This window comes from Arctopsyche grandis, chromosome 8 (assembly GCF_051622035.1).
Source record: "Arctopsyche grandis isolate Sample6627 chromosome 8, ASM5162203v2, whole genome shotgun sequence".
NCBI classification, from domain to species: domain Eukaryota; kingdom Metazoa; phylum Arthropoda; class Insecta; order Trichoptera; family Hydropsychidae; genus Arctopsyche; species Arctopsyche grandis.
Window position 1 is genome coordinate 5,090,230 of NC_135362.1, and position 123,932 is coordinate 5,214,161.

The 123,932-nt window shown below is 34.2% G+C and overlaps 3 protein-coding genes and 1 pseudogene across 10 annotated transcripts; 2 read left to right on the top strand and 2 right to left on the bottom strand.

Moving 5' to 3' along the window:
- Positions 1–31,628: 31,628 nt before the first annotated feature.
- LOC143915767 (synaptotagmin 1-like) lies at positions 31,629–86,839 on the top strand. 6 transcript variants are annotated; one of them, XM_077436574.1, is made up of 11 exons: positions 31,629–31,761; positions 68,868–69,049; positions 69,309–69,437; positions 69,523–69,665; positions 70,117–70,215; positions 70,386–70,580; positions 71,614–71,790; positions 82,947–83,055; positions 83,720–83,853; positions 86,345–86,550; positions 86,647–86,839. In XM_077436574.1, exons 2-10 carry the CDS (start codon positions 68,872–68,874, stop codon positions 86,534–86,536), a joined length of 1,356 nt encoding a protein of 451 aa, XP_077292700.1. In that variant the 5' UTR covers positions 31,629–31,761; positions 68,868–68,871; the 3' UTR covers positions 86,537–86,550; positions 86,647–86,839. The 6 variants fall into 6 exon arrangements, with proteins under 6 accessions (XP_077292700.1, XP_077292696.1, XP_077292698.1 ...); XM_077436570.1 differs by having other exon boundaries at positions 82,938–83,055; positions 86,647–86,814; XM_077436572.1 differs by having other exon boundaries at positions 70,123–70,215; positions 82,938–83,055; positions 86,647–86,814.
- A 3,568-nt stretch (positions 86,840–90,407) lies between these two features.
- Positions 90,408–91,547, bottom strand: osi (electron transfer flavoprotein regulatory factor orsai). The gene is made up of 2 exons (XM_077435980.1): positions 91,398–91,547; positions 90,408–91,309 (listed from the first exon to the last, which is right to left on the bottom strand). Exons 1-2 carry the CDS (start codon positions 91,434–91,436, stop codon positions 91,109–91,111), a joined length of 240 nt encoding a protein of 79 aa, XP_077292106.1. The 5' UTR covers positions 91,437–91,547; the 3' UTR covers positions 90,408–91,108.
- A 3,173-nt stretch (positions 91,548–94,720) lies between these two features.
- LOC143915375 (uncharacterized) lies at positions 94,721–110,864 on the top strand. Of its 2 annotated transcripts, none has more exons than XM_077435995.1 (21): positions 94,721–94,863; positions 96,590–96,702; positions 98,183–98,557; positions 99,790–100,024; positions 100,101–100,253; positions 100,823–100,950; positions 102,533–102,665; positions 102,750–103,016; positions 103,100–103,291; positions 103,372–103,466; positions 103,548–103,657; positions 104,076–104,147; positions 104,227–104,460; positions 104,534–104,765; positions 104,853–104,977; positions 107,045–107,159; positions 107,234–107,362; positions 107,443–107,605; positions 107,687–107,874; positions 107,954–108,088; positions 109,081–110,864. In XM_077435995.1, exons 1-21 carry the CDS (start codon positions 94,830–94,832, stop codon positions 109,708–109,710), a joined length of 3,858 nt encoding a protein of 1,285 aa, XP_077292121.1. In that variant the 5' UTR covers positions 94,721–94,829; the 3' UTR covers positions 109,711–110,864. The 2 variants fall into 2 exon arrangements, with proteins under 2 accessions (XP_077292121.1, XP_077292122.1); XM_077435996.1 differs by having other exon boundaries at positions 94,748–94,863; positions 102,536–102,665.
- A 6,419-nt stretch (positions 110,865–117,283) lies between these two features.
- On the bottom strand, positions 117,284–120,228 carry LOC143915446 (ELAV-like protein 2 pseudogene; annotated as a pseudogene). Its single transcript, XR_013260910.1, has 2 exons — positions 119,000–120,228; positions 117,284–117,667 (listed from the first exon to the last, which is right to left on the bottom strand). The product of XR_013260910.1 is annotated as an ELAV-like protein 2 pseudogene (transcript).
- Between the last annotated feature and the right edge of the window lie 3,704 nt (positions 120,229–123,932).

Consider the following 123,932-nt stretch of genomic DNA (forward strand, 5'->3'; position numbering starts at 1 on the left):
TTTTATTATTCATACCAGGAAGACTTTACAGGTAACCCCAATGCGCCATTCTGGCCAGAAACATTTGATACAAGTGTTATTGTACAAAGTAAATACATATCAATTGACATCCACAGAGGCATTCATATATGGTAAAATTTGTAAATTAACAGCATTTTTTTAAACAATTCAGTGATATTCAGTAAATACATATCAATTAACACGGTCTCCGTGACGAGCCAGAATGTTGAATTACAGAAAACGCAAATATCGGAAGGCAAAGATCGAAAATCGAAAGATCTTAAGTCGAAAGATCAAAAAAAAGGGTGCATGGTAAACGGTACATACTCACTTAATTTGCGCGAGCAGGATACAACAGGAACAAGAGGAACAGGCTTTTCCTCACGTATTAATGTGCGCGTGCAGAATACGGGAGGAAAAGCCTGTTCCTCTTGTTTCTGTGTGGATCTCTTGAATCATTGAATAAATGCTGTGAAGTGACTTGGCCCTTTCATTTGGATCCTGAACCTATCCGTACGGAACGATTCCAAATCAAATATGCCCTATAAATAAAAAATAATAATTACTGAATACGATGCAAAAGTCTAATTACAGTTTGTTTAGTTAAAAATGTATATATTTAAGTATTTTGTACAACGAAATTGCATAATCTCAATGATCATTACTTCAAAATTCATACCACCTAGTAGCAAGAAAGCTCACTCACTTTATGCTAATATTAAATTACACTCTTGCATTCAAGTGTACTCATTTCAACCATTGAAATTTTTCATTTAAAAATATTCCAGCTCAGTTTCATCGCTTATATAAATAAGTTAAAATTAACGTAACTCTTACAATAATATCATATGCAAATATTTTCAAATGAATATCCACCGAAAGAACGCAATTCATAGTGGTCATCATTTACGTATGTATTACATATAACTGCATTCCAATGCACCTAATTTAATTAATCAACGTGGTAATGCACATTTTCACTCGCCTGCATTTAAAATATGTACATAAAATATTATCATAAATTCTCAGAAACATTTTACGGATCCAACAAGCGGGCAAGTCAAGCCAGTAATCTAGCTTCTCATTTAAAAGTTTCTCATTTGGAAAATGAGTGCAACTGCTGTGCATCCTAAAAACATGCATCGCTTATTTTGTACCCGGAAGTTGCATACGAAATACGACAGTTCATAAAACAACGTGTACAGAAGTATATAGAAATATAATATTGTGAATATTCTACAAAATTTTAAGTGTAAGCTTATTTGGAAACGGTGAGCCAAAAACAACAGTGGAAATGATGAAACACTATGAAATGATGAAATGGGAAAAAACTAACATAATAATAAGCTAAAAAGTAAAAAAAAAGCACTATATAACAAATAGTTTTTTAAAAAATACCTCTTCTATAATTTGTATATAAAATTATTATTTTGAATAAAAATAACAATAATTTTATTTTACTACCGCCATCTATGTTTAAAACTAAAAACTGGATAATCGTCAGGCACTTTTCAGAAATTCACATTTTAAACACGTATAAAACGATATTTTTTCTCGATCGTAATGGCGGAGGATACATTTACTTATATTGATGACCAAAATGAGCAATATGGCAAAGTATGAAAACGATCGGATAAGAGGCAAATTTTTTCCTATATTGTAATTGTAAGTGAAGCTAAAAGGAGGTATGTAATAAAATTACCCTACAAGAAGCTACACGCCAAATTTGAAATTTATACATATATACATATGAGAGTTAAAACTATAAATATTTATATATTAGAGATAACGAGAACCAATAAAGCAAATTTCATAAAATATAGAGTGAATTATAGGCGTTTAAACAATTAAAATCTTATATCGCCATATCAAGGCGAACAGGTTGGAAGATACGGGACGAACGCTTATTAAACGTCAGGAAGATTTACTTTCCGCGTGTTTAAAACGCGTTGTATACGATATTTTATCTCCAACGTAATGGCAGACGATACATTAACGTGTATTGATGACCAAAATGAGCAATATGGCAAAGTATGAAAACGATCGGATAAGAGATAAAAATGACCACTGACACGAAAGCCATGTGAAACGTAAAGGAGGTATGTAAAAAGACTGAATTAAAACAAAATATATAAATAGTGCATTAAAATGGGAAAAATCCATTTTCTTTTCCTCTAACATATGTATTTCTTCCAAAAATTGACATGTTTGGAAGCCCAAACAATGGACTGTCCAAAATATAAGAGGACATGATTTATTGGTAATATATATTATTTTATTTTATTTTATTTCAATCGAGCATATAAACTCGCTTTTACAGATTGCTCCAAAGCGACGAGTGTACTAATACAGATACAATACAATAATACAATTAATAACAGCATTTTATACAACGCAAATCCATACAAATATCATCCACAGTGACATCTATGGAGACATTTTTGCAGAATTTTTATTATAGAAATTGGTGAACCTCGAGACGCCGAATAACTTGAGATTTGCGAGAGAGAGATAGGATAGGATATGCCAATTTACAGGAAACGATTCAATGAAAATCAAAAAAAATGGCAAACTCTGAAGGGAAACGATCGACCTGGAGTCAAAAACCAAGGTCTGACCAACAGCTACTAGTAGGAATCGAACCGTGACCACTCTGCTTGAAATCATAATATGCTAAGCCCTAGTCCACGCTGCTAGTTATATATAATGCTACACAAAATCCAATGCACTCAAAGAAGTATGGAAAGCTGTATGCTTGGCATAAAGAGAAGAGACAGGAAGTGGAACACGTGGGTGAGACACATGACAAGGGTAGTGGACATATTGGATAGAATAAAGAGATTGAAATGGCAATGGACGGGCCACGTGGATAGAAGAATGGACAAAAGAAGTGCTTGAATGGTACCCGAGAGAATGCAAAAGGTTAAAAGGAAGACCGCAGGGAAGATGGGTGGTCTAAATTAGGAAAATGTGCGGTGTGAAGTGAATGAGAATTGCGCAAAACAGAGACGAATGGAAGCGTGTTGGAGAGGCCTTCATCCAACAGTTGATGGTGAAAGGCTGTAAATGATGATGATGATGATGATATACTACTATATGTCTGGTTTGTTTGCGAGTTTGTACGGATCAGACTACAGTCGACTTGTTATATATGTAACTATAAGTTTATTTATTTTATTAATCTTTTATAATCAACATATTTGAGCATAAAACTTTTTCAGTATAAAAATATTTATATTTATGCATTTACGATTCTTAAATTTCACTTTTATGGTGTTTGGTAAATTTTGCACAATTGATTTTTTACTGGGATGTTTATTTTGAATTTTAATGTTGACCTAGGTCTTTTTAAATTTTTGTTCCACCGTGGAAATTGAATTAGAGCCGTGGGTCATTTTAAAAATTTAATATCAACTTGTAAAGGTGTATTTTTACAGTGAACGTGTATGGGTCAAGCAATGTGAGGGTGAGTTTGTAGAGGGGTTTTGTACGACATTTTTACTTTTATTTCTTCATCGTTTTGTCAGAGCTTTCATTTTTCATCAGATGGCATCGCTGTTGGCGACAGAATTTTCCACTGAAAGAAACGTAAAGGTATACACGGAGTTTTACAATTTAAAATTATAATTTTCCCCCTTCCCGCTAAGTTTCTCTTTACGTTTTTCTTTTCTTTTTTCCCTTTTTTTTTTCTTTGTTTTCATTTCCTGTTTCCTTAAGATAGATCTCCGGCGTGTAAAGCGAAAAGGGATATGGCACACTTAAAGCGTCTTGCAAAAATACCGAACGGAATAAAACAAAGCGAAATCATTCCGGAAAGCAACTATTGTATGAATCTTACCTTTATCTTGGATTTTAAATTAAAATACGATTTGTGTTAATTATTTTCACAATTAATTTGGACACAGTTAATTTTCGCAATTAATTTGGACACATTAATTATATATTGAAATATTCTGCCGTATATTGAAATAAACATGTCACCGTTATATGTATAACCAAACAATAGTCAAGGGCAGGTTGCACATTTTCGATGTTTCTTTAGAATTTCAAATAGAAATTCTAAGCCTTGAAGATCAATACACATTTTTTTATTTAAGTGATATTGCAACGCATTGACATATTTTACCTTAGAAATCGCATCTTTATATTTGAAATATACATTGTAAATGAATAGAAATTAAAGATCAATGCACCTTTTCGTGCTGCATAGAAAGCATTTAAATTGATAGCTTTAGAAATTGCATCTTTCCATTTGAAATATACATTGTAAATTAATATAAATCATAATTTTGAAAACCAATGTACCTTTTCGTTCTCTGAAATCCCTAGTTTAGAAATTGCATTTTATATATATGTATGTATACACATTGCAATGCAATTTTATTAAGTATTTCTAAAAAAACGCTAGCGTCCATTTATAGTATAATTTTCGAAAATGTTCTCCAAACGGGAAAATTCTTTTTCGGAAAATGTACGTGGATTTTATTACTTAAAGCTACTTAAGGTACATACATATAAGCCGATATATTTGAATGTGGCGGAAGTCCACTTTTCAGTTCACAAATTATTATCACATTCAATTCTATATTTTCCGAGATTCTAGACGAGAATCTCGGAAAACGTATTACAGGCCACTAGTTTTTTTTTAAATTATTGAACGCAAATCACTATATTTAATGTTTTGCGAGATATTTCTCGAAATGAAGAAAAGTGGGCTTATGCCACCTTCAAATATAAATCACATCATTTTTTTTTTTTTTTTTTTATTTCATACCAGGAAGGCATTACAGGTAAACCCCAATGCGCCTTCCTGGCCAAATTACAAACAATACAGCATTTTTTTATTATATAAGTCGCTAAATTACGAGACACTGACTTAAACTCGACAATTAACGAGACATCTATGAATTGTACATACATTTTTATTGTAATATTTACATTAATCATACTCAAATAGTGGTGACATCATATATTGGTGCAAACTGTTGATGCAAGACATTCCCAATTTTTCTCCTAATATTTAACCAATATTATGTACATGTTTTTTTCATGTAGTATGTATTTTTTCTGTAATCCTTTATTGCCACAATGGTCCAATCTTAAATAAATAAACAATATATAATATGTAGATAAAATCAATTCATAGAGTTGCATGAAATTTATACAAAAAAAATACATTATTGATAATTTCAAATGAATTATGAAATAAAAGAAGCACTTCACTCAATTTTAACATTCTTAAATAACTAATAATATTCCTGTCAATCGGCCCCGGAAACTTTTACTAAATCCATGTCTCGAAACATTATATGCACCACCAGAGAGAGCAATCACTCCCCGAATCTGGGACGAGTGTCTGGAGAGTAAGAGTGATGATTTTCAATAAGGGTAGCAGTTTGTCGTAGTCCAGTGTTTTCGGTGCTTGCGAATTCTGTCCGGCTCTCGCACCCTGATTTATTGGACGTCTTTATTTCGTTAACTGGTGAGCTTTGTATCGTGGCAGCTTTTGTTGCTCGCCCCCGAGTCCCGATTGTTTTACATCCCCTAACCGACCCCGCTCCAGAAAACCACCCCCTACCGAACATCAATTGTCGACCAGAATCTTAACGAGGCTCAACCGTCTATTCCGCCCCATACTAAGACTTAAATCGAATGGTTAAACTGTGCAGTGTTGGATAAGTAGTGCTTCTGAAAGCCCCATACAAAACAAAGTCAAACCGTATACAAATGCATGTAAGACGTATAAACCTCTTAAGATCGGATGCAAGACAAGATCGATTGTAACAATATTGCTTGGCTTTCAAATTACATACAACTGTTTTAGAAATTGCATTTACTATTTGCAAGGAAGGCTACAAGAGAAATGGTTGAGTGAAATTAGATAAACGTCCGGGATGAGATGGATGAGAGTTGTTCAAAGCAGAGAAGCGGGCCGGAAAAGCTGTCATCAAGTAGTGGATGTTAAATGACTTGTAGATGATGACGATGATGATGATGTATATGTATATTATATTATTCTTTGAAACATTATCGAGACAAGATTGAATCTAGCAGAAATTGCATACACTATTGGAGCCTTCATAATATGCTTCATGATATAAAGTCGATTCAATGTAGCATGATTTACGAGAGACAAGCATGATATGTAACATTGAAAGGACGTAAAATCATTTCTTTATTTATTTCCAATTATTTCTAATTTAACTACAAATATAATATTATTACAATATAATACAATGCAAGATCTTTAATACTGTTTCTGTAAGTTTTTTTGTCCATGACGTTGACAATTACTTTTATAGTCTAAATATAAATTTACATTAAAATAAAATATATACGTATTCCATAAATAAATTAATTATATAATACCTTACGTATTTTTCATTAAAACTTTATTAATGTAAATATTTTAAAACACAAACTCAAAATTAACAGAAAATAAAAGTCGGATTCTACTGATCGCTATACGCCCGAACAATGTATTTCTTGATCAAAATGCAATACGAAACTGAAACGAAATGTCATTGGCCATCGGGTTCAAGAGGGGGGTAAATGCAATAACATTTTCATTTTATTAAGTCTCATACTCGATCTGTTCAACTTTAATATGTACATACATATAATAATATAAAAAAATAATTAATCAATTTATGGTGGTTGTACAAATGTATGTTTATACCGAACATACGTACATTGATGAGCGGAAATGAGAAGTCGCAGCAACAAAAAAGTAATTTGACAATACAAATACACAACGACGTAGGGAGGCCGCTTTCATACTGAGAATAGATTCAAATTAGCAGCGTGGTATAAGTGGTGAGTGTTGTATTATTTCGTGCAAGGTGTCACGGGTTCGATTCCCACTAGAGTCTCGTTGTTGGTTTGTCTTGATTTGTCGACGTCAATCGTTTCTTATCAGAATTTTCCAATTTTTCTGATTTTCATTGAAACGATTCCTGCAAAATTGGCTTTTCCTATCTAAATTTTCTATTGCAAACCTTAAGTTATGGTTATATCTCAGATTTCGCCAGATTTCTCTACATAGATGTCTCTGTGGATGATTATTTAATGTAAAAATTAGTATTGTTACATGAAAATTTTATTAATCGTATTGTTTACGATGTTTGTAATGTCTGACCATAGATGTCAGGTGTTGACTCGATTTACATGTGTATGTATGTAATAATTATGTATTTAATATATGTAATATATGTATAATTTCTCGAGTCTTAATCTGCTTATTCTCGAGTCTTAATCTGTGTGCTTGATTAATTTAAATAAAATAAAATAAAGTGAGGCACATACCCGAAGAGAACACGGTAGCAGTTGTTGTATTGTACCTTTATCCTCTTCAGTGTCTCCTATTCGTATTTCATCCAAAATTCTCCAGGATATATAGACTAGTACAAAATAATATAAATAATTGTCTCTTAACTTATATACTGGAGTGGTAAAACCGACTTGCTAGCATATTTAATCGTACACATTTTGTTCTTCTTTACCTTCTTTGCCTTCTCCATCAGCAGGTGTCCAAGGTCCTTGGGATATCTTTTTTGTGTTAAATCACAGGTGGTGGGGAGTGCGACTTAAATGAGTAGATCAATTTACGATACAAGTAACTTGCTCAGATATGACCAGTACGAAGTGAAAAAATTCCGTCTTGCATTTCGTTATGAATGATATTCAGGCGTAGGAAAAAAATGAAAGGGAAAAAGGAGTACCTACTCACTCTGACGTACAAAAGCGAAAAGCAGACGACGACATTCAAAGCCACTCAAAACTTCAAAGATTACAGGCAACCGTAGAAAAGGCAAAATTCTCAAAATAACGTCGACGAGATAAGAGAAAAAAAAATTTGAGTTTATGAAACCGACACTCCACGCCCTCATCCCGTCCGACTTTATTTTTTTATAGTTTGCTCCCGGTTAAAAAAATATATATTTGTGCAATGATTTCACTTTTTTTACACTGGGATTTTTTCCGCACATCCCTTCTATCTGGGCTCGCTCGTTTGCCGTCTGAATAAATACGGGCCAAGTTATTCGTTTGTTAATCGAAATTCCTCTTGCTCTGTCGAAGCGCCGAACAAAGCCGCGGTGCAAAAGGGGTTGTGGGGTCGGATCCGGACCCCAAAAAAGCCCTTCGAAATCGGCCGGTTTGTAAACTCTACTCCCGCCCCCATCCACTCCCCCACCTCCCGTGGAAGAAGAGGAAAATTTAATTACATCTAGCAAGTTTTTATTTCGAGTGGGTGGGATTTATTTTTCGGATACAATTTGTCAACAGCGTAATTAGCGTCCGTCGTCGAGTGAGCGTTTTGCTCCGGTGCACTCTCTCTCTCTCTCTCTCCACTTCCGGTGCAAGTTTGCCACTTTTCCCCCGGACATTGTCTTCGGCTTTCGAGCCAAATGCTATTTTATTACGTCGACGGGGAGAGGGTGTGCTCAATTTGAACGACTGTATAAATGTTCATTATAAATTATAACCGTGTGAGGAAAGGAACTGCAAAGCTAACTGGACGCGAGTGAAAAATTGAATTTTCCGGAAGTGGTTGGAAAATATTCAACGCACTTAACAAATCCATATTTATTTACATATGTATTTTTATTTTTATTTTATTGTTACAAATCAATATACACTTGCCATTACAGATTTGCTCCAATGCGACGGGTGTACGTTAACGAAATACAGAATACATAAACAATCAGAAATCAGAAATACAGTAATACATACATATACAATCAGAATATATAGCATATTACAATTAATCAGAAATAATAATCGTACAGACATCTATGGATTATTTTTAGATTTTTTTTTTTGTATACAATTTTTATACATGTAATAAATACGAAATTATAGAGATATCTATAGAAACATCCATAGATTTCAAATTACTGTGTATAATTATTACAAATTATACACAGGCAGATTTTGTGACAACAGGATTAGATCTGATACCAATTTTCAGGAACCGTTTCAGCAATGATCAGATAAAATTGGCAAACTCTGATAGAAAACCCCCAAATCTAACCAGCAGTGGCGAGGACTCAAACCTTTAACCTCAGTGGTGCTAAATATATAAAGCGATTTGCTTAAATTATATTTTTATTCCATTTTAGAGCTTTTTGGAACATTTTTATATAGTTATTGTACATATATTTATATAATAAACCTAATATAAACATTGTAATAACTAATTATAACTAAAACATAGATTATGTAAAAAAACACAACATTTATGTAAATCTTTGACGTTTGGTTAATGCTTAGAAAATTTAATCAATACTATGAATGACCACAACATTTTCTAGGTTAGACTTCAGACTTCAGTTAGATATATGTATTAGTTTCACTCTGAAGAAACTATACACACCGGTGAGATAAGATGTATCTGAAATAGTTTTAGTCACATTTATCGATATAAAATAAATATAGCAATATAAAATAAATATGATTTATTTGAACTATTTAAATTTGGGCCAAGATGTATTTAAATTTTGACAGCCCTAATTTTAAACTATATGACTAAAATGAAGGGATGTTAATAGGAAGAGCAATATCTATATAATTTTATTTCAGGTATAAACACAGATTACCTACACACAATCTGCTTTAGATCGTTGACTTTAGAGAGTATTTAATTGATATTATACATATATTAGATGTATTATGAGCATTTATAATAATTGTAAATAGGTTTTTGAGCTCTTTTTCATATTATTCTGTAAATTAACATTAGAATAATACAATACTATGATTACTAACAAAATTAAATTAAAATTGTAATATAGAAAATGATCATTAGATCAGTAGCTATTAAAATAGATATAAGATGTATTGTGAACATAATTTAGTAATAATAAAAAGCATTTAAAAATCAAAATAAATATAATTTTATAATGATTTCAATCATATAACTGATTTTAAAAAAATAAGATATTGAACCTTTTGGCATTGCTAATTAGACATAAAAAGGCCAACTTGAAAACTCTGCATACAAAATGTAAACAAAAGGGCTCAACTAAAATAAAATATATATTATATTTATGTAAATGACAAAGGTCGTTAAGCTCAAGCCTACCCTGCATGACTGCATCGCATCACATCACGAATGCTTAATTACGAGTATATTGATATACAAACTTTACGAAAGGTATTAGATATTTTAATATCATCCATCATACATACATACGTGTGATATCTAAACACCCGATAATTATATTAAGTATTATTTGGATTACCATTCCATTGAAGTGAACGGATAAGCTTTAGCGTACAGACAACGGAAGCAACTGAGAGATATACTATACCCTTATGACGAATGGTTACCGTCAGCATTCATATGTACATATGTACTATGTATATGTATGTATATACCTGACAAACAGTCCAATGTGAACATCGAACCACTAATCATCAAATTTGAAACTCCATTCAATTCATTGGAAGTTTGCTCCAGCCCGCTGCAAATGCAGACAATGTGACTGTATGGGAATGAATTTTCGGGTTTCCTCGAATATTCGAGAGCAAATAGCCCCCCACCCCTCCCACCCGTTCAGTAACTTTCGCCATTTTCCGATTACCTTATACTTGGGTGGATACTATAATACCTACAACTTTGAATTGTTCCTTACGGTCTCGTGTGCTCCATAAAATTGTATCTACGCCCCATTTCTGACCCTTTAACGCACACATTTACACGCACTCCAATGTTTACCCACTATTTTTTTCACCACTTAGGTAACCCCTTCGCTAAATAAATTGCGATCGTTCCGACAAAATAGAACGGGAGAGCTATTAAAAATAAAAATACAACTGGGCCAACGTTGAACTCCTTCAGGTGGATAGTTAACAAATGCCTGATATTGAGAAAAATTCCTGGGAAATTTTAAATTATTTTAATTATTTCGAACTACGTTTGAATTTATGAAATTCGAAATCATAATCGTACAATCCAAATCTTACCGCGACACAAACTTCAACCTCGCAATACAATGTTTATTTAGTAAATAAACTAACTGAACCCGTTCTCATTCCCGTTCCCGTTCCCATTCTCGTTGCCGTTCCCATTTGTCGGAAAAACGCATGCAGTTCTAGTTTCAGTTCCCGTTCTCGTTCCCGTTCACATTCTCGTTCCCGTTCCCATTCTCGTTCCCGTTCCCGTTCATGTTCCCGTTCCCGTTCTCGTTCCCGTTCACATTCTCGTTCCCGTTCCCATTCTCGTTCCCGTTCCCGTTCTCGTTCCCGTTCTCGTTCCCGTTCCCGTTCTAATTCCCGTTCCCGTTCCCATTCCCATGCCCGTTCCCGTCCCCGTTCTCGTTCTCATTCCCGTTCCAGTTCCCGTTCTCGTTCCCGTTCCCATTTGTCGGAAAAACGCATGCAGTTGTCGTTTCAGTTCCCGTTCTCGTTCCCGTTCCCGTTCTCATTCCCGTTCCCGTTCCCATTCCCGTGCCCGTTCCCGTCCCCGTTCTCGTTCTCATTCCCGTTCCAGTTCCCGTTCTCGTTCTCGTTCCCATTTGTCGGAAAAACGCATGCAGTTCTCGTTTCAGTTCCCGTTCTCGTTCCCGTTCCCATTCCCGTGCCCGTTCCCGTCCCCGTTCTCGTTCTCATTCCCGTTCAAGTTCCCGTTCTCGTTCTCGTTCCCATTTGTCGGAAAAACGCATGCAGTTCTCGTTTCAGTTCCCGTTCTCGTTCCCGTTCACATTCTCGTTCCCGTTCACATTCTCGTTCCCGTTCCCATTCTCGTTCCCGTTCCCGTTCTCATTTCCGTTCCCGTTCCCATTCCCGTGCCCGTTCCCGTCCCCGTTCTCGTTCTCATTCCCGTTCCAGTTCCCGTTCTCGATCCCGTTCCCATTTGTCGGAAAAACGCATGCAGTTCTCGTTTCAGTTCCCGTTCTCGTTCCCGTTCCCATTCTCATTCCCGTTCCCATTTGTCGAAAAAAAACACATTGATCACGACATGAAAACATTTGAAATTATAGCGTTGCAATGACACTCCCGTTTTTCCCGTTTCCACTCCAGTTTTTTCCCATTTTTTTTTCACTGTAATCTTACCGGACATGCATACAACTAATCCTGAAAGTTACATCGTAATCGCTTCAGTGGTTTAGGAGCCTATTCGAGACACACACACAGACATTCATTTATATATATAGTATATATACTATATTATATGTATATATATATATATATATATATATATATATATATATATATATATATATATATATATATATATATATATATATATATATATATATATATATATATATATATATGCAAATTTTACAAGATATAGTGTAAAAAAGAAAAATAATATGCGTTTAAACAATTAAAATCTGACAAAACCAGAAGGTAGCGGAAAGCCAAACATACATAAGGCTGTATACATAAGACGGCTGACCACTAAACATCAAGATGTTAAATATGTTTGCATTTTTAAACGTGTCTTTAACGATTTTTTTTTCACCATCTACATTAAATATCTGTCATTGGCCAAACCGCGTAAAATGGCAAAGTCTCAAAACGATCAGAAGAATGTAGAATATAACATAATATGTTGTCAGACCAATGAGCGAAGTGAATTTAAGAGCCCTGTAAAAAAATATTGCGAGCTACTGCCCTACATCTTGTCAAAATAAAGTCGAGCATTGTCTTGGGAACAGCAAGAAACCGTTTCAAAATATTTATTTTGACCGGAAGCCCATTCCTCGGGACGGGGAGGGAGGGGGGGTGGGTGACACGGGCATTAGTCCTGAAAGCTCCAGAATTTGAAAAGGAAAGCAGGACGCCTCTCGCCCGGCAGTCGGCAATTTTCATATTTTTATTTGGGGTGCCACCTACCACCCCTCCCTCTGTCTCAACCCCACGGCAGCTGCGACCTGAACAACTACTCCCTTCCCATTTGCCCGCCCTCCCTTCCCCACCTTCCTACCCCGGCTGTTCTTCGGCGTACGCCTGAAACAAACCATTTTTCAGCGGCGCCTGACTGACGTCTCTCTCTCCTTCCGGTCTCACACTCGGCATCGCCCTAATTGAACCAGAAAAAACCGTCATTTTTTAAATTTCGCCACGATAAATTCGCACCGCGGCCAATTTTTCAAAGGCCGCGTGAATGAACGTTGACTCGCTATTTTGGAATAGCGACGCCATCCCCTACTATACAGAGTGATCCACGGCACCTATAGAATTGTGAGCCATTGTAGATTGGCCAATATATCTTCTGATGGGCCCTGTCATTAATATGTCTGTCATGATTACAAATATAAAATTCCGTTGAAATAAATATCATATATGAACATACATACATAGATATACATATAATAGGAAGGCTTGACTGGAAGACCCCAATGCGCCTTCATGGACAATTAATTACAAACAATGCAGCATTTTTATTACATAATAGAGATATACATAGTTTTTATGCTAGAAATATGGACAAATTAGTTTTAAGTAGAGTAAGAAAAAAGAAGACAGCTGGGGGTGTTTTTCACAGGGGTGTGATCATGTACAATGCCCTCCCTGAGTGCATCAGGTCTTCTAAGACCATGGATGCATTCTTGCGAGAGACAGTACATATAAGTTGTATTATTATGATGTATTTTTTAAATTATCTAATAGCTAAAATTATAAATAAATAAATAAATCACTGTATTTTGAAAAGCTGAACAACACGAAATCAACAATTAATTAATTAAAATAAAAATAAAAATATACATATAGAGTAATAGTATAGTTTCGTATTGCTATTTACTGATTCAGCTTGATGTTACGTTTAACCTTCCTGACAGTTTCACGAGTGATCCCAAGTGACACAGTTTGACATTTGCCCATTGAAAAGTTTCAATTTGCAAGTCTCGACCACTTGGAGAAAAATTCGGATGTGACCAACCCATCACTTTATTTATGTATTTGAGGAATATAAAAAGGTCACAAAACAAAATTTTATATTGAACCGTACAGATACATTCACACATTCCGGCAGCAATATGAAATACTAATAGCTATGACAGCATTTTCGATACAAATTGAGCGCAAATGTATGGAAACTTGCACACGACAAAAGTTTGACTTCCGGTTATCGGATTTTATTCAATTTATTTTTATTACTTAAAATCACTATCAGTATTATACACAATAAATATCAAGAAGATTTAAATAATTTAAAGGGTCAAAATAAAATAATGAAATATTTTTTTAATAAAAAATACCACTTTCACTTTACGAATTCCGACCAAAACCTTATCAGCTCTAAGTTAGTACATAAATAATACAAATATAAATTTTCAGCTTGATACGTTTAGGGGTGTGGACATAATAGTGGCCACAACATTTTTGACCTTTCTAAGAGGAAAAAATCCCACTTCCGGTTTATTAAATTTTAAATTTAAGATTATCCTGTGGGAAAGTATACACATACATTGTGTGTGGGTGGTTGGGTAAATGTGGATATGAGGGATTACCGAGCTGGACGTCTTCAGACGTACATACAGAGAAGAGTGGGATGAGGAGGAAGAATGAAAAAAAAGATGAAACCGAAGTCCCTAAAATAGCCTATGAAAAGGGATGAATAGCAAAGAGGCATAAAGAAGATGAAGAAGAAGGGGTTGGAGGGTCATGGCCGATGAACCCGTTTTCCGGGATATGAACTGGCAAGATTCTGTCACGCGGTTTGTAATCACCGTGACCATCAAAGTGTGGACGCGGACCACAGTTGGGTACAAATGAATGCCCTACTCGTGAACGCGTTTCAATTCCGTAAAGAAGTTACTGAAGGAATACAAATGCTTGGGAATAGGGAGCGATGATCGTCCTGGGGAAGGAAAAAAGGATTTTTATTCACTTATACAGGGAATTATAGACTTATAGACTCCTTTCCGAAGTCACCCGTTGAAATCAACGGACACAACACTAGTATTATATATTGATATTTTTTTTGTTGTCAAAAACATTTCTACGATAATTTTATCCAAACGCAAATTATCCCACACTCAAATTCCCCCGACCGGATCTGAACCTTCGAAACAACACACACGCACATGTACACATGCATGTACATATGTCAAATGTGATTTTTACCTAGAAAAAAAAGACTATACTTATGCCAATTTTTCCGTTCAATCAGTGCGTCGCTGGCTTATCCCCGATTTGACGTTTCAGAGGGCCGGCTGGGTCCCTCGTCAAACCGAAATCATCGGAGCGTCAAGTGGGAGGGCCGAACCGTGCCCTCCAAGGGCCTCGCACTGTTGACCTTCTTCAAGAATGTGACAATTTTCATATTACACCCTTGCACACACACACACACACACACCGGTGTAAATTGGCCCCAAGAAAGCGCACATCGGCCTGCGGTAAACACACTGACAAACGAACACTAGCACGTGACTGCTTTTGATTGATATTATCTAAGAACGGGTCGATATTCAATATTAGTGAATATACTTTGGTGTATTGTAAATATAATATACGATATATAGAATGGGGTTGAAACAATTAGACGATTAATAACTTGAAAATTAATACCAGCCAGCAGAGTGGCTCGGGGGATGTGTTGTTACTAAGCACCGAGAGACGCCGGGTTCGATCCCGTGAGCTGACCTCGATTGAAAACAATTTATTCTGAGTATAATCTTAAATGCTGCTGGTCAGACTAGGATATTTGTGACCCCAAGTCGATCGTTTCCTATCATAGTTTTCCAATTTATCTGATTTCATTGTTGAAGCGGTTCCTCCATCAAATTGGCAAAAACCATCCTACCCACTATAAAACCACTATTTGAATATAATTTTAAAAAAAAAGTATTATCTATAACATTGATGTCACTAGTGAGACATCTATGTTATAGATAATAAATTCTTCCATATAGTATTTGTATTATGCTTATATGCCTGGTCACAGTGACGCCTTAAAGTATTCTGTAATGTCATTGTGGCAAAAATATGAAAATCAAATAAATAATTTCGAAAGAGACTTTGTATATGTGTAACCTTCGTTATTTGGTTCGTTGACAACACATTAGATTTTTTTTTCGATTCATAGGCACTGATTCGATTCAAAGGATTAGAAGTCCCCGAGGGCGAAGGCGCCAAGGTCGAAGGCTCCTGGAGCGCAGGCACTGGGAGCGTAGGCACCGGAGGCGCAGGCTCCGGGGGCGTAGGCACCGGGGGCGTAGACCCCGGGGGTGAAGGTGCCGGGGACGAAGGCGCCGGGGGCGAAGGCGCCGAGGGCGAAGGCGCCGAGGGCGAAGGTGTCGAGGGCGAAGGCGCCGGGGACAAAGGCGCCGGGGGCGAAGGCGCTGGGGGCGCAGGCGCCGGATTCTGGTATACATATTATTTCGAAAGAGACTAAGTATATATGTTTGTTTGTTCGTGACAGGCAATTTAATAAAAAAAACAAATGCGTATTCAAATAAATTTAAATAAAATAAAACTATTCATATAAATTTAATAAAATGTTTACTATTAGATAAGTCATGTTTAAGCGGTTTATATTATAAATACCGAGCGAAGCCGGGTAAAATCACAAGTATATAAATAAAAATATAATGATAATAAAATATTTTTCAAGAAAGGAATCTCTCCAGGCGGCCATAAATATAGCATAGCTTCTTGAAATTGGGCAAGATCGGTTCTTTCTTAATGGGAAGAACACTTTCTTTGAATTTAAAGTATCCATTCCCATTTTGTATTAATAGATAAATATATATAGAATTTTACGGAGAATTTAATAAATTTCGGTACCGAAAATAGTCCAAATCAACGTTCCGATACTTTTCATTTTATATTTAGAAAGCTCTGATCTCAATTTTCAACGCACAGACGAGTGGAGATTTATTCTGCAGAATTGCGTAATAAAACTTTAATTTCCGTGTCGATCATTTCGGGGAATCAAATTCGAAAACATTCGATACTTCGCCCGCGTTGATTTTGCTCGGTTAAATTAGATGCGAAAATTGCGAGAGTCTCACGTTCGTAATATTTCATAATAAATCAAATGAAAAATAAAATAAAACGCAAGCAACGTTCGACTTTATAATGTACAATTAATTATTTGAACAATGTGTCGATTTTAATTAAAAATCAATTAGAGAAAATTCGAAGGCAAAATACAACATGAAAGATGAAGCCAATTTATGAAACAAAAAAAATTCATCAAATATAAATTTTACAAAATAATTTTTTCTATATTTAAACACAATATATTCTTGTCTTTGAACGGTAATTAATTCAAAGTTTAAACAATAATTCTTTTAAAAAAAATTAAACAATCAGGAGTGTTGACAAAGAGCTCATTTACCTACAGATTATCTACATAAACACAATCTGCTTTAAATCGTCGACTTTAGAGAGTCTTTAATTAATATTATGTATTAGATGTATTATGAGCATTTATAACAACTGTAAAAAGATTTTTGAGCTCTTTTTCCTATTATGCTGTACATTAACATTAGGATAATATAATACTATGATTACTAACAAAATTAAATTAAAATTGTAAAATAGAAAATGATCAGTAGATCAGTAGCTATTAAAATATATATAAGATGTATTGTGAACATAATTTAGTAATAATAAAAAGCATTTAATAATCAAAATCAAATCATTTGCCTATACATACATAGACCGCAAAATCCGTTTACTCATATCAGACACTGATTATTTTAATCCGCATAATACCGACACTGCAATTCGATGCAATTTGCATTCGCATCGTTCCCTATTGCATATATGCATGCAATTCAATATGATAAAACACAAAGCACACACATACATACATATATACATATAATACATATGTACATATGTAACGAGGGTGCAAATGAATTCTTCGATTTCTTGAATATTCCTCATACGTATGTATGTATCGAATTGAACGTGAATAATTTCGCCCGTCTCTTTGTGTTATTATATTTACATATGCGGGTTTGTGGATTTGCCTATAAAAAGCTCGTCGTTTCGTATCTACATACATGTCGTAACATACGCACATAAAGTATGACATAATGACGCTTTTTTGTCCTGTAGCGACTTAGGCGTAATCTGACATTTCAATCATGCTTCGTGGGCAGAATAGAAAAACATGGCGTCTCTACTGAAGCGTTCTAAATCTTTTCGTATGTTTCTATAACAGTTATATTGTTATTTTTAATATTTTTTCTTGTATTTCAAATGCATAATGGTTTTCTAACAAAATAAATAAATATATCGATAGATTAAATTCAACAAATAAATCTAATTTTGATAGAAAATGTACACGTATGTTTATGTTTTATTTTTTTAATTATTCTAAATTATTGTTTTTTATTTATTTTATTACATTTTATACCAGGAAGGCCTTACAGGTAAACCCCAATGCGCCTTCCTGGCCAATTGCAAACAATACAGCATTTTTATTATACAAGTCGCTGAACTACGAGACACTGAAAACTCGCAAATTAACGAGACATATATGAATTGTACATAGATTTTATTGTACATTAATCATACCCGAATATTGGTGACATAGTTGGTAGCAAGGTTTTTAGCAAGGTTGGTAGCAATTTAATCGGGAACCGTTTCAACAATAAAATCAGAGAAATTGGCAAACTCTGATAGGAAATGATCGACCTGCAATCACAAATATCCAGGTCTGACCACCAGCACTACAGATATAATCAGAAAAATTCTTTTTTATCGAGGTCAGCTCATGGGATCGAACCCGGCGCCTTTCGGTGTTAGGCAGAAGCTTAACGACCGAGCTATGCTGCTGGCTAAATGCTTAATGTGCAGTACTTCAGTAAAAAAATATAAATATACGTACATAAGTACATCATCATCATCATCTACAGCCATTCACCATCCACTGCTGGATGAAAGCCTCTCCAACCCGCTTCCACTCGTATCTGTTTTGCGCAACTCTCATCCATCTCACCCCAAACATTTTCTGAATTTTGGATCCATCTTCCCTGCGGTCTTCCTTTTACCCTTTTGCATTATCTCCGGTACCATTCTAACACTTCTTTTGACCACCTTTCGTCCATTAATCTAAATACATATAAATTGAATGTATTTAGAAAACTGGATGAAAGCCTCTACAACACGCTTCCTTTCATCACAGTTTTATGCAACTTTCATCCAAGTCGCCCTACACATTTTTCTAACTTTGTCTACCCATCTTCCTTACAGTCTTCCTGTCAACCTTTTACATTCTCCCGGGTACCATTCTAGGACTTATTTTGTTCACCTTTCGTCCATTCTTCTAGCTACATGACCCATCCATTTACATTTCAATTTTATCGCTCTTTCCACTATATTCACTACCCTTGACATACATACATACTTCTCACCCACATATTCCGTTTCCTATATATCCTCGTTCCATATTTTGGATAGCGTTAAAGTGCGTATCACAACATAAAGTCCAATGATATAAGACCCAACGACAAAGGTACCATGAAAGAAGATCCACCCGATAGAATGTCCACCTGATAAGTGATCCAGACGATAAAAAACCCAGATCAATTTGACTCGATATTCGATTTAAATATGTAGCGTTTTATCAACCATTATTACTTTTTATTTTATATTTTGTTTTCGGACTTTTTGTAGCTGGAACTTTAACCGATCATCTGGGTTTTTTATCGTTTGGATCACTTATCAGGTGGACATTCTATCGGATGGATCTTAGTAATGAAATTAAAGTAATGTTTTTTTTATATATCTCGATGATGTATTATATTTTATATCGCCATTTTTAAAAGACTTAAATGTATCCATATTTATATTTTTTGGCACATATCGATCACCTACATATACAGTTTCAATTAATGCGGTGCATCCGCTCTAAAATCGCCAGACAAATTGAACGACAGATTAACGGACGGCTGCTTTAAATGCAATTCTCGTCTTCTCGAATGATAGATTGCACATCAGATGACGGGTAACCTTTCGATGTGCACAGATGCAATTATTAAAATGGTAATTATTAAAATTCAGTTGGATCTTTCAGGCGAGTTTAATAAGGAAAGATTCGATAAGTTCCGAATCTTGCCTTATTAAACTCGCCAGAAAAATCCAACTCAATTTTAATAATTGCATCTGTGCACATCGAAAGGTTACTCAAAATCTGATGTGCAATATATCATTCGAGAAAACGAGAATTACGTTTAAAGCTGCCGTTCTGTTAATCTGGCGATTTTAGAGCGGATGCACCAAACCCATATGTTTATCTTTTCAAGATCCAAAAAAGGTTATTTCCATAAGATTTCGCCAATTCTGAAAGCAAAAGAACATGGAAAGATATTCTTTCTATTAAGAAGTTGCATTAACGCTGGTATGTTTATTTCAATTAGAGCCAAATTAAACATCTTTTACAATTAGAAAAAAATTACATCAAGGCACTTATTTAAAAGCTTGAAAATCAAAATGTATTTAACAATAGTAGCAATAAATCAATATGTGTTTTAAAGGCACAATTTAGTTATTAAGACACTGTTTTCATTAAATGTTATAATATATAGTAAAAAAAAAACACAAAAAAAATTTAGTCTGATTCAAAGACAGTTACGTACATATACGAAAGTTCAATTGAATAAACTTCAATATTAAACAATATTAAAAATCTAACGAACGAAACAAATTCAAATCGTTTATTAGGAATATTTAAATAATTTATTTAATTCGTAAAAAGACAAGCTTAAGTTAATTGTTTAAACATTACAATATAATTTAAAACCATGCTTCAGAAACTACGTAAAGCTTTTCCGTCAACGTAGTACATATTTCGTGATATAAAGTAAATACGATTTAATTAACAATCTCACGTGATACATTTTGTATGATGCTTGAGATTCTTCTTATGTACGAATTTCGCAAATGTGCCTTTGAATTATTCGTGCTTTCGCGAAAAAACACTTGTTAACAACCACAGCCTCGCCCAAAGTTCAAAGAGAGGCGCCACTCCAACTCGCACGACTTAAAAACACACGGAATTAATGAACACACAGATGAAGGAATGAATGCGAATACTTCTGACAGGACGAATGAGATGAGGACGAAGAGGAAGAAGGGTGCTGTTTTATTTTTTTCTTTATTTCCACCCCATTTTCATTATTTTCGTTTTCCGCGCACGGGCGAGAAATGGCACCGACCACTCGCGTTTGAAGTGATCACTTCAATGGGAATGCTTAATGAAAACGTCTCCTTTTTCCGCAACCGGATGTAGTTTTCCCCGTCGCTTATCTCGCCCTGCCATCTTCCGGTTTAATTTCGAAACGGGATTGGTCCGTTCATATCTGAACGACATCTGTTTAACGCCGTTGCAATTATGTATTCTGAAGAGTTTTCATTTCGAATCCGTAGATGGCGGGGGTGACTTTTCGCCGAAAAATCTCATACCATCTACACTCGAAACGTGAAAAGGAAAATATGCGGAAAATTCCATGTGCAAACATCTTGGAGTGCAACCAAAAAGTGAGCAGTCACACTTTTGTGAAAACCATTTCACAGCATTAAGTCTCATTTGTTTTTTATAAACTACGCATTTTATGATCGATTACAATATTTCGTACTTTTAATAATAGTATTTATTAAACTTACCAGATTCAATACTTATAATTAATTTATCATTGAATTTTTAATGTTAGCAGATAGGGTTGCAATATTTCTGGCAAATTTACAAATATGAGTTTACTTGATAATTATTTATGGTTAGTAAATATACTTATGGTCAATTATTATAAAAAATTATTTCTAACGATGTATTTATAAGTACAAAGATGGTCAGCAAATAATATAATCGGTTATTAAATATGAAAGTTATCAACTAAACTAATTAATGAATTGATCAAATTCTTGTATATGTATGTATATAGTATTTATTTATTTATTTACCATAACAAAACTGATAGACCCAAAGGTTTTGACTTAAATGAAAAAGGGTTTGATATAAATGAAAAAAAAAATAATAAAATAAATAAAACATTCAATATAACAATAATACAAAGAAACAAAAAATATACATATACCAGTTAAATGCTAACTAAAAAAACGAAAATATAGAAAGAAGTGAAGATAAGGGGGAAGAATAATTATAAAAACCCTTTAAAAGTTTAAGAAAGACATAGTCATCTACATACATCTACAAGAAAGTATATAGTCATATACTGTTTAATACAAAACTTAATGACCAATTGCATTAGTAAGGGAACACAAATTTAATCTACTTTATTCCGTTTTTTTTTCAAACAAGTTGAACAATATTATGTTTTAATTTTAAAATTGATTAAATTCAAATTGAAATAGCTCAGTAATATACTTTCATACATACATAATTATATATATACAAAATACATGAACTTTCACACTGAACATAATTTTTCAAATTAATTTCATTCCAAACTATTTTTAATCGATCAATATATTTAATTATAATAAAGAAATTTTTGACCAACAAATTTATAAACAACGAATGTTGAAAAATGTAAAATATTTTTTTTGTTACACCTTTTATTATGATATATTATTAATTAAAAATCGAAGTCTGCTAATTTTCATCAAAGAACAATTTTATTTCATCCGCAAACATTTACACAACAAAATTTCGAAAAATATGTACGTACATATGTACATATATTGTAAAAAAATATTATTCTGATATTTTTATTAAAAAGAAAATCGCAACATTTGCTTCATCCTATTAAAAAACATGAAAATAATATATATAGAAAGCTTTTTATGCGTAAAAAAATATGAAACTTATCGCCGAAAAAATTCCGGAAATTCGATTAACTCGAAGTAGCACTCTTGTATCTGTTTACTTTGCTTTGTTAAATTATTAAAAATCGTATCCTCCTGAATCTCTCAAATATAATATAAAGAAGATATGTAAAATACACACTTTTTCCAATTAAGTAGAATAAAAAATGTATTTATTTTAACACAGAGCTTTCGCGAAAAGCATATTATATATGTATGTACATATGTTTATTTATGAAAATCAATCGGCAAAACCTCTTGGGATTCCATGTTAATATACCTAATAGATATGTACATACATCCTTGATATATCATCGGCATTTACATTAACGACATTGTCCTGAAAACCCACATAGATAAAATCAATGCATATGCGATGCAATTTATGCAAATGCACGACCCCGTCCTCTAGACGCGCTTTCCGAAAATCGAACTGCCATTTAGATATTTGTCGCAGATAACAACATCAATTAAACTTGAAATCGAAGGAAAATCAAAGCGAGAACATTCCCTGCGTAGTATTGTGCGTCACTTTGACTAAAAGCCTCCATGACAGCTTACAATTAGCTAGTTGGCTTCGGGGAATTCGTTATCCGTTACGATCTATTGAATTTTCCGTATATTGTTACGCGTTTATCTCTCTACTTGATTTTGCTCTGTTTCTTTTATTTAAAACATACTTACACTATACATTTGATATTATCTATATATATAAACTTGAATTTCTGTGTGTGTGTCTCGAATAGACTCCTAAACGACTGAACCGATTACGATGGAACTTTCAGGATTTGTTGTATGCATGTCCGTGAAGATTGCTGTGAAAAAAACCTCTTAATAATAATATTCGTAATTACGATTTTACTGACGCGAACGTAAAGCTATCCTCCCACCTTCAACGCATCACGCTGCGAGTGTGACAATAATCGCGCCACGCCTACCTCGCACTCGAATTTACTGACCATTCAGGGCTGTACCACAAACACACAGCGGGTAGCCCACGTCAACTATATCTATACCAGTGGTTCTCAGGCGAAATTTTACCGTGGCCGCACAGGTGATAATAGTGGTCCCATGGAAATGTCTAGTGGCCGCACCAAATGTAATCAAATAAATTAAAGTTACAAAAAAAGTGGATGAATTTATTCATAAAATAAAAGAAATTTTAACATTTTAGTATCAATTCATTTAATAATAATGCAAATGGAAATTGCTCAATACTCCTTTCTTCCAATGCAAGCCGCATTGCTGCTTCTAAGTTTGCGTCTATCAGGTCGTTTCTAAATTTGTTTTTAATAAAGTGCATTACACTGAATGATCTTTGCAATTGTTGCCAAATCTTTATATTGGTCTGTTTCATTGTCAACGTATATTTCCGACCGGTTGGTTTGGTTATTAAGTATTTGATCATGACCAATTTCTAATAATGAATATTTTACGTTAGCCCAGTTAATTAATCTCAATACTGAAAATGATTTTAATCTATTATAGTACTATGAATTTTTCATTTGTCTTCATAATAAAAGGGAAAGATACAAAAGAAACGGTTTTAAAAATATTTATTTCTTCGAACCTTTCATCTAGTTCCAGATTCAGAGATTTAAGACACTCTATTATTTTAAGTTTTAATTTTAATTTTGAAGTTGTTCTGTCATTTCTGTCATCTTATCTATGAAATCACTAACAGAAGATAAAATAGAAAAATTGTCATTTTCAACTTCTGTCACAAGGCTTTTCGCTATAATTTTAGTTTTTCAATGATGAGCATGGTTTCTATAATATTATTGTTAAGTTACTTTTTTGTGGTTTTCATAATATATTTAATTTTTTTTAAATATTAGTATTGTTTACTATTAAGTCGCTGGTGGCCGCAGTAAAATCCACTAGTGGCCGCACTTGAGAACCACTGATCTATACCTATTCTAAGCCCGCTTTAAAGGTCAAGGAATTTAACCCTTAAAGCCCTCAACATGAGGCCACCCCCCCCCCCCCAACGAATACGTCAACTATATCTATACCTATATTTAAAATTGAATGTCTGTGGAACGGGAACGGGAATCGCACGCGTTAGTGTGGTATTGCAACGCATGCCGGGTTTAAAATTAGTTAGTTACAAAATTATGTACAAAAAACAGTTATAAAATCAAAAATTATACATGTACATTTCAATGGCGTGCCGTCATTGGACTAGTGGGGACTAGGCTAGTCCCCTAAAATTATATACATATGTATGTATGTAAACACGGATGTGATGTGGGTATGTGCCGGACCGTGGACACACAGCCAATCAGAGTCGAGTGGTTGAGGAGACGCGGGGAAACATAGTAACGGGGAAGTGGGGGAATGTGGAGCGTCATATGACGTCAGGCCAAGCGACGGGTGACACATACACACATCCACGAAGACACACACACACATATTTCGAACGGGTTGGATTGGTGAGCGTGTAATGCCCGCACTCAACTTTTTACGATTAACAAAACATATTTTATATAACATATAACTATATTAATATTTATATATTTATATAACCATAGAATTAGAATGCATAGAATCGCTCTCAGCCTCCAAAAATGTTGCTCCAAAAACTCTGCGCGGCAGAGTTTGTTCATTGTTTGCTCATTGTTTGCTCATTGTTTGCTAAACTTCGTCTCTCTCTCTCCCTTGTCTCTCTTCTGACTTTCCGTCTCTTTCTTCGATGGATCGCTTTTAGACGATACTTTTGTTAACAATGACCATTCTATGCATTCTACTACTATGTATATAACATATAACTTTATTTAAATTCGTCTATCAATTAAAATTGAAATCAACGGGCACAACACTAGTAATATATGTATATATAAAATCGAACTATGTATATGGGTATATCGATGACACGCGGGGTAGCGGGGTAGCGGGGAAGTGGGATAGCGGAGAACTGGGGTAGTGGGAAAGTGGGGAAACGGGGTAGCGGGGAAATGGGAAGCGGGGTAGCGGGGAAATGGGAAGCGGGGTAGTGGGGAAGCGAGGTAGCGGGGATGTGGGGTAGCGGGGAAGCGGGGTAATAGGGAAGTGGGGACCTGAGCGTCTCACATGTGCTCCTGATATTGAGCACCTGGAACGAGTGACGTCAGCGTCAGATTCGCCTAAGCATGCGCTGGAACGTACACATATACACAAATCCACGAAGACACACATTCAATCATGATTTCGAACTGGTGAACGGATTGGATCAGCGAGCGTGTAATTCGCGCACTCAACTTTTTACTAACCTCTTCTTAGTTCATAATCGATTTTGTCGTCTAACGAAGTTTGGGTTATTATCAGATCGTTTTCAAACTTTGCCATCTTGCTCGGTTTGGTCATCAATATAGTTACGATTAATACGTGCAGTGTCTATAAATTACCATACATATATCACATATACATAACTTTATTTAAATTCACGTATCAATTCCTTTCCGAAGCCACCCCTTGAAATCAACTGGCTTTAATACTATTCTTTTAATACTAGTCTCTTATAGGTATATTGTTCACTCGGATTAGCAAAGTTCAGAAACCGGAATCGACCCTATCTGAGGTAGTTGATTGTTATGATATGGTCCGCCGCGTAGTTCGCTTGCACGGACTCGCCTTCGTAATACTGGCGATTTGTTACGTACGAGCGTCCAAGACAAAATATTTCTTAATTTATTCGTCTCTTCAAGCATTTATGAATTTTTCACTAAGAATATCCTGATGTGTTTCTATCAAACATCATTCTGATTTTTTTTTTTAAATAACACATTTTGATACAGAACTTCTTGAGTACAAATATGGCAAGGGACTCGGCTCACAAAATGATTCCCTCAGAACAAATCAATGCGGAGCGCGCAGAAACAAATAACGATGCCTTTAAATGTTGCATTGTTGATCAATTGTTGACAAATCATTCAGAATATTAAGTTTTGAATACAAACAATATGTTATTAAGAAATGTAGGCTATCTAGAATATTTCTGTTAGCACAAAAATGATAAATTGTACTCATCACTTCAAGACGGGATTATTATAATTCAAAAAAATGTTTTTAAAATAATATATTTTTTGTCCATACCTTGGTCTCCTTTTTAAACGTACGCAACAGATGCATACATATTTATAAGAATTAAATTTGGAAAAATGCGAAAAAGTATTCAAAATATTACGACGTAGTATTCAAAATATTATATCAATAAAATGAACAGTCAGTTATTAAATTGAACCAATTTAATACATTTAAAATTGAATGTCAGTGTATCAAATAACATAGCGATTGAAGCCATATTTCTTTTTGATTAAATTAATTTGATTTTATTATTGCATCGTATCATATTTGTATTTAATTTTAGAAATTATCATTAAATGTATTTCATATACAAAAAATATATACTGATTTACTCTTATTTACTTTATTACAATATCAGTTTCGTAGAACACGAATGAAAGCAATACATCATCGTTTGATTAATGTCTTCATAATTGCTTTTATTATATATTATAATGATATAATACATATGTATATAAATAGAATCAAGGTTTCCAAAATTTTTATCTTTGTATATATCTATTTACGAAGTATCGATAGATGGAGTTTTGTCAGATATTTCCAAAAGATTCGGCATATAATATGATATATGAAGTGTGAAATGCGATTTCGATGCGTGAATTTCTAAATCGACGTGCTAAATTTACAAGGATTATAAGTTTTTCAGATATTTATATATTCTAATACGAAGGTTTTCGTTGTAAAAGTTCCAAAAGTTTCGTAAATTCGCAATGGCGTGAGTATATTTATGTACTCCTTAAATCCGAAACACTCTTTATAGATTCAGATCGAGTTCGTGTATGTTATCAAGTATCAACCGTCTTATATATCACTAGGCAGTATACATATCATATATCTAAAATTAACTTTATAATATTTAAATTTTATAATTATGACTAGAATGATCTAATGCAGTACGCAAGAAAATATAAAGATGTGTATATACTTCTTAGAAATTGTAAGTTTATTAAATTGGACTGCTAAAGGAGTCGAAAAAAGTTAATTTCGATTTTTAAATGCTTTTTATTATTACGAAATTATGTTCACAATATATCTTATATCTATTTTAATAGGTATTGATCAATTTCTATTTTACAATTTTAATTTAATTTTGTTAGTAATCATAGTATTATATTATTCTAATGTTAATGTACAGCATAATAGGAAAAAGAGCTCAAAAACCTATTTACAATTCTTATAAATGCTCATAATACATCTAATACATAATAGTAATTAAAGACTCTCTAAAGTCAATGACCTAAATCAGATTGTGTTTAGGTAATCTGTGTGTTATACCTGAAGGGTATAGACATTTTGTTGTAATCACCGAGACTCTTCACAAGTGTGTTAGTATGGTTATTAGTGATTCTGTCATAAAATCTACTGGTTAGTTTGTTTTAGTAATGTCTGTAACAAACGGAATATTATGTATAGTATAGACTCTTCACAAGTGTGTTAGTATGGTTATTAGTAGACACCGGATAGTCACGGTGCTTTTTCTAGGAATCGGGGCGATTTAGTTCTATTTACAAAGCTAGAGTCCAAAAAAAAAACGTTCGGCGAACCTTTAACAATGCAATACACAGCACCCTCTGGGTCCGTTTTTTTCAAGACGGCACCTTGGTTATCCGGCCTTTAGTTATTAGTGATTCTGGCATAGATCCAACTGGTTGGTTTGTTAGTAATGTCTGTAATAAACGGAATATTATATATAGGATGCCGTTTTTTCAAGTTAGTATATGGGTGTATTATAAATTATTTTTTGGGATTTATTTTGTATTATTTGGAGCTTGGAAAGGCTATTTTTCAATGCGGTATTCCATACAGGTGAAGCATTGGTAAATAATGTTATTATGAGCGCGTGATATAATTTTATTTTATTTTGATTTGATAAAGAACTATGGCGATTAAATATTGGGTATATTGAAGATATACCCCGCATCGCCTTGCATTTCGCTGTCTCAATGAGAGGTGCCCATCTCATTCTTTTATTGAACGTTACTCCTAAATATTTTATTACTTTCTCCAGAGAGGATTTTCAAATCTGAACTTGGCTTATGCTTTCTAACACTAAAGAATATGGCGTCCGTTTTGGTTTGATCAATTTGAATTTTCCACTTAGTGAAGTGTTCCGTCATTGTTTTAATTGCAAATTCAAGATTTTTCCGAATAGTGTCCGGTTTTTTGCTACTTGTGAAACAAGCGGTATCATCTGCATATAGGGCTATGTGACAGTTTTTTGGAATAGGTATGTCATTTATATATATGGAGAACAAGAGTGGGCCAAGCAAGCTCCCCTGCGGAACGCCAGCTGCGATTATTTTCGGAGACGATAATTCATTATTGTCTAATTGTCTGCTTGCTGCTGCATCTTTTCATTTGCATTCTTCACCGTATATTCGATGGATGGATCCACTTCACTGACCTCCTAAAACAGACATTAAATTGATTAATGAATTAATTATTATTATTTATATATTTGTGAATATATTTTTTTTTACTTTTTTTCAATAATATTGTTTTTATTATCTACTAGTTGTTCTACCCGGCTTCGCTCAGTATTTGTAATATATGTAAATAGCTTCAACATGGCGAATCTAAAAGTAAATATTCATTTGTTTTTTAATTCAATTTATTTGAATCGAAAAAAATATAATATTGAACCAATTGAATTGTCGTCACAGAAACTTTGTTTTGTTTTCGAAGCTCCCAACCAAAGATACTTACATATATACAAAGTCTCTTTCGAAATTATATATTATACTAGCTGAACCCAGCATGCGTTGCAATGCCAGAAGTACGCATGCAATTCTCGTTCCCATTCCCGTTCTCATTCCCGTTCCCGTTCCCGTTCCCATTTATCGGAAAAACGCAGGCAGCGAACACATTTGAAATTATTCAATTATTTGTTTATTTTACCCTAACAACGCATGTCGCGACGCGAAAACATTTGAATTTATGGCGTTGCAATGCCACTCATTCCCGTTTTTACAAACCTATTTTATTTTATTTTATTTTATTTTATTTTATTTTAAAAAATCAATACCACAGAGACTTGACAGGTTGCCCCAAAGCGTCAATGTGATTTTAATACAAATAATAAAAATCATAAAAATTACAAAAAAAACATCATAAAAAAAAATAATAAAAATCATAAATAAAAAAAAAAAAAACATAAGAAAATAATAAAAATCATAAATAAACAAAAACATCATAAAAAAATAATAAAAATCAAGTAAAAAATATGTACACAAAATAAAAACAAATGTTTTATGTTTCAGTTACGATTACAATTCTGATTCCCGTTTCCGTTCCTGTTTTTGGCCGATTTTTTTTCACAGTAAGCTTCTCGGACATGCATACAATAAACCCTGAAAGTTCCATCGTTCCATCGTACAATAACGCATACAATTCCCGTTCTCGTTCCCGATTCTCGATGCGTTTCGATACGTGAATGTTTCAGTTTCAAATTAATACCTAATAATCAAATTAAATTATAGTAAAGTATAGGAACGCATACGTGAAAGACAGACAAACATTGATTTATATACGGTTCAGTGATTACTAGTCAAATTTGAACCGGTCACAGGACAAACGGTCGCTCTAGATCGGTCAAACGTGATCACCCGTCACACTAAAACTGGTCACGAGAAAACTGGCCACACCCTAAAACTGGTCACACCCTAAAATCGGTCAATCACGTGTGACCGATCTAGAGCGACCGGTTGTTCTGTGACTGGTTCACATATGACTAGTATTCCGTTTACCTTTATATACATATGTAGGATTGTTATGAGTGGTACGTTATGTCAAGTTGGTATCAGTGGTACGTAATGTATTTTTACGGTTCAGTGGTTTAGGAGCCTATTCGAGACAGACAGACAGACAAACATTGATTTTTATATTATATATGTATATAATATTTGGGTCTACGTGACGAGACAGAATGTTAAACGACAGAAAGCGCAAATATCGGAAGGCAAAGATCAAAAATCGAAAGATCTTAAGTCGAAAGATCAATATTCCCGTATTCTGCGCGCGCGGGGAGGAAAAGCCTGTTCCTTTTGTTATGTCTTTCTAATACGGGAGGAAAAGCCTGTTCCTCTTGTTCCTGTTGTATCCTGATCGCGCAAATTAAGTGAGTATGTACCGTTTACCATGCACCATTTTTTTTTTTGATCTTTCGACTTAAGATCTTTCGATTTTCGATCTTTGCCTTCCGATATTTGCGTTTTCTGTCGTTTAACATTCTTTCTCGTCACGGAGACCGATAAGATTTATATGGGCGTTGGGGATTGCAATATTCTCCCTATCGTCTGTAATAAAAAGTTATTATTATTATTATTAGTATTAGTATTATTATTATTATTACTAGGGTTGCCTACCCCTACTATAGTATAGCACAAACTCCAACAGCACGCAGCCTGAACTACGTACATTGCAAATCGTACTACATCAGTCACCAAAGAGCTTAAGCCACTACAGCTGACGTCATCGCACCACCGAAAACTCGCATCCCTAGAACCTATAAATAGCAGCTCGTCGAATTTTCCCCAGGTGAAAATTTTGACTCGACCTCGCCCCTGCCCAATTCTAATTACACAGCATCATCGGATACATGTCCACGATGTTATTTACCATAGAACACGTGGGCGTCCTTCTCTTCAGGGGGGCCCAGCCCCATTGACGCAAATCCGAGCTGCTCTCGTCGAATTTTTCCCAATCATTAGTAGAGCGGTTCGGGTCGGCGCCGCGGCGTTGCCATCGCCCCCATGGCGCCTGCGCCCCCCGAAGTCCCCCTCCTATCGCCCCCATCCTCCCTCCTCTCCCCCATATCGCTCGACTTTGATCCATAAAGCGGATCGGTTGCCAGTGGACGTGGTAGCGTCGTTAGACCGCGACGCGCTTTTTCAAACGCCAGCCGAGTACGCCAAATGTGATCCTCCAAAACAAGTCATCTTCCTAAAGCCGCAGCTCGATGTGAGTAGTGAATGATCTTATTATGCTTATGTAAACGTCCTGTATGTGTGTGTTTTCATATGTATGTAGGTTTGTGGCTGTGCGCGCGTCTCAGTCTCCCCATTGAACACGTTGACATTGTACATTCTGTAGTAGAGGTTTTGTTGTGGTGGGGATGTGTCTACATATGTATGTAATGTTTGATCTGTTTCAGAAGATGAATTTTTGTGTATGTGTGTGTAGGAATCTTTTTCTGTTGTCTTTTCATTTGATACGTTGCACATTTTTTAATCTCGCGTGACCGATTAAGAAGATTGTCCGACTCGTCTCTATGATTATTTATTGCATGGAAAAATCTTCCGTGTGAAAATCTTCTACAATATGCGTGTTGTGTCGTATGCGAATTTTCCAGTATGTAAATTGACGTATTGTTTATTTTATACTCAGACGGTTACTAGTCAACATGAGTTCGTTTCTATTATATTTATAAACTATTTAAACCGATTAGCAATTGGAATATTTTAGACTAAAATAGTTAGATGTGTTCGTATCAAATAAAATTACACATTTACTAACGTAAACTGATTAAATTAGCTAGATTAGAAAGCAATATTAAATATTGAATGGAGTGTCACTATTTTTACAGCAAAATAATTCATAGGTAATTTTTATTAGTTATTTTTAGACATTTATTTTTGTGACAGGCATATCGATTCATTTTTATTTGAGTTTCATCGTTTTACATAAAAAAATAATTCACATTAGGTAGTTACACGGAAGTCTTAAAATACTTAAACAGTTATGATACATTATACATATATCTTATAACTTGTATAGATAACGATCCTTTACATTTATTTATGTAAGAGAGCAATCACAATTAAACAGCGCATTGCATTATATAAACACGTTTTTAATACTTACGACTTAAATATTTTTAATTTCATTTATAAAATGCATACTTTGGTATTATAAAAATTTACACCTATTGAAATTTGTTTAAAAAATAAAAATATTTAATATTTATAGATCTTCATAAATATCATATGACAACTGAAATTGTTTCGTTTCATATTTTATGGTTTCATTCTTAACTTTTCCATGAAAATATTAGCCTTAAATGTCACGTTGATATGTATCCAGCTGTCACCTGTCAAGCGGTGGAAAACTTTACATTTCAGTAAAAGCCATCAAAGTTTTTAATATTTTCCATTTCTGCGTAATAAATTCGAATCTCATTCTCAAGTATTCTTCGCATTCAACAGAAAGAAAATCAATAGCGATATGCTATTTATTGTGCTTGTTTGTTTGCATACACTTTCATTCTGACTCTCTCGCCATACGCCGTAAACAAACCCTTCATTAAGACTTAGTTTGAGGGTCAATAACAATAATCGGTCAACTTGGTCACGGACAAGGATCGCTTACTCCATTGTTTTCTTCACAAAGCATCTTATATGTATATATACATATACATGTACACAGAAAATTAATCCCAATTCCAAAACGGTTCGCCTTTCATTATATTCGACGAAATTCAAATTTGCGCCACAATTACTATACGCCAATTAATTTCGAAGATGACTATCGTATTATAACGATGAAAATGCTATTTTATCTGAAAGCTTGATTTTAAGCAATTACGGAACAAAGCAGCGCTCATATCATTATCACTATCATGGTTTCATTTACAAACAATGAGCCCATATCAATGCCATCATTGAACGTTGGTTATAATTTATTTTTATTTTATACAGGTATACATGTATTTTTATTAATACGACCGACACCTATTGTCAATATTTTACATGTGTATTTATTCAAGGCCAATTACAAACATCGATCATCATAGAGACATGTATGGACAAATTTTTGCAGCATTTTTATCCACATAACAAAATATCAAAAGATGTAAGCTTATACTTTGCGAGAAACATGACAGAATTGCGAATTTGTTTCCAATGTTTCAGTTTCCAATGAAATCAGATAAATTGGCAAATTTTGAAAGGAAACGATCAGCCTTGATCAAACGATCAACATATCCAAGGTCTGGCCAGCAACGAATCCAAGGATAGAACAGATGATCACCCAATCGAAAGCATTAAATAAATGCTAACAACTGATCTAATCAGCAGAATAGACTAGAGGTTAGCATATAATGCTTTGAAAGGTCACTGATTCAAATCCCACTGGTTTCTGCTGGCCAGACCTTGGATTTTTGACTCCAGGTTGATTGTTTTCTATCAGAGTTTGCCAAGTTATCTGATTTACATTGAAACGGTTCCCGTTTCCCATTTCTCGCAAGTTTTCAGCAATCTGAATTATATAAAATGCTGCAAATTTATACCAGGAAGGCCTAACAGGTAGCCCCAATGTGCCTTCCTGACCAGAAATATTGTACATTTGATTCAAGTATTATTAGTATTATACAAAGTAAATACAAACCAATTGACATCAACAGAGACATCTATGGTCAAATTTGTAAAATAAAAATAAATTAATAAATATGTTGCTGATTTATTTATAATAATTTGATAACATTTTTTATGAATAGAACAAATCTATATCCTATCACTCAGTTTGTCACAAATTTGCATTATTTACAACTTGAATTTGTGAAATCTTATAAAATGCTACCTACATAATGTATTTCTCACAAATTTGTTGTGTACAATTTTTTTTATTGTGCATAGATGTCTTTATTGTATTCTATGTCCTTTTATGTCTGGAAAGTTGTTATTACTTATGTATAAAAATAGTCCAACCATATGTGTCGTCTTGGGGCAATTCCTATCATGGCATATATGATGAAATTAAAAAGTCAAATCCCATAAAAGATATTAAATAGGCGCTCTATTGCGCTTTAAATTCAAAAATCGGATAATCTCTGGAGATGGCAAAGTCAATTAAGCTCAACAATTATATGATTTAACTCCTTTGGATATTTCCTTTTCATTATATTTAAAGTCGATACAAATCATTCATAAAAATTGCAGCATTTGATAGACGATGTTCGAGCTGCCATATACTACATTATGCCTTTCCAATTGCGAAAATTAGCTTCAGGTTTGTAAATTAAGTCATAATCGTTGTATGAACTATATTGGGTTCCATTGATAAATAAAACTTTCTGATAAAATAAAGATTCCCGATCTTCACTTGTAAAAAATGCGTTTTTAATAAAAAAAAACTTCCGCGCTAGTCGTGAGATCTTCCTGTATTTCATGACGACAAACGATTTTCAATTACTCTTCTTTTGTATTATTACATGTCTTTGCATATATTTGTACATTTAATATTGAATTACTCGACGGAAGAAATATGCATGAATTATTTAAAATTTAATCTCGAAGGGTAAGTTAAGAACGCGCCCACGCCGATATGATACGAGAAATGGAAAAGGTGGTTTTCCAACATGAAAATATTAATATTAAATATTCAATGACGTTTGAAATTTTTTCTCCAGTTCCATTGCTGATATTGCGTCGTGACGCGTATTTTTTATCTAAACGTTACATTATATAAAATGGCTAAAGTCTATATAACAAATTGCGACGATCAATTCGTAACGACTGCGCTCACAAAACGGTTTTCTTTTTCGGTTGTTTATAAATTTTATACGTGTTTCAAGCTGTTACATATCATTTATAAAAACACCTAAAAGTACATCTAATAATATTATTTTTATTTCGTCAAAAATAAAGCGATACATTATCGCACATTTTGGGTGTGGAAAATTAAGATAGTTCCAATCTGCGATTAAATTTAACTGTATTGCGGTTTTTAAACGAGTTTATATTTGTCTACGTATTTTTTTTTTTCATTCTGTTATTTCGGTGGAATTTTGCAGGATAATTTATTCGGTGACAGTCAAATAATTCGACGCCAGAATTTTCGGTGAAATTCGAGCAACTTGCCAAAATTTTCAGCAAAAAAGGTTTTGCTCTCTAGTATTTCGGATCAATACCAAACTCAAGTATATATATACATATATAGTATTACCCGTTGAAAATGTCGTTCTAATGAAATATTTGATCTTGAACGCATCGTTGAGCTTTCGTGCTGAAGTATAGCAACGTCTTGAGTTACATCGATACAAGTGTATTTGGATTTTGTATTATCATTTTTAGACATTTTTAAAATATTCCGTACATACGATGACGTCATCAGTATGGGTGTCATTCGTTAAAATTTAGATTTAATTTCATGAAATAATTCAAGGCTTGTCCTGCTAACCTGAAATGCGCACCTCCTTAACCTACATACGTATGTGCTTGGCATGTATTACACAACTGCGATGAAAATTATGTTTAATTTCAAATAAAATATTTAACATGCATCTACGATCATTTGCGCGTAAATTAATTGTTCTAAAGAAAAATGGGAATTATAATTTTGAACTAGGTCGTGACCCTCACCTTATCGTAGCGTACTCCCACGTATTGATTTAAATTTCCCTCACTTCCGTATGGGGAATGTCATCAAGTTTGCCAAAATTTTGTAGTATAATTCATTTTTATTACTCTTACAATATATTCCTTTATTCTGAGTCTCATTTTGGTATAAAAATTCAATACATTTTCTTTCTATATGTCGTTGGAATTAACAATGTACTGGAAGTCATACAAAATTCTATACATCTTAGCATCTATTGATTTTTAAATTCTTTTTATTATTATGAAATTATGTTCACAATACATCTTATACATATCTTAGCCAGCATTTTGTCTTAGTGGTAGCGTATATATTTAGCACCATTGAGGTCAAAGGTACGAGTCCTCGCCACTGCTGGTTAGATTTGGGGGTTTTGTGACTCCAAATTGATCGTTTCTCTATCAGAGTTTGCCAATTTTATATGATCATTGCTGAAACGGTTCCTGAAAATTGGTATTAGATCTAATCCTGTTGTCACAAAATCTGCCTGTGTATAATTTGTAATAATTATACACAGTAATCTGAAATCTATAGATATCTCTATAATTTCGTATTTATTATATGTATAAAGATTGTATACCAAAAAAATCTAAAAATAATCCAAAGATTATTTCTGATTAATTGTTATATGCTATATATTCTAATTGTATATGTATGTATTACTGTATTTCTGATTTCTGATTGTTTATGTATTCTGTATTTCGTTAACGTACACCCGTCGCATTGGAGCAAATCTGTAATGGCGAGTGTATATTGATTTGTAACAATAAAATATCTATTTTAATAGCTACTGATCTACTGATCATTTTTTATTTTACAATTTTAATTTAATTCTGTTAGTAATCATACTATTATCTTATTCTAATGTTAATGTACAGCATAATATGAAAAAGAGCTCAAAAACCTATATATATATATTTGTAATATAAACCGCTTAAGCATGACTAATCTAATAGTAAACATTTTATTAAATTTATTTGAATAGTTTTATTTAATATAAATTTATTTGAATACTCATTTTTTTTTTATTAAATTGCCTGTCACGAACAAACTTTATCGCAATTTAGCATAACTTTATCGCAACCTTTAGGACTGACTGTACATCACTAGAATATCAAATTATTCTTGCTAATACTAAATACAGATAGACATAGTTCTACGTCAAAATTATTCTAAAATCCGTTTTTAATAAACATTTAGACCGCTTTGAAAGTACATATATGAGTATATGACGTAACTTCAAAGCATTTGATACCTCTCTAGGCTAATTAAGCTGAAGATCGAATTTCTGTGAAGGACCAACCCCATAACCGTCACCATATAATCCTGAATTTATTTCGCAACGGATTCTCAAAGTCCCAAATGTGCTTTTTAAGTGTGTACTTTCCGAGTGAAAATCCTGAAATGTCAACGGTCGACGTGCACGCAACGAATTTCAATATAAAACCAACACTAAAAGACACTTTTTATATTTGATTTATATACAAATATTTCTGAGATTCCCTTCTAGATACATTGTACATATATGACACACTTTAAAGCGAGAGAATTTCCCTGAAAAATGTTACATATAAAGGTCACTCTTGTGAATAGCCCTTTAACGACATTCTTCACCCGTAAATTCCTTTATAATATATATATATATATATATATATATATATATATATATATATATATATATATATATATATATATATATATATATATATATATATATATATATATATATTTATATATGTATATATATATATATATATATATATATATATATATATGTGTGTATATATATATATATATACAAACATAATACATATATACATACAATCTATTTCAAAATTCCAAGTATTAAAAGCTGTTTACCTTATTATTATTCCAAGTATTAAAAGCTGTTACCTTTCGAGTGCTTATTTACAGCACTTTTATATATTTATTACGGTAAAATACTACACCTTTGTATATACTGATTGATATAACTAATCAATCATTTCCGAACATTACTTACGTGCCGTCAGTATTATTATACTTACATCGACTTTATAAATCAAAATACAATAATTATTATTTTCCGGGAAAATAGTAGTATATTACGATAGTCCGTATGTAATATATCTATATCATAAACGTGTGTATTATTTACCGATATGATAAACTGACCGGGACTTTGCGGTTGTTTTTTTTTTAACCAAAGCATTGAAATGTCAAAACAGCCGATTTTTTAAAACATATTTACATATTTGATTATACGTTTGATTCTGTTGATATACATACATAAAATAATAATGGTGTCGTTTTTTTGGTGTGTGTTTAGTTGCGTGATCTTTCCCATTTTTTGGCAAACAATCGAGAACTTTTCATTCAATAATATAATATTCACTTCTGTACTGTATTAAAAATACTATAAATGTACGTAGTTTGTGTAGATTGTATTTAAAATTTTGTCTATTATAAGAACAAACTATTCAAGAGCTTAAATTTTGCTTAATTTCGTTGATTCCGTGACAATCATCAATTGAGAAATCATAGTGACAATAAAAACGCATCAATAGGAAACCTGTTTTAATTATCATAACCTTATCATTTTAATGAAAGATAATGCTTTCATAAATCATATCATATATGTGTTGTGCTTTGAATACAGAAAATTCTAGTTATATTCATTGAAAGTATGAAAACCGATAAACTTCATTAAAAAGATTAGTTAAAATATGATCAATTTGTCGTTTATAAACGATTATTTAAAAAAAAATTATACAAGCCCTTAATTTCATCTATTTAATTTACCGGTATTAAAAAATATGAGTCTTAATTATATGTATGTATATCTTATCTGATACTATGTATGTTTGTAAAAATCAATATTACTTAGGATAATCCCCATTAAACTTTTAGTCGGAAAATCCGAATTCTGTTTTAAGGCTTCTTTATTAATTTCACCAATTTATATACGGTTTGAGTTGAAGTTTTATCGTGTTAATAAAATTAAATTTCAATTAATCTTTTGAATTTCTTAGAAAAAAGTATAGGCTTGTTTAAAACATTTTCTTAAGTCAAATTCGGTTCGCTTAAGCTCCACCATCCTTTTTAGTGAAACTTGTTGGGGAAATTCCAAGAAACACGTGGAAAAAAGCCGAAGTTTAACGATAGCAATTTGTGAATCATAAAAAAATTTCACGCAGCGACGGGCAATTCCTAACATACCTTATAAAAAAAACTTCGATTTTTTTTTATGCCTCACAAAGATAAGTGTGCCGACGGACGAACGAAAAACTTGATTTATGTTGGAAAAATGGAAATTTTCTGGATTGTGCGCGCACTCAGACGATACAGAACATAAATAAAAACACAAAGAAATCCACGAAATAGTCCCCACGGACTCAAATGTCGAAGTCCACCCTTTAGGGGACTTTCTAGATTACCGAGCATTTTCTTTTATTTGCCGCAACAATAATTTCGTCTTACTTTTCCGATACCGTTTTTGTTTGTTTTTTCATCGGAAAATTATATTTGCTCACCTTTGACATTGGCAATGTTCCGGAAAACACACCCCAGCTGCGTGTTTACCCTGTCCGATAAAAAAGTCGAATATTGACGATTCGTTGCACAATCATAATATAACGAAAACCCAACAACCAGATATACTATAAAAGCAAGAGAGATATTCTTGTTTGTCAATTTTATCTTAAAACCAATTTTGATGAAATTTTTCTCCTCATCTCTTCTCTTGGAAAATTTTTGCAAAGCTAAATATAATTAAAATGTAAACAAAAACCACCAACCTGTTATAAATTACATAAATATTGAAATCGAAAGATTTATCATTCGACGTGTTATCGGACACATACGGCTAAGAATTTGATATAAAATTTAAATAAATAAAATAAACTGAATTAAAATCAATTCTAGAGACAATGTAGGGAATAATGTTTTAATATATTTAATAATAGCCAGCAGCATAACTCGGTCGATAAGCTTCTACTTAGCGTCTAGAGGCGCCGGGTTCAATCTCTGGACCCCGGCCTCTAATGAAAATGAATTTTTCATTCGAGGTCATGAGTATGCTGTTGGTCAGACCTGGATTTGTGACTCCAGGTTGATCGTTTCCTATCAGAGTTTGCCAATTTTCTCTGATTTCATTGTTGAAACGGTTCCCGGAAAAAAAATTGGCTTAAAATCCTTCCTATCTACTATGTCACCACTATTTGAAGTATGATTAATGTACAATAAAATTTATTTACAATTCATCGATGTCTCGTTAATTTGCGAGTTTTTCAGTGTCTCGTAATTCAACGACTTGTTATAAAAATGCTGCATTTGTAATTGTAATTGGCCAAGAAGGCGCATTGGGATTTACCTGTAAGGCCTTCCTGGTATATATGTAAAAATAAAATAAAATAAAAAATATAAGAACTGCTAGTGTGCTCTCTTCGGACTACCAAGGGATTAAAGTGCGTTGCAGACTTTTAGGTCATTCTCAGGAGGAGAGCGGCCTCCCCCCGCCGTCGTGTATTTTTATCGTCTGTTGTTGTTGTTTTCTTGTTGCAGTGTTTTCTCGCTTTATGTAGCTCATCACTGTATGTTTGGTGGATACTTCACCGACCGCCATGAATTAACTAACTGTCAGTTGATTAATTAATTATTATTATTATTTATTTATATAATATTATTAATATGTGTACATACATACATTATTTTTATTATATCATTTTATTATATTTATTTATTTTATCATTCATTTGTATTATTTATATAAGTATTCGATTGGAATTTCACTCTTTTCCCTATAATTATTATTATGTACAGCTTATTTCTACAATTTAATTAAAAAAATATTAATTTAAATAGAATACATTTAAATCAGATGAATTACAAGGAATTATGTGCAAGTGAAAGATTTAGAAAATTGTATGGAGCTGGCCATGACCTTGGGCTTCGAAATTTAAATTATTATTCAAAATATACAGAAGTAAAAACTGTAGATTTGCAAAGTATTACACTGAATCAAATCATTCAAATAAAAAAAATCTGTTTTTCTATTATTTATTTTTATATTTTATCGGGGTGCCATAACAGTTGCCCTAAGCGACACCTATAGCATAAAACATGTATAGATATGAATATATAATTGTATAGATTATAAATTTAAAATTATATTCAAATAGTGGTCACAAATAGTGTGTTGGTAAGTTGGTTTGCCAATCTGACGACTCAAAAATATCCGAACCAGACCAGCAGCACTGCAGAAATACTCGGAATAAATTATTTTCAGTCGAGATCAAATCTGCGCTTGAACTCGGGACCTTTCAGTGGTTAGCGTTAACGCAACCACCGAGTTATACTGCTGGTATAATTGTCAAATATCAGTCCTCTCTTCAATTTGACCTAAACATGAGAAACACTGTGTCTCAGATATGAATACATACATTGGGTAATGTTGAGTCACTTTTAATAAATAAATTTTTTTTAATTGTGTATAAAAAAATGATGTCCTGATCATTTCTTTACCGAGCAATGCTCCGCCTTTTAGATACTGGTATACATACATACATACATACATATATACTATTATATTGAAATAAATTAAAATCTGACATTGCGAATCTGCGCACCGGCGAAATTGAATATCGGATGTCTTTGAAACTTAATGGGACATTTTAATTGGGACCTTTTGCCCGTCGCGATGGTTTTTAAAACCTGGAAAAGGGCAAACGTTTAATGGCGTGCCGCTTTTCCAACGTCTGAGTGGTTTTTCCGGAGAGCTTTTCCCCAGTGCCGTGTGTAATTGCCTCACGAGCACCACTTCCTCGCGCATATTTCATACACGTGCACGTTCGCAAAAGTTGAAAGGGCTGAAAAAGAACAATCCCAGCTTGACCTTGGACGTTAATCCACGTGGATGTATCATCAGTGCACGTGTCGGCGAGATCTTGAGTTTATTTCATAGGATCGTTCAATATACGAGACTACGCGTATACGAATAGACCGGGAACTGTTTTTCTTTTACGCACTTCGACAAATTGCTTCCACCCACGCGTTGTCTCTTCTTTTTACACACGAGTGTATAATATAATACACCTTTATAAACACATATAGTTTTATCTGAACTTTTAGGGGTTTGACATGCCTGGCGAATATTTCAGAGTCGTTTACAGTTGAAGTGGGTTTCTTTTTTTTACGATCAAAATCAATTACACATCATATATTTTGTACCATATGTTTGTGTATATCTATAAACCACGCATAATTCTAATATGAGTTTATAGTCTGGTACAATTACGAACTATTCTCGTATGTATAAAGGTTTCAAACAAATAAATTCAATAAAAAAAGTTGATAGTATTAATCATACTGCCATTTTCTGGCCTCAAAATGCATTTATCATATCGACTTTTCTTCAAATTACTTTTAGGAAAACTATGAAATCCTGTTCTCTCTCTTAGGCCAGTCTTTCGCAACCTTTCTCAACCACAGCACACTTAAACTTACATACCTCATAATTCAACAGCACACCATAAGTAAATTAAATTAATAAAAGAAATTTCTTAAATTATAAAGCTCAAATTTCTTAAATTATATCTTAAAATTTCTATATATATTAGAAATTTCTTAAATTCTATCAAAAAAAAAATTAAATGTATCTAATTATTTATATCTAAATTAAAAATCATGCGCAAAAGGCATAAATTTTTATCGAATTAGTTTATATGTACATATATAAATGTATGTAAATTTAAAATGTTGTTTATTTCAATACGTTAAAACAAACAATTTCAAACCCTTAAGAAAGGTTTTACAGATGATGAGATACAGATTACAGATATTTTTAAAAAAGCCCATTTTCTAATACTAGTAAAAATAAACTATCATTTGAAAATTTGCAAAACTTAAATAAAAATAAAATTTACGAAGTCGTAATAAATAAATATGACAGTTGAGATTAAAAATAAAAGAATTAGTACAAAATTTTTAAATTAAAATTGATTAATTATTTAAAACTTAGTATGGCATCAGACTCATTTATTTTTAAACCTTGGTTTCCAGATATTATTTATTTATTTATTGAAAAATCAACAGGCTTTAGATGTAGAAATTCATAAAAACAAAGAATAAATATGTATAACAAAATAACATCTGACTCCAATAGATTTTTACAAAATACATAGTATATCTAGTACATATAGACAAAAAAATGAAAAAGAGAGGAATAAGAACTAAAATACAAGTAAATAGGACAATGCATAATTAAACATAAAGTGATATAATATAATAGGACAATGAATATATAATAGAAATAGAAATGGAACAGTCCTGAATTGATGTAAGGAAATACCGAATATGTCAACCTCAACCTAAATCAGATCCCCGTTAAGCATACGATAAACACGCTGTAGATAGGAATAATTTAAGGAATTTATTTTGAAAGGATTAAGTGAAAAGAGTGCAATGTGTCTAGAAAACCTAACTGAGATCCTGAAACCAACCTTACTCAATAAATCGGAACAATCAAAGAAACCATTTAGGACGTTAAAAAAGAATGTACATAGCATCAGTGAGTCGTCGCCTGACAGAAAGATTGTTAAAGGATAGGATTTTTAAAATATCGGGAACAATAGTATGGGCGTAGGTAGGAAAACGGTAGCGTAAAGATTTAATAAATTTTGGTTGGACTTTTTCAATACAATTAATATGAGATAAATAAAAAGGTGACCAGATAATTGAGGCAAATTCAAGGCGAGATCTTACAAGGGAAAAATAAAGTAATTCAAGTACATAAGGATCATTAAAGGGTTTTGTTGAGCGGAATAGGAATCCAAGAGATTTATATGCTTCATTGGTAATGAAGGTAATATGTTCAAAGAAATCGAGTTTATTATTAAGTATTACACCAAGATCCTTAATAGAAGATGATGTATTTAGAATTGAATGGTTTAATTGATAATGATAGGTGTTAATAGATTTATTTCTGGTTAAATTTCAAATAGAACATTTTTCTGGATTAAGAAATATAAACCACCCGTTAAACTATCGACGAGCACAACACTTAGTTATCTACATATATGTAACACTAGTTATCCATATACTTATTTAGACCTGTATTCATTTGGTCAATAGCTTCGTTTCGATAGACAAGTTCGGTCACTGACTGCTTGACTATTGTCTGTTGGTAAAAAAATACTTAAAAAACAATAAGCCATATAATGACCGTTTATTTTTATCTACATACATATACATATACATAGTACACTATTATCCCAAAATTTTCGTAAAACTTGCTAACCATTTATTGACAAAACAGATCATCTTATTTGTGGCCATTTATTTATACGGACGATACGGATTGCATTATCGTTCGTATCGTCTGGAATACAAATTATTATTATAATAAATTGTATTTAAATTAATTGTTCATATTAACGAGCTAAAATTAAGCCGTCGATATTTTTGGTTTAATGAATTCGTAACACCATAGAAACCCGAGACAATGGAATCTGATGAGCGTTTGCCTTCTATGGGGATAAAAATTCATTCTATGTGACGTCATATCAGAAAAGTCTCTCTTTTTTATAAAAATACAACCAACCAAGAATATTTCCACATAAAGAATGCTAAAAAATACCAGGAAAGTTTTATTTTCCTAGTGAGCAATTTACATTGTGTACACTAGCTTTAATAATGTAATTCATTAACTTGCTTGTACATATATTTGTATATGCAAATTAGAGCAGACGTTTAATTTAACCTTTCGTCTGTAATTTCAGTCGGTTTTCAGCACTCGCCCTTGCCATTATAAATAATGCGAACTCGTGTATAAATTCCAGCATCAAAGCATTCACTTTGGCACAACTTTCGCCGTATTATTATATTAGCAAAATTAAATGTCGATTATTTTGAATGTAATTAAGCGGCATGAAATTGGAAAAGTTTGGACATTTAATCATTTTTCTCGGACGAAATACATTCTGCGATGTCTGAGAAAGTTTGTCTTCAACCGCATTCGATTAATCATATTTACGATCAATTTATTATACTTATGTACATTTCGCAAACATGATTTACCCGCTAATACAATCAACACTTGCGCACTATCGAGTTCGTAAATAAACGAGCAAACATCTTCGCCTCGCGGCCATATAAACTCTCGATCGGGGGAAAATGATGAAAAACTCAATGAAAACAGTTTTTCATTAAACAAAGAAAACAGCAGACGGATCTCTACATGCCTGCTCTACACAACTTTTCTTATCAAGGGGAAGTTTCTGTCGCATTTCTCGGCTTGAAATTGAATTTGTTGATTCCAGATGTTCCTGTTTTTCCTGCGATACGAGCTATCGCATATCGCGATTGTAATTCGACTATTAATTAACCTGGAATTTAATACCAGCGAAGAATAATTCGGAGAATTTTCCCGGATGAAATTTCATTTAATTAGCGTGTTCAGAATTTCAGCGATTCGTCCTTCAAATTATTAATTTGAACCTGTATAAATGGACCTACACAATTGACAGAAAATTATTTTTTTTAAATATAATTATGTTTGTGTATGAATATATACATATGTAAATGAATATACATAGGTTGGATTCATTTCACATAACTTCGTCAGTTTGAGCTTTCAAAATTGATATGTGATATGTTTAAATATTTATATATATTATTTTGATTTTAAAAGCATTCGATTGGTCATTGAGTTCATAATACGTCTTAGATTTATTCTAATATTGTAGTTATTGTTCCAGTCATCAAAATCTGTATTACACATTTTTTGCGTTAAGTTTTTCCTGTGTATCTCTTACTATAGTTTTTCTGTATAAGACATAGTAAAAGTATGAAAAAGAACTTTGAAACTTATCCATTATATAAAAAAAACAACGTTGCTCGAACGAGTGAAAGTTGCAAAAAACTTTTACTCCTTCTAAAACACAACTCTTCAATACTTAACTTGGTTAAATAAATAATTGCCTTCAGTTCCAATGCTACTGAGTTTCAAACCCTTCAAAAAACCTATAATATTAGCGAAAATACCATGACATACAAAATTTGGCAGTTTTATATTTAATTCTGTAGAATTGCTTAGCCGACAAGTACATATTATACATACATATGTATCTACATATTTCCGGAATTCTCCTTCAATCCTTTTAGTAAACCCTTCGATCTTGGGTTCTGAGTTCATCTGAAATCCGTCTGATATTTTTATATAGGCTATTAGACCATGAGACAATTTACCAAATTTAGCTGTCTTGAGTTTAAAACTGGTGATTTCTATGACGGGCAAGCAAACATTTAAATATATATGCACAATCGGAATTCGAGAGATTCAAAATTTTAAACGCGGATTACATCCAACGATCTTAATTTCACGTCTATTCTTCAGGCCTGCCAAAGAGCCTCGTACACAATTGGATGCTCCGGAACACTCCGTCCAAACACACTATGCACGCTCGCTAACCGCATACTCTGCACGTTCAAAAACCATTAATACATGTGTGTGTGTATCTTATATATAAAACCGGAACGGCAACTGTGATTCGTTTCGGTTGCGATTTAACTGTACATTGAGAAAAATACTTTGTATCTTAAAAAAATGTTTGTGCATTAAAAATTTGCATTTTTTCGATGCATTAAGCAATCTCGTATTGTTCATAAAATATGTTGGTATTATAAAGTGACCATTAAAAAATTTGAATCCATTATTCGAAAAAATAGATTTTAGCATTAGAATAGATACAAAAAGTTGCAACGTTTCAGTCTTCCGCTATTTACAACTGTCAACTGTCAAGAGTGTTTACTTTTGTTTACGTATTACGAATGAATATGAATGATGATGGCAGGTCGTAGAGTCGAAACCAAGGTCGTAGGTGTTGGAGGTCGCAAGCCGAATAGTAAAAAAGAAGGAATCCAGTAGAAAGAAGCGTTGGTCGATGTCGGTTCGTATTTTAGTATTCGCGACGTTGCCGAAATAGTTCATCTGTCGTTTTAATACACATTTCATCCGCCTTTTAAGTTGCGAATATTTTTTTCGATAATCAAAGCAAAAAAAGCAATTGGGAACATTTAGAAATGCTCCCAATTGCTTTTTTTAATTTACATTTATTTTATGAAATGGACGTTTAAATTGTTCCCATTCGTTTCTGATTGGCTGTCGTCAAAGTCGTTTCTGATTGGCTGGATTGGTCAAAGACGTTTGTGGTTGGTCGTTAAATAATATTAATTTTTCTAGCTTTATTTTTGATACAAATAAATTAAAAAAAAAAAGGAAATGAAGATTTTTTCATGGTTCGACGGTATTCTCACTACTAGACTGCACTTTCATTTCAAGTTACTTTTATTATATCCCTACTAAAATGGAAGAGATCGTCAAAAGTGGAACAGACTGAAGCCGAGTGCCCCTAGTACAATATAAAAATAAATTATTTAAGATGTATATATGTACATATATTACATATAATGTATTGTACTTCAATCATATCAATATTCACCGATGAAAGCATAATATTATCGCCGCTAATATATTGTACATAACATATATGCATAAAAAGAATATAAATGGAAGCCTGAATATACAATGTATACATATAGCGAAAAGGTGACATTGTGATAAATATCAAAATATACTTTGGAGAAAAGCGAAATACCGACTCCGATTTCCGAAATACGATTTTCGGTAGTTCGTGACGGGCAACTTTAATATGTAAGAATTTTCGCGTGAAAATTCCACCGTCAGACTCCTTTGTATTGCGAAAAATATGCGATGCGAATATTCAAAACGTATTTATTTATTCGCAAGTCGAAGAAAAACCTAGTAATTCAATGTTAACGATGACAACTCACTTCATAACAATTTTCCCACCGTATCGATTGCTTCGACCAGTGTACTGGCGTTCAATTTTACAAGCGTATTATTCGGGCGTATGTTACGCCGAACGTCGTAATTATCTGCAGGCGTACTATATGTATACTGTGTTATTTATATAAAAATATATATATATGTGTATTTGTCTCGTTTTCCTTGAACAACAAATTACTTTATATAAATCGAATGACTCATTGATCTGGTCGATAACGAAACTAATTACGCACAGCACGCCATCTTCGTCAAGGGACATCTTCTCTTACATCTTGTTACAAGAATATCACAAATCATGCTCATACTCAGTATATATAAAGGCAGAATCTAATAGCATGAACACGCAGCCTTTGTCGTATGAAATTATTTGTATTAAAAAGTGTGTATAAAATATCGCATGCAACATATGATGTGCACTTTTGCGACGATACTCTTTCATACAAATAAGTTAACTTTTTTATTTCGAATTTTCTTCACGTCCTCGAAAAATCTACGTGCTCGGCATGAAAGAGTTATTTGTCTTCATTTCTCTTCCGTCTTGTAAATAGTGAAATATTTCGCAACGAGAAAGCATTACTGAGCAATTCACCAATTCGACTCCGAAACGAATTGCTGAACATTCGAAACATCTCTAAGGAAACGAACGATAATTTCCTCAGTGACCATATTAAAGCACTTCCATTATTATTAAGTCCTTTGATGACAATATAAATTCACAAAATGATTTTTGTGCTATCTCGACTCTCAGCTTGATTATTTTATCTAGAAGCGTAACATAATTAACAAGCTTATTTATTGTGGAAATATTCCGCGGGGGTTCCATGTCTCATATAAATGTTAATAGTCTTTTCAAAGTTTACGTTCTCGCGTTTTTGACGGGGGACGATTTATACGACATATTGCACTTTGGAAAGCTCGGGAAATTTACGTGGGAAATGCTTCGAGTTTAATATAAGCAATTTTTCCGAGAAGAGCTGTCTTCGATGCTTACATAATAAAAATCTACTTATATATACATATACATCTGCAGTAACATTTCTCGACTGTTCGTTTGAAATAAATTGGAAATTTAATCTTCGTAGCTATGCGAGGACTTTTTAATAATTAGAATTGATTATTTGATCAATGCCTATCAAATTACCATTACCACTGCTTTGACGCATTCTCAAAGGAATACTTCCTTTTAATTATCTATTGATGTATTTCAGTAAAACATTTATTTTCTATGTGAATTTTTGTGACCTATCACCGTAAAGTCGTTTTTGTTATTATTCAATCACTGTTTTCAATGGGGAAATTAATCTGGTGTATCCTTTCTTATTTCTACAGCCGTTTTAAGTCGCTGGCGTAAAAAAACGGATTATTGCCTCTTATATTTACACTTTTTCAGTTCAATCTCCTTCGTACCAGGACAGGTTTCAAATTTGCTTTTACTTTTCATTAATATTGACACAGTCGACGGAAAAGATCACATTTGAGTGTGAATTGACTACAATAATAGTCCAGAGCTTACTCGCGATTTATTTTTTATTTTTTTAAATGATAATTGAGTGTGCTTTTTCATAATTTGATTGAATTTGATTTTGATATTTATACGTACCTAGAAATCTCACACAAAACAAAACTCAAATCTTATAAAACAATCTTGTTCAAAATATGTGATCATTAAAAATCCAACACATAAAGAAATAATAGTTTTATTACCCAAAACCATAAAATCAGAAGTTTTGCGATTTATTTTAGTAAGCGCGACTATATGTATAAAAATAAATAATATATATTAAAACGGACCGTGATGTATATACATATGTTTGTGGGTATGGTATATATGTACGTATAAAAATAAATAAATTAAATAATATATATAAAAACGGACGTGATGTATATATGTATGTACATGTTTGTGGGTATGTTAGTGAATATGTGTGTGGGTATTTTTGTGGGTCTGTGCGGTGTATCGAAAAGTATGGAGACTTGAAAAAAACAAATTTTAGAATACCAGGAGTATATGTTTTGAGTAGAGATATTTAATAAAATAAATACACGCAAACGAGGCGCACAACCAATCAGCGTATAGTGGTTCACGTGGACTAAAACGTTTGACCAATTAGAGCAACGTCGATAAATTCTGACCAATGGATGTATTTTAAGCATTGGCTATAGCAGTGGTTCTTAACCTTTTCAGTGAGCCGCACCCCTTTGAATCTGAAAATATGTTCCCGCACCCCCCCCCTCCCCCCCCTATACATTTATTGCAAAAAATACATTTATTGCAAGCTTTTTTTTCTTAGCGCACATATACATATATGCCACTTGATAGGACACTTTTAACAAGGGCTTTTGAATTTTTGCGCCACATAATTTTGTGATTAAACCACCTAGCATCAAATCGATCCTTCTTTGGCTTCAAGATGTTCAGATTATGACCTGCACCTTCACCACTATGCACATTGTTGAAATGTTCTAAAAACTTTGATGGTTTAAGATTGGAGTTTGAAAACATATTGTAACATAAGATGCATTGAGGTCGTTGTGTACCATATTTTTCTGTTGTACAAGTGAATCCGTAACCAACATAATCGTCTTTACATTAGCGTTTTTTTTATATGGCTAATAATAATTGATAAATAACAATTAGAAAGAACGTATAAAATAATAATAATAGGTACTTCAAAATTTTGCGAGAAAAATTCTTACGTTTGTGTGATCATTATATCCTATTCGGGTTTTAATCACTGAACAATTAAGTACGCATTTTTTTCTGATTTAAAATGCTAGACAACGTTTGTAATCCAACTAAAGTGTGTGTACACATGCTAATCTCAAAAAGTTTTTTCCTATATATCTATCTATTTATCTATATATCTATCTTTCTATCTATCTGTCTATCTATCTATCTATCTATCTATAGTTTTTTTTTTATATTTCTATAATTTCTATGAATCTATAATTTTTTGCTATCTGCCACTGTCGCAAAAACAATTGTAAACAGTATACCAGTGGAGACGACGGTGTGCAAATTCTGAGAAAACTGTCGTTATTATTTTCGAGAAATGAGGAGAGAGCTTGAAGCAATATCCTGCCATAAATTATATTATTTTAGTTATACATACATAGCTACCCAAGAGCTTTCGACACGAAAAAGATTGGCCGTTGTCATCGAATATTAAAATAGTTTTCAAATAACACAAAACTCAATTTATATTGTTAGAAACGCCTCCCGCACCCCCTGATATGCCTTCTCGCACCCCCGATTAAGAAGTAGGGGGTGGAGCGTCTGACATGTTCTCCTGATATTGAGCGCCAAGTGACGTCAGACCGTGTGACGGATTAAGTCATAATAAATAATAGCAATATAGCTTAATGGTAGCGTGTATGTTTAACACCAAGTGATCAGTGGGTTCGATCCGCTATAGTGCTGGTTAGATTTTGGGGTATTTGTGACTCCAAATCTATCGTTTCTTATCATAGTTTGCCAATTTTATTTGATGATTGTTGAAGTGGTTCCTCAAAATTTTCAAAAATCATCTTTCCTGTTGTCACAAATCTTCTGTATTTATTTTATGTACAATTTGTAAAACATATGTACAAAATCTAAATCCATAGATGTCTCAATGGATTAATTATTTAAATTGATTAATTAATTAATTGTTATTTCGTATTCTTCAGCTTCTGGAAATACAGTGATTTATGTAATAATAAATTGCTGCATGTTTGTAATGAATTGTCCAGAAAGGCGCATTGCGGTCTTCCTGTCAAGCTTTCCTGGTATATATGTATATATTTTATTTTTATTGTTACAGTCAATATACACTCATCATTACAGATCGCTCCAATGCGACGGGCGTACGATAACGAAATACAGAATGCATAAACAATCACAAATACAATCAGAATATATAGCATATAACAATGAATTATATAACAATTAATCAGAAATAATAATCATAGAAATATCTATGGATTATTTTTTGATTTTTGTGTACAATTTTTATACATACATATAATAAATACGAAATTATAGAGATTTCTATAGAGATATATATAGATTTCAGATTACTGTGCATAATTATTACAAATTATACACAGACAGATTTTTGTGACAACAGGAAATGATCTAATACCAATTTTTCAGGAACCGTTTCAGCAATGATCAGATAAAATTGGCAAACTCTGATATAGAAATGATCGATTTGGAGTTACAAAACCCCCAAACCTAACCAGCAGTTTGACGATTCGAACCTTCGGTCTCAGTGGTGCTAATTATATACGCTACCATTAAGCCAAACTGCTGGCTAGTATGTAAAATAAAAATAAAATATGGTAAATTTTTTCAAAAATGAAAAGCGGCAGAAATCCGAGCACGTTTATCATGGTCCGTACGCACCAAACCAACGACGATTTTGGGCCAACTTTTAAAACCAGTAGACAAAATATTGAAATAAAAATTAAATAAAAAAATTGAAATTAAATATCAAAATTAAGCTAACGAGCGAGATAGAGCTAAAATTAGATCATCGTTGATGTTTTGAATTACAACAATGTTTTGAATTACAACAATGTTTTGAATTACGAAGATACGCATTACAACCAGAGAAATATTATAATTACGAGCGAAAAAAACCTTGTTATTGTTTCTTATAAATCGTCACGATACACTACTGTTTCCCCCTTCGGAAATATTTAACCAACGACGATTTTGGGCCAACTTTTAAAACCAGTAGCGTACAAAATATCGAAATAAAAATTAAATAAAAAAATTGAAATTAAATATCAAAATTAAGCTAACGAGCGAGATTGAGCTAAAATTAGATCATCGTTGATGTTTTGAATTACAACAATGTTTTGAATTACGACGATACGCATTACAACCAGAGAAATATTATAATTACGAGCGAAAAAAACCTTGTTATTGTTTCTTATAAGTCGTCACGATACACTACTGTGTTTCGCCGTCGAATGAAATATTTAACAAAAAAAATGTCGGTGATTTGTCAAAGGGTTTTTTTTTCTTTCGTCGAAATAAAATTAATAATCACACATTATCCGATAAATTTTACCTCTGAGATGGATTTAATTATTTGATTTATTTCGATGAGAGAAACAATTGAAGACATTATCCGATAAAATTTACCTCTGAAATGATTTAATTAATTGATTTATTTCGACGAGAGAAACAATTGAAGACTAAAAAAATTTCGTTTGATAAACCGACAACGTCTCGGGTTGGGACCATCGCTCGGTCACCCATACTAACACATGATATATTCTCAGTAACTGCGCATTACGGGGAAGTAAAAATAATAATTCTTTGATTTTTTTTTCGATCTTAGTGCGTATCTTCGTAAGTCAAAACATCTTCGACAAACAAAAGTCGAGGATTACCTGTATGTGATTGTTGATGATCTAATTTTAGGTCAATCTCGAAAATTTATTTAAATTGGACATGTTCTGCTTTAACTTTCAATATTTTATTTTAATTTTAATATATTGATTATAATTTTATTTTGATATTTGAATTTAATTTTAATATAATAATAATATTTTTAGTTTTGATATTCAATTTCAATTTTTAAATTTAATTTTTATTTCGATATTTTGTACGCTACTGGTTTTATCCTGCTGGTTAAAACGTTGGACCAAAATCGTCGTTGGTTTGGTCCGTACGCAGCATCAGACACATATGAAGTTGTAATCACATTTTAATACACATGCCAAAATCTTTTCCTGGAAAATACCAGTTCGCGTACCACGCACTGCGAGATAAGTTGACACTCGTCACTCTGACGATCTAAATATTTATGTGGCCCTCGGATTTTCTTATCAAGCAGAATAATTAATACACGAATGTTGTTATATATGTAGCTGTGATAAGTTTAACCCACGCGGGCGTATCGCGTCGCCCGCCTCGCCTAATTAATCGCCCGCTCTACGTACGAACTCGACGTGAGTTTTTATCGAGGAAGTTTTCCGGCGCGGAAAATCGCAGACGATTTTCCAACGTCTTCGGTGACCTCTGGCGTATGAACGCTTTTACTGCCGTGTATGAAAATTACATGGCGACGCCCGGGCGGTAGCCGGCTGCTCTCGAGACCAATCCACATCGTTACATAAACACAATGCCCGAGACCAAAACGAGCCTTTTGTTACACTGCAAATATTTTATTTAATACGAACCGGATGTGTGAAACAATTCGCATTGTTTCGATGTATTGTGCCTGGAACGCTCGCATATCCAGGGCTTCAATCAAATTCAAGAACTTTAATTTCATCTATAGCCAGCAGTTTGGCTGAGTGGTAGCGTATATATTTAACACCACTGAGGTCAAAGGTTCGAGTCCTTGCCATCTGCTGGTTAGATTTGGGGGTTTTGTGACTCCAAATCGATCGTTTCTCTATCAGAGTTTGCCAATTTTATCTGATCATTGCTGAAACGGTTCCTGAAAATTGGTATTATATCTAATCCTGTCGTCACAAAATCTGCCTGTGTATAATTTGTAATAATTATACACAGTAATCTGAAATCTATAGATATCTCTATAGACATCTCTATAATTTCGTATTTATTATATGTATAAAAATTGTACACAAAAAAAAATCTAAAAATAATCCATAGATGTCTCTATGATTATTATTTCTGATTAATTGTTATATGCTATGTATTCTGATTGTTTATGTATTCTGTATTTCGTTAACGTACACCCGTCGCATTGGAGCAAATCTGTAATGGCGAGTGTATATTGATTTGTAACAATAAAAAATAAAATAAAATAAAATAAGCTTCGCTTATTGTTATTTACTAAAATGATTAAATTAACGGTGCATATTTGGGCAGGAGGTTTAATCGCATCATTAGTCAGCAGCATGGCTCGGTGATTGCGTTGATACTAAGCACCGAGTGGTCTCCACTCGGATTATAATCTTCAATCCGAGTATAATCTTTAATGCAGACTTGGATATTTTTGACTCCAAGTGGAACCGGGTTCAAACCGAGTATAATCTTTAATGCAGACTTGGATATTTTTGACTCCAAGTGGAACCGGGTTCAAACCGAGTATAATCTTTAATGCAGACTTGGATATTTTTGACTCCAAGTGGAACCGGGTTCAAACCGAGTATCATCTTTAATGCTGCTGGTCAGACTTGGATATTTTTTACTCCAAGTCGATTGTTTCCTATCAGAGTTTGCCAAATTATCTGATTTCATTATTAAAGCGGTTCCTCCATCAAATTTGCAAAAAAAAACATCATTCCCACTATGTCATCACTATTTGGATATGATTTCAAAAAAAAATATTATCTATAGCATAGATGTGTCGCTTATTTGAATATGGATTGCAAAAAAATATTATCTGTAACATGAATATCTCGCTAATTTTCTTATATACAGTATTTGTATTATGCTTATTTGTATGGTCAAAGTGACTCGTTAGAGTATTCTGTAAATGTCACTATGGCTAAAGGTCTGTTACCGAGAGTTGGCGCGAACAAATGCGCTTGTGTAGAATAAAAAGACGCTCTGTCTCTTTCGCGCGCTTCTTTGTGAGTACGAGAACGCGCCAACTCTCAGTTATGTTGATAAAAAATTAAAAAATAAAAATAACTATTTGCAGCTTGAGAATAAGCCAATCCCAGAAAAAAATAAAGATTAAAGACAATAAAAATATTAGGGTTCCACGACGAAACGTTCCAGGATAAAACGGTGGACGACACAACGTCCCCGACAAAACACGCATCTCGACCAATAGCATTTTGCACGTACAGTGTTCTATTATCTGTGCGAAATGCTATTGGTCGAGAGGTGGTGTAAGGGACAGCATATATGTTTTTCCTAAGTGTCTTCCTACAGCAGACCAATTATTAATAATTTTATACGTTGGTAAGAAAAGTCAAACTTACTAAAATCGTTCAAGTTGAAGACAGCAATCAATCTGGCATGACTTACTTCAAATATTTCAGTAATTTTATATACGTGAATTAAAATTAAAATACTTAATTTCTGTCATTCCGTCAATAATACCATATATATTGTCTTAAAATTATCACACTACTAAATATTACACAATGTAAGGCTATATGCATACTAGCACGAGAAAGCACGACTTGCTGCGACGCAAATAAACCTACGTACGTGCAAAGTAACATGACAAGTTTATACTTTTATTGTTTCGAATGAAATTTGATAACTAATTGTTTTTTTTCGGTTACTCCATTTAAGCTACATGCATACTGATTCGTTGGTGGTAGTCCAATAATGACAAGCGATGAACTATCATCAACATAGCATAGATTACTGATGACAGTTTCACGCTTGCTATCATGTCACATCGCGTCGTGTCTATATGTAGCGTCACTCTGCACGTAGCTTTATTTGTGACGCGTCACGTCATGCCTTATCGCGTCCGTATGCACGTAACCATATACATATATATGTCTATACAATAGTTAAATAGTTGATATTTAAAATTTATTGAGTCTTTAATTTGCGTTAATGCTAACCACTGAGAAGTCCCCGGGTTGAACTCGATTTAAAAGAATTTATTTTGAGTATTTCTGCAGTGCTGCTGGTCAGATTTGAATATGTATGACTCTAAATCAATCTTTTCCTATCACAGTTTTCCAATTTATCTGATTTCATTGTTGAAACGGTTTCTCACCAAATTGTTAACCAACCTAGCTACTATTTGTCACCACTATTTCAATTTATAATCTTAAAATTTAAATATGTACAAGTTGAAAACCATATATCGCTTTGGAACAACCTGTAATGGCTCCATGGTAAAAATATGATTAGGAAAAACGGTGATGTGGAGTCAAGCTTTTTGACTAGAGTCATTAAAAGGTCAACGAATTTTTTTATTATTTTTAATTGAATTAAAAACTAAAAGTTACTCATCATTACTCAATGTATGGAAATCTGATAAACAGTGTTTCTCATGTTTAGGTCAAATTGAAGAGAGGCCTGATATTTGACAAATATACCAGCAGTATAACTCGGTGGTTGCGTTAACGCTAACCACTGAAAGGTTCCCAGGTTCAAGCACTGGGCTTAATTCGATTTAAAATAATTAATTCTGAGAATTTCTGCACTGCTGCTGGTCTGGCTTGGATATTTAAGTCTCCAAGTTGATAGTTTGATATCAGAGTTTGCCTATTTATCTGATCTCATTATTGAAACTGTTCCTCATTAAATTGGCAAAATCACTCTATCCACTGTGTCACCATTTGAATATGATTTCAAATTTTTAATCGATAAATTTATACATGTATAAGTTTAATACCATACGTATCGTTCAGGGGCAACCCGTAATGGCATCATGGGAAAATATAAATTTAAACAAATGTACATACGTATATATGATACGGTCTGTGCTGTGCTAGTATGAATATACCTTGAAAAATCCGTTTATATTATCCAGCACTGCACTTTAACAGCTCGGCACAACACAGCTGCAAGGAAAAGACTAGCTCTGTTCATACTTTACAGCACCGCTCGTTTGCGGTACGTTCATGCTTTAGACCAGCGGTTTTCAAACTGGGAGGCGCGCCTCCCTGGGGAGGCGCGGACTATTGCCAGGGGAGGCGCCAAAACTTTTTAATAAAAAAATAATTTTCATACCATAATATCTACAAATAAATAAAACTTCATATCGTAGCTTAACAGTAAAAATTCAATGCATGAATGTTTATTTTTATTTTTCTTTCATTTTTATATACACATTTAATTAGCAAACTTTCTCGAAGAAAACCAACACGAAGAGACATGAACTTGCCTATTTGGTTGAAATTTTTCGAAAATTGAGTGGTTTAAATAAAGCAATGCAGGGATCACAAATACATCCACTTGTTCAAAAAGACAAAGTAAAAGCTTTCATTAAAAAGTTGAAGTTATGGAAATCAAATTTACAAAAGAATGAGTTGGATATGTTTTCACTTTCCAAAGATTTCTGGGCCACAGTCAATATTGAAGAAAGTAAAAATCTTTTTATTGACCACTTGGATGGTTTAGTGCTGCATTTTTCCAATTATTTCAAAGACCTTGATTTCTCAAAATTTTTGTGGATACAGAATCCATTTAACTATAATGAATAAGACGAATTCGAGCTGACAACCATAGAAAAAGAAAAATTGATAGAATTATCATGCGATAGCTCACTAAAACAAAAGTTTCAGAATTAAACCATAATTAAATTTTGGATGAATCTTAGTGGATAGTATGAATCTTTCTATTGCAAAGCAATGCAAGTGCTTCTACCGTTTGTAACGTCTTATTTATTCGAAACGGGCTTTTCGGCACTAGCTGCAATGAAAACCAAATATCGAGCCAGGTTAATAGTTGAAAAGGAGTTACGAGTGGCACTCTCCATATTGCCCCCCCAAGATTTGATAAACTTTATGCCAATAAACAACAACATCCTTCGCACTAAATTTTGATGTGTTGGACGTAGTTTAATTATTAATTTAATATAAAAATAAATAAAGGTGATCGTATAAGTTTATGTTATAGCAAAACCTTTTTATTATTCTGTCTATTGTAGTGTTCAGTATTTTTTTTTAAATAAAGGTTTATTATTCAAAACGTGTCTATATTATTATATCTATTAAAAAATAAAAGGTAGGGAGGCGCGGAAAAAAAATTTTTTTTTAGGGAGGCGTAGTAGCATAAAGTTTGGAAACCACTGTTTTAGACAACTACAATATTACAGAGCGTGACGATACGGCGCAATATTGCTTGCTTGATTTTATCCTTTTATCGACCTGTTCAATTTTTAATTAAACCTGTACCTATATTTATGTATATTTTAAAATTCTCCAGTATCTACTAAATTAAGATTTATGTTATGTGTGTAATAGTTAGATATATTAACTTCATACTTCGTTATCATCTTGAAATTGTGGACCAGACTGGAAAATGTCAATTCATTCTATAAATATGTATTTTATGTAAATATATACTGAGGGTGTTTCAAAAACAACTGACACATTTTAAAGCACTATCCAATCCAAAATAAGATTATATGACAACCAACATATTATATATAGAATACAATTCCATTTTATTTTAGTCTCGATCCCGATGAATAGAAAACAAGGTCAGATTCTTCAATAGATGCTGTCCTCAAAGGCATGGTCTTCTGGAATAATCTTTTACTATTTGTACTTTACTCAATCCTGCAAGATTTATAGTGCACGTATTCCTTTTATATACATATATAAGTTCAAAATACGTTATAGCAAACAGAGCATGCATGTTTAGAATAGTCAATGAAAGCCGCCATGTTGTAAACGTATGCATATGGTGTACTTTCTAACCGTTCAATACGACTGAAAAACAAATAAAAATAATTAAAATAGTATCACATACACACACACCACCCTTTATGTACGAAAAAATGCAATAAAAAATAATAATCGCTTCTTCTGTAATATCGCACGTCACGCAAACGCTACGTTAAGTACTAAATCGTGCCAAATCGACTGTAAACAAAGACGTGCAATTCAATGAAATAATTCTTTGTTATTATTTTTGCATGTCCGATAGTATATACTTTCAGTTGAGAAGTCTGCAAATACGAACCTTGAGAGGTTGGGCTTAATTCGAAACTTATCCCTTGATATGTCTATGTATTATACATACATGTCCCAACTTTAAGATAGGGCGTGGTAGGCAAAATGCGTGTAATTATATTCGACAGTTGTTATGTAGTTTTGTTATTGTATTACACATCTATAGTTGCTATCGGCAAATTTAGAGCGTAATTTAAATTCATAATATAGCCTTTATACCTGTCAGCTTGCCTGTTGTATCAAAGTTGATGATGCTATTAAATTTGACGTGAGCTTTAACTTACACACATATTCTTATTGAAGTGGTAAGTTTGCCCTCAAGCAATATCTTTTAAGGAAACATTATCGTTCATCGTATTGAATAATTTAATAACATATACTCTCCGATGAATTCTCCTTGTCTTAGAAAGGCAAAGAGGTGAAGATTTTTGAAGGGAAATGTTTGAAAGTCAGATCGACTCAAAAGTACGTATAGAAGAATCAGTTTTAGAAACTAAAAAAAAAAGATCCAATTGCTTAAAATTTGAATAGTTGGCATTAAAAACATCACAAAAATAATAAAAGATATGCGGTATTTTTAAATATTTAAGTATAAGTTTGGATCATTGTGGCATTACAGGATTCACTGATGCGCCTCAATAGTCGAAAAAATACAGTGAGATAAGAAAAATAAATATACATATATACAGACAAAAATACATTTATACATAATCATAAACAACAATAGCATTATTATCCTTTGTAGGACGGAGCGTCGAGATCGAACGAGTATCCTGAACCGGGGTCGAGTAAGACGCCAGTATTTTTTAATCAAAATACAGCTTTTCTCAATACAAATGGGTTCAATATATATATCTTATTAATTATTTTATACATCAACATAAAAAAGTTTTAGTCCTATAGCATGTTTTTGAATATTTTTGTATTAAAAAATAACGACAAGCATCAACACGCAAGCGCACATAGGTAAGGCCAACAGGCGACTGTATGACTCAATAGCCAAGCGTCAAAAGTGACGAAAACAATAGCTTACGAAAATATAGCTGTCTCTTTCTCTCGCATTGATTCATCGATCAACAAGAATATGCAAGCGAACAGTCAAAAACATGACTTTTGGCTAGCGCCTTTAAATCATACTTTGGAACGTAGAATTGTATAAATGTATTTTTTTACGATGTACCCCTTTTCTAAATCATACAAAATCTATTAAAATAAATTTCTTGTAGTTCATTCTAGGAATACAAGAAATATAGGGTGCATAGCTTTGAAAACCACATAGTTATTACGAAAAACGTATAAATTGGGGCACTTGCATACCCCACTTCGGTGAGGGAGGGTTATAATAGCAGAAAAATAAAAAATATATCAAATAACAAAATACATACTAGGGAATGTCTTGCATCTATAACCAGCACCCATATATAAGAATCAGCCGTAAATGCAAGACAGAAGATCAAAATTCCACTCATACATCACATCCGATTATTACAATAATGATGAGCGCAGGCTACCAGACATATAGGCTAAAAAAAAAAAAAAAAAAAAAAAAAAAAAAAAAAAAAAAAAAAAAATCTATAATAACTTACGCTCACTGAGGTGGAAAATATCGCATTCAGGCACAACAGCAACGATTTCATTGGGAAGTCAGATAGCTATTGGAATATGAGCCATCCGATAAATAACTGTGCGGGCAGGAGGTAAGACCATCAAATTATGATGTCTAACAGGTACATCATTACTAGGAACATAATTTCCCAACTATTCCAGCTAGAATTCTCAACTTTAATACATATACATAACTGATACATATGTATTAAATATTGCCATCATACAACGTACATCCATTAACTGATACTGCATTACGGATGAAATTGGATAATCAATGCTATTTAGTGCAAATTCTATTAATTGATTAGTCATAAAATCCATTTTTCTTAATTTAAATGCTTAAATATAATTTACTAGTTATTTTACCCGGCTTCGCTCAGTACTTGTAATATAAACAGCCTAAACATGGCGAATCTAATAGTAAATATTCGTTTGTGTTTTTATTAAATTTATTTGAATTGAAAATCAACCAATCGAATCGTCATAGAAACTGACTTGTTTTCGATTTCCAACGAACTATAGTTACAAACTTACAAAGTCTCTTTCGAAATTATATATTAGATGTATTATACAATATACCAGAATCCGGTGGCTCCCCCGGGGGTATTAGCCCCCGTCCCAATGTCGTCATAGAAATTTTGACTTGTTTTCAAGTTCCCAACCATTTTCCAACCAATACTTATGTACATACATACATACAAAGTCTCTTTCGAAATTATATATTAGATTCACAACAATCGTTCAAATACTTAAGAGGGCTGTACACCTGAAACCTTAATTTTGTTACCGTTCCTTTCTTCGATATATATATTGAGTGTATGTATATATTGAGTGAATGCGACAATATATATCAATATATATATATATATATATATATATATATATATATATATATATATATATATATATATATATATATATATATATGGGGAAGACGTGCTTCTGCGTTCTTCCCGCTATTACTCGCTTAAACCCGGCTATTGCACGAAATTTAACTTAACCATCTAATCACTTATTTTACTAATTGCATCCTAGTATAATTTAAGTGTAAAAATAAACAGCAAATCGGTCGTAAAAAGCGGTTTTATATCAGTTATTTCGAAAAATTTTGTGCTAATTTTTGTGTCAAATCGGTGTCAAACGAGATACATCTCCCTACCTGAATACAAAAAAAGGGTCCTTCGCCAGTCAAGTCGGTCCCACAGAAGCAATAAATCTTCCACATAATTGCTTCCAGCCAAAAATCTTTAACGAACTTTACTTAATAGAATAATAGCAAACAGAAACGGTGTTTCCCAACTGTCTATCAGTTCTTTTTCATATTTAAATTATATTAAAGTAATTCGTGTAATTTTATATTCTTTACTAAAGTTATTATTAAAATATTAAATTGCAAACCGCACTCACATATATAAATCCGTTGTCTCCAAAGAGGCGTCTCACGATAAAGATCTGTAAAAAAGATCTGTAAAAAAGTAGTATAACAATTGCTAATCTATTATTATCATAACTAACTACTTTCACTTACAAAGTAACCCTGTTAAATGGCATGTAATAACTCATAAGTGATCCAAGTGATACCTAGGATGACTATCTGTCAAAGCTGACCACAGAGAAGAGTCTATGGCGGTAAGAACTCACTCCTTGAATGGAAATCTCTCTCAAGTACCGCCTTTTTCTCAACACATCTTGGATAAATGCGAGAAAAATAATATCCAAACCTCCAACAAGGTAAGAGTGACGATGGATGATAGCTTAGCTAATAGAAACCTGTATTTAGCCACGTACAATGTAAGAACGTTATCGAGTGAAGGAAGTGTGCTTGCATTAGAGAATGAACTAGAAAGTATCAAATGGGATTTAGTAGGACTTAGCGAAGTAAGACGAAAACAGGAAAACCAAATAATCCTAAAAAGTGGTAACTGTCTCTACTGGAGAGGGCTACCAAATGGTAGAATAGGAGGAGTAGGGTTTCTTATCAATAAGAGAATAGAAAGAAATATTATAGAAATAAACGACATATCGGAACGTATATGCTATGTAGTATTAAGAATCTCGAGCAGGTACACTTGTCAAATCTTCCAAGTGTACGCCCCCACATCTAGCCACCCAGACGAGGAAATAGAAGACTTCTACGAAAAACTACAGGGCGCATACGATAATAGCCGCCACCACTTTAAAATAATCATGGGCGACTTTAACGCAAAAATAGGACAAAAGGCAAACACAGAAAGAGCAGTAGGCAATTTTGGTACCGGCCAAAGAAACGACAGAGGCGATCGCCTCATAGAATTCGCAGAACACAACAGGCTCTTCATCACTAATTCATTTTTCAGGAAAAACACCAACAATAAGTGGACTTGGGAGAGTCCTAAAGGAGACAGAAACGAGATCGATTTCATCCTAACAAATGCCCTGCACTCCGTTAAAGACGTTAGTGTTTTAAGTAAAGTAGATATAGGTAGCGATCACAGATTAGTCCGTGCCAAGATGGCCATTAATATAAATTGCGAACGTAGGAAATTAATAAAAGGATGCAGTAACTCTCCAGATTTCGCTCAACTAAGGTCTAGGAAAAAGGAATTCGAACTCGAACTTGGAAATCGATACGGGAAATTAAACCCAGAAGCAGACATCGAGGAATTGAACACTGTAATTAGTTCGGTTCTAACCTCAACAGGTAAGAAATTAGGTGGATTCAGGAAACAGATTAAATTAAGCAAAATTTCAGCGGAAACAAAAAACCTAATTAAGCATAAAAGGAATTTAGATAGGGATAATAATAAGCAAGAATACAATCTAGTAAATAAGGAAATTAAGAAGAGAATAGTCAGGGATGTCAGGGATTTTAATAGCAAGCTAATAGAAAATACCATTAAGAATAACCGTAGCCTGAAAAAGTGCAAACAGGATCTTTTCTTAGGCAAAAACCAAATGATCGCAATCAGATCAGAGAGCGGAGTAATAATTAGGAATAGAGAAGAAATCATAGACAGAGTTTACACGTTCTATGCAAAACTATACGAGAACGACAACGGCCAATTCCCCACTCTGGAATCGACACACGGCCAAAGGGTTCCTGCAGTATTGCCTAGCGAAGTAGAGGCCGCGCTAAAAACTGCAAAGAATGGTAAAACCCCAGGGGAAGATAATATTCCCATTGACTTACTAAAATGTGGCGGCCCCCCCCTAATTAATATCTTAGCTAGGCTTTTCAGCAAATGCATCCAGAACCAAGCTATACCAGAAGGATGGAATAACGCAACTATCATTTTAATACACAAAAAAGGCGACAAAAGCGATATCAAGAACTACCGACCCATTAGTCTACTTTCAGCGGTCTACAAGCTCTTCACGAAGGTTATTACAGAAAGGCTGAAGAATATCCTCGACGAGAACCAACCTATAGAGCAGGCAGGGTTTAGGGCAAATTTCAGCACAATGGACCACCTCCAAGTAGTTGGCGAACTAATCGAGCGCGCCAACGAATATCAACGGCCATTGTGCCTAGGTTTCGTCGATTATGAGAAAGCCTTCGATACAGTTAGTCATAATGCAGTACTTAACGCTCTAAAAACACAGGGAGTGCCGGAACCCTATGTGGGACTGTTAGCTGCAATATATAAGAATGCCACAGCTTCGGTTAAAATTTTTTCAGGTACAGATAGATTTAGCATAGGAAAAGGAGTAAGACAAGGAGATACAATCTCGCCCAAGTTATTCAATGCGGTGCTTGAGGGAGTTTTCAGGAAATTGGATTGGGATACAGCCGGAGTAAACATCAATGGTCGCTTTTTGAGTCACCTTCGGTTCGCAGACGATATAGTTTTAGTAGCTCGTGATTCAGCTGACCTACTTATCAGACTAACACAGCTGGATAGGGAAAGTAGAAAAGTAGGATTAAAAATTAACGTAGATAAGACTAAACTAATGTTCAATAGTTATTGCATGCCTGATAGCATCCCCTTAGATGATAAACCAGTAGAAGTAGTAAATAGTTATTTATATTTAGGTCAAATAATTGACATGTCTGGTAGTAAAAATGAAGAGATAAAGAGACGTATGAAATTAGGGTGGAGTGCATTTGGACGGATGAATGCTGTTTTTAAATCAAAAATGCCACTCTGCCTGAAGAAAAGGATCTTTGATCAATGCGTTTTGCCAGTGATGACGTATGGATGTGAAACTTGGACACTGAACGCCAAGATGCAAAATAAAATCCAATGCACTCAAAGAAGTATGGAACGCTGTATGCTTGGCATAACGAGGAAAGACAGGAAGCGGAACACGTGGGTGAGAAATATGACAAGGGTAGTGGACATAGTGAATAGAGTGAAGAGATTGAAATGGCAATGGGCGGGTCACGTAGCTAGGAGGATGGACGACAGGTGGACAAAAGAAGTGCTTGAATGGTACCCGAGAGAAGGCAAAAGAGTAAAAGGAAGACCGCAAGGAAGATGGGTGAACGAAATTAGGAAAATGTGCGGAATGAGATGGATGAGTGTTGCGCAAAACAGAGACGAGTGGAAGCGTGTTGGAGAGGCCTTCATCCAGCAGTGGATGGCGAATGGCTGTAAATGATGATGATGATGATATATATATATATATATATATATATATTGAGTGAATGCGACAGTTGCGCTTCGACCAGATAAAACGTATTTTAAATTGACAAAATCGAGGTTTCGTATTCTACTATTTTCTCCTCCAAAACTAGACCAATTTTAAAAAAAAATTCATCATCGTTATGAGAAAGATACTTTCTGTGCATCTATCGGCGTATATTTTTTAAAATCGACCTTTAAATAAGCACGCTGGACTCGTTTCGTGGGTGTAAAAAATAGGCGATTTTATAGATGTTTGGCGGCTCCTAGCTCATATAAAAAATAATTAATCAAAAAAATAAAACAATAGATGCACCCCAATGGTGGATATCCATAGCATATTAAAAAATAATTTCTCTAGTGCCATAATTGAGGAAGGGAGAAGTATAGTACGTTTGTATGGACAAGGCGCTGCTGTCCAGCCCTCTTAATAAACGTACATTGTATAATGACGATGTGTTATCTAACAATTATTTTCTCATAAACAAAAAAACAACAACAGTATAACCTTTTCAGAAATTAAATATTTTTTTAAGCAAACAATATGCTAATTATATGCATTCGTAAAACAGCCCAAAACGCGTAAATGTCAAAATATTGAAGCAATCCCTAAAAAAATAATAGCCATAAGCTCCCCAGACTTTTAACCGGCGACCTTTCGACCGAAGCCCTTTTAGCAAACTGACATTATTATGAACAACGGACATATTATGTATGTATGTCCGAACGATCGTATATACAGGGCTGGCAAAAAGCGCGACCATTCGTCGATACATATCTTAGATATGCGTTATATGTACTATGCCGGGCTAGGTATGTACGTAGTACACCCGTCAGCCAGGGCATGCGCATGGCGTTTCCCGGTCTGTATCGATTCGTGTGGGTTTGCGCGCGCATCCCACCACTCCATATTGCCGAGACGCAGCCACTTCCAGAGCGGTGCTGAGGAAGAGGGATCGCTGAACAGGGGCGCCCCAAGACATGGGCCGCGCCCCCCGACTCTGAGACAGAGGCGCCTCCGCCCCCCGCGTACCCGCCCCTAATCGCACCCCCCCGTGACCCTGCAAGCCGGCCCTCGGAAAGCAGGTCAGTGACGATCTACTTACGTCGAAGGTCTACTTGACTAATTTTCTTATCACTTTTAAGAAAATTTTCCGAGAATTTTCCGCGTTATAAGACATGCTCCCCCCCCCCCCTTGTTAATTTTTTTTTTTATTATTGTTTTTTGGTGAATATATTTGAAGCTAATCTGTTAACAGGGTCGTGTATAATGCGAAGGCGATAATCTTGCAAAGTGCTTCTTAAGCTTTCTAAGTGTATTACATAATTGAGTATGTACTATGTATCGCAATGAAAAAATTTACTGTTTTTGGTTGTGTAATAGGACATTGAAAATAATTGAAAAATATATTTTTATTAAAAATATCAGTGAATCTTTTTATGTTTGTATGTATGTATATAATGAAACAAATATGCGGTTGGTTTTTTTGTACATTTAATGAATTGCTGATTTTTTTTAATATAATTTAATATTTGAAAAAATAGTGGCTTGTTGCAAATTCGACAGCAATCCGCTAATTTTAATGTTATCTTTAATATTATTAATTACTTGTACCATATTTTTACTGCCTAGTTCTATAGATGTAATTTATTTTACCCTAATTAACTATTTTCTTTAAATATTATTTTTTTACAATTACTTTTAATCATATTTTCACACGAACATACATTTTAAAATTCAAATATTTATTATTATACTGTTATAAAGTACATATTATAAATTTATTTTTACATTTAAATTGAAAGAAAACATACTACTTAGACCACTAGTGACACGTTTCAAATTAAACATTTGATTTTTACTGCATATATTTGATTTGTTTCGTTTATTATATCAATATAATATGTAAATTTCTCCCATTTCATAATTATTTCCTTTAAATACCAATTTTATATTTGTTTAGTGACCGCTTATGGGAATTATTACATAATGAAAAGCGCTGTTTTATAAGATACTTGAAAATGTATACGTTACAGTCTAAGTGTACATTTCGTTCGTTCATGAACGTACTAGTTTTTTCGTACACGATCCAATCTGGCCAGTTATACTATACACAAAAGAACAAATTGAAGAACTAGATTGTTCATGCATAAATTATTAGTTCAAGTAATCTCAATCGTTTGTCCACTCCATTATATGCGTAGCCAGGGTTATAGTGGAAATGGGAATTATAGCAGGATTTCCCATTTTAAATACTTGGCGTTCTGACAGTCCAAAATTTTTGACAATTTAAAGCTTCATACCTAAAGTGACCATACGTCCCGTTTTGAACGGGACCGTCCCGTTTTAAGGTAGCCTTTCCCGTTGTCCCCAAGCACAGCTTCGGCACATCGAAATGTCCCGTTTTCAAAAAGAGAGTATATTTATTGAATAATAATTCATATTAATTAATATAATAATATATATGTATATCGTATAATTATTGAATACATTTTATGCCTGCCCGGAACTAATGCACCCGTAGAAAGAGTCTTTTCACAGATGAACAAGTTGTGGACGACCGAAAAAACGCAATTGCAAGTCTCAGTTCTTAAAGCGATGTTGTTAATTAAAATCAATTTTAAGAAATCCTGCCAAGAATTTCATTCTTATTTAAAAACAAACCCAGTAATACTTAAAAAAATTTGTTCATCAGAAAAATATAAAATAACATAATTTTTTTATATTTATATTATTCATTCCTGTTCTTTTCTTTTCTTCGTCAACATTCCTGTTATTTTCATTAATAAATAAAAACTATGAAAAAATACGCGTTTTCTTGAATACACATACTATTACGTAAAAATTGGTAGATGTCCCCTTTTGAGGACAAAAATAAATGGTCACATTATCCACACCTGAGAATCTATTTGAAGATAGCTTTTGAATTGTATCACTTAAACTAAAATCTATAGTTTTTTTGTGAACAAACTAGCATGTTCATGAATGACCCAGAATAAACGCTTACACGGTAACATATGTACATACATATACAATTTATATTCAGTAAGAATTTTTATCTTTGCAGAAAAATGGCGCCTTCCTTGTGGTCAATGGTGCGCGTTAGGAGAGAGGTGGAGACAGACACTGATATACCACCATCAGAGGAATCTTTGTCCACCATGAAACCCGTAGTGGAATATCCAAAAGTTCACTTCGGTGTTAAGCATCATCCAAATATGATGACCACCACTTCCTCCCCCAACGAAGGTTCGTCAATTTTATCATTATATATACATACTACTTTATTATTTTTGCAAAAAAGATTTATTTTGTAATCATTTTTTACAATTTGACAATCATCATTGTTCAATATGTAATTCTTTGAATTATACATAAAAATAAACAATTTAATAAATATAAATTTCCATGATCAAAACATTACCTATTTGGGATTGGATCGTTTTTGCAGACGTACGTTAATACCTTTATATAACAAATTTATTGAATTACTTTTGTTTTAATGTAGAAGGAAGTTCCGAAAATGCCGTAGAAGCAGTGGTCAAGCCGGACGCTTCCGAACAAGCTATAGAGATTGCCAATAAAATAGCTTCGGAAATGGGCATACCTACTTGGGGCTTAGTTGCTATAATTATAGGTATATATCTCTATACTATTCTACATTGTATTTTTTAATATATTGAATTTACTTATCTGTTAATGATTATTTTGCATTAAAACAGGTGTCTGCGTTGTGGTGCTCGGAATATGTTTTTGTTGCATCAGAAGATGTTTCCGCAAAAGAAGGTCCAAGGATGGAAAAAAGGGTATGAAAGGTGTGGATTTGAAATCCGTGCAACTTTTAGGCTCAGCCTACAAAGAAAAGGTATGGTTCATGCTTTTTGTTTATTTAAGTGTTTGTACTATTGAGCTAATTTCTATGCAAACGAATGACTCACTTTGCTTATCTAATTTGAGCTGATAACGTTGTGTTGGGTTAGGTTGGGGCAAGCAGATGGAACTTTTAGCTCAATGGTGCAAATATTCCTTACACATTGAACATTCTTATTCAACAGTTTTATTTAAAACCATAACTTCATGTTGATTTAAACTTTTTCTTGTATATTTATTATAGTCTTAGAAATACATATTCTTATTGCTAGAATAAATTTAATTTCTTTCATTAGTATATCATTCTTAACTGAATTTGTTTGTCCATTTTCACATTCTTTTAAATTAAATCACACTTTTGTACTCTATTTAATACTAACTTAAAGCCCAACTGACTACCAATCAGTAAATGTTCATGATTGATCATTGACAAGTCACACACACAGGTACAGCCGGATATGGAGGAGCTAACGGAGAACGCCGAGGAACCTGACGAGGGGGAGAGTAAAGTTAGTGAAGTGAAACTAGGAAAACTTCAATATAAGGTAATATATAACAATCAATTATAACAAAAACAACAAAACACACTAAAAACAACTCTAAAGTAACCAGGTAAGTAGCACAATACACTAAATATCTACATGTTTACATATCTTTAACATTTATGCATGTGTTATAATGCAAATACATGTTGTTATTCACCACTATATTTCAGCTTGAATACGACTTCAATTCGAACAGTCTGTCGGTGACAGTGATTCAAGCCGAAGACCTCCCCGCTTTGGACATGGGAGGCACTTCAGATCCTTACGTGAAAGTCTATCTGCTTCCTGACAAAAAGAAGAAGTTCGAGACGAAAGTTCATCGTAAAACTTTGAGTCCAGTATTCAACGAGACGTTCATATTTAAGGTAATTCATTTTTCTATGATTCTATTATACATATGTATCGCGCATCAAATTTCCAGGGGTTTTTGGAAACCCTTTATTTAATTTTATAATAATAATAATTTGAAATATCCAGAAAACTGTTGCAAAATATATTTTTGAATTATTGATAGTGGAACATTTTTGAGAACTGATAAATATACCGTGGAGAATCTGAATCTTAAACAATTACCTTGAAATAACTTGTAGTATAACCATTTATATGCACCCCTAATTATTATACACAGATAAATTTATAATAAACTACTGATGAGAACCCAACGATTATCATCTATGTATTACAGATCTTTCAGTCCAAATTAACCCTTTGTCATTTCAAATTGAACGTTTTTCATTTCAAAATGAACGTTTTTCATTTCAAGTTGACCCCTTTTCAATGTCCATTTGAAATTTGAAATGAAAAAGGGTCAATTCGGAAGAAAAACATATATAATAGTATCAAAAATCTATGACTTTCAATATTATTTATGTACAGTTATGATGTATTAAGTATTATAATAATTAATTGCATATTAATTCATAGATGTATAATATACCATTAGCTGCATACTTAAAAATAAGGTTTTTATATCACAATATACATATGTATATTCATATACATATATTTTGATTTTTAAATGCTTTTTATTATTACGAAATTATGTTCACAATACATCTTATATATATTTTAATAGCTACTGATCTACTGATCATTGTCTATTTTACAATTTAATTTAATTTGGTTAGTAATCATAGTATTTTATTATTCTAATGTTAATGTACATCATAATAGGAAAAAGAGCTCAAAAACCTATTTACAATTAGATATATGTACATATATAGCAAGAAACTCATGTTGGAATACCCGTTGTTATGACGCTATTGAATGTAGTTAAACTTAAAATTGCAATTTATGCTTTTAACTTGTTACTTCAAGCATCTTAAATCCAAATAATGTGTATCAATATTGCGAAAGAGTATAATTTAAATGTTGATCCTTGTAAATCTCGTGTTACAGAGTGTTCCATACGCCGATGCAATGAACAAAACCTTGGTATTTGCTATATTCGACTTCGACCGATTTTCCAAGCACGACCAAATAGGTGAGGTCAAAGTTCCCCTGTGTCAAGTAGACCTGGCTCAGACTATCGAAGAATGGCGTGAATTACAGAGTGTTGAAGGAGAAGGTGGACAGGTATACCGCACGTTCACATGGAGACGACACACAACACACAAACTCGAATATTCCAAAAACACAAACAGATATATCCAACGTTTACATATTGTTTCTATACTATCCATTTTCAAACCCAAATCGATCAGTGACTATGATTCTGTACATTATACTATAATTTTAGACCATAAATTGATCCGAATAGAAGTCAATTTATTAGTAGTGTATTTTTCTTTCAGTATAATTTTATTACTATTGAAAAGTATCATCGAAATATCTTTTCAACTTATTTATATTATGAAATGGAATATAAATCAAGTATTTGAAGATCATACGGATAACATTTACAAAGTATGTAATATGATATGATGGTTCGGTGATTACTAGTCAAATGTGAACCGGTCACAGGACAACCGGTCGCTCTAGATCGGTCACACGTGATCACCCGTCACGCTAAAACTGGTCACACCCTAAAACTGGTCACGAAAAAATTGGTCATACCCTAAAATCGGTCAACCAGTTTTAGGGTGTGACCAGTTTTCTCGTGACCAGTTTTAGTGTGACGGGTGATCACGTGTGACCGATCTAGAGCGACCGGTTGTCCTGTGACTGGTTTACATATGACTAGTAGTCCGTTTACCGATATGATATATATATTCAATTTATTGAAATTGCAACTTACATACCACTAATCAATGCATTTTATTTTAAAAAAAAATCACTTATTTTAGATTTCAGGATTTTTGCAAACATTTTTAAGTCGCTGAAAATTTATCACTGATTTTTTATATTTATTATTTCCCTACTGACACTTCTTCAAAATGACATTTCGACACTCAAACTATTCTGAAATTAATTATTTGCCACACCCAGTTCGGATCATTCTGTTGTTTGTGCAGAATTTTGTAGATAATTTTCTATTATATATCATTCAAACTCATTTACTAAATATTTTATTTTAAAGCTTGGAATTTTTATAGTTTTTTGTCATATGTAATGGTTTTTTTTTATCCCATTTTACATTTATTACTCATATATAATCATTTGATTTTTCTTCTATTATATACATTTATATATATATATATACTTTTTTTTTTGGTTAGTGATAAATTACGAATTTTTTTAAACTTGCTATTTTGCTGCACAATTCAATTTGGATCAAGAATTATCGACGGAAGCTGCATCTGAGTAATATCCAAATAAGCATACACACTTTTGAATATCACAAGAAGAAAATACTTTCATTTTCATTGAACAGAACAACAAAATGAAGATATTCTTATTTTTGCTAAGCTTTTAATATTTTTATTATAAAACAAAGTCTTTTGTGTCTGAATGATGTGCGCGAATATTTACATAACGTCGTATTCTATGAACGGGTAAGCAACATGTGAAATGTAATAATACATACATATATATATATAATAATAAGTGATCTCCACAAATCAAAATCGATCATATATTACATGTTATGTATACATATTCTTAACTATTATACCTCTTATGGTTGTTTTCATACTTTTACAACTTATAGAATGTGTGTATGTATATCTGTTATACTTTATAAATTATTTGTATTTACGACACTTAAAACATACATTTTCCTTGGGAACAGAATCAAAATATACTTCGCAATCATTATTTTGGCAAATGAGACATTTTGTTATTGCTTATCCAGAGACTATCAAATATAATTTTATACATGAAAGCAGAGCATGCAAAAAAATTGAATGTTTTTTCGAGATAAGCTATGAAAATATCTTTAATTAAATATTTTGTAAATTTTTCACTATGTAACAAAAATCAATACTTATATGATTCAAAAAAAATTCCATCACAAATGAGTATTTTTTCATTCACTTACGACATTAAAGCAAGCATTTTACAATATGTCATATCTTATCTTAAAAATATTATAAAGCCCTTAACAAGCCCTGTGTAAAAATTAAACTTTACTACTTGATTAACATTGATAACCATCTGGATAAGCATTTTTTTTTCTAATTCAATAATAATACCAATTGAATCTGTGACCACTACTCTACACACTTTCATCATGCTCTCAAACGTAAATTCATATTAAATCAATTAATACATTTAATATTTACACAGCATAACCTTCACAATGTTCGTTGTACATTTTAAGAAATCGGCGTGCTATTTCCATAAATACATATATATACATATTAATATTTGTGAAGTATTATACATCGTCGTCATCGTATGGAGTTTAAGCTGTACTTAGATATATTCATTATTTCTGTTGTTTATTTAGTTGTCTTCTTTTTTGGTATATATGCAGTGGCGGCTCGTCTTTAAGAACAACCGCGGCACTTCCCCAAACACATTTCTCCTAACCAAACAAGAAAATAGTTTTTGTATATTGTTAGTGTCTCAAGTGTTTGTTTATCCCGCTCACCACGCGGTTTGTTCAGCTCGGGACATTTTATTTTTATTACAATCAATGAACACTCGTCATTACATATCACTCCAATGCGACGAGTGTACGAGAATAGTCAGACAACGTATACAGTACGTTCAATAAACATCGAATACAATAATTAATCAAATACAGAAATAATAATCATAGAGACGTCTATGGATTATTTTTAGATGTTGTGCACAATTATTATTACAATTTTTATACACATAATAAACACGAAATTATAGAGACATCTATAGATGTCAGATTTCTGTGCATAATTTCTACAAATTATACACAAAGATTTTGTGACAACAGGAAAGGATATATTACCAATTTTCAGGAATCGTTTCAACAACGATCAGATAAAATTGGCAAACTCTGATAGAGAAACGATCGATTTGGAGTCACAAACCCCCAAATCTAACCAGCAGTTTTTTGGTGAATCGAACCAGCGATCGCAGTGGTGCTAAATATATACGCTACCATTAAGCGTATATATTTAGCGTTAACCACTTCATCGCCATAAGCGCACCGGTGCGCGTTCCTTCGTTTTTAAGGCTATGGATCGAAATTAATGTTGGTTTCTTCACAGCGACATCTAAAAATATCCTGTGATACAGAATACGTCAGCCCCGATCGTCTATATTTTCTATACGATTCGAAAATACACGATCTTTGACATTTCAATTATATTTTAGAAGGCATGCTACAATTGTCAATCACAATATGACAATTTTATTTTTATATTGCTTTTGCAGAACACATAATGAACGAAATCGATAATTTGTTAATAAAAGTCGTTTTCTTTTAATAAAATGTCACTAAAAATATATAAATTTCATTTTTTTGTACAAAAAATAAATATGTAGAAGGGGGGGAGTGGAGGGACTTAGCCTTCTCGTGCCCCACCTGTTTTTAGAGTCACGAACCGCCCCTGTATATATGTATGTATACGTTTTGTCATAAATATTTATTATATGATGGTGTGCTTAAATATTATTTTATCTATTTATATATTCATGAATTAGTAAAGCTGTGGATCAATTAATGTATGCAATTGGTATTATTTTGAGAATGTATGATGTGACTTTTATATTCTATCCTCATAATTTATATCATTATTACATTTTATTGACATATTGTATTTACTGGAAATGTTTTTCTCTTTTCCCTCATATTTTCTCTGCTCTGCTTGTGGCTGTGTTTGGTTGTGTCCTCGACAATTTGCATGACGCTTCAAATACAATCGAAACGATCATTCACGTAAGTATTATTTAACGACAAGATGGACATAACTTTACATACCAACAGACATACAAAAAGTACCGATTATTTCAGATTTACAATCTTTTATCATAAATCGTGTGCGTTTCGGTGTCACGTTTACATATTTACAGAAATTAATTTCGCATCCAACAAAAAGACACCCGACACGATTTATAATAAAACAGTCAAACTGAATACATCAAAAATTACATGGTACATAAAATAATATTAAAAAAAAAATGAAGATAAGCATTTTTCGATAAAATTCCTTTCAACATGATAATACAACACAATTTCGGAAATATGATTTAGCAGAACAAATTCAAATCCAAAAAAAAAATAATAATTAAAAAAGAAAGTTGTGTCTTAATCCATGTATTTTCGATAGAAATACACGCCTTAACTACACAGCTATTAGAACTATGCAACATGGTTTCATTGAAATGAAGGCCAGTATTTCTTCTGTATTTTATTTATTTATTTTATTTAATATATCATATATATATATAATACATTTTTGTCAAGTACTCTGAGAGATTTTTTGATAATTATAAAGTTAACAAATAATTTCTTAGATTTTCTTCCTATTAATTTTAATTATTATTCTTATATAACCCACCTTATACAATAATTATCACTATTACTTTCTTACATGTTCTTAACCTTTTCATACTCTGTTTTGTCCCTTTGAATGGGCCCTTTTTATTATCATTAGTTATCATTTTCTGTGGTATTTAGTTGAGCGGCTGCAGCATGATAACCGGTGGATGTTGCACGTTCGTTGTGTAGTTATTCATTGTTCTTTTTTGTTATATATTATATTATATATTGACAATATACACTTGATTTTATAATTTATATCTTATAATTAGTTATTTTTATATATTATTTTTCTTATCATTAATTAATTTCCAAATATTATCATCCGATAAAAAAACATATAAAAATAAAACTACCTTTATTTTTTATCATAGTGAATGTACAATCATTCTGAATACGATTTTATTTTATTTAATATCAATACACGTTTATAGGTCTGTTCATACCTATCCAGCACGATCCGTATCCTGCAGGTGTCCTGCAAGTGCGGATAGTATTCTTTGGTACATTATATGGACGTATTCATACTCTATTCGCGCATGCGCATTTACGCAAAGCACAATATGACGCTATATAGGAATATCTCACTTTATAAGAGGTTCTTTTTTTAAGTAAGAATCGTTTTCTCGTGAACTGATAACAATGCGTTTTAATTTTAAACACATATTAAACTATTTTTAACACGTTCAACCCGGCGTGTACCACCGGTGGCCACGCGTATAGTGCTATAGCAGACTATAATTTTACGGTTCCACTTCATTGAGCACCCCAACACTAAAATTTCTATAAAATTCTAAAGATTTAGGGACAACTCATTATATAAAGTGATTTAATGCCGTGACACTGCCGCCACATGGGCAAACGTATGAAATCATGCGCCGGGCTGAATGTGTTAACATAATATCCATTTACAACGAAGCAGTTTCCGGATTGGGAGCCGTGACGTGACTAGAAAAATTTGACCCCATGCCAAAGTTATCAAAGGGTGCTCATTTTTTTTTTTAATAAAATAAATTAACTTTCATTGTCCTTCCTAGCCAGGGTTGCCAGACGTCCCTATTTGAGCGGGACTGTCCCGAGTTCAACAGACAAATCCCGTATTGCCTCTGAAAATCCCGACTTAACAAAATGTGCATATGTATATACAAAAATTTATGTGTATATATAAATGGTTTGACTTCAACAGCAATAACAAATTTCAATCCATTCAAATCTTGTCCTTAAACCAAACATGAAAACTGAATTTTCATGAATTGAAGAATTAACAAAATTATTTAATATGACTTGCAATGTTGACCTTCAATACGAAGATGTTTCTTTATTAAATACATTTTTACTGAATATAACTGAAGCAAATAAGAAAAAAACAATATATGAGAAACTGATAATATGATAATATCATTCCGCTTACAATAATAGTTGGTATAAAATTGTGGCCCACATACTTTCAATTCCACATTCCAATGCAATTTCCGAAATAATATTTATTCTAATGAGTGCAATTGCAGAAACAGATTATTATTAAAAACCATTGAAACTTAATTAATACAAAAAATTGTAATTGACTTTAGAAAATTTTATCAAGCAAAGATGGCAAACATATTTTGAAACAAGCTAAATGTTTGAATTTAAATCAAAACTTAATTCGTGTAATTGTTTCCAATATATTTTAATAACTGTGGATTATTATGTGACTATTTCTTATATCTTCTCTCCTTTACACATATCTATATATGTATTTATTTACATACATTATAATTTAATTAAAACAATGTATTTTTTCATAATTTATTCATTAATTCTTTAACTTCTTTTTTTTATCGTGCGATATAGTGATTGTCCCGATCTGTAATTTTGAAATCTTGGCAACCCTGTTGCTAGCCGATATGTAAATGTTAAAATTCTGCATATTTTATTATATATAATAGAGGTAGGATAGCCAAGAGGCCGCTCATTGTTCCATTGTTGTAAATCCTTTGTGAAAAAGGTTCGGCAAACCTTTAACAATGCATTTACAACATTTGAACAATACGCGGCACCTTCTGGGCCCGGGCTTTAATAATCACATATTTTATAGACATTTTCTGAATTTCTTCATCTTAATATTATAAGTTCGCAAAGTCTGAATTTTTTTGAATATATATTTGACCGTTTTCAGCAGAGAGATGTAATAAGAATAGAGGGGCCCTTACGAATAAATAATTGTTGTCAATTTTACGCGGTACGTAAATACGCTACATCGCACGGAATACAATCGGATCAATTTACTTATAAAAATGTATCCCATGTTGTTAATTGTGTTTTTGAATGTATTGTGCAATTTTCACCGATGCTTGCCCATCTTGCGAGTAATATAAACAAACAGAGAAGTTTTTATCGGACATACATCGACCACCAAGCGTCAAATACGACTGATGCTAACATTATTTAGATCTGTCCGTGGACAGAATGTCACTTGACAACAAAAGAACACCTAAAGCCACTTATATTAATATTATTACATTTCTCTGCTTGCATCATAGTAGTTACACCACTGATTGGAAGACGAGCTTGCCAATACTCTCTTATAAATGTCAGAACCATTATTATGAAAATAGTCAAACGGTGGAATTTATAATAAACATGGGGAAAATTACTATAAGAAAACAGAATCCGGAACATTCAAGAATTCAGATTTAACTGACAACATTACAAACAAGTATAGACACGTTTCCAACCATCTTGCATTCAGAAGTATCAACTTGCATTGTTTAATATAATATATGCAAACGATTCCTATTTAAAAAAACGACCCTCCTATCTACATTTATGTACATACATATTAAAAGTCGTTACCGGCAGAATAATACAAAATAGATTAAAAATTTTACGACACTATGAATATTTGAACGATTATAATATGTATGTATGCATGTATGTGTGTGTGCGTATACGTGTTTTGTGTTGAATTATTTCACTTATAAAGTCATACTCTGTATGATATAATAATAATTATAGTAACTACTAAATAATCATTTAACCCATTTCATTGAAAGCTCGCAAATGTATTAAAACTTTAGCATACTAAAATATCGAACTTGGTATCTGCTAAATCACGCTGATATTATGTATTTAAGCTCTAATACAAAGTATGCCTATTTACATATATATATTTATATTATGTATGTGTATGTACGTATATACAGTGCCGGCCTTACACCCTGTGGCGCCCTCGGTCAATTTTTTCTAAGCGCCCCTAGAAAATTGTGACATTGTAGACCGGAGATAAGTTTCAATTTAAAATATCAATTTAAGTTTCGCCTTTAGCACTTAAATATAAAATTTTTTATGGTCTTTGGCGCCCTATTTTAAATTTTAAAGCGCCTTCGGTGCATGGAGTGGCGCCCCAACATACTCGGCGCCCTCGGGCGCGGCCCGACCCAGCCCCCCCCCTAAAACCGACACTGCGTATATATGTATATATATATATATATATATATATATATATATATATATACATATATATATGTATATGTGTATATTTTCTTCAATTGCAGGTATGTATGTTAGTTTATTTGCTAAATTTTTTGACGTAGCCGTTTTAGATATTAACAATACGGTAAGTGAATTATGCACTGCTTGTAACTTTTAATGAATATTATTATTATATTATATATGTATATGTATTATTATCAAGTGTATTGAATGTCCACAACTGTTGTGTATATGTGTATACTTTTTTTTAACTATAAATATATACATACGTTGTAAAAGTGTCTGTGTATTGTGTCATGTTTAAATAGTTAGCCGGGGATGTCTGCAGTACTGTGAGTTAAATACCAACAAATATTAAATTCATTTTCATTTAATTTATATATTTATATATAGACATAGTTCATATATATATAAACTGAAATGTTGGTGTAGATCGGTGCGGACTACGATGGAAAATTCCATACTTCAAATTGTGACTCTTTATAATTATTCGTATGGTGATTCTTGTGTACTTTCTTTCCCATTCAAATGACAGAAAAATTATCATAGGTTGCATTTTTGAGTGCTTAATTTTCCACCACGGTCAGTACGAGTGTAGATGAATCTTAATTTTCATAACACAGCCTCATGCATTGAACAATTTATCAATTGAGAAATATCATGTTATCATTACGTTTATTTGTTATTATTATCATATATTATGTAGATATAGCATATTAGTTATTTTATTTTTTGTCACTAGAGAAATCAATATATATATATACAATGAGAGGCTGGTTTGAGCTGGGTGTTCGTATTTTAATATTGTTATTATATTGAATTATTAAAATGACAGTGGTGGTGTCTGTAAGCCACCGGTTGAATGTTTAAACATTAGGAAGTCATTGTTTCATACAAGTTAACAAGTTGACTTCACATGCAAATATTAAAAAGTATGGTATTATTGTTTATATATTATATATATACATATTTTATATATAATTGGATGTTTTATTTTATTGTGATTAAATGTGGTTGTCAAAATGTGCGTTTAGAAGTTGCAATTATATATTCATTATATATTTTGTTGATGACCTCCCTGTGTTTTGTCTCACGGTGGTTGATGGACAGTATTTAGTTTACCGTCAACATTTAAATTCATTACGTTCAATGTTGTGCATAGAGATTGGCTAAAATTGTGTACATATATAGTATGTGTGGTTAAATTTTTAAAAGCCAAATACTGTCTATTCATTATCACCAGTGGGTATTTGCTTCTAGGTAATCACCAGATGCTATTTATTTACATTTCATATTATTCAACAACCAAAAATGTGTTGTAAATTTCCACCCCGACCCCCCCCCCTTGCCCTGCCTTTTCCAAAAATATGTATTTTTTAAATTCAAATCAAAATACGAATTATATGTCGGTGTGTGTACCCTTGCCTTGATTTTCTGTACGCCCTTTAAAAATAATCCCGCTCTACTTCTTCTATTTCGATATACCTTTTATATAATTTTTGTACTGTCCTTCTCTTCCTATTACTTCACTGAACAATTTTTATTTTTGATTTTACTGTCTTCATCTAGTGTTTCTCGATAATAATTCTTTGATTTATTCTCTATCGTCACAATTGAAATTTTTGACATTCAATCATATTTTATAAACGAATCTCTCAGTCTCATCAAACTAAATTAGCATATCGTTTAATTTAATTATTATATAGACAGATACAAATTCCGAATACGATTCCTACATTTATGTATATACTTGCAAAAAAATACTAACGAACGCCTAATACCAACCATTATTCACAATGACTGTTAAATGCTAAAATCGTCTCAATCTAACGGTGAATTTAAAAATAAATCACAAAACCATAGATGTAGAATAACCTAGATATGCCATTACATACAAATTTCGTTGGAGATCTTGTCACCACTAACTGAGGGGTGCGGGGGGTTTAACTAGCGGGGAAGTGGTGAAAAAAAAGGAAGGAACGCAAAAAACGGGAACTTCCAGCAGTGGTCGGCAGTGGTCTGCAACCAGTTTATGTACATGCACTGAAGCTTTATTTTATTTATAACTTTATTATATTGGACACCCCGCGTGCCAGTAAACCAAACTAATAAAGCCATATTAATAAAAAAAATATTTAGCTATACACACTATATTAAACTACAAATGTATGTTACTATAATAAAACCATCATTTACTATTACAATATTTAAACATTAGTAACTTCCACAAGGATCAATTTTAAGGCTGACACTTTAATATTTAGTTCATTGTTTGTAGTTTTAAACTTAATGTCGATTTCTGAATTTCCTTCAGTGCCAACAAGATATACGCGTGCATTTAGAGACACCTGTGGCAGAGGTTGTTGACCGCTGTTCCATCACTGCATAAACATGCGCCGATATTTCATTATATGTTAAAATACTACTATAATTGAAGACATTATATATTAATTCTTAATTATGATATATGATGCATCCACCTTTTTATGTTTTCTTGAGTAATTGTAACACAATTTCACTGAATACGTTGGCATTTTCGAAAAATGTCAATCGACCTTCCGACTTAGAAGCTAACTAGCTACTGAGAGAGAGTGTGCATGCACTGTACTTTTTTTGTGTGTGCATGCACCAACAGGGTGATCGGCTTAGAGTGTCAGGGCGTATCTATGTATTCTATATCTAGACACAAAACGTAAGAATTTAAAGAAATTTTAGGTCAATGAGAATTTTTATTCATTCTTAATTTATTGATAGAAAGAAGCATAATTGTTATACATTTTTATTTCAACCTGAAGGTGGACAGTATTGCAAATAGCTAGCCATTATAAATACTGGCTTTATTAGGCATTTATTATACCTCATTTCATTTACTCGAGATACGTACGCTTTTGCTATTTGTAAATAAATGCGTTCTAAATTTATATATATGTATATATAATAACTTCCATTATCCTGAGATTGGACTATAGCTTTTGGATCGTTATTGAAATATTTACCAATAGTGTAAAGTTTTGTATTTCCTTCTCAAATGAAATTGAGGATTGTTACATTTATTATATATGCTCCAACACAAAATCTTATGCAAGATAATATAGGAACATCATGACGGGATTTCGCTGTGCTTAAATAATTAAAAAATATATAAAACAAATCACTCACATTACACATTACTCAATAATCATATTATAAATAAATAAAATTATTTATATATACATATATTCTACCAATTACACTTCAATAAAAATATATTTGATTGTATACTTTACTTATTTATATTTAATATAGATATATATATATATATTATTCATTTTATGTAAACGTATACGAATTTAATATATTATATACATAAAATATATTTAACCATGTTAATGATCACTCTAAGCAAATAGATGGAATATTACAGGATAATAAGCTCGGGGATATATGCTTCTCTTTGCGCTATGTACCCACTGCAGGAAAACTCACTGTAGTTATACTGGAAGCTAAAAATCTGAAGAAAATGGACGTCGGTGGTCTTTCAGGTAATGTAAATACTTAGTTTACACTTCACAAATAACCAATTCATAACATATATAATTAAATACTCTCCAAGAAAAACAATATTTGTTCAAAACCAATGGTCTAATTGATTTCGCCCCACTCTGTATACTATTATCAAATTTATTTTGGTTGTGGCTATTTGCAGGTACTATATCTGCAACAGGCGCAAAGCCTTCTGCGCATGCGCGTGAACTGTTACTGTCAGCGTGTTTACTGTTAAAATTTTGTTTTAAACCTCTTAAAATTTAGTTCGAACTCGTAAAGTGACGTAGAGTAAAAAATATAATCCAAATTAGTTAATATTATTAATTTTTAGAAAATTATTATCATATACAACGTATAATACCTACATACAAGTACAAGCCGCGAACTAGCTAAATGATATAAATCTATTATAATAACGTGCGAAATTTATTTGCCTCATGTATAATGAACGATTGATTAAACAAGTCTAGCATAAATTAAATGTAAGAAATTATAATCGGATGCGCAGAAGGCTTTGCGCTTGTCTAGTATAGTACCTGCAAATAGCCAATAATTCGAAGATATAGTACCTGCAAATAGCCACAACCATTTATTTTTGTCAAGTTGAATGCCTTGAGTTTGCATAACAAAATTTACAAATTCGTTTGATTTTACTTTCAGATCCGTATGTGAAAATCGCGTTGATGCAAAATGGAAAACGACTGAAGAAAAAGAAGACGAGCATCAAAAAATGCACCCTTAATCCATATTACAACGAGTCTTTCACTTTCGAAGTGCCGTTTGAGCAAATACAGGTACGAGCTGAGAAACATCAGAGCAGAGCCGTCGGGCCGGGTGCCCTTTAAAATAATAAACATATATTATTGTCAAAGTGAGACTCTCATCGCACAATTTCGCACAGTTTTCGAATTCGCCGTACATTTCGAATGGCCGTGTATTGCTTACATCGCTATTTTCAAATGGTACAGCGCCGTAAGCCGTCTGCCGAATGTGTACATGAGATGTCTCAATTTTACAACTTGCTGTACGATGGTTACAGTTTTCATTGAATTTTTGCATCTTCTTAAGTCTTAAAGACAAAACGAGTAAGCGTATTCATGGTGAAGTTTGATTAAAATCAAATTTTACGTGATATTTACCGACAAAGGTATCTGGGTGGTGAAAATATTCATGATCAAGTTATAATCTTAGGCAAACAGTGAAAACAATATTCAAATACATATCACAAAGACACATACACAATATCAAAAAATAGGTACAATTAGTGAACTCTTTTACACATCCCTTTTATATTTGATTTTGATCTCATCTTATTTATGTCTAATCAACTCTGTATATAGAATTTTTCTTCAAATTTTATTTTATAAACAATGTGTATTTTCTTTCTTCACTTCTACGAAAAACTTATCGGATTTATTATAATTCGTTCATTAAATATTTAAATAAATTAGTTTGAATGCAGTATTGCTGCTTTTTTACTAATTTTGTAATAAAATTCGTTTAATTTTGCAATTTAAAAAATTATAAATTACTATTTGAATATGTCAAGTAATGTGTTTACATCTTTTTGATGTCGCAATACTAAATCAAATTTGTAAAGCTGTGATCAAAACATTGAAAAAAAGGGCATTCGGCACGGTTAAGCTCTTTTTCTCTCCTCGTAACTGCAAAGCCGATCGGTCATATGGTCAAATTTATATACTTCTATATTTTCCTCACATTTATTTTCTGTAGACTTAGTTCCTTCTGTAACTGCACACTTATATTACTTATTAGCTATTTTATACGAAAGTATATTTTTCCTTTACTATTTTCTAGTATTATTTTTTTATATCATTCTAAACCTAGTGCATTATTTACTTTTACAAATCAAATTAACTTAATTTTCATCTAGTACACATATCTAGCACATCTACATAAAAAATTATACAATATAAGTATAGCACTCGTACGAAAAAGAACTCGTTTAAACTCGTAGGCATGCTTGAAATTATCGGCATTTTCAATAAATGCTTATAGAATAAAATTTTGCTATTTATCCATTATATAGCATTACTGCATGAAATGAAAATACAACATATTTAAAATATCACATTTTTCATAAACCATTTATTGCAATTCATTGGATGTAAGCAACTTTTATGTCAAAATAGTGATAATATATTTATTATGAATTCTTTAATATTTCACGTGTAGTGTTTCTAAGCTCTACGAATTATCAATATTTTGATATCAAAGACTTATATCTAATATTAATACAAGCTACAAAATTTTCTTAGCAGAATAACAACTTAATCAAAATAATCAATCTTCTTAGGGTAGTAAAATGCAATTGCAAATTATAATAAAACAATTCATTTTGTGCAAATTTAGTGATTTAAATCATTTTTTTATAACTCAATCACATTTTTAAACCTTCGCCACCCTTTGATTGTCAACTAGTTTATGTACATTTAGCGTTTATTTAATAATAATCGAACCTTTCATAAAGTTTTCGTAAAGCAATGTACACGTGTTGACACAGCGGTGACTTGTAGGACTTTTTTAGCACTATAAGGAAAACATTTAGGTTGTGGCTATTTGCAGGTACTATATCTGCGACAGGCGCAAAGCCTTCTGCGCATGCGCGTGAACTGTCACTGTCAGCGTGTTTACTGTTAAAATTTTGTTTTAAACCTCTTAAAATTTAGTTCGAACTCGTAAAGTGACGTAGAGTAAAAAATATAATCCAAATTAGTTAATATTATTAATTGTTAGAAAATTATTATCATATACAACGTATAATACCTACATACAAGTACAAGCCGCGAACTAGCTAAATGATATAAATCTATTATAATAACGTGCGAAATTTATTTGCCTCATGTATTAATGAACGATTGATTAAACAAGTCTAGCATACATTAAATGTAAGAAATTATAATCAGATTTTAAGTTCACGCGCATGCGCAGAAGGTTTTGCGCCTGTCGCAGATATAGTACCTGCAAATAGCCAATTATTCGCAGATATAGTACCTGCAAATAGCCACAACCAAACATTTAATATGACACGTTTGTTTGACTTTTCACAAAATGAATTATTGCTTAGATCTTATACGAAGCCTTTTTTATTTATACTATTATATTTTTAAAAACTTGATAAGCTACAAATATTTAGCATAAAATAGATGAAATTTATATTTTTATACGCTTCAAATATATTGTTACATTGTATCTGCACGATTTATACGCCGGAACGTTTTGGTATGTTTATTAATATTTGTAAATATTTTTATCCATATGTAGAAGGTGAATCTTGTGGTAACCGTTGTGGACTACGATCGCATCGGCACATCGGAGCCAATCGGTAAAGTTGTGTTGGGTTATAGCGCGTCCGGCACCGAGCTTCGCCACTGGTCTGATATGCTAGCTTCTCCACGAAGACCTATTGCACAATGGCACATGTTGAAAGATCCCGAAGACGAAAAGAAAGATTAAACAACAAATGAAAGGTAATAAAAAAGATAGTAAGCCGTCGCCGAGTACGAGTTGAAATTTTTACCATTGAGTTTCAACTGTGAATAATCGTTTTTCAACACCGTTTACAGATAAAGTCATCCAATCTAAACAAGAAATACCAATAACTCTAAATTGTTCCTTCGACTTCAAAATTTATTCACTATATGCAAGATTATTTGTTCAATGGCGATAATGCAGTTATACATACATATATAGCCTTTGTTAAAGAAAAAATCATCAATAAAAATATATATACGAACTTCTGATTTTTATGGCTTCAACAAAAGCTGTTATTCTTTCACTATATATATATATACAGATAAAATTATTATTACGTAATTGTAATATGTAAATTTTGTTTTAAAAATGTTTGTAAAAGCTGTATATTATAAGCAGTGTTAGTAAAATTATATATATATATATATATATATATTATATGCTTTGCTTTGTAAGTATTATATTAAATTATATTTATTGATAATCGAGTAATTAATTTTGCATAAATTGCCATTTAGCTTCTTTGTATACTAGTCATGTATAAAAATACAAAGGAACAAATATTGAAAGAAATGTGTTGAAAAAAAATGATATTGATTCGTGTGTAATTTTCATTAAACATTCCTTTGATGAATATGAAAAATATATACATATATATATAATATAAAAAAATAATAAAAACATGTATTACATTTTGAAAGACAAATAAAAAGTAATAGATATTTTAATAAAATTTACGAAATAATTAATACATTTCCCGAATAGACAATTTTTATCTACATATGAATAAAATAAAAAGGACATATTTGTAAAGTCATCAAAAACTATTATATCTACATATTTAGAATTTTTTATTTCGTGTAATTCGCAAATTTTAAGTTATTAAAAACTTGAGTATTATATTATTAACATAATTATTTATGAAAAATGTATATAAATTAAAATTTTATTTGAAATATACACACAAAAGGTAAAATTAAAAAATCATATTTTAGGCTAAAAATATGAGCAGGTAAATATGTAAATTAATTTTTGTTTGTATATTAAAAATTATAGTTTTGTATCTCGCACTATTAGAATTTACATTTAAAGAAAACTTTAACAAGTTTTTCATTTTTAACAACAACAAAAAAAGTATGATGAAATCAGTGAAACACTTGTGTTTGCTCTATTAAATACATATATATATTATATATATTAAATTAATAATAAATAAATAATAAAAAAAATTCGCACAGTTCACTTACTGGTGAGATGGCCTGAGTAGAAGCAAGACAATATAGATATGTATTATATAAACAACATTTTTACGTGCATATATACATACGTATAATATTGTTGTGTAGTCATACACACGTATATATATATATATATATATATATATATATATATATATATATATATATATATATATATATACATGAATATGTATATGCGCATACTTAAATATAGTCGTTAAAATCTTTTGAAGCCCAAAAAATGAGTTAAGTGTTGACAAAATTGACTTTACTATCACATTAAAAGAATTTAGGAAAGTGTATTCTTTTAGATTGTAATAAGGAAATGCTGGGGCTATTCTAATATTTATAAGAATATTTTGTTTTATTTTGATAATTATTTTTTAAAATATTTATAATATGATATTCAGTGGTATAGTTTATTATTTATGTTAATATAGTTATATATGTATCGTGAATCACCATATATTCTATTATTATATTAACCATTTCGTTTTTACGGTGAAGTTATTGTTAATATTTATCTATATATAAAGATCATCCCATTTTAATGAAATGTATACTCAACATATTATATTATACTGATGTTACGACAAAAATATTACAAAAAAAAATAATAACCTATATGATATACAGTGTATAAACATACAAACATAAAATATGTATTTGTGTATGTTTATATTATGTATATGCATGCATATATTGAATGAATGCATCAATATTTTTGTGTACATTGAATGAATATTGTGTGGAATTGTTAATCAAAAAAAAAAAATGTAAAAGTTTCAATGACCTGTTTGCTTAAAGTTCACCTGCATATATATTTTATTATCGTTTATATATCTATCTATTTATTATAATCAAATTTTCAAAACTTTAAACGATGATATAAAAAGAAACAACCGATGCGAGTGTACTGAAGTGGTTTATCTTTCTTGAAAATGTATAGTTATAAGTAAACGTGTGAAATGTACATTTGTTGAGATTATTACAGTATATATTTAAAGTAGACCCATACCCTGTTATGCAAAATTCAACTATAATATTATATATACCATACGTACGTTCAAACAGTGGCGGCTCGTCTTTAAGAGCAACTGGGGCAGTGCCCCACACACATTTCTCCTAATCAAAAAAATCAATGCGGTGCAAACGATCGACAAGCGCCAGACAGAATGAACCACAGATTAACGACACGTGAACCTTATGCGTGCGCACTGCTCGCACTTACATTAAGCGAAATCTACCCGAAGTCCCGACATACCTACCCTGTATACGTTCTGTGCTCCTGATACTTTAATTCTGAATTTTGCCTTATTAAACTCGCCAAAAAGATCCAACTCAATTTTAATAATTGCATCTGTGCACATCGAAAGGTTACTCGTCATTTGATGTGCAATCTATCATTCGTGAAGTCGAGAATTGCGTTTAAAGCAGCCATCCAGTTAATCTGTGGTTCAGTCTGTCTGGCGCTTGTCGATCGTTTGCACCAAAGCCCAAAAAATATATATATTTTCAGTGATTCAATTCAATTGATTGATAGTCAAGATTCAAGAAATGTTTTATTTATACTGCTCACTATGTATTGTCGCATTCACCATACATAAACAATATAGTGTGAGCAGAACCAGTTCGTAATGAAGCTTGGGGCAGTCGCTCACCTACTACGGTCCCGTGGTCGCCAGCATCAGCTTACCTGCTACTCTAGCAAGTAAACTGACAAGTACTCTAAGTAAAGTTGCAAGTACTCTAGCAAGTTCACTGCTACTATAGCAAGTAAAGTCAGTTTACCTGACACCAGCAAGTGGTTTGTTTGGTCGGTCAGTGAAGGTAAAGAGAAAAGAGCCGTATTGCCGTATTCAGAGGGTCGCTTTTAGTTCACTGTGTAAAGCTCTCTTTGGGGCTGAATACGTGTCCTCCGGTCGTTTATATTCTCGATTCGATTCGAAAAATACATACATGACATTGCAAGGTTTGTTTAATATCCAATCATAATCGAGTCTTCATTTTTATCATTAAATATTTTTAATTAATCATATTTTTGCTGATAATTTGATAATTTGTTAAAAAAAAGTCATCTTCCTTGCATACAATGTTACTAAAAATATATTAAGTTAATTTTTTTGGAAAAAAATAAATATGTATGGGGGGGGCTTCAGTCTCCTAGTGCCCCAACTGTTTTTAAAATCACGAGCCGCCCCTGTTCAAAAATCTTCGTCGTCGAACAGGACTCGGTCTGGAAATTTTATATATATATATAAAATCAAATACGTCATATGCCATATTTAAAAATATAACCTCACTTGTTAACAGTAGATATAAATATATAAATTATTGGATAATGAATCATATCACTCGTCCTTTATTGAAAAGTCTTCATTGTAGCATTATTTGTTTTTACGAATTATTTTATTATTATAATTATATATATACATATATAAACCTATTTATGTATTATTAAATAAAACATGTCATTATTTTGAAAAAAAAACTAACACGTTACTCTTTTATATTATGGGTATGTATAGTGGTTGTTATTGCTTGTGCGTGAATGTTCGTGTGTAAATATGAAAAAAATCATGTTACCCATATCCCACATATTTTTTTTTCTGTTTAGTCTCTGGATGCAATGACATCTATTACTGTTAAAAATAATCCATAATATTACAACTAAAATAAAGAAAAAAAAGATAGACAAAAAGTTTAATATTTCTTTGAAATGTTTCTACACAAGTCCTCATCATTCAATTGTTTAAACTTTAAATTCCACATTTCTAAGCCTTGCAAACTAATTCTGTAAAATAAAGAGTACATCAGACTATACCTAAGTTCACGTCGATCCACTATATTCCCAAACATTTCGACGACATATTCTACCCTATAGTTTCGCTATGAACTGAAATCATAAGTAAGTATTACATTATTCAACGCATTAACAACGACAGAAATATTTCAACGATTTAAACAATTTATTGAATCTCTTTTATTGTACAATGTGATCAATAAACACACAATGAATATCAATCTCAACCAGTCTTTGATTATATAATAAAATAAACCGTTCGGTGATTATTGCGCACAAGGCGATCTCGCACACGTCACTAAAATCTGGATCACGGAACATCTGGCACCCGAAAATTCCATCCATCGAGAGCTATCCACGCGAAATATCGTACCAGATATTACGTATTCGCGATTTTCGTGGCAACGATTGTCGTGTGCGCGATCGCAATGTGCGAAATAGTCCGATTACCAACATAAACATACATATAATATACATATATACAATTTGCTAAGAATTAAATAATCAATATGTCTAGTGATATCTTCTCTTCAGTGTGCGATATTTTTTCAGCATATAAAGTGCTTCTATCTCTTTGATGACGAACTTGCCGTGTTTGATCATATTATCAACTTTGGCGGGATCCGTTTCGTCTTTGTTTTTCAAAAAGGCTCGGTGCAATTTGAAGCGAAAAGTGTCATAGCCTTGATGCCAATCTTTACCAAGATGGAGCATCTGAAAAATGTTGTTAGCGATGATTAATTGAGACTAATATATTTATTTTTATATATATATGCATATAAAAGTGTTGTAATTAGCTCACGGTTTTGTAAAGATCTATAACTTTAGCTCTTTGAGACATGACTTGTTATGTCTCGTAGAAACGTCAAAACCTATGACAGCTGTCAAATAAACGCTTTTACCAACATAATCAATACGTAGTAAATTGTGCAACAATTTATAAAACGCACTCCTAAGAAATATGAGTAAGTGAATAGGGGAAAATTTACAGTCATTGACCATTCGAAAATTATTTGCCTCTTTAATTTTTAAGCTTAATAAATAAGAGATCTACTTTTCCTAAAAATAAATTTGAAACCTGAAACTTCATTCCCTAAAACTCGTAATAAAAAAATAAGAAACAGAAGAGTTTTCTGAATATATATATATTAACCAGGAACGTGGAGTTCTGATTTTATGGCTCGAGTCGAAATCATCGAAATTCGCGTTCAAATTACATTCATTTTTTTTACTCGATTATATACATACATATGAAAAAAAAAGTGTGTTAAGTTATTTAACACTTGTACGATATATATAGGTTCATTGTAAATTATTTTTAAAAAATCTTGTAAAATTATAGTTTTAATTTTTCAAACTTAACGTAAACTTGAAACCAAGGTTGTGGAGTCTAAAAAATTAAAATTTAATAAATTGTTTTCCCATTGGGCCAATTCTTGAGCATCTATGGAGTACTAATATAGATTCTGCACATATGTATACTGAGCTAATGTAAATAATCTATTGATTATAGCTTTTTTATTTCTATATTTTATATTTTTTATGAGGGACGTCAATTAAAGGTTCAGGGGAAGAGGGAATTTGCTAAGGTAGATCGCATACTGAAGTAGATATGTAAAGGTAAACTGCATACTAAAGTAGCACCATACAATATATATATTATTCATCAAAGTAAAAAAATCTTCGGCTGGTGCATTTGTTCCAGATAAATGGAAACAAAATTTGACTAATTTCCCAATATTTTTGTAGGAGACATCATTTTCGCCGAAGAATTTGTATGTTTATCCATCTATTACAGAGCATCGTAACCTGTGCACCGCGCTAATATGTGTTCTCCGAACAGCACTTCGGCCTAATGCGTGCGAGTGAGATCGCGTGTGAGGGAGAAAACCGATGTTAGTTAGTGTTTTGTCCCTACGCATATACGGAATAACTAGTGACTGCCGATGAAGTACATATGTATGTACGTAGCTGAAAAACTCTACGAGTCGTAAACAATGTGTGCCGCGAATATTCAAAGGCTACGATGCTCTGATCTATTAGATAAAAAAAATCTATTACATTATGGGGGATGAACGAATGAGATGACTGACATGTTGATGCACGTGCTTTATGTATGACAGCTGAAGGCAGAGTGAGGTAGCTACTCTGAACACACGTCGAGTTGGTCCCCACTAGCAGAAAGGTGACCAAACTCGACCATGTCGTATAGCGAGCCGCCACAACATAAAAAAGTGTACTGGTTTTATCTAACGACATACCAGGACAGACACCGATACAGAATTCATTACTGGTAATGGTTACCTATATTTTACGGGTCTACCTCACGTGACCGAAAGTGAAACGCCCGAAAACGCAAATATCGGAAGGCAAAATTCGAAAATCGAAGGATCTTAAGTCGAAAGATAAAAAAAAGGGTGCATGGTAAACGGTACTATGTATATGTATATAATATATATGAACGCTAGCTGCAGGGGCTGTATATATGCGTGTGTATGTGTGGATGACCAGTGGCTGTGTATGTGTCGTCGTCTCGATCAGCTTGCTCTGGAACGGTGCGGGGTGGGGGAATTATACAAAAGAGTAACGGTTATGATCTCGTTTTTATTGATGAGTTGATGGACGAGCCGGGGAGTTGCTCGACGCCTCTGCCCCTTTATGGCGGGGGCTGTGGATTGAGTACGCTGGCTGGTCAGGAAGGGTAGACCAGCCACGCCAAGACCTTCTCGGTCGGCGTCTCACGAGCGTCTGAGAGCTCGCCGTGTTCGAGGCTTGGGTCGAACACGTGGTCGAGCATAGTCGGTAGACATAGTCGGTGAGGCACGACTATGGAAGAAGCCATACTCCTCGGAGGGCTTCTATGATGCCAATGAGCGCTCGCCGTGATCAGACTTGGGCGGATCACGGGGCCAGCCTGCCTTAGTTCGAGGCCGGCTTTTACGAGGGACGCTGCATCTGGCGGTCCGCCGGACCCACGGGAGAATCTAGAGCGACTGACAGATGGTCGGTGTAAAAAGAGAGAAAACAAAAGCCGAAGCCGTAAGAGGACAACCAACGGCCATGAGGGTGTAGGAATCTCGTCATCGTCATCGTCATCGAAACATTCGAGAATATTCCACAACAACAAACCACATTCCTTGCAGAACTCACACACGTAAACAACCCGTGCACTTCTTGGAATCAATCGCCAAATCCTTCGAGAATGATCCACCCTTCACACTCGAGCGGAACGAAAACCAGACGACGCACACCTGCAGCCATTATATTAAACTCAAGCGGAACGCCCCTACCAGTCGAGCAGAACCAAAACGGTCGAAACACGCCGCCACCATTAAACTACATCGAGCGGAACGGCGCCAATCGTTCCAGAAAAGTCCACCCCTCGACAAAAGAACATTCCTCGCTTACGCATCAACAAACCACCACCATGGGTCAGGTGATTCCAGAAACACTATAAAAGGAGGTACAACCCAAACAACGCCAGTCGACCCACAGCAGCAAGCGTCGACACACAGCAACACACTGCCGCATCCAGAGACCTTCCGAACATAGCCGAACGACGAGCCAGCAACACACTGCCGCATCCAGAGACCTTCTGAACATAGCTGAATGCCGAGCCAGCGACACTCTACCATATCCAGAGACCGCTGAACGACATACTTTTGCCCACAAATATAATACCTTTGTACAACCATAGGCAAACAATAAAACTTTATAAAACAAGCACAACAGTGTTTCGTTAGGCTGGGATACGGTCAACACATCGCTACCCCGCCTACAAGGGTTTTTGGCTCGGACAATATATGAGTGGCATGCGGTGAAATTATCTCTCTTTTTGTCATACAGCCTTTTTTAATGTGCGCGCGCAGAATACGGGAGGAAAAAACCTGTTCCTCTTATTCCTGTTGTATCCTGCTCGCGCAAATTAAGTGAGTATGTACGAAGGGGGGAGAGACCCTTTTTTATCTTTCGACTTAAGATCTTTCGATCTTCGATCTTTGCCTTCCGATATTTTCGATTTCGGGCGTTTCACTTTCGGTCCCGTGAGGGAGACCGATATTTTACATATATCAATCCTTTCAAGCTTTACAATTGCGTGAAGGACAATTGATTTTATAGAACGGCACTTTGACCAAGTTGTCGGCATGACGTGACGACAATGGTCGCGATTTGCGTCAATTAGGGCGACGTCGGGCGCCGCTGCGGGCCTCTGCGCCCCCCTCCCGCCTCACCGATGCGGGGCCGCGGTGACCGCAACCGGAACACAGGTCTCTGTCAAATCCAATTCACCCCCCCTCTCATACCCTCCCCTTTCAATTCACCCCCGCCACATCAAATAACCCTCCCCCCCTCCACACCTATTGTCACGACTGTCAAACCACCCATAGTCTCACCACGCACTATACATTCCTATATTAGATCCCACACACACTATCATCACACAAATACTTCCACACCTACTCCAAATGTCAAACTCCGATGCTATTTATATGTACTGTGTTTCTTGCAGGGCAGTGGAGTCGTTGAAAGAAACGTGACTCCGACTCCAATTTTAACAACGAACGCCAAATTGAATTTTCTCTTATACAATGTGCAAGAACATTTTCAGGTACTTGCACTCACAGTGGTAACACACCGACCAATGCAACAAACGATCTGATTTTCGAATATTTCAGACGTACTATTACAGTGTGAACTCTGTCAGTGCATAAACTTACTAGTCAAAGTATACACTGTCAAATCTGGTCAGTTACAGTACACAACAAAAAAAGACTAATTAATATACGTAGACGCTGACTAAGTATCCACAATCGTTTACATAATGATTTACTATAAATCGTTACTTTTAATTTGATACATTTGTTGAATTCTTTAATACATGGGGAAAATCTACATTAATTGCAAAAAATAAAGAATGCATTTTCTGACACTTTTATCAGGGGTGGCTCTTGAGAATTCACAGTGGCGGGGCTGTAATAGCTCGTTTACCATACCGGTGAGCGAATTCAAACAAAAATGGCATGCATAAGTTCTATACGGTTCGGTGATCATTGGTCACAAAGCGCTCCCCCAAAAGTCACTAAAATCGCTATAACGGAACATCTGGCATCATACTAACGAAAACTCAAGTGGTAAATATTCCGCATTCGCGGTTTTATAGCAAAAATTGTCTTTGTGACCATCTCAATGTGACTAATAATACAATTCCCGTTCTGTACTGGGAGGGCTGCAGCCCATATGAACGAGCCGCTACGGACTTGTTAAGATTTTAAGTCTTAACATTAGTAGTAAAAGGCAAATATAGATACATTGGTTGCTGGTGAATCATTCTCGTCTTAAACATGAGCCTTGCGTTTGTCGGCAATGGAAATTCTTATTGTTCTCGCATCTTTTGAAAAGAATTAACTACAATAAATACTTATGGAATTTTAGTACCTGCTCTGCCCGTTCATTGAAACTATTTTTATATGAAATTACCGCTAACTAAATACTTTTTTTTGTAAGCGAGGCATTATTTAACTGCCAGCAGGGATTTTAATTTTATTTAATAATAATACTCTCAAAGGAAACGAATAGTTAAAAACAGGAAATAATGCTTATTACGAATGGAAGGACTGATGTCGTTAAATATTAGTGAAAGCCTAAATACAAAAGTAGTTATAAACCACCTCGAAAAAGGAGAAATCCAAAATATTTACATTGTTATTGATTTATTTTATTACAATACATAGTACTTGTTTATTTATTTTATTATAATACATATACTTTACATTGAAAACCCCTGTCAACTGCATCTATAGAAAAAAAAGACCAATAGGATAAGACTAGAAAAATGAACTACGCCCAAATGTAGCTCTCGTGGCGAACACTGACATACATTATCAAGTAAAAAAGTATACAAATGTGAAATCGAAGCCAAAATCGCTTGATTTTTAAGCGACTCCGACTCCACAGACCTGCTCTTGATGTGTGTCTTGTTTTATTTGCTTGCAGGAGATCCACCTGATGAGAACCGCAATGTTCCCAGCAACATGCCGGATGGAGGGATACGTTGGGTTTCCAACGCTCCGACGGGCCACACTTCTTCGGACATGTTATATGTTAATGTTAGTATTGTGTAGGAAATCTTTTTATATAGAGCTCGTGACTATTTTTTATCTTTATAATGAAAAAGTAAATCTTTATGCAAGTCTTGTGAATCTCGTTGCATTTTTAATTAAAAGATAAATCCTCAAATTTTGCAGCCTCGATCTCAATCAGAATATTGACAAAAATATTAAATTCCATAATGCCTTCTCCACAATATATTATGTACAAGTATAATGCAATGAAATAGGTAATTAGACGAAAAATCAGTGGCCCGGGGTGTTAATTTCTGGGGGGCCTATATACAAGGTCGGGTTCTTAACCCCCACATTACATATAAAATATTTTCCAATTAAAACAGATATTTTTATATTGTATTATATATTGTTGCATAGGGGTGGGTTCAGGATCCAAATGAAAGGTCAAAGTCGCTTCACAGTATTTATTCAATGATTCAAGATGTTCACATGGATTCATCGCTCACTCTAAAATAATCTGATCTACCGTGTGTACCTCCTTATAAAGGACAAGTTGCACACCCTAGCTTCCCCGATCCATTTAGGTATCTATTGTCTAGGCACGTAAAGGTCTACCGTGGTGAGTATATTGCTCTGTGAGAGCTCCAGCGTATCCTTCGTTCGGGCACTTACTGAGTCCCGTTAGCCTAATCCGAGATCTCTATTGTTCACCCACGAATGCACTTAGACAGTGGATACTCTCGCTAATAACTTTCACTTCGAAAAGTACAAAATATGCCAAAAACATTGAAGTCTATGTGTGTTCGTCATAGTCCGTCTGTCGAACATGCAGTCTTTCTAGACTTTGTATTGAGAGCAATAATGTGGTGCCAGATTTGAGTCCGACCTTGAAAGCAGAATATGCATTTTAGACAATGTTTTCTATACATACATACATACATACGCATATATATTATTTCAAAATACTACGAATGAATAAAATAAGAAAATTCTTGTAATTTCCTGTATTTTAAAATATATTTAAATATAAACATACTTCATTTTTATAAACGGAAATCATTTAATTCATTTGTATGTATATAATATTTACTATAGGTCTGTTACCGAGGGTTGGCGCGACCAAAGCGCTTGTGCAGTGTCAGTGAATATGTAGGTGTATAGCATGCTGTCATACTGCATTCAATAATAAAAAGACGCTCTGTCTCTTTCGCGCGCTTCTGTACGCTGATTACAACAACGTGCCAACTCTTAGTAAGAGCTCAGGGCGATATTTACTGAATTGAGACTGATTCAATTCAACGATTGAAGACGAAATCCGTGCTTAATTCATTTTCGGAAATGCGTACGTGCGCGCATAAACGCCCCCATTGACTCTTATTATCGTCTGCGATATTTTGAGAAAGAAAGTAAAATGTTATTCAAATGCCAAGTTGCCCTGACCAATCGGGGGCCCCAGGCGAGCGCCTCCCCCCCCCCCCCCCCGTGCGTAAATCCACCGCTAATAATCGATCATTTCTTACAGTTGGAGGAAACCTTTCCACCGTCACCTCCGTTGCTGGAGAGAGACCCTAACATGAGCTCGGCGGCTCGCTACTCTCCACTGCATGCCACACCTACCTCTCAACCATGTCTTACACCCCTACAACACACACCCCTCTTGCACACATATCAACACCACACACACAATATATCCAAGACGATTCCCTCCATTCCGACCAACTCGATGTGCGAAGACAACAGAAACGTTCTCGCCGTCGGCACTTACGCACTTTCGCCGAGTGCCAACGCCAACAGCCAATCCATAGATGACATCAACACATCCGACATATCCCAATACATGAACTCGTACTCGACTCACATCGATGTGAATGCAGTCAACAACGATCTTCAATCTGAGGTACTTATAATAAATATGCTTTTTACTTTGTCTATGTACGTAGTGACAATAGATGAAGTTTTGTGATCATGCGAAAATTCGAACTCGAGATTTTGGCTGATTGGAACTCAGAATCGATCACTGATCACGTTTTCATGATCTAGAAAAAATGTGTGTGTGTGTATGTATTTTGGGGATATTTTGAACACCGTTAGTCTTATCGAAATGAAACTTAGTATCGATTACTGAAATTCTTATCGACACAACGTAAATTTTTTAAGTTGACCGGAAATGGTACCTCCCCTTATAGGTGTCCTCTTTTGTTAAGTTTTTGAATTCAATTATCTCCCAAACCGCTAACTGAATCGGACTAAAATTTTCTACATGTAATAAAAATTATAAATTTTTACCTGAACCGAAGTAGTACTATTACTCTAGAGAATCGAGGTTTTTTTATGTTTTTCTCAGAAGCCGTTTAGTTTATTGAACTGAAATTTCATATCTAGAAGTTTAAGCTTAATACCAAGTTTTGTATAAAATTTGGTAAGCATCCGTCAACTGGAAGTGGCAGTTTACTCTTGTTCGATTTTTCTTCCACTGTTCTTTTCGACCCCTTATACATGTGTGCTCTTTATAAAAAAATTTAAGTATAATCCTTGTATCAATGTCATGAAAATAAAAAAAAAATCATTAAATTTAATAAATCGGAAGTGGGATTTTTTCCTCTTAGAAAAGTCAAAAATATTGTGACCACGATTTTTTCCACACCCCTGAATGTATCAAGCTGAAAATTTATATTTGTATTCTTTATGTACTAACATATGTATGTAGAGCTGATTCGGTTTTGGTCAGAATTCGTAAACCGGAAGTAGTATTTTTTTTTTAAGACAATTTTTCATTATTTTATTTTGACCTTTTAAATTATTTTTATTAACTTGATATTTAATGTGTATAATAATTATAGTAATTTTAAGTAATAAAAAAATTTCGAACAAAATCCGACAACCGAAAGTAGAACTTTGGTCTTGTGTAAGTTTTCTTACATTTGCGCTCAATTTGTATCGAAAACGCTCCCATAACCGGTATGTGTGAACGTGTATGTATGTGTAATTATTTAATTTTGTTTTGTAACCGTCTTATATTCCTCAAATACGTAGATAAAGTCATGGATTGGTGACATCCGAATTTTTTTAGTCGTTTCTGCAACATAACTGGCAATTTTTTTCATGATTGATTTACGATATGCATTTCAGGCTCCGATTTTGAATTCTATCGATGACGTAACGTGCAGCGATGACGTCGTGCAACACGAAGGCAACGGCAACTACTATTCTCAGCAAGTGTATAACTCGGACGGCTACGAAGTGTCGAGTAGCAGTGAAGGCGTGTACCTGACAACGGCACCACCAATTTCAAATGCCGACAATGCTGTAGCTGGTGGTCAAATACTTGACACTTCCAATGACATGCTCGTATTCTCTTCTGACGGTTAGTATTGCTACCTTTCTGCTTCGTCCAATCGGTTGGGTTTCTTTTTTTATTGTATGTTTGTTTGTTCATTCAGGCGAGTTTCATATGATTGATGAAAATACGATGAAAACTGAACACGTCGAACTTCTCATTAGCGGCGCTCAGACGGGGATTTCGTACTCGCTTTCGAAGGAAAATGGTTTCATCATTGCACGTCCTACAAACTCGTCGTCTACGAAAAATGAAGGTAACGTCATTATTTTATAAGAATTTTGGTCTTAGCCCAATTGGCTCGCGCTCTTTCTAGAACAGCAATTCCTAACTGGAATATTTATACTCTTGGGAGTATGAAAATTGTTATTTAGGTGTACTCAAAAAGTTATTTAATACAAAATTGAGGAAAAACATCATATTTGATCTTCACACGCACCATTTATTGATTGTTTTTACCCTTTTTTCCCAAATATTTGTATTGAAAGATTCTGTATAATTTGCCTCGTAAGTCTTTTACATTCCAGAACTGCTAAGAAAATCCTCTCCGCTAACTTTTCCTCAACATTTTAAAGATTTGTTTCATCAGCTCAATTGATATATTCATATAAAGGACTAGTTCTATTTCTAGGAATTCTTATAAAATCATCATTGAATAGTCTGTAGAACCTTTCAACGTAACAATATACGTACATTCTGATGTGAAATTCTCTCAGTATTATATGTATTCTCAATTATTCCTACTCAGCTTAAAGTTTGCCTCTTTTAAATAAATTAAAAAAAAAACCCTTAAGGATTCCAGTTTAATTTTGATTATTTTTACAGCATTAGCAGTTGACATGTCAGTCTTGACAGCGCTCGACGATTACTCTCAATTCAACACTCAGCAAAATATACCTTCCGAACACGATAACGCCAACGTCAACCTCGGCATTATACAAAGCAATGAACTCGTAAGTTTGATTGTACTTCAATTGTATTTTTAATTAATACCATAAAGACGTATACACGTGATAGTTGCGCATTAACCAAAAATCGAAGTCTATTGTTGGGCACTCGGCGATGCACAACTACAAACATCACACCAGCACGATTCACATAAACCCGCATCTCTTCTTCTTTTGCTCAATGCCGAGTATCACAGTCATCGATGTCGTCTGGAATTTGATAGACGATCCGCCTCCACTCCTCCCGGTTCTGTGCCAAGTTGAAAGCAGCGTTAAGGGATGATCATCTCAGTTCTTTAATTTGGTCCGACTATTTCTTGAGAGACCATCTCTCAAGCGTTCCGGTGACTACCATTATTCCTGGCAATATGGCCAAAGTGGGAAAGAACCCTTTTCCTACATGTTGTGGAGAGTCTCTGAAACTGCCAGCTCTTTGAGGATGAGGATGTTCGTGGCTTTTGCGGTCCATGGGATGTGCAGCGTCTGTCTCCAACATCACATCTAGCACGTCTCTTTTTCAAGGTCCATGTCTCGACTCCATATAATGCAATAAGGATCACCAAAGATCGCACCACTCAGATTTTCGTTTTCCTCATTATAGAGCGGTTCTTCCTTATCTTTGTCAGGCTGACCATCGCCGTTTTCGCCATTCCTATTCTAATGCGGATTTCCGATTGGCATCCTCCTTCCCTTGATATCGAGTCACCTACATAGGTAGATAAATTCGTCGATTTCCTCATAGTCTTTTAAAGCATGGGACTTTATAAGAGACTCAAATCCGCCAACGAATTGGTTTTTTTGTTTATCTCTAGACCCAATTTTCTACTCTTTATCTTTATTCTACAACGTAGGTCAGCTATTTCATCCTCATTGCTGGCCATTAACGTTGTGTCACCTGCGAATCTTATGCTAGAAATCTTTCTACCGCCTATTGTTATTCCTCCTTCCCTTCCGTCGAGTACTCTTCTCATTATATATTTCCCATATATTTAAAAAGATCTGGAGGGAGTATGCATCCCTATCAGACGCCTTTTATCATAGTATTACAGGTTCAAGCCCCACTAGAGTCCCGCTGCTGGCCTGACCTTGGTTTGTGACTCACGGTGTATCGTTTCTTATCAGAGTTTGCCTATTTTTCTGATTTTCACTGAAACGATTCCTGTAAAATTGGCTTCTCCTTTCCTATCTCTCTTGCTAATCTCAAGTTATTCAGCATCTTGAGGTTCGCCAATTTGATTACAAAACGCTGCAAAAATTTCTCCATAGATGTCACTGAGGATGTTTGTATAAAATGCTTATGTATGTATATTGATTGATTGTATTGTATCTGTTTATGTGCACTCATCGCTTTGGAACGATCTGTAAAGGCTAGTATTCAAGTTCTATGAAATAAAAATAATATAAATTATGAATGTGTTATTAGCTAGGACCTTCCATCACATATGGTCTATTTGGCGCATGAGTTTATATGAATCGTGTTGGTATGATATTTGTACATTGTACACGGATCGACTATGATTTATGTTTAACGCGCAACGGTCTGATTACCCATTAACACATTTATAATCATCCCTATAACGATCTACAGCAGGACATTACGTTGAAAGACGAGCCTGAACCCTTGTCGATCCTGAACGTGACCAACTTTGACGACGATAATGAATCCAGCGATGGTAAACGACGCGCCCGCAAAATCCAAACCAGCTCCGACATATCTATCAGTAAGCGTATTCAAATTCAACACACTTTTTATCATACTATGTATATGTACGTCACGCATTGCTCACGTGTGTTTCGTCGTTTAGCTTGCATACCTGACAAATCAGTACCTTGCCGTGCAAAAGCTTCCCTGCCGGCGACTCACCTGTGGCTACGCAACAACACCGATAACGAGTCCGAAGTTCTGGGAGTATTCGCCCGTCGGCGAATTCCTCTACGAGCCCGATTCGGTCCTTTGGAGGGGATCCGCAAACGTTTACCGCAAGACACGACGCCCATCCTGTCGGAGAACTGTCCCCTCTTTCTGATACACACGGAAAACGGAGACTATACGATTGACATCTCGGATGAAAGTAATTGAATTTAGATGTATATGTATGTATATGCCGGTAGATTTTTGATAATATTCACTGCTAAATTTAACACTTTTCTGTAGAAACTTCGAATTGGATGCGATACGTTCGATTTTCTCCCGGTCCGTATCAAAATTTATGCCTGCAACAGCTCGAAGACGGACTCTTCTTCACGAGTTCCAAACCCATACCGCCTCGTTCTGAATTGCTGCTCGGATACGGTATTACTTACGCTCGCCGTTGGAATCTTCCGTTCCCGTCTCAAAGAACGCCGAGTAATTAATAACTGAGTCCTGTTTTGTTATTGACGTTTTATGAGTGTTATTTTGATTAAATATATTTGTTTGATTTTCAGATGATGACGAATCGATAGAGTGGCCTTGTTTCGAATGTCCGATGCAATTTGGTTCGTCTCCTGAACTGCAGAACCACTTGAACACGCATGATGAGGTAGGATTTGTTCATCGGTTTATTTAAATGATTGTCGTTTTACTTTTGTAACGATTTCTTAATTTTTGATATTTTTTTTAGGTTGATAATTCATCGTCAGTTCGTAAAATCAAGAAAAAGGTTGTTAAATGTGCCTCGAATGTTGAAAATCATTGCTCCATCTGCAACCGCACGTTTCCCAGAAGTTATAGGTTGTTAAATTATTCTTTATTGCAATCATTATTTATATTCTTTACTAGTGTTGTGCCCGATGAAATATCATCGCATTGGTTATGGCATATTAAGCTATTAATTAAAAGAAATGTGTTGGTCCTGTGTTTGATCCGCATGCGGTCGTATTATTTTAAAAAACTTTTTTAATATATTTAATTGTTTAATATGATAATATAAAACACCAATAAAGAAATTCATTAATTAATTAAATAAATTTTCAATAGAAATGCTCAGAGACTTATTGTCCTAGAAGAAACATTGGTAGCAAACAGTAGATATATTATAGAAGTTTTTGTCTTACATATGTACATGTGTCTACGAATTTTGAACCCAAGCAAAGCTGGGTATTTTTTTTAGTTCTCTATAAGACTTGACTCTTTGTTATTTTGCGTACAGCTTGAAACGTCACCTGCGTACTCATGAAGGCAACGTTGACTCTTCGTCCCATTTGCGGAAATCATTTGAATGGTATTTATTATATTAAATAAATTTTTTAATGCCGACATTTACAAGTATATAACATTTTTATTGTGCAATTTCATCGCAGTACTTCTTCCGACATGAAAGACACGGCCAAAACGTACGAATTTCCGAATCAACTGAACACCAATTCGGAATCGTCCAACACTGGAGACATCATCACAAGCAACGACGAAAACATCAAGGCGTTTTGGTCCGACAATACTGTAAAAAGCGAAATGATGCACGCGGAACCGATGGAGTACAAGTGTGACGTCTGCAATGCTGCATTCTCCAATGCAGAAAAATTAAATCTCCATAGGTAATTTATTTTCATTAATCACACCGGCTCATTATTCCTGTCGCTTCATTTCATTGGTAATTAATCATTTCAGTGTCGAGCATAAGAATGAGGCTATGAACGTTCCGATGTCCACTTCGAGCGATACCAACTTGAATCTCGATGCCCAACTTCCGTCTAACGAAGAAGTCAAATCGGACAATTTGTGGACGGCTAGCTGCTCTTTGTGTTCGAAGGTTTTCAATCGTCATACTCTGCTTACCGAGCATGTGCAGAGCCAGCACAGACACGCCGACGATTCGCTTGTGTGTCACGTTTGCAACGAGGTTAGACTCGGCTATGCCATGTGTGTGTGTGTGTTGGGTGTTTGCATTAGTTTCATATGATCTTACTTATCGGTGTCATAATTTCAGAAATTCACCGACGAGAACGTTGCAAAGAAGCACAACTGCGACAAACGCAACTTTCAAAAGTTTCAATGCCAAGATTGTTCCGTGTATTTCAATACAAAGGATAAGCTCCAACTTCATATGTTAAAGTGAGTTTTTTTTTTATTATACCAAATTATATACATACTTAACATTTCTTAGATACAATTGTGCTTCTAGGTTAAAAATTTGAATCATTATATTCTTCTTCTTCTTGTTTGCTCAATGCTGATCGTGATAGTCATTAATTTAATCTGGAATCCGATGGACGATCAGCGTCCTCTCTTCCTGGTCCTGTGCCAAGTTGAAAGCAGCGTTTAGGGACCATCCCATCAGTTCTTTAATTTGATCATTATAGTAGACTGTCCTCTCGCTCGCTTTCTCTCTAGTATTATGGTGACTACCAGCTTCTTTAGACTCTCCACATTCTTCCTGGCAATATGGCCAAAGTAAGAAAGAATTTTTTTTGTCTACATTTTGTGCAGTCTCTCTGAAACTGCCAGCACTTTTGAGGATGGAAATGTTCATGCGTCTTGTGGTTCTTGGAATGCTCAGCATACGCCTTCAGAGCTACATTTCAAAGTCATCTAACGTGTCTGTTTCTTTCTTTTTTGTCTCGACTTCATGCAACAGTCGAGCACCAGTCGGATTTTCGTTTTTATCATTATACATGGAACAGTTTTTCCATATCATTGTCAGACTGATCATCGCCGCTTTCGCCATTCCTTTCATCTGCGGATTTCTGATAGGCATCCTCCTTCTCTTGAAGTCCTTATATTAACCAGTAACTGCCACTCTCGAAATAGTTTTTAACTTTTAAATTAGTTGAACATTCAAAAATAATGATTTGATTCACATTATTCAAATCATTATTTTTGAAACACTCAAATCATCGATTTTTTTTATTTTTGTAACCAAGTTCGTCCATAGATGGTGCTTGTAAAGCCATTTTTAAACGCTAAATAATGTTCGTTTTGGAAGAAAAATCAACGCGACTCACCTGTGAGACGCTGGCGTACAAACGGTTTAACATATATTTAATCAAAGCTACATTTAATCGTAATATGAAAGAAAAAAATAGTTTTTGACTAATTCTAAATAACACAGCGAAAGGAATGGCGAAAACGGCAATGGTCAATCTGATAAAGATATGGAAGAACTGTTCTATTACGAGAAGAACGAAAATCCGTCTGGTTCGACTCCATTGTATTGTATAGCGTCGAGACATGGACCCTGAAAAAGACAGAAAGGGACATGATAGATGCATTCGAAATTGTGGTGTTCGAGATGGATGCTGCGCATCCCATGGACCGCAAGACCTACAAACACCTCCATTCTCAAAGAGCTGACACTTCCAGAGAGACTCTCCACAATACGTAGGAAAAGCGTTCTTTCCTACTTTGGCCATGTTGTCAGGAAGAATGTGTAGTCAACGGAACGCGAGCGAAAGGACGGTCAAACTCTCAAGAAATGGCCAGACCAAATCAAAGAACTGACGGGATCGTCCCTTAACCCTTTGCCCGCGGCAATAAATACAGCGAACAAGCGTACGCGGTTCCTTTTTCGCGAATTTGGCAATCGAGTTTTCGACCTTAAATACAGATTTTAATATTTACTCAAGTAACCAGATATGCTAATTAACACAAAGTATTATTTTAAACAATAAAATACATAATATATCTCTTAGTTTTGGCTTAATTGTCAAATAATCATTCTTCATACAATTGAGACGTATCGTCGCCATTGTTCAACAGACGTGACGTCACATAAACGAGGTTTCAGTATGGTTCCACAAAAAACTAATTTTGACTGGTATATATTAATTTTAAGCAAATTGAATAGATGGCATTCAACTCTCAGTAATGTATTCAACCAATTTTGAACCATAAAACAGTTGAAATAGGCGCATATAAGGCTCAAAATCCCGTGCAAAGTTCAAAAATACTATGGAAGACAGCCGCGCTACAGACTTGTCGCGCAAAGCTTCCATAGAAGACGGCCGCGGGCAAACGGTTAACACTGCCTTCAACTTAGCACAGCACTGGGAGGAAAGGATAAGAACCATCAAATTTCAGACGACATGAATGACCATGACGCTCAGCATTGAGCAAACGAGGAAGAAGAAGAAGAAGAAATAACACAGTAGCAGCTAATTTTTTTTTTCATTCCAATTGCAGACACTCGGACAGCAACGAGTTCACTTGTCCCAATTGTAACAAACAATTTAAAAGGAAGGACAAACTCAAAGAACACGTCCGACGACAACAGCGAGTCATAAACAACAATAAAGAGGTCAATAGTCTTTTAAAATGCAGTCAAATTCTGAACTGAATGTGTGTATAATATCGTTTCATATATTTTTTCAGATTATATACCTATGCAGCGAGCGCGCCAATGGATCCCTGTCTTCAAATCACGACGATCCGACCGCCTACCTTCATTTCACCTTCAAGTGTCACCCGTGCCGGCTCGGCTTCAAGAGACGAGGAATGCTGGTATATATATATATCTATATATCCCGTCTACGATATATACTTACATATTGTTTTCGGATCTAATTTTGAATACGTTCCAGGTTAATCATCTAGCACGTCGTCATCCTGAGGTAAGTCGAGCTACTGTTCCGGAATTGCAGCTGCCTATACTTCGCACGGCGCGAGACTACTTCTGTCAACACTGTGACAAAGTATACAAAAGCAGTTCGAAGCGGAAAGCTCACATTCTCAAAAATCATCCGGGTAGGTTTTGTTGCCTTGGATGTATGTATTTTTCAATTTGATTTTGGATGCTTGTTATATAGCGTTGATTTTTTTTTTTAGGTGAGTCTTTGCCGCCGTCCACTAGAGATTTGGGTTCTGGTGAATCGAACGAGATTGAAGTTTTGGGCTATAGTGCTTGCGTCGGATCCGTGCCGAGTGCTCCTCATCACTGTCCGTACACTCCTTGCCATAAGCAGTACGCGTCCAAGGCCAAGCTGTCGCAACATATCAAACATAAGCATTTAATAGTATGGTTTCTTTTTTAATATTATTCTGTTATATGTTGATTTTTTTGTATGGTGTTTTTAATTTGCTATTTCTTTGCAGCCTGCGGAATCGAAAGAAAATACCCAGATGGACGAAACAGTCGCTATGCCGAATGTGGACGTATCTGAACTTAAAACTAACGATTTACAAACTGTTACTGGATCTGATCAAATCACTCATTTCCTGTCTAATATGGTAATTATTTTAATGATATGTTTTTGTTCAACTGTTTGAATGACAATTTAGGTGTAGTTTTGCATCATGGACCAAAGTCCAAAAGGTCTAAGGGAAAAAACGCAGCACCCCGAGCCCAACACAGTTAGCTGCCACTCGTGAAATATTTGAACTTTACCTGTACGTCAGCGATTTTTGAATTAGTTAAACATGCAAAAAATTATTTGACTCGCATAATTCAGGCTCCCGGAGGTTTGGTTTGACCCTGGATGCGTATGCATGACGTGTCTTGACGCATGAGAGTTTATAGACATTTCATATTTCGCGATGTAATCGATTAAGTGGCAGCCTTGATGACATCTGTTCTTTCTGAATTGATAAATTTATTTTTGTAAACGACAGCATAGTTCGGTGGTTGCGTTAACGCTAACCACCAAGAGGTTGCCGGGTTCGATCCCTGAATTTATTTCGAGTATTTCTGTAGTGCTGCTGGTCAGACTTGGATATTTGTGACTCCAAGTCTATCATTTCCTATCGGAGTTTGTCAATTTATCTGATTTCATTGTTGAAAAGGTTCCTCGTCAAATTGGCAGAAACCTTTCTACAATGTGATCTAATAATTTAAAAGTTTAATACCATAGGTGTTGCCATGCCGCCTTACCCAAGTATATAATTAAAAAAAAAAGTTCAAATGTTTGTAAAACCATATTTAAACGCTAAATATTGTACATTTCGGAAGATAAATCAACATGACTCGCTTGTGAGATGCTGGCGTATAAGATAAATCAATGCGCGACTCATGGGCGAGTCGCTGGCGTACAAAAAGGGTTAAAAACCCCTGTTTTAAAATAATAGACCTTGGCAGAACCAATTTTTTGTCTTTTTCGTGGAATAGAACATGGGTAGTTTGAAATTAGGCAATTTTAATTCAATTTCGACCGATCATTTTGGAAATTATCGATATGATTATTTTCCAATCTTGCCTAATACTTTATTTAATTTATATTTTTCAGAACTATCAAACAGTCAACGACGATAAAATGACCACAATTCAGACTATCTCCGAAGTCAACAATGCTCTGTCGCCATCGGCTTCAAAGTGTAGAAAGTTACTACCGCCGTTACAGCAAATGTCTTCATTCAACAAATGCAACGGAAACAAACCTCGCGACGATCTGCTCAACGAGTCGACGACTTTCACCCAAAACACGGACAAGATCCTCGAGGACAATCTGAAAATATCGAATCAATTCCACATCAACGATCTGATCAAAACCCTGTCGGAGATGAAGAACGCGAAATCGCAAGACGCGGCAGCTCTCAAGCAGAACTACGTCCTGTCCAAATCGGATTGGAAATCAAACGACCCGACCACGTTCTCGGGACTGCTACGATGCGGATCCAACTACCTGCATCTGATCCACATAATGGACAGCGTCGAGATTCTAGACAACAAAGACTCGCCGAGCGTCAACACGATGAACAGAGACATTGGAAACGCGGTCATGATCAACGACGTGCCGAAGCTCCACATATCGGGGCACATCCTGAGCGTAGAGTCGAACAAACTGCCGCCGGTCAGCGTGCTCTCCTCGAACGCCATGTCCGGAGGCTCGTTGACGACTCAGTACACGGATCGTTGAAACGGTCGGCGCGGTGAATGTCGGTTGCAAATTTTTCAGTGGTATCTTGTCGCCACTGTATATCCGTTTCGTCGGTGAATATCTGATGAAAGGGTATTCGACCGTTGTTTGAATCGATCCGCTCGTGGCTTGATTACCATTGATAGGGTGGATTCAACGCTCGTGTGTGCTTATTGATAAACGAAACCGTTGTCGACACAGCGGTCTCGCAAATTTTTGTGGTTTGTGCTGTATTTGAAATTAAATAGATGCACAATTTAAAAAAAAAAATTATCTGCTTCGTCGCAGTCACGAAATGTAATAAAATGTATTTGTAGATTTCACTCGTATTCCGTCACTCTAGGAATATAGAAGGCTAAATGTCATGTTTAATAGTTTGTTTCGTTGTAGTATTTTGTTGATATTGTTGGAAATTATTCGAATAGAGGACGCGTCTTTGTCTGGATTTGATACTCAGATTTTTTCTATATAATGTCCCTATTGGAACGTAATGTTTTGTATTTAATAGAAGAAAAAAAAAGAAATTTGATGTGCATGATTCATGGATATTGTTTTTTTTATTGCTTGTTTGTGAATAATATTTTTACGCGCGTACCCCTTATTTATTTTATTTATTATACGGCTATAACAAGCTAACCCGTCAACTGTGATTTAATGCATAAATAATTAAAAAAGCTGCTTTTTTAAAGAAAAAACTGTCATATTTTTATAAATCAATTGTTTGCAATATGTATGTATATAAAGATAAATGATTTTGCTAAGTATTTATTATATTTTATTAGGGAATAGTAGTGCATAATTTTTTTGTTTTAGAATGCTCTGAAATGGATTTTGACGAACATATCACTAATAGATATATTTTAAATATTCCTGAGATGTTTATTTATTTTTTAATTTATACTAAATTACCAAAAAAAAAAATATTTAAAAAAGTATTAAAATACATCCTCAATGCCTTTGACGTGCAAATCATGGGATCAATACTCTGAACCAGAGATGAATCGACAAATAATAAAAAATTAATCATTTATTGTAAACTCGTGCTTGAATTAGTATTAATAATAAATTAACAAAAAAAAAGTTATATACAATGTAAATAATGTTCAACTTTTTTGTTAAATTTTTATTGATTGGTGTGAAAATTACAATTATTAATATTGAATAAAAAAAAAATACAATGTTTTTCGTTTTGATTTGTACAAATTTAACGTAGTTCGATTTTTATTTGTGAAAATTTTAATATTTTAAAATTTTAATGTATCGTAAATGTAACTAAATGCATGTTTGTACCTGTAAAAGTTGTTATTGCATTGGATTTACTTGTACTTAAAAAAAATGTAGAATGAATTGTTTGTATTGACAGCTGTAATAGGATGAAAAAAATAGGCATAGGCGTGATAAATAAAACATGTATTATTAATAAATATGTCGTAATGTGATAATACAAAGTAGTAGCAAAATGTTTGCAAATGTTATTTCAAATTTTATTAAATTGTTATGTAATTTTATTTATTTGGGATGTTTAGAAAGTATACATAATATAATATTTAATCCCCATTTTATGAAAAATGAACCAAAGCTGCCTTTTTTGTATTACAAATTAATTAAACCAAATATTCTTAACTTTAACAAAAAATAATATTCAAACTTTTTGATGCAAACCCGAAATCTACACATTATATATTCAATAAATGCACATATATATATATATATATACAAAAATAAATACAGTAGTAATTGCTTAATTTTTTTATAGAGCAAAGTTGAAATGCATCGTCATTTTCATCTTCCGATCGATAAGTTGAGATTCAATGCCTTCAGTATTTATGTAATATAACCGTACTCCGGTGAATGTGCAATATTTTTATTTAGTTTTATTTATTTTGTTTGTAATAAATGGACAAGTCAATTTAAGTCATACTAAAACACCTCATAATAAACTCCAAACTTTAATTAGATAGATAATAAACGCTTCTGTTTTCCTCAACGCGGAATACTCAGGTATAACGTACTTCAAATCAGCTGTGAAAGAATCCCGTCTTCGATCCTCATATAAGTATTTTGTAAATCATCGAATAAATAAATACAAAGCATTAGATTTGTATGTAGAGTTATTAGACGTAGCGGATAAACTATCGTAAGGGCCGTTTACACATCTATAGTACAATTATTATAGTATGGAAGATCAAATATAGTATATAAATTTATTTGTTTATTAAAATACACGGTACGGTACTTTCAACAATTTCCGACGATCTTGATTCAAAGTGTTGTAAATAGGCTTGATGATCGTTGTTATCGCAATCCCGTAGGTCTAGTGCACGGTCGGTTCAGCTCTAAATGCGATCTCACTTACTTCTCCTCGCGCACTTCCGCATCCGAGGTTGCTTTGCAAGAGGTTGTATCTTCTACGTGCAAAGCGTGACGCTTTTCAATCCCCCTTTTGATAATTTATATGTAAAATGTCAATGTTTTTGAAGTGTACATGTGTGTGTGTGTGTGTGTGCGTTTTTGGAATCGAAGTGTGTATGTACACTTTGAAATTTTTTTCTCATCGAGGGACCTATTTATCGTCGTGTAATGTAATTTGTGTTTTCGAAAGCAATAAAAGCCTTTATCAATATAATTAATAATCGTGTGCCGAATAATTTAGACGTATGTAAAATGTGCTGCGTTTGATTATTTTGGGCATCGTTAGAATACTGCTATTCGATTTTTTGTATGTAGATTTAGACGGCATTGATTTGATATTTTATTGTAAAAGAAAACATATATATATATATATATTATTTTCTGTGAGTGTTTCTAAAAATGACCATCAATATATTTCCAAATAAACTAAATTTACTAAGTTGTGCGTTTTTAATATTTAATATCCTCCATTTATCAATGTGCTTTGACTGAGGAATGCTATATAAGCAGTGGCGGCTCGTGAGAATTCATAGGGCGGGATCTGCAGAGAATAATCGGACTAATAAATAGCTCATTGACCATTTTTCAAGATTTCAAAGCCTTCATTGCTGATACTCAGCGTGTCCTGATGACGGGTGACCGTAAAAATGTCGAAAATGTTCGTTTACCATGCATTCATATGAAAAACGGTTAGTATATATATCAGTGGCGTGCGGTAAAAGTCGTACATCCTCAATTAATTTGCGCGAGCAGGATACAACAGGAACAAGAGGAACAGGCTTTTCCTCCCGTATCCTGCGCGCGCATATTAAACAAGGCTGTATGACAAAAAGAGAGATAATTTCACCGCATGCCACTCATATATATTGGTAAACGGACTACTAGTCATATGTGAACCAGTCACAGGACAACCGGTCGCTCTAGATCGGTCACATGTGATCACCCTTCACACTAAAATCGGTCACGAGAAAACTGGTTGACCGATTTTAGGGTGTGACCAGTTTTAGTGTGACGGGTGATCACGTGTGACCGATCTAGAGCGACCAGTTGTCCTGTGACCGGTTCACATTTGACTAGTAATCACCGAACCTATATATTATACATATATACATAGTACCGTTTACCATGCACCCTTTTTTTTTTGATCTTTCGACTTAAGATCTTTCAATTTTTGATCTTTGCTTTCCGATATTTGCTTTTTCGACCTTTTCACTTTCGGTGCCGTGATGTAGACCCCCTGATGACACATAGGCCTCCTCCAGACCTTTCCATATTCCTCTCTCTCCTGCCATCCTTATCCACAAAGCTACCTGCAGCTTGCTTCAGGTCATCTGACCATCTTTTTATTTGTCTGTCTCTTTTTCTTTATAGCATGGAGTCCATTCTGTTATAGCTGTTGACAATTTCTCTTTCCTGTCTCTTATCATGTGACCAGTCCATCTCCATTTCAGTGTTTTGATTTTTATACCATCATCTTCGACTTTGGTCATGTTTCTGAGATCTACTGCTCTTTTTTTACGTTTTATGGTATACCCTAGCATACTTCTTTCCATTCTCCTGTGGCATGTTATTAGTTTATTAGTGTAGTAGCCCAAGTTTGACATCCATAGGTCATGATTGGAAGTATGCAGGTGTTGAATATGTTTCTTTTGATTGCATTGGCATGTTGTTTGCCCTTCATCAAGTTTTTCAGGGACCAGAATCTTTTCCACGCGTTAGTGATCCTCTTTTCTATTTCTGCTTCCATATGGTCATTGAAAGACACAATCCGACAAACACCCTCTAGCCCATACCGTTGATCAAATGCAGACAAAAATAGCATGCATATTTACTATACTGGGAGGTCTGCAGCACATATGGACGGCAAAAACAGCACGCATTTGTACTATACTGGGAGGGCTGTGGCCCCGCAGCCCATATATACGAGCCGCCACTGTATATTTGACTATTAATTAATTAATCCATAGAGACATCTATGGATTTAGACTTGTACATGCCTTTTTTTACATGTTGTGCATAAATCAAATTAAGATATTGGTGACATAGTGGGTAGGAAGGTTTTTACCAATTTGAAGGAACCGTTTCAACAATTAAATCAGATAAATTAGCAAACTCTGATAGGAAACGATCGACTTGGAGTCACAAATGACCAAGTCTGACCAGCAGCATTAAAGATTAGCACGGGATTGAACCCGGTAACCTCTCGGGGCTTAACGTAAACGCAACCACTGATCCATACTGCTGGCCATATGAAACCAGTTACCTTATCTGCCTGATTATCGAGATTTTGATATATTGTATGGCCATATTCATGCTAGGCGTAGCGTAGACGTAACGCACAGCAAATTGAAATCGTAAGCTAATTGATGACTTAAACAACTTTTGATTATTTAAAGTTTAGTGAAGATATTTCAACTGATTTGGTCGTGTCTGAATTATCTTCATTTTTTTTATAATTTGCTGTCAAATTAAATATATAGCCAGTATATTTAATTTGACAGCAAGTATGGCTCGGTGGTTGGGTTTTTGCTTAGCGCCGAGGACGCTGGGTTCGATCCCGATCGACCTCGATTGAAAAAAATTTATTCCGAGTATTTTCTGTAATGCTGCTGGTCAGACGGATATTTGTGACTCCAAGTCGTTCGTTTCCTATCAGTTTGCCAGTTTTTTTTTCTGATTTTATTGTTGAAACGTTTCCTGATTAAATTGGCTAAAAACCTTCCTACCTACTTTGTCACCACTATATGACTATACATTATGATTAATGTACAATAAAATTTATGCTGGAACGATATCTTTGCATTTGTGGCGGCTCTACGACATGGTCGAGTTTCAGTCAGCATCCTGCGAGTTGGGACCAACTCGGCCATGTTGGTCTGTTGCTACTTTACTTCCTTCCCGCCCATCACATTTAAGCGGATTTCGCTGTATTATATTATATTATTCTTGTATCAACAGTTCATTTTGACCATCCTAAGGAAAGTTTCAAATGATAATTGACTTTGTATCTATTTCCTAGGCATTTGAATGATTTTTTAATTCATCTGTTTCCATAAATTGTTTATGAGATGTTCATACGCATAAAAAAGTAATCGGTGGGTCACAAGTTCAAAACAAAAGTTGCGTATTTTGGAATTTTATGCAAATAGGTATATTGTATTATACCTGAAATTTTATTTTATATGTGTATATATAGACATCTATTGATACATTTTCATTTTTGCAGTATTTTACACATCAGCAAGAAATAGATCAAAATTGCTGGAACGGTTATTGGAACCGTTTCAATGTAAATCAGATAAAGTGGTAAAATTTTATAGGAAACAATCGACCTGGAGTCATATATTCAAGGTCTGGCCATTAGCACCGTGTAGGGATTGAACCCGTGACCACTTGGTTTGAAGCATTACTTGTTAATTTGCTTTTTACTTGGTTTGAAAGCATTACCACTAATCTATGCTGCTGGTTAATTAATTGTCCTTGAAAGGTGTTGAAAAATGAAGTCACAACCCCAGGCATTCTTATTTATGAGTGTGTTTCAAAATGAGAATGTGTAATACGTATGAAAGCTCAAATGAAGTGAGAATTAAAAAATAGTTAGTAGACCATGGAGTGACTTTAAAACGATTGTAGAAGGTTCAAGGAAGATACGAATGATGTGAGAAGGAATCATTTTGGATAGGTATTTGTTCCGTAATGGATGGTATACGGCGAATGATGACGATGATGATGGCAACACATGTTAATTTTTCAAATTGTTTATTAGTTACGTATTGGTGTTTGGTTGGTTACAAGAAAATCTCGAATCTATGAGCATCCCTCGGGATATAATAATTTCTCATACTAAAAAACAAGTATGTTCGAAGCTGATCACTTACAACTAGTCTTATATATAAAGCGTACATAAATATATATATAATAATAAAATAGGACTTTCGCAATAATACATTATGTATACATATATATAAATAAAACAATAGAAAAAAAAAAACAATCGAGTCGAGTGGCATTTTTTTTAATAAATTTTTATGCTACATAAATAAAAACACAAATATGTAAATGTATACACACATACATATGCATATAAAATAGTGCGTATGAATGAATAACTATGCATTTTTTTTTATTAAAGATAATAATATATAGTGTATATATATATATATATATATATATACGTAATCGCACCACCTCGGAACGTAACCAAATGAAACAAAATTAAAATGTCGCTGAAAAATTAAGTATCGGGGAAGATGGGAGAGCTGGGTTCGGAGAAGAGGAAAAAAAAAAACATCACACGGTTGAAAAATGCCGCACGCTCGACTAACCGTCGTCGTGGCCGGCGTTCTTCGACACCTCGTTCTAAATCTTGGCACCGCCAGTCAATTTTTTCTCTAATTACTAGAATGATTATCTAAATACTGTATATATGTACAATATTTCCATATTTTTTGTTACTTAAATCGCTTTTTCTCTATTCAATAATTAATTTATTATTTTCACTTATTAAAGACGTGCTCGGCGAAACATGCTCTCAAAGTTGAACACATACAGTGTGTACAATGAAACGTGAAAGTATTCCAAAAATATACAAATACAATATGTCAAAAGTACTAGGAAAGAAAACATCAAATCAAATACACATAAATTAAAACAATATTCCTTTTTTTCTCATGTAAAAACATCTGAAAAACAATCCATGTAAAAATATCAAACAGGCAGACGGTTATTGATTGTTTATTTTTTATACATAAAAAAATTCTCAACATTCATAATTGGGTTCGGTGCAAACGATCGAAAAGCGCCAGACATACTTAACTACAGATTAACTGGATAGATTGCACATCAGATGACGAGTAACCTTTAGATGTGCACAGATGCAATGATTAAAATTGAGTCAGATCTTTCTGGCGATTTTAATAAGGCAAAATTCGGAACTAAAGTATCAGAAGCACAGAATGTATACAGGGTAGGTATGTCGGGACTTTGGGTAGATTTCGTTTAGTGTAAGTGCGAGCAGTGTGCACGCATAAGGTACACGTGTCGTTAATCTGTCTGGCGCTCGTCGATCGTTTGCACCGCATCGTTCATAATTGCATCATCGCATCATGTCCACACTTAATTTGCAATTTATTTACTTTTTTTTTATTACTCAATTTAATTTACTTCTCATATAACGTCTCCTAATAGCATAACTAGCGGCAAACCCTCATTACATTGAACTTCAAAAGACAATAATAATCGCTTCAATCAGGACACGTCACAACCATAAGGCAAATCGAACAATATGAATTGCCAACACCGACCATTCTACATACTAAAAATACATAATATATATATATATATATATATATATTATAGCACAGTCGACGACTGAAACTTTCAGAATATTACAGCAACCAGTACAAAAATGTTTTTAGACTAAGACTAAAATGCGAATCAAAGAGTCAATTTTGATCATCAACCTTCACATAGCGTACTCCGGAGCACAGTGCTTTGCAATAAAACATCTTCGTTCGACTCCGTCGTAATGAGAGTTTGCCGTAACCTGAAAACCATTGAATCATTTTAAAAAATGGCATTTTATAATAGAAAAAAAAAAAAAAAAAAAAAACAACAAGAAAGATTCATATAATTCTTTGTATATTCAAATCTTATACAAATCAAAAGAAATAAATAGCAAATAACAGTGAAGCACCCAAAAAAGTTTGCTCACAAAGATAATATAATAACCGATTAAAGGAATCTGAACGTACGCAAGTACGATTATGAACGTACGCAAGTACGATAATAATTTCATGAAACGCTCTTCGTCATTTGAAGAACGAACATACATCAACTGCCGTTTCACGTGCCAATGGACTTTTTTTTTTTTTTTTTGATAATGCAACTGCTTCAGCGAACATTATACAATATATATATATATATTAAGTGACATTTTGATGTATTTTTTTGTTTCTTATTCTTCATGTATAAAATTACAAAACTGTGAGTATTTTTTATTTAATACTACGGTCGGCAAAGCGGGTTCGCTTTACGTTCTGAGGTATTTGAACGGCTCTTTTCGAATCCATTCAAAAGTAACACTGCACGATGGGCTCGGCACTATCGGGACGACTCACTAACGGTCCACGTTTCGTTTTAACCACCTAGTGATGTGACGGCAAATAAATCTCACATACAAATATTAAATAGATAATACGAGTACTAGACTTATACTAGATTGCATTGTATGAATATGCCCAGATATGATAAATTTCCTTCTATATATATATATATGTATTGACGGTACAATCATTCATTTGCCAGCAAAGTGATTTTAAATTACCGGTATCGGAAACCATAGATGAGTGATCTGTAAAAATATATCAGATATTTAAATATTAGTGTATGCATTTAAAAATTTGGAACGAGTTACTCTGATGTAATTTCACATCTTTGAATCCTCATCAGTATATATGGGAAGAATTTTCTGTAGGAAGTTTGTTTTTATATAATTTGGATGCAATCACTGAAATGAGAAAAAAAAACATCACTAGGTTGGTTAAAAATTGTACGCGAAAATTTTTGGCAAAACTTATTATTAATAAATAATTTGGACTTTTCTTCGCTTTCAAAGTGTGAATTCGTCTAGTAAGTTGCCTGAAACAAACACGAGAAAATGTTTACATCGTTATATAAACGGCTTGGTAAAACCGTAGCGGGTCTTTCGACCCACTTCAAGTTAGGTTACGTCGAAGAATAGAGTGGAGTGAGACCGGTAGTGAGTAGTCGTGCATATGCCGAAGCCCTGAAACATATAAATGTGTGAATTTGTCGAACGTGAGAGAGAGACGACACGCTACAAAATACAAGAAAAAAAAAAAAAAAACCACTGTACAAAATGAAAAAGAGCGTGCATTATCTCTTGTGAGTTTTGAAACTGACGGAGAGCGGCTGCCCCATGAGGATGTAGCCGTTGAGCTCTTGGATGGCGACCGCCGCCTGGTCGAAGCTGCGCATCGTCACGAAGCCGAACCCCCGGCTGCGATTCGACTGGTGGTCCCGGATGATCTTGACGGAGACGATGGCGCCGTACGGCCCGAACAGCTGCCACAGCGTGAGCTCCTCCACGTCGGCGGCCAAGTTGTACACGTAGATGGCCCAGTGGGTGGCGCCCCCGCCGCCCAGGTGGCCGTGGACGTGCTCGTGGGCGAACCAGGCGCGCCGGCCCGGCCCCTGCCTCGTTCGAGAGTTGCTCGGCTTGTTGGCGAACTTGACGGTGAGCGGCTGAGCGAAGCCCTCGGGCGCCATCCCGTTCATCTGCCGGATGGCGCGCTCGGCCTCCTGCTGGGACTCGTACAGGACGAAGGCGATGCCGGCGGCCACGCGCGAGTTGACGATGCGACCAAACTGGCCGAACATGCCGTGCAACTCCTGCAGCGTCATCTCGTCGGGGAGGTTGCACATGTACAGGTTCCAGTCGGCCTCGGGCTTGGTGGGCGGCTTCGACTCGGGGTTGAGCAGGGCGTGCGACACCTTCAGCGTTTTGTTCTGCATGAGGAGGCCGTCGAAGGCCTTGCGAGCCTTGGAAGCGTCGTCGGGGTCCGAGTACTCCACGAAGCCGTAGCCGCGGTTGGCGATCAGCTTGCAGCTCTCCAGCTTGCCCATGGCGGCGAACAGCGAGTACATCATGGCCTGCGTCATCACCTCGGGGATGTAGTTGACGATCAGCTTGGTGGGGGACTCCTCGGGGCCGGGGCCGAGCCCCCCCAGCCCACCCTCCTTGTCGGGGCCCCCAGCGCCCCCTCCGACCCCCGCGCCCCCGCCCCCGCCCGCTCCCGACATGCCGCCGCGCCCCCCGAACGCTACCACCGCGAGGCCGTAGCGGACGCCATCGCAAACGCCCACCGGCACCGGCACCGACACTTCCACTGCTTCCACGGCTTCCACTGCTTCCACTGCTTCCACTGGCTCTTCGGCTGCACTCGGCTCGGCTCGGCTCTCCTCGGCTCTCCTCGCTCTCTCTTCCCGCTCCCCGCTCGCCTCTCGCCTTCGGCCTCCGCTCTCAAGCTGTCGCTCCGCCCCCGCCGCACGCAGCGCCCACACCGCCGATCGCCGCGACACCCCGTCGCCCGCGCCGCGCGCTCTGCAACTCTCGCTCTCGTCCGCCCTGCACACGTGGATTTCTCGCGTCGCCTTTTCGCCTTTTCACCCCGCCTCTCCTGCTTCCCGTGCCTCTAAAATTATGTGCCGTCGCTCGTTACGCTCTCGCCTTCGTCTCGTTGGGCTTTCTCGACGTTTCGTTTGAACGTTTCTAGTTAAAGATTCGGTGTTACGTTGGCCGTGGCGTAGTGTGTTTAATGGGTGGTTTCGGTCTAAAGATGGTCGTTTTGTGCGAAATTTGGGTTCGGTGATTACTGATCACAAATGAATGACTTTGTTTGAAAAACAGCACATGTCACAAAATACGAATTGTGCAAGAGAGCAAAAAAACTATTTATCTTATTATCAAACTTAATAAGTTCCGCCACTTGATCTTTATAGAACAGTGGTCGGTAACCTGTGGCTCCGGAGCCGCATGAGGCTCTTTGCATCAAAACTCGCGGCTCTCGTTGTCTATTAAAGTTTACGTGAAATTATATAAATACGTATTCCGATAAGGGTGTATGAAACATATATTTCAAAAATTGATTTTCATACATCTCCACAATTTTCAGCTCATAAATGAGTAGGATCTATATTAAATTTTAATATACTGTGGGAATCTCGTCACCATCATCAATACATATACTGCGACGCAGAATACATTCCTAAAACCTTCTAGAAAGCTCCACCCCAACCAGGCGAGCGGAAACAAACCGGTCGAAGCACACCTGCAGTCATTAAACTAAACTCAAGCGGAACGGTGCCGAAACCTTCTAGAAAGCTCCACCCCTACCAGTAGAGTGGAAACAAACCAGTCGACACACAGCAGCAGACCAGAGACCTTCTGAACATAGCCGAACAACGAGCCAGCAACACACTGCCGCATCCAGAGACCTTCTGAACATAGCCGAACAACGAGCCAGCAACACACTGCCGCATCCAGAGACCTTCTGAACATAGCTGAATGCCGAGCCAGCGACACTCTACCATATCCAGAGACCGCTGAACGACATACTTTTGCCCAAATATTCTAACACCTTTGTACAATATTTAGGCAAACAATAAAACTTTATTAAAACAAGCACAACAGTGTTTCGTTAGGCTGAGATACGGTCAACACATCCTACCCCGCCTACAATACAATCCAAAACTATTATGTTGCGGCTCCCAAACTTTTCAATTTTGCAACTTTTTCCTTGGTTTGGCTCTTAGCTAGAAAAAAGTTCTTCATCACTGTTCTAGAAATATTAAACAAATAATCAATGTGTTCCGATAATAAAGGGGACTGCAAGCAATCCAAACGCTGTAGCAGTCGAGCGTATAACGCGGTATCCTTTCTACAAAAGTGGGATAAGCTAAGGGTGACATTTATGTTCATACAAATCATTACTTTTTATTACCTACTAATTCCAATCTTCGTTATTATATAGTTGTAAAGAAACATGTGGAAGTTATGAAATAAATATGCATACAATCACAATCATACCTATATGTATGTACATATATATAGGTATGAAATGTGAAAAAAATATGTAATAATATGAAAAAACGATTTTTTAAAATATAAACTTGTGCCATTCAATAGTTTTAAAAAAGAATATTATACCATTACAAGAAGTTATAAAACATATGACGTACATACATGCATCGTTTGAGGCCGATCTTGTAGGAAGAACAACATATGTCCCCGGACATATGTTGTTTTTCTAACAAAATGCTTGGACAAGTGTTGTTTTTCCAAAAGTGGCTATTTTTTGAAGCTCATTTTTAGTGACTAGAAGATTTTTTTCCACATCCAATAAAAAGTGAGCATGTAGTCCGTGATCAGGACTATCGTTTGCAACAATAAAATCGATTTCGAAAAAAATGGACATATGCTGTTTTTCAAACGGAGTCTTCAAATTACTCGTCACAAAGTCACTAAAATCTCTATAACGGAACATCTGGCAGCCGAAAAGTCCATCATACTAACGATAACTATCATAGTGACGAGAACATGAGTGCGAAATATTGTGTATTCGCGATTTTCATGGCAAAAATTGTCTTTGTGACCACCCCAATGTGACGAATAGTCCAACTACCGAAATTTGCAGTTTGAAAAAAAATTGAATGCGCCCATTGGCTACGTCCACACTACCGATATCTACACCTGATATTTACGAAATTTTCTGTGGCGGCTCTCTATACGACATGGTCGAGTTTGGTTACCTTCCTGCGAGTGGGGACCAACTCGGCTGGGTTCGGAGAGCGGCTACTCACTCTGCCTTCAGCTGTCATAAATAAAACACGTGCATCAACATGCCAGTCGTCTCATTCGTTCATCCCCCATATTTCCATATACAGTTCCCAAAATTGCGAATACACAATATTTGGCACTCAAGTTCTCGTTAGTATGATAATTATCGTTAAGGGGGCTACAGACGCTCCGGAATTCCGGAAAGGTCTACCGTGAGGCGACCCATGTTGATGCGGGCAGCGGCGTGTGTGGGTGGATTCGTCTTGAGGTCCATTTTCCATATACAGTTCCCATATTGAAAACTGTGGTTGCTATTTAGGAACTGGTTATGGAAAATTTCGTAAATATCGGGTGTAGATATAACTAATAATATAAATTTGTCAAATTTAAATAATTAAAATTTTAAATATTCTTTAAATCCCACAAATTATACCTTTAAATTAATTTTCTTTACTTTAATACTTTACTGAATAAATTCACTAGTTTTTTTTTTTTACTCCCCCCCCCCCCTTTAATAGAACAATTACTATTCTTTTGGCTACATCCACACTACCGATATCTACACCCGATATTCTCAAATTTTCCATATCCAATTCCCATATTGCAAACTGTGGTTGCTATTGTAGCGGCTCGCTATACGACATGGTCGAGTTTGGTCACCTTCCTGCGAGTGGGGACCAACTCGACGTGTGTTCAGAGTAGCTACCTCACTCTGCCTTCAGCTGTCATAAATGAAGCACGTGCATCAACATGCCAGTCGTCTCATTCGTTCATCCCTCATACTATTTAGGAACTGGTTATGGAAAAATTCGCAAATATCGGGTGTAGATATCGGTAGTGCGGACGTAGCCATTATTCACGGCAATTGGACTATTCGTCACATTGCGGTGGTCACGAAGACAATTTTTGACAAGAAAATTGCGGATACACAATATTTGGCACTCAAGTTCTCGTTAGTATGATAATTATCGTTAAGGGGGCTACAGACGCTCCGGAATTCCGGAAAGGTCTACCGTGAGGCGACCCATGCTGATGCGGGCAGCGGCGTGTGTGGGTGGATTCGTCTTGAGGTCGATTCACCTTGAGGTCGCCTCAACCTGTATTCTAAAGTTTTCAAATGGTAATTGGACTATTCGTCACATTGCGGTAGTAATAAAAACAATTTTTGCCATGAAAATCGCGAATACACAATATTTGGCAATCAAGTTTTCGTTAGTATGATAATTATCGTTAGTATGATGGACTTTTCGGCTGCCAGATGTTCCGTTATAGAGATTTTAGTGACTTTGTGACCAGTAATCACCGAACCATTCTTTACGTTAGCCCAAAGTTTTGACCTGGAGTTAGTTTAATCGTATTTGAGTGTTAATTCTCTGGGTGTGTAGTAAATAAATAAAGTAGTAACCAGCAGCATAGCTCGGTCGTTAAGCTTCTGCCCAGCACTGAGAGG

Coding starts and splice junctions, on each gene's coding strand:
- LOC143915767 (XM_077436570.1), top strand. CDS start 68,872: ATGGCGCCTTCCTTGTGGTCAATGGTGCGCGTTAGGAGAGAGGTGGAG. Junction 70,581..71,613: donor ACGAGACGTTCATATTTAAG/GTAATTCATTTT, acceptor CTCGTGTTACAG/AGTGTTCCATACGCCGATGC. Junction 71,791..82,937: donor TTGAAGGAGAAGGTGGACAG/GTATACCGCACG, acceptor GGAATATTACAG/GATAATAAGCTCGGGGATAT.
- osi (XM_077435980.1), bottom strand. CDS start 91,436: ATGTCTCAAAGAGCTAAAGTTATAGATCTTTACAAAACC. Junction 91,310..91,397: donor TTATAGATCTTTACAAAACC/GTGAGCTAATTA, acceptor AACATTTTTCAG/ATGCTCCATCTTGGTAAAGA.
- LOC143915375 (XM_077435995.1), top strand. CDS start 94,830: ATGCGGGGCCGCGGTGACCGCAACCGGAACACAG. Junction 104,978..107,044: donor CTCCAACTTCATATGTTAAA/GTGAGTTTTTTT, acceptor TTCCAATTGCAG/ACACTCGGACAGCAACGAGT. Junction 107,606..107,686: donor CATTCTCAAAAATCATCCGG/GTAGGTTTTGTT, acceptor TTTTTTTTTTAG/GTGAGTCTTTGCCGCCGTCC.